Below are 127958 nucleotides of genomic sequence, written 5' to 3' on the forward strand. Positions count from 1 at the left end.
TATATATGCGCGCGCGCATCACTACCACCATCATCATTTTGGTATGGCTACACTCAATGGATTTATTGCTCTTGCTGTGTCTCCACCTTTTTGGATTTATTGTTCTAACTTTATTTTCATGGGAAGGTGCACCGGATTTATGTCAAAAGTAACGTAAGAGATTCAATGGACTCCAAATAGTATTTTTGAAAGAAGAGAACGTGGATTCAAAAAAGAAAAGAAGAAAAAAAAGGATTTTAGCATCAAAATGGTGCATCAAGCAGGACCATCTCGTGGATGGAGTGTTTGCCCTCTATCTGCTCCACCATTTCTATGACACTATCACGTGATGCAACACGTGCATCCACGTAATCAACATTGATAATTTGGTACAAGTTGCCAAGAACAAAAAAACAAGGATCAAGAGGGGAAAAAAAAAATCTGCCTTCTGGTTTCAAATTTACGTATAATTAATCATGCCATCACATGCTTTTGTGCAGGAACCGTTTTTATTCAACAAGGATAATTTGATACGCATAGTAGAAATTGATTCTGTATTCCACTCAAGTGTTCATTTCCTTCGGCTTATTCCTCACAGACCATCAAGTTAGTTTGTCTTACTTTGGTAAGCGGCTAACCATAAAATAAAGAAAGTAAAAAAGAGTAAATCGGGAAGTTAGCTTGCAATTCCTGATTATTATTATTATTATTTTCCAGGGAAAAAAAACAAAAGGGAACTTGCATTTAGTGGGAAACTCGTGTGTGTGTGTGTGTGTGTGTGTATATATATATCGGTGAAACACGTATTAATCAGGGTTAAGTACTTGTGTTTTGATCAACTTTGCAACAGAAATGGCTTGGCAAACAGGTGTTGTATTCAGCTAATAACACAATACACCTGACTCTATCAAGTTTTACTCGTGGATAAGAGTGGCAATGAAGACCGAACGTTTTTTCATATTGATCATGCACATTTCAAATTTCACCAATTGAAGAAATTTGTTTCAAGCATTCTGTCATCTCATTCGCTATGTTGAAAGATGCATTTTACCATTTTTTATGATCACATGCATCGCCATTAGCGTCTATAGAGAGGATAAGAAATGTCAGGGACGTTTGATTAGAGGATTCAAATCATGATTTGAATCATAGTTTATGATTCGTTAAAGTATTTTCTCTCACAAAAAATATACCTAAATCGAAAATGATTATAATCACATGATTCTAATCTATGAACCAAACATCTCCGTAAAGTTTGAATTTGTTACCCCAAATTCAAAAGAAAAGAAAGAGCGCGTTGGTCAATTAATCCACAAAGTCAACTCCCTCTCCACAAGGGCATTTCATTTGAAAGAAAGGAGAAACTAAGAAAAGGGAGGGGGAAAAAAAAGAGGCTCCATATTGGCCCATCGTGAAAAAGACCTTAATTTGAAGTAGACTCTCGTCCCTGACGCCTGATTTAGTGGCAGGGAAAAACCCCACAGCCACCTTTACATATACTGATTATTAGCAAAGAAAATAATAATAATAATAATAATACACGACCACATGGTCATATTTGATGATTTCAAATTTCAACGTTTTTTTTTAATCCAATGAGTATAACAAAATCAATCAGAAAAAAAATAAGAAAAAATAGAGAATTTATCCTTAAGAGTCTAAGGCCCCATTCATTTCGCTGATTCGAATTTAGAATTCAAGTTTTTCTACAGTAAAAAGCTCTCACAAACAATCACATCTAACTTTTTTACTACAGTAAAAAGCTCTCACATAAAATCACATCTCAACTCAAATTAAAAACTCGAATCAGCGAATTAAACGGACCCTAAACCTTTATTATTTACACATTTTATTAGTGTAATTATTTAATTAAAAAAATTATAAATTAAGAGTAGAAAATAAAAATTTGATTAGTACATTTTAAAAAAATATTTATCAAAATTACTCAAAAAACAAAGCCTTCTTTTTTAGCCTAGAGCAAAACATGGTACAGGCCTGTGGCAACAACACATACCCAAATTCTTACCTAACAGGCCCCATCATCATCAGGATAGTAGGATAGTGAAAGTGATATTGTTTCAGCATTTCAGCTCTAGAATCGAGTATAATTTTTGAAACGAATTATAAAATAATTAGTTCAAAACCATGATTTATAAATTTAAAATTATAATTCATGATTTTAATTTTTAAAATTTAAATTTAAAAAAAAAAACATTATAAAAAATTAAAAATTATAATTTAGAAACGACCAGACATTCACTTGAGCAGTCATGAAAAAAAAAAAAAAAAAAAAACATTCTTATAAAAGAAGAAAATAGTAGCATTTTGAAATGGCTACTTTTTCCCCGTTATATATATCAAAGAGTCCCATTGTAAAGACGAAATCAATAAAGTAAAGATGAACGAAGGCACTAGAAGAGTAACAAGAGTAACTCCTAGTGCCTTCTTTTTTTTTCCAATAAAAAAAAAAAAAAAAAAAAAAAAAGAGTAACAAGAGTAACTCCTACCGAAAAGGAAAATGCCACAAGTGATAAAGATTAGCTAGACGCTTGAAATGGCTGTAAATCTGATGTATCACTTTTCCAGAACATTCACTTTTCCTCCGGGACATAATAAAGTGAAATTCTATATCGTGATGATACAAGAGACTTTGAACTTTACTGGATTTTCAAAGCATCAACTGATGGATGTCACCTATTTGGTCCTTGCGTAAACCCCGACCCAAAACGGAGATATAAACTTCAGGCATCATGGCTTGTGAAGCTTGAACCCAAACACTCTCGGGACATAATTCTGCGACGATGCTTTCGTTGGCTTTAGGTGACCATATGTCATCAAGAACAGGTGAGGAAATGTAGTTCCAAAATAAGCTCCATCAATGTCTAAATAGGGTTAAAGAAACACTCAAAATCACTCCAAAACAACGCCAAGTGAACACCGTGTTGCACCACGAGTCAATCCAACCACATAAAGGCAAGTATTATTAGTGTTGATTGATAAGAAAACAAGAGCACATTAGACAGGATACTTCAAACGCATGAATAAGCTGATTCAAAGCGATATATTAGGTTATACAAATAAACTGCAACTCCTGATGGTTAAAAATACCTTATTCACTTAAGACCTAATATTCCTAATTTTTCTATCTAGTAATTGCATACAGCTTCTTGTTAATTTGATATATATACCGGCACTGCAAGGATGTAGATGTCTTTCTACCTTCACGGAGATAACAAAAAGCATTGGGAAATAATTAACAACCAATAGCTATACCAGACCCTTCAAATATAAGACTTAAACATCTATGTTTATTCCCACTGAGATAAGGTATCACTACATTCCTCTAGATCCTCATTAAAAAAATAAAAAATAAAAAATAAAAGAAGAGCAGCAAGCAATCCTTCCCACTCAAAATCGTCATGCTAGATTCACAAAGAAAAAAAAAAAAAAAAGGAAAGGTCAAGAAGTAGACTTTCAATGAGATTCATGTTGATGAACTGCTTATATGAAGCCAGAAGCACTAGGTTCAACAAAAAAGTAAATAAAATAAAATAACTAAAAGGATACTGCCTTGATACTTGGATCGAGGGTAGTAGACATCTTCACATCTGGGGCAATATATTTTTACAGTGGTTGATCGCGGAATGTCTGATTGGCCAACTGGAAGGCAGGGTTGTCCACAACAATAGACTCTTGGGCATCTTCCGAAGTCAAAGTTCTTGTACTTGTCTAGCTGTAGATATTCCAATAGTGTCATTCTAATCACTACATAAGTTTTCAAGAAGCCGAAACATGAAATATGACGAGTAAGGAATCAAGAATGAAACCTCACCATGGCATTCATGCCTTTGCCGGTCAAAATGTACCGAGCATGAATTAGACCATAAAGCATCTCTGCTGCTGACTCAATTAATTCATTTTGTTCCTCTGTAAACACGTCACCTGAATGTAAAGCAAGAGATATAAATGAATGATCAAATCATACATAACCAATCTACCTATACTTAATATTAGGCGTAACGAAAAAAGAATTTTCAGGAAATGCAGAGATGACTTGAGGCCACAGAAAATATGTTCCAGAATAACACAGCGAAATCAACTTAGCCATAATGTCAATGCCACAAATCCCAGGAAGACAATGTAAAGATCCAAAATATAAAATTGCATATTCTCAATACACACAGGCACACAGCTAAAATAAGAAAAACTACTAACAAAGACAAGCTTACCATGAGAAGATTCAACGTCCAATATCAAATCAAGTGCATAATCATAGTACGGCACTTGACTGCTTAACCCACAGAGGTTAAAATCATCTTGAATGTAATCATCATCAACTTCACAAAAGAATTCATTCCCTCGAAGATTGCAAAACCATGAAATCCAAGATGTGTCATCCCCATCAGAGCCACTAACATCAGACTCTTCACTGTCTGTTTCAGATTCCTCTACGGTTGGTTAAATAAATATCCATGAGTAAGTGATGAGAATGGCACATACATTATAAGGTGAAGACACCGCAAATTGTAAGGCAAAACGTCTAAACCAAAAAAAGGTCAGCTATTGTATTTGAGGGAGAAAAAATACAACAAATTATAAACTATGCAAATATGTTACTATGAATTCTATGATAATCAATAAAGACTGCAACAGCATAAGTATCACTTACACTAGTAGGTGATAATGACACAAGTTACACGCTTATATCATTCTGAAGATTTTCATAAGGATACTATAGCCAAATGAGTATTCAGTGTTCCTCTCCCCGTTTAAAGAACATTTCAAAGGCTCTTTGTACATAAATGCATTAATTCAGCTCCTCTAACATGTTAATCAATCATATTCACTAATAAAATTTCAGTTTACATCACTGGCACTCATTGAGTAGTTTAATCAATTGAACTGATAAAATCAGAGCAAACCCACCGTCCCACCCAACGCCAAACCACAAAAAAAAAAAAAAAAAAAAAAAAAAAAAAAGGAGAGAGCTTTAACAATTAGTGATGGTCGAATTTAATCTTGGGACTCAACGAATTTGAAGATGACAATACATTTTATGAAGAAAACCTACCAATAATCTACTATAGAGCAAAAGTTCATGTACTTCCTGCAAAAGCACTCCTTCATTAGATAAACAAGTGTGTATACTTGAAGAATGAAGTGATATTGGTTACAATTACACGGCCATTATCATGCTATAACTCAATAAATAAACGATTTTCGGAGGTTCCCAACAGGAAACAATTTTCCAAGACGATTGGTTACTTTCAAAGGAAATAGTACCTTCTAACTTTTTCCTTCACATCCCTTTTCTTTTCCTTAAGTTCTTCACTCTGACATGAGTTCACATGCACGTTTGGACCAAAGAAGAGAGCTTTTCACTCCAATAAATTATAAAGCATAAACTTTTGCCCAAAAATACCGTCAAAAAGAGAACTACAGGCGAAAATCAAACAAAGTGTAACAGAAATCTAAAAAATCAATGAAACCCTGTATTCCCAAAAAACTCAAAAATTTCTGCTTAAAATCACAACTTTTCGATTCAATGTCTTCCCAAACTAATCAGAAAACCAATCAAAATTCCACACCAGGCTAAAAGTAAAAATTTTATAACTCAGTTCGGAATGTAATCTGAAAGAGAAGAGGTTCATGAATATGGGAGAAAAAAAGGGGCTAACCATCGGAGCAATTGGTTTTAGAGAGAGAAGCAGAGCGAGAGTCCCTCTGATCAGGTTGAGCCTTCCCCATGAGAACCGCCTGCGTCTGCTTGCTGTCCCTGCCGTTGATCCCCGCCGCCCTAGACGTCGACGGCGACGATCTCTCCAGCTGCTTGTCCAACGCCTCGTTGATCCGCTTCCGATCAACCGGTCCCACCTCCGTCTTAGACCCACCCACTCTCTCTCTGTACATTCTCCTCTTCTCCACCACCACGACCACCACCGACTCTCTCTCTCTCTTCTTCTTCTTCCTGCTCTTCTTTGCCTCGAAATTCTCACTCAAACATTCCTCGCCCAAAACAGAAATATTTCCAAAAATAGGAACTTTCAAAAATCAAAATCCAGGAACGAAACGCCCTAGGGTTTTGAGAGAGGGATGAACAGCGAAAGCTAGCTTAAACTCACTTTCTCTCTATATATCTATAGAGTATAGACTGTATCTAATATCTATATATATGTCTCTGTATACGGAAAATCGTTTTCGGCTTTAGCCTATAGAGAGACGAAAAACCAGCAGCGGCGGAGAGAGAGAGAGAGAGGCATTGGCTTTAAGAAGCCTCTCTAAGCTGTCTTGCGTGTGATCGCTCAGATTCTTCAGAAACGGTGTGAATGGACACGTGGCGAGATCTTGGTGGAGACTATGGAGAAAGAGGTTGTTGCCTTGCACGTGATTTACACCTAAGGGCCATCATCATGATTTGGGAATCAATGGTTTATTATTTATTTGTGAGGGAGATTTTTTTATGTTACAGATATTTTGTGTTTTATTGTTTTTTGTTTTGTTTTGTTTTGTTTTTTATTTTATTTTATTTTTGCAAATTTGTTTGTGAAAAAATCTAATGAAAAGAAGAATTCATGATTTTGCAAAGTGCAATTAATAAAGAGGGATTCTACCAAAAAATAATAATAAATGAGAGGGGAAGTCACGGGAAGGGAACGGACCACAGCACAAAAAAAGGAGCTTGACATTCCTCATGTGGGACCCATGTCGAACTGCCACGTCATCATCGTCGAGCAAATTTTTGGGTCACGTGCGAAGCAGCAAGCTTGAGGTAATTCCACGTGGAAATTTGGGACCAATTTTGAATTTATTTAAACTAAAAATTTGGACTTTGCAGTGCACTTTAGGAGACGTTTGGTTCATGAATTAGAATCATAAGATTAGAATTATTTTTGATTTACGTGTATTTTTTATGAGAGAAAACGCTGTAACGAACTATGAATCATGATTCGAATCGGGGTACGAATCTCTCAACCAAACAACTCTTAGCTACTGGGATTGTCGTAGAATTCTTGTTCAAAAGTGGTATGGTCTTTTAATAATAAGAAGCTTCATCATAGTTATATTATATATATAAAAAAAAAAAAAATTCACAATAATTTTCAATAGGGGGCCAATTGAGAAGCACCATGCCAAGGAACAATATTGTTAGTCAACGATTTAATCCCGTGTTCCCTACTTGTAATTGTCTTTTGAGGTGGATTTAATTTTGAAAATGAAAACAAGGGAAATAATAATATGATAGGATTCCCTTACCGGTAGGCCATAAATATTTTCATTATCGAGTTTCATCAATTTACCATGTTTTTCTAAGCCAAGTATAATTTTAGAAGCTTTCTACAATAAGATACTCCTCTAATGGTGCATGTTTCTCAATATTATATATGATCAAATCAAATTAAAATAAAAAATTGACAAATTTTGATACATATATAGTTTTTATTTTTTTTTTAAAAAGGAATACATATATAGTTTTACAAACATGACCTCGGAAATCTTTTTTCGCATCTTATTGTAAAATTCTCAATAAGTTTGTGTGATTTGATAATTAAAAATTCGTTATAACTTGTATCATTAGGGTATTGTTTCCATACATGGCCACAATTTCCTAAAATAAAAGGAGTTAAAAAAAAAAAAAGAAATCCTTTTGATAATTAGAATTGTATCTTTCCTTTGTTCTTATTTCATTCTCTTGTACCCTTCCTTTGTCCTCTACTTGAAAATAAGACAATTTAATACCATTTTTGGTGTATACTAAATCCATACAAATTCAGGTTGAAAGCGGCAAAAGTATTTGACGTCTCATGAGCTCCTAGCCATGAATCATTAGACTCCGATTTGCATGTTACTAGAAGACCATTTTAGAAGTTCGAACGAAATAATTAGATAGTTAGAAAGGAATTTTAACTTGCTGACTAAATCATATTACCATTTACTTACAAAAATTGACCTGTGGATTTCAACGTTCACAAATCATCAACAACGACTTGAAATAAAAACCGAGATGTGATACCAAATTGTGCAACTTATGACAATCATTAGAGAACAAGAATAAAACATAAAGATATGGCGTTAACATGCCAATAATCTCCCACTCAATGGCTTCTTAAAAATCTCGTGTAGGTATAAGAAATTGGTCTTAATATTTACAAGGCTGAAACAAGAATAAAATACCACTTGCATGAATATTTTTTAAGCATATGGCATAATCTACCGGATTCTCATTTTGGGTCGTTTTATCCTCCTTTATGGTTTTGGCAAATTGGTCACTTTTTCACAACTAATTCTGTAGAATACAAAAAGCAGAAGCCACGCCATACTAGATTTATGTATGAGCTTTTTAAATGATTCCCAGCAAACAACTAAAAACAAAATGCTGCCAAGATGACATTTACAGAGAGCTACTAACAAGTACTTAATTACAGTCAATTATACTTAAACATGGTTAAAACTCTAGTAAACAAAGAGGATTATGAATTGGTCCATCTAGCTAAGTAGCTTCCACTCTTCTTAATCTTCAGCAAAGTACTTGTCCTCCGCATCATGGTTGGCTTCCCTCTGCCAGTGATCATCCAAAGTCTCGTCATTGTCTATTTTCGAATAGTCTAAATACTCGGAATCTTCCCCTAATAGAAACTTCTGCTGCATGATGTAGGTAAATTGGTCCATCTGATCTTGCATCTCTGCATCAGATAACAATGGTCGCTCACTGCGCACTGCTGTGGCGGATTGGGGACCGCTGCTCGCACTGTGATGATCCAAAGGCATCTGTAGGCGACAAAGGAGAATCACACTATGAGTCGATACAAAAGACATTACGGCAGTAGCAAGAGAGATCCACTACGAATGTCTACAAGATACAAGAACTTTAAAGCAAAATTTAAGAATTAATGTGACAAGTACACGAAAAGATCAAGGAATTTCTTGAGTTAAGATGTGAGGACTGAGGAGAATGATAGATGAATATACAAAAGTACGGACCAGGTTGAACTACTGCTATAAACTTAATAGAATAATACCAACTTAGCAAGTCCTTTTGTGTTGTGTAAAACACGTGATAAGAGAGAAACTCCAAAGAAGGCTCAGTAATTTTCAAATATATGAACCAAAATTAGAAAGTGAAACCCTGTGACTAGATCGTCCTGAAGACGGATGCGACGGGAAGAAGTGGCATTTGGAAGTGTTGCTGACTTAACATTTAGGTTTCGGCATAACAAAGCTTGCACTGTCTTTTCGCACTTAGGCGCACAGCGTGCCATTGGTAATGATTCTACTACGGTGCCACAAATTTGCAAACTGATCCTAAGTAATCATTGTTGTTCATTGGATTCCAGAAGAACTACTTCGTTAGGATTGAGGAATTGCTGCAATTCTTCCTGAATAGCTTGGATTCTCCCGTCGAGAGTCACTTTGAAAGTATTACCTAAACTCTTCCGACTCGCTACTATCATTTCTTCATTATAGATTGAGATCTTCTTCGAACTTAATGCACAAATAGATAGAATAGCAGCAAATAGCATCTTTCTAGCCTATATATTCGTGGAAGTCAATCTCATTTTGAAAGCTTATCTCTATTTTTCAACAACTGAACGTTTAGGAAAGGACTTTTTCATCGGATGCGCTCGCCCAGCGAGAAAGGCCTTGACCCTGCCAACCAAGTCAAAAAAAAAAGAAAGAAGAGAACTTCGTATTTTGGTAATTCTCTAGGAGTCATCTTTAACCTTGAATGCTATTAATAAATTCTACAGCAATAGTCCCTCGGACTCGGAAAGTAATAACGAAAATGGGTAACCCAATAGTAGATTCCGCAGCTGCCACCGTTAGAACCAATAAAGCAAATAATTGACCCATCATATCATCCAAAGAAACGGAAAATACCAAAAAGTTCAAATTCACAGCTAATAACATTAATTCAATTGACATTAACATAATAAGAATATTTCGTCTATTAAGGTTGATTGAGTATGACACTCTTATAATTAGCAAGCGCTAATCTTTCTTTAATGAATGAATTGGCGCAATCACTCTTGTCGGAGCCTTCTTCTCCAAGGAGACTCACTCAAGAAATTGAAGCATACTGGCACGGTGAGGGAATATGTGAAAGAATTCAGTTCCTTGATGCTTGACATCAAGAATATGTCCGAGGACGTACCGTTGAGAGAAAATAATAATAATAAAATAATACTAATGAAGACTTTCATTCTACCATACATGATGGAATGTGCGTGCGTGTGCATTATTTCGTACACAACAACAATGGATAGTTACCTCTGTAGATTTTGAACCTTCATTTGCCTCTTGTTCTTCTTCTTCTTCCTCCTCCTCCTCTTGTTCTTCTTCCTCCTCCTCCTCTTCTTCTTGCTGGTTTCTCTCATTACCAACCCAGTCACTCTCAGCAACACCCAACCTCTGCTGCTCCCCTCTAATCTTCGCAACCAAAATCGCTTCTTCTGCTCTTCTCAACAAAGTCTCTGACCACCTTTCCCCTGGTCGTACCATGTTCCTGCCACTCAGATCCTGAAACTTGCCTACATACTCATGATGCAAATACGGCTCTCTCTCCCTCATTGCGTCCTCAGAGAAGTAATTTCCGTCACATATCAATTTATCCAGGTAGGCGCGCCTCCGATTCTTCACCATCACCGATTTCGACCGCAACTCGTCAGATGTTGGACTCATTATCCTTCTCAGACGATTCAAATGCCAATTAACCTCATAATTGTCTTTGTGCTTATCAAATTCCAGAAGCTCTTCGGATGTTAATTTCGATCCATAGCGTTCTTCATCAAGTCAAGGGAAATGGGTGTTCGTTAAAGTTGAAAATTATTCAAAGACTGTTGGATACAAAAATTGGAAAGGAAGTACAATATTTCATGGTCTAGTTCATAAGGTGAAAGAATTAATTGTAGAAATGCCAAAAAATAAAAGAAATTTGATATTCTTATTCAATTGCCTGGGATTCTGAGAACAAAAATGACCAATCAAATAAGTCCAACTCTAAAGCAGATAGATAACCCTAATTCGGCATAACATAGAAAATCAAAATCTACAGGGTCCAATTCATCTTCCCATTTTCAATTTTCCAAGCAAAGCACAACAATCAAACAAAAATAAGCACAGAATAAACTGAAGACCACCAAAAGAAGTCTCAGAACAAATTGTGGTTCGACCTTAGCGCAACACATTAGAGATAAAAAGTTTCTTTCGTTTTCCCTTCCTCTTTATCCCGTCCTCCTCTTTCTCGGATACCAAACAGAAGCTAGGCCTAAACAGTCAAAAGAAAGCTACTATACTAGAGATTGCAAAAATAGATGAATGGTTACCTAAGAAAACGGCGACGTCGCGGGAGAGGAGGTCGGTTAGGATGAGCTTGCGCTGGGAAGGATTAATGGCGGTGGGTTGGAGAGCTCGAGGAAAGTAAAGGTCCTCCATTAAAGAAAGCCTCTCGGCTATGCTTTCCATGGCTTCGATTCTCTCTCTTTCCTTCTCAGGAAAACTCTCAGCGTGTGGTTGATTACTTCCAGTTTCCACTTCGCCGGAACTCTCAAGTATTACATCGTAACTCGCGAAGAACGCACGGATAAAGGGTATCCCGGGCGGTGATGATGGAGTTCAACGCTTGATAGTCACGTGAGTGTCACGTGTCTTCTCATAACGTCTTTTCCCTTTTCTTTTTTTCTATTTTGATTATTTGTGTCACTAAATTTTAGGGTTTTTACCAATTTACCTTTTAAATTTTAAAATTTTTTAATTTACTCTTTAAATTTTAAATTATTTACACTTAATTCATTTTATTGTAGTTTTTATTAAAAGATATTAAAAAAAATAACGTAATCACATAGTCTTTTTATTTAAATTTCTATTAAAAACAAACATATAAAATTAAATGATTATACTTAATCTTTTTTTTTTTTTAAATAAAAAAAATCTTTACAAAAAAGTTAAGTGGGATAAATTCAAAAATTCAGGGGGCAACGCTTTCAAAGTTTAAAAAATAAAATAAAAATGAGCTCAAAATTTAAAAAGTACCAATGAGAATAATTCTTTTTTCTTTAATAAAACTCTCATTAATCATTACATCAATGCTCAATTCAAATATTTATCCCAAAGTCATATTTGGCAAAAAAATGGCATATTTTATATGTTATTTTATTTTGTGCGTTTACACATAATGCTATTCCACACATTTGTTTCATAACTTTAAATTACTTTTTAAATCTTTTTGTTACACTGTTTTATCACATAAAATTTAAGTTTTTATTCAAATTTTTATGTTCAAAACATGACCGAAATGGGCCCTATGTTTATTCTACAATTTGCAACTTGTAAAAATAAACGTTTAATTGTAAAATAATTTAAAAATAATAATGTTGTAATGATTAAATTTAAAAAGTGAATAAATATTGCAATAACAATTAAATATTATAATTTAGCATGGTTATACTTGATGCTAAACATAACACTCGGCGTAATATATGCTAAATTATTACAAAAAGTAACATGCTTTAAAGAGTGGTTTTCTAGTTTGACATTGCATTGGATATGATCCTCTTATTGTTTTAGTTACCTTATATTTGGGCTATTAAAACTCATGGCTTTTAAGGATATGCATTTGCCTTATTTTGTTTCTCGACGTTTAATTGTAAGCATCTAACTACAATGACATCTTTAAAATGTATGGTTTTGACCACTCGGTTAATAACCTGTTTATTTTCTGGCATCATGTAGCGTATGGATGTTATATGAGAATTTTAAGAGGAATAAAATGGTTAAGAAAATTGAAAAGAAAAAATAAAATCTAAAGTATTATTATATAGAAGGAAAAATAATAGCATATCTCAACTGAACAACACAATCTGATTATTTATTTATTTATTTATTTAAAGTCTAAAAACATTGTCGTTAAAAAAGTGAGGGGAAAATTGCAATTGTTCTGTGATTTGCCTCCATCAATTTAGTTATCTAGTTTTCAAGATAAAAAAAAAAAAAAAGAGGATGATTCTATACGCATATTCTTTTTTACTCTCTGCATCCCTCTTAAATTAAAAATTTTTATTACAAAAAGACCCTAAATAAAATGACAAAAAAAAGTGCGTGGAGAGTAAAAAATGGGGTGTGAATCACTCAAAACGACATGAACATCATCATCTTCATTCTACTTTCAATATATAGTTTAAAAAAAAAACGACATGAACGTCATCATCTTCATTCTACTTTCAATATATAGTTTCAAAAAAAAAAAAAAGACAGTAAAAAAAGCAATAATCACCTCTAAAATCCAATTGCAAAATAAACTTCACATTTGATGGAAGCTTTCATTCACAATAAAAGCATATCTAATGCCATGTTAAATTAAATTTAACATTTGGGCAAGAAATTTACTCACCACTGCTATATTATTTGTGGTGTTAAATTTAACATATACTATACTTCTTACTTCTTAGTAAATTTTTGTGCCAAATTTTAACATTTATTTGTTATTAATTAATATGTTCAACTTTTCATCTAATCCTTGGTGATTGATATTTTCAAATTATTAAAATTAGGCTACAAACGTTTCTGTGTCCAGTATTGATCGAGAGAGAGCTAGATAGAAAATAATAACTTGATAAAAGTTTTCTCAAAGGAATCGTACCAAAAAAAAAAAATAATAAAATAACGAAAGTAAAAAAGAAATCAGATCTGAAACCGGAGAAAAAAGAATCATTACTCCCAAAAAGATTGAAAGTGGGGGAAAATAAAAAAGCACGAAAACACGAAGATAAGCAGGCAGATCAATTGACACGTGCCTATTTCTTCTCTTTTTTTATATACTTATAGGATATCTGCTTGCTTCACATATCAAAAATCCCATGATTGTTAATTTTACTCGTTCGATTCATTAATAGAAATATTATTTTTACATCGACAGTAAACACTGTTAAATTTTCCTTTCAGCTCACACCAAGTGGATAGAATAAAAAACAAAGCGTTCTTAAATTTTAAGTTTTATATTGTTTGATGTTTAAAATATTATCACACGTTAATTAATGAGTAAAATTGCATCTATTAATAAAAAGATTACAACTCATACTATATTAATTAATACACAAACGAGTTTGAAGCATGATCCAGCAATCTTTTAATCAATAGAATTTTGAGAAAATTGTACGATTCTATTTTGTTTGATACGGTAGATGAAGCGTAAAGAAAAAAGACACAACCGTATTTAATTATCTAATTTGAGTTTTTAACTTGAGTTGAAAAGAAAAATTACGTGAGAGAAAACACTGCACATAAAAAGTTAAATTTAAATTTTCATTAAAGAAATATTGTAGCAAAAATTTGAGTTGTGATTCGAACCAACAAAACGTACAAATAAACTTTTAAGTACTTTTGTATCTGTGAGCTCTCTCTTTAATCTCCCCAATTATTGAAAGAAAACAATTGTTGTTAATTTTCATGTTTCATTGTCTGAACCAAGAATTAAAAGAACATGAAAAGGCTTCTTTCACTTCGCCGATTCGAGTTTAAAATTTAAGTTTTATTACAGTAAAAAATTCTCAGAAACAGTCATATCTAACCTTTTTGTTACAGTAAAAAGCTCTCACATAAAATCACATCTCAACTCAAATTACAAACTCGAATCAGCGAAGTGAACGGGCAAAAAATTCTCTCATTTCTCCATCAATATAATTAGAAAAAATAAATAAAATTATTTTAGTACTCTATGTTATGACAAAACATGCTTTTAGTACTTTGTGTTTTTTAAAATATTAAAATAGTACCTTCATATTTTATAAAATATCTTCTAAGTATATGAGACTCTTGTTTGGAACATAAAATGTCATTTGTACTCTTATATTTAATTAATTACAAACTAAAAAAATTTAAAGTGTATAAGTCTGAGCATTTATCTTTTATTTTTAATAAATATTTTTTAATTAGTGTAATTATTTAATTAAAAATATTATAAATTAAAAATAAATGATAAAAATATTAATTCATGTACTTTTAAAAAATATTTGTTAAGATTATCTAAAATTTTACAATTTTACAACTTTACAACAAAATATTTTAAAAATTTTAAATTCATATTTTGATCTTCTAAAAAAAATAAAATATTTGAAAAACAAAAAAACAAACGCCTTTCCAAATCTCAAACTCAAAACTCAGATTCTTTGGGGAAAAAAAGGTCTCAAACCAGAAAATTTATCAGATCTTCCCCCTCCTTCCCGTACAGATCGGTACAAAAAAAAAAAAAGACCAAAATCAATTCAAAAACCAAATCTATCACACTGCTCAATTATCTCATTGCCCGTCGACCACTAATGATGTTCAGAAACTTCTTGATGTGCAGAAACTTTTAACTTTGTTTAGATGTGGGCTAGAGGAGATGCAGTCGGAGGGAGCTTCAGGGGGCACCGAAGGTGGGTCTATTGCGATGTACAAATCGTCTCTCGTCGTGGATGGGTCTTGCGACCCATGAACCATCGGCTTCGGTGGCTTTTGCCCGCCTTTTCACTGCAGCTGGGTCGCGAGTGCGGGTCTCGGAACCCACCTTTTCGCCTCGCCTGTGATGTCTTCAATGACAGATTGGGGGCAGCGCGATCTGCGCACCGACCGGTTGGGTGAGGTTGAGGACGATAAGGGTGGGGCGACGAGATCTGGGCATCGACGTCGGGGTTGAGGACGACGAGGGTGAAGGTGGCGGAATCCACTTTGATCTTGTTTTTCTATTTTTTTTTTTTAAATTCAATAGAATACGATTTATTTTTTATTTTTTATTTGTTTTCAGACTTTTTTTAGAAAAATTATTGGTTTATATTTAATTTATAAAAAGGGTAAAAATGACAATTTACTCACAAAAATTGACCTCAAGATACCAAAAAAACATACTATTTTAATATTATTAAAAATACATTATACTAAGAGCATATTTTGTTATAACACTATCAAAATAATTTTATCCCATTAGAACATTTTTAATACAATATTATAATTAATTTATCAATTGTAAATTTAATATTTAAGTGTTAAAAACACTCCAATACAATGTTATTTGTTGTATTAAATTTCTCATATTATATTGTGATAAATTTCTCACTAAACATAACATAAAAATTTATTTTTACAACTTTTAAAACTTAATAATTATAGTAAAAAATAAATTTAACATTTCAAATATTATTATGTATTGGAACAAAAAAAATGACATATCATATCACATTTTTTAATGCTAAATATAAATTGACATTATTATTTATAACGGAGATGGTCTTAGAAAATAGCAGAACACAAAAGATGCTAAAAGTAAGATATAATTCTCATCATCATCAAAAAGGATATTATTTTGGATGAGATCGATCAACTGACCAACTATAATGGTATGAAATTCTTATCAAAGCAAATTGGGGTTTAAATAATTTAACCCTAAACCCCTCCTATCTGTAATTGATTTAAGTAAGAAATATCAGAGAACTACTACTTTACAGTTGCTCAACATGGTTAGTTATCTCTTCCGGGCAAGATTGGGCTTGAAGAAGCTCTAGACGGTTGAAAGGCGGAGCGAACTGCAATATGTAATTCTCATCTGAAAACAGACAGTTGTAATATTAATAACGATCCAAAAATATGTTTATCCACGTTAATTGGTGAAAATAGGAAAGAGAATTAAGCTAATACAACAATTTGTAAAACTCTTCTAACAAGCATTTCTATGGTAAGCTCCTATAAAATTATCTATGGTTTTTTAATGTAGATTGGAGAAAAGTAGAAATTAAGAATAAGAAACTCACTCTCTTTAACTGTTCCATAGAGCCAGCACAACACCTCATCAGCAAATGCTAGGCAAACTCCTCCCTGCAAACCAGTTTAACATATTCTATATTCACCATTTATTATTAGTAATAATCACAACACGAATAACTTTAAAATAAAACGAATAATTCGATTCTATGCGCAAGTGACATCCACCTATCTGAGGAAAAGAGTGAGAGCGCGAGAGAGGAAGGGACAGAGAGGGAGGGACGGAGATTAGCTTGAATAACTAACAAAAGTGATGAGTTTTATTTCATTCTACGCGTGACATCTTGGTCTCTGAGAAAGAGAGAGACTAGGATAACTTCTAGTCTCTAATTAGTAAAACCAATCATGAGAGAGATTCTCTTCAAGATTAAACCAAACGATTTTTGGTGTGTCGTAGGAATCCAATTAGTAAAACCAATCAATGATTATCCTTCCTGTTTTTGTAATCACTTCAGAGAACCAAAGTGGTGGAGACCAAATCCAACAATTTTGAAGCAGGGAAGGAAGAAGAAAGAGTAATGTTGGTAGCTTGATGTACATACAATTTGCAGTAATTTGCAGAAAAATACCTGCCAATAGTTCTTCATTTTCACTCTCTGCGTTACATCTTTGGTTCTAAGTCTCTCCGTGCGCACAAGTCGGCCCCTATCATCTCTGCACAAAACCAAGACATCTTCTCAACTGAACAAAAATTTATGAATAGAAATTAATTCTCAAATGTTCACTGTGTGGGTTGGCCTGGCGGTTGGGAGCTCAAAGTAAGATGAGAGCGATGATATTGACCATTGCGAAGATTGTGAAAAGCAGTTGGTGAAGATATGGAAAGAACTGATGTTTTATCCCTCTCCCTAACAAACCTCACCAAACCATTTTTTTGATTCATATGACATTCAATTACAATCGATGTTCTGTATATGCGTACAGTAGTCCATCCAGTAAAAACGCGAAAGTACCTAAATCCAATAACAATATAAGAGACGCCAGCTAAGAACGATTGAATCTGTAGTTAAAAAAATACCAAAGAAAAAAAAAAGGCAAGTTAGGAACTGTAAAGATGAGAGAAAGTAACAGATAAATAAGAAGATACACAACAAAAGCCTAATATAGAATATGACCCATAACATTACGGAAAAACACACATACCCAGATCCTGAGAAGTTTTTCCCTCTCGTATCTTTCCTCAGTATGATAATCCAACTGCAAAGAAAGCAATACTCGCAAACGATCAGTTGTCATATGGTGAGAGACTGGCAACCTGAAGAACACAGGAAACAGGGAATAATACACTGAGATAAACTGTTTAACAACCTCACGATTTGTCTTTAACTCAACATAAAATCTCCTTCCATCATCAGTTGAATCACAGCAATCCATTTCGGCACCCATCAGAATACGATGAGCCCCTAGTTTTGTTTTAATTACAGAACAATATTCAACATTGGCATCAACATGATGTATTCCTTCTCCATCAGCTCTTCTTGGATCTTCAGTGGCAAGGCTCTCAAAACAGTATCCCCAATAACATCTATATTGAAAAGACAAGATTATGTAGATCACAATACATTTGTGATTAAACATAAAAGAAATAAGGGTAATGAACAAGAAATGTCTGGGAGGTTAGCAACAAAGTCTGCCTAAAATATCGCTCAACAATTGCTACAGATCTCAAATTATGGTACTCATATGACTCCCATATATAAGATAGAAGTTTGCTATACAGTACTTACACTTAATAATTTCATCTTCCTAAACTCAATACAGCATTGATTTCGTAGTTTTGTTGATATGATAATGACAGCAGTTTCCTACTCGCTCCCTTGTTACTTTTAACTTCCACTTGAGCTTTCTATATAGATTCAATACAACAATGATTTCATAGTCGTTGAAATTAACACCCTAATAACATGCAGTATCACGGGGAGCCATTTCTTAAGGATATGTGAAAGTCCAGTACCTTCGGCGTTCTAACTCGCTTTGTGGTCTTTCTGGTAATTTATGAACATCCAGATATACAACTCCATTCCTTTTGTGCACTCCCATCTCCCATGGCTCATGACGAATATAGGCAGTTGCCAGTATCTGCAAAAAATAGAGTAGTTACTATAAGATGCTGTTTAGCAAGTAAAAACAATCGCCCAATTTTAAAGTTACACAAAAGTCACTCTCTCTCTCTTCCGTGTTTCTTTTATGGACTCCTCATCTTAAAATATCATACAGAAAAACGGCTTTTCTCTATTTGAAATCCCTATATCTTAATCCTACGTAAAGGAATCAAAATACTTTATCAGTAACTTGCGACTATCACCAAACATAAGTCACTCAATGATCCATTGAAGAATTGGTTTCTTATCTAGAAACTTAAAAAAAATACATTCTCCTTACATAACTAGAAAAACAAAATGTCCAATATAGATTCACAATTTGTGGAAGTTATCCACCAAAACTATGGAATAAAATAAAGTCAGTAAGAATTTGATAAGGAATTGGCGACTACCTTATTAAGGTTGTTACGGAAAGTCTGTCAACACACAACAAAAGAAAAAACTTATCAATAACCAATAAATTATTAAGTAATGAAAGAAAAAAAAAAAAACATAAGATAAATTAGTGTCGCACCACAAAATGAATGTTTTGAAGTGGAATATTTTTGTCTCTTATGCAGGCAAGAAGGTCACCAAAACCTTGCGATCCCAATTCTGGTTTAGAGGAAAAAACACAGGGTTGCCTGCAAATATCAGCACCTCACATGCATAACCCCAAGGGAATGCATATGCAAAGATAAAAAATGAATCTTTTTTTCTGTATGTTAAACTTTTTCATATCTCATTAGCCTAAAAGTTTGTGGCATCCTCCAGACATAGTTTGTACCTTTTTTCTCAATAAAAGTATCAAAACCCTGATTAAGATCAGCTCCAACGTCTTCAGTAATAAGCCGCTTGAAAAGCCTCTGAAATGAGGAAGGATCCATGTGAAAATGCTCACATTCAGCAGAAGATTGTAATAAATATGCAGTCAGCATAGATGAGGCAGCACATCAATAAAAATACTCTTACCAAGCTGCGATCATCAAAGAAGACATCACCACCTTCTACCCGACTATAACACGCAACTTCACATGGCTATTGGATAAAATTAGCTTGTCAGCAAAATATTCAGGTAAATAACAGGAGAGAATAATTTACAAGGCAGGGACCAAGTTCCCAAATATGATTTACCAAAAAGTAGCTAATAAACATGTAAGGTCCTATTGTAGTTTTTAAAAACAAGTTGCCACATAAGGGATATATGAATTTTGTAAATATAACCCTACCACTAATGACAAATAACATACCTTGCCTCAGCCATTCAATGAAAGACAATAGCAAGATAGAATTGAGTGGATATGTCCATGATTGGAAAACCAAAGCACACAAAATGATACTCAAAGAAAGAACAAAAGAAAATGGAATAAGAAAACACTCGACTTACTTCCTGAAAAGCAATACATTTTCTTGATAATGTTTCTTCACTTTTTGAAAGTTTTAATTCTGAAACAAAGCGTTCATCATGACGAGGATTAGAGAACTTTGAACCATAACCAAAGTTCTGCCTCTGAGGATAAGGCCCGGGTCGGGGAAGTAGGCCTGCTCCTCTATCATTTTGATGCCATCGACCACGACCAAAATTCCCTCTACCAGGGTTGTTATTGTTGCGTATCACAGGCAAAACTGAATTGTAAAGCAAAATTTAGATTCTGAGGGAAAGAAAAAAAATCATTTTCCAGTAAACTGCAACCAACAAACTAATTAGAAACATAATTAAATCAAGGAGAATATTGAGACTAAAAATGCCCAATATCAATTATCATGTTTACAGCAACGTCATCTTAATAGTAATAATTCTAGCCAGATTAAGCATTAAGAACAGTCTCATTAACAAAGACAAATTTTCAATGAAGTGCAATTAAAGTACACTACCTGAAAATACAATCAGTTTAAAGGGAATTTCAAGATTAAGGCCCCGTTCATTTCGCCGATTCGAGTTTAGAATTCGAGTTTTGTTACAGTAAAAAGCTCTCAGAAACAGTCACATCTAACTTTTTTGCTACAGTAAAAATCCCTCACACAAAATCACATCTTAACTCGAATTACAAACTCGAATCAACGAAGTGAATGGGCCCTTACACTACTCATGCAAGTACGTCTTCATAGTAATAATTCTAGTCAAATTAAGCATTAAGACCTACAAATTAACAATAAATTCCTAAAAAGAAATAGCATATTAAACATTTTTTGAGCTTACAATAGTCAAAAGACAAGAAGGAAGGAAATTCAGCTAAGCAACAAATTACTAAAAGATACAAGAGAAATTAACCCCCAAAAAAAAAAAAAAAAAGCTACAATTAACAAAACCACCACCGCAAAGAAGTCAAAACCCTAAATATGGAGACAAAGGAATAGACCATTTGTTCGCCCCAAAAACGAAGAATTGAAACCTTTACCAACCAGAGAATCATCCACAAGAAATGGACAAGAAATTTACCAGGAATCGGGTAAGGACTAGTGGCTAGGGTTTTGCAGTAATCCTCGTTATCTGAGCCAAATAGATCCTTCTCTTCTTCGTAGGCATAGTGAGACCTATCACTGTTGCTATTGTTGTTGTTGATACTGTCGACCTCCTCTCCATTCCCCTCCTCTCCTTCACTGGCGCTTCCGCCGCTGCTACTCTGATCGCCGCCGTCGCTGCCGTTAGACGACGATGAAGCCGCCGCCGACGACGAGGACGACGAAGAGGCCGCCGATGAGGACGACGGCGACGACGGGGAGGAGGAGCGGTTGCCGTGTCTGGTGTCGTCCTTGTCTTGGTCGTCTTCGTGCTCTTCGCCGAAGATATCGACGTCTTGTTCGGGGAAATCCATGATCGGAAATAGAGGCGTCTCCGAGAAGATTTCTCGGCGAGTTTCAAAAAGAAAGAAAAGTAGGTTCTTCTGCTTCAGTTTCCCTTCTGATTTTGTCTGTGAAGCAAACTACTGAAGCTTTTAGTTAAGGGAGTTTTTGGCCTGATTCGCCGATTTAAATATGAACGTAATTTTGTGTGAAAATTTTTAATTATAATAAAAAAATTAAATAAAATTTTTAATTGTAATAAAATTATTAAAAACTTAAATTGATGAACTGTTTTTACAAAATTTTATAATACAATAAATTATTATTAATCTTTAAATATTATTTTTTTATTTTAAATATTATTTTTTTATTTGTACCTTTCAAAATAGATCTAATTAAACATTAGTCAAACGCATAATAGATCTAATATTTGGAAAATGTTTGAAAAAATTGATTGCCTAAATAACGATCCTTTTATTAATCATGATTGTTTGATCAAAAAATAGATCAATTTATTACCCAATACACAAATTAATGATCGATTCCATGTTGTTTTATCACCAACATCCAGTTCACAAAACTTCTTGTAAAATGTTACCACCGAATATAATTATACAAAAATCGATTGCGTAAATAATGATTCTTTTATTAATCATGTTTGTTTGATCCAAAAATAGATCAGTTGATTACCCCAACACACAAATTAATGATCAATTCCATGTTGTTTTATCACCAACAATATTCTGTTCCTAAAAATTATTGTAAAATATTACCACCAAAAATGATTATGCAAAAATCGATTTCCTAAATAACGATCCATTTACTCCTTTTAACTTTATTTGGAACTCAAATCGCCAACCCCAAGTCTAGAAAACAACAACAATAACAACAACAACAACAACATTTTTGAAACTATCATACATTAACAAAGTATGTCATGAAGGTACAATAATTTAAACTATCAAAATAATTCCCATCAAAGCAAAAGGTCGTAGTAGGTCAAAGCATGAAGTAATAGGTCAAAGCAAAAGGTTGTAGTAGTCCCATCATTAGGCTTCGGCCCAGTAGCCGTCTTCAGGGGAAATAGCTGAACTGACTTGGGCCACAGGCACTTCTGACTCAATCGTATGTATATTTGTTTCTTCTTGATCATGGGTAAGATTGGAACTTATGTGGAGATTCACGTTCCAAACAGGTAAAGCGTCGCCAAAGAGTCTGATAATATTGACACAACCGAGAAAGCGGCTGAACATCAATATAGCAGGATACAGAAACCAGAAAAGAGCCTGGGGAAAGAGGAGGGAACACACAAGTGAGAGAGCGATGTGACGAGAAAAATTCGGGAATTGGAAGCGAATGGCGGCTGCAGGACGAGCGAGAGACAAAGTAATGGAAGTGAAAGAGGGGAGGAGAAATAGGAAAACGTGGACGCATTTCTGGGTCCAAGTGGTTTGGTTGGGATCTTTCAGAAGGCTAAAAGCATCCCAACCCCAAGGAAGAGCTCCTGATTGGGATTTGAACCAGTTTGTGAAGATTGGAATGGTGTATCTTAGATCAAAGCCTCTCATTTTTGCAAATTTGGAATTCTTCTGTGCGGATGACTTATAAGAGTATGATGGGGCTATTTATGGAAAGGCATTTGCCTCTATTTATACAAGTTTTTGCAGCAAACTATTCATACAAAAGCTCTGCAGGAAATTCTGGCCCCGTTCACTTCGTTGATTCGAGTTTAGAATTTGAATTTTTTTACAGTAAAATTTACAGAAGTTTTCTATTGTGATGAGATGGGCCCTATTTACCCTATTGTGATGGGCCCCATGGTTCATTAAACGCTTTTTTTACGGATGTTATGTTCATTAAACTCTTTTGTAGGGATGCTATGTTCATTAAACGCTTTTGCAGATTCACAAAAGTTTTCCGTGATGGGCCCCATGGTTTTTGCAGGAATGATAGGCCCGATGGTGTAAAACTTTTTGTAGAAATGATGTTTTCGCAGGAAACTGCCTAGTGTGACGGGCCTAATCAATTTAGGAGGGGACCAAACGAAGGATGAGTTTTCCACGCAGATCCCTCAATGGATGGTCAAAGCCGCTCATTCTTGCAAATTTGGACACCTGAGTAGGGTTGTTCGTAAACTCACAGACACAACTCACTCTACTCTAATTTAATTTAAAAAATGTAATTTTTAATGTTAATTTTTTTTTTGTGTGGCTCATTCAGTATCTGGCCTGAAATTTTAGGACGGGGTATAAATTAAGCTTATAATGGCCTGCACACTCTAACATAACTCGCGCTCTAACTTGTCTCATTTAATATCTAACTATAGACAGACAACTCATTTCTACTCTCTAGTTTCTTCATGTTTGAATTAAGCTTCTATGTTTGTTTTATGTTAAGACAAATTTATATTTGCTTTATGTTTGATGTTGGACGAACTACTTTGCTTCATGTTTGATGTTGGATTGAATTTTGAGTATTTGATTCTTTGAATATTGAAACTGACCACCCAACCCACCCCGCACCGCCATAACCCAACCCAAACATCATTGGGTTGTGAAAATTTTCTAACATTATTGGGGCTAAATATGTGCAACCCGTACCCTTTAAGATGGGAGAAGAAAAAACCTTACTCCGCACCAATCCAACCCATAAACAACCCTATATCTGAGATCAAAGCGGCTCATTCTTGCAAATTTTAGAATTCTCCTTTGTGGATGAGTTATAGAGCATGATCCGATATTTATAAGACCCCGCGAACCCAACGAAGGCCTTTTTCCACGCGGTCATTCTCAACCTTACGTTTTGTGCAGTATATTTATATATATATATTGACATATATCGATCGCTTTCATAAGCAAGTGCAGTATATTTATATATATATATATATATATATTGTAGGAAAATATGCGCTGACACGTCGAACAACGGCCATGCCCCACGTGACCCTATGTTTACCACGTCAGATAGCTGTCGGCACCTAAAAGCTCATTTTCCCTCCATCTGGTGAAGAGGCCGACTGTAAGGAGCGATTCATGAGGGCGTCAAAACTACATATGGTCGATCGAGACAGAGGCCGCACCCCGAGAGGAAGTGTAGGCGCAGAAGGAAGAACACAGGCAAATGGGTCCGCATCCCAAGAAAGACCTCCGATGTGACAAGTTGAAGATCCTAAGGTTGCGTTTGGGTTTGGAGAAGGACAGTAGCACAAAAAATGATTACAAGCCCCTAAACCGCTAGGAACAGACCAATGGAAATCCCAAAGGATCTGCCGAGCCGTAATAGGGGACAAATTGGATGAGTGAACAGTCTAAAAGGTGCTAAGAAGCTACGGTCTCGGCAAGTAGGATAATAGGTTACTTCAGAGAAACCACCATTAGACCCCCTGTGACAGTCCATCTTAAAAGGATCCACATGCAATTCGTGGGCTATAGAAAGGGCCAAAGCTTCAGAGAGGAAAAAGGAGATTTTTTTGTGTAACCTGAGAAGAACCAAAAAGAAATACTATATGCAGTGGATGTAGCTCTAATTTACAGAGTGAACCACTATAAACTCGTGTGTCTCTTTACTTCCATTCAAGCATCATATCAATACTGTTCACAATATACTTCTAAAACAAACAGCTAGTTGCAAAAATATGAAAATATAACAACTTTAGGCCGATAATACCGAGAGGTAACCCGGAGTAATCTTGTTGACAAAATTTCACCGTCAACAATTGGCGACTCCACTGGGGAACGAACCTAGAATCTCTGGTTCGTGTGTTTAGGACCCAAGACAACTAAGAAGTAACCAACGATCACGCCTTTGAGAAGAAGAAATGGCGCTGCAAACCAAGGCAGCCAAATGGAGGAAAACACCATGCATCCAACCAACGGCGGGAGCAGAAGAGATGAGCCCGACTAGGGAAATCAACCTAGTATTGATGCCTAAAAATTCACCTAAATTTTCTAAACCACTTTCTAAACCTTCTAATTTTAATCTAGGATAAAAAATAGTACCTAAGCCATACAACAAAGGCAACTTAGACCAATATTTTTTTAATTTTTTTTTCCATAGAATGAATATGAACTTCTAAGATATAAAATACTATTCTTTTATCTAAATCAAATCCTAATATTCTTTTATCAAAATTAAATCCTTTAAAGTAATGTCCAATTACAGCTAAATAATCTTTATTGGCAAAGGCAGAGCAAATATCTACCGTTAACGCAACGCACCCGCTAGTCAAGTGTAAAAGGTTTATTAATGCTTCTTTTTCTTTTTTAAATAATTTTAATAAATCTTTCCTAATAGTAGTTTTTGAAGTGAATTGTGCATTAGGATTATGTACAACCTTAATATATCGTTACCAATTAGGATGCTCTACAAAACTAAGTGGTTGATCTAAAGCAGCTATCATTTGTGCAACTTCCATTCGATCTACGTGCGGATCGTATTTCCAAGTGGTTAGACCATCGGTTGCACGATCAAAAGATAATTGTGCTTGGCAGAGTTCGGATTGGCTAAGCTTTTGAAGACACTTTTCAGAGTGTCTTTTCAAGTGTGTGGTGCCGTGAATAGTGTCACCTTATAATTTAGATAAATAATATTTACACTGAGCTATATGCTTAGTGTTACCTTCATTGTCGATCTCATCAATTATATCGAAGTGATCCCAAAATGTCGAGGTGCGCTTGCATTTCCTCCTAGAGGTTGCAACACTTGTAGACGCAGTCGCACTAGCACTCGTCGCCTCCACACCCACCACCATTACGACCACGACCTCCAGTATGTCCACCAGGGCTCGGATTAGTAGATTCCTGCGTAACAAATTCATTAGTAGGAAATTGCCCTTCTTCCATGTTATGTTGGGCATCAACGGGGATATCACTATAACCAAAAGGATCCATTATAAAAAAGTAAAAGCGATTTGAGAGAGAGAGCTTTAGGATAATGTGATAGTTTATGGAAAAATTTTGAAAGAGATTTGAGAGAAATTGAGAGAGATTGAGAGAAATTGAGAGGGATTGAGAGAGTTTGAGTGAGAAAAATGTGTGGAGGATGAGGGTATTTATAGAGAAATTTTTGGGTTAAAAAATTGATTTTTTTTTCAAAAAAATGGAGGTGCAACAGCTCGTTAGAGTTCTGAGGGTCGGGTTCGGGCCACTTCGGGTGGGTTCGGGCGACAACGGGTAAAAAAGTAGCCATTGGATGGGTTTTCGGGCATTCGGGCAAGTCGGGCTTTTGGGCAAAATTCAGGTTTTCGGGCTTATTTTTGGGTCAGGCACAATGGTCGCATTTTTGAACATTTTTTCGGGTAGTTTGGGCTTCGGGCGGGTCGGGCATTCGGGCTTGGCAGGAAAAATAAAAAAAAAACTCTGGCGGACGGCGGTTGACGGCGCCTACACGGCTGTGGGCTCCGGCGTGGTGTCAAAATTCGGGCTACCTGAGCCCGAGCCCGAATTTTAACTTTGGACGGGCCGGCATATGGGCATGCTCGCCTGAGCCTGAAAAAATTAAGGCCTCGGGCAGCCCGCCGGCCCAAAGTTCCACCACTAATGGTGGCCTCAATGAAGCTGCGGCACTATTTTCAGGCCCACACAATACGAGTTCTAACGAACCATTCATTAGGGCAGACATTGCATAAGCCTGAAACCTCCGGCCGACTCTTGAAATGGTCGGTAGAATTAAGCCAATTCGACATTGAATACATGCCGAGGATAACAATCAAGGGACAGACGTTCGCATATTTCATGGCAGAATTTTTCCACAGGGCGGCGGTAGTGAAGGATGAAGGGATTAAGGAAATAGAGTGGAAACTCTACGTAGATGGAGCGTCGAATGAAACTGGATCAGGAGCAGGCATCATGCTAGTAAGCCTAGAGGGCCATAAAATCACTTCGGCGGTGCGATTCAAATTTAAATCGTCAAACAATAAAGCTGAATACGAGGCGCTGATTGCAGGATTGCGGTTAGTAAGTCACTTGAAGATTGAGAAACTTGGCATTTTTAGTGACTCTCAGCTAGTGGTCACGCAAGTGAAAGAGAAATATCAGGCATGCAGTGAAATGATGGGGGCATACTTGAGAAAGGTAAAGGAAGAACTCACAAAGTTCAAAGGCTATGAGATATTACAGGTACCAAGAGCCGAGAACATAAACGCCAATGCCTTAGCCAAACTGGCGTCCTCGAAGGATTCGGATATGCTAGGGGTTGTCCCTATTGAAGAACTGGAGCGGCTAACCATTGATGAGAAAGCGGAAGTCCTGACCACTCAGGCAGCTGAAAACTGGATGACACCGCTCGTTCAATACTTAATGGATGCCAAGCTACCCGACGACAAGGATTAGGCCTACGCATAAAAAAGACGCGTTGACACGTCAGACAACGGCCATGCCCCACATGGCCCTATGTTTGCCACGTAAGATAGTTGTTGGCGCCTAAAAGCTCATTTCCCCTCCATCTGGTGAAGAGGTCGACCGTAAGGAGCGATTCATGAGGGCGTCAACACTACATACGGTCGACCGAGATAGAGGTCGTGCCCTGAGAAGAAGTGTAGGCGCAGAAGGAAGAACACATGCAAATGGATCTGTGTCCTAAGAAAGACCTCTGAGATGACCAATTGGAGATCCCAAGGTTGTGTCTGGGTTTGGAAAAGGTTAGTAGCATAAGAAATGATTACAAGCCTCTAAACTGCCTGGAACGGACCAATGGAAATCGCAAAGGATCTGCAGAGCCATAACATGGGACAAATTAGATAAGTGAACAGTCCAAAAGGTGCTAAGAAGCTACGGTCTAGGTAGGTAGGATAATAGGCTACTTGAGAGAAACCGTCATTAGACCCCCTATGATAGTCCATCTTAAAAGGATTCACATGCAATTCGTGGGCTATAAAAAGGGGGCAAAGCCCCATAGAGGAAAAAGGAGATTTTTTTTGTGTAACCTGAGAAGAACTAAAAAGAAATATTATATGCTGTGGATGTAGCTCTAATTTACAGAGTGAACTACTATAAACTCGTGTGTCTCTTTACTTCCATTCAAGCACCATATCAATACTCTTCACAATATACCTCTAAAACAAACAGTTAGTTACATAAATCCGAAAATATAACAATTTTAGACCGGTAATCCAACGGGACACCGAAAGGTAACCTGGCATAATCTTATTAACGAAATTCTACCGTCAACAATATACATTGACATATATCCACTTTCATAAGCAAGTGCATTACATATATATATATATATATATATATATTGGGTGAAATAGTCATTCATTTAACAAAAGGCCTCAAAACGGAGGCGACCACTCGCAAACATCAGAGAGTACATAGATGGGATAGCATTAATGTCCATATCCCTAAATGCATTACACTTAATTGGCACCAAGTAGGCACCAATTAGCTAAGTTATGGGTCATAAAATTAACTGTCCTCAGAATTTTACATCTAGTTGTGATAACTCTATTAAAAAAAATTTATTATTTTTGTGCATTTAAAGTGATTAGTTTTTGAGATTTTTAACTTATTTTAACTTATTTTACTTTATTTTGAATTTTAATGGATACCTTTCATTTTAGATTTATTTTATTTTATTTTAGTCTATTTAGTTTAGTTTAGTAATTTTTATTTTAATTTCCCTTCTAAAATAATTAGTTTCCTGATTTATGTAATGAATTTGGTGAGAGGTGAGCTAAATTGAAATGTTAAAGTTGAAATGGGGTCAAAATATAAAGGTCTTGTTCATTCCATCGATTTGAGTTATCAGGTCTAGATTTTTATAGTTAAAAGCTCTAAAAAAAATGTCACATCTCACATCGAATTGAGAACTCGAATCTTCAAAGCAAATGATGCAAAAAAAAAAGCCTAAAAATTCAAATTAGAATTCAGCCCCTAACAAAGCCATATTTCAAGAGTGAAAAAAAAAAAAAAAAAAAAACGAGTTAAACTCACGCTAGAAGCCGTCAGATTCTAACCTTCAACGGCCAAGATCTTAAGGCATTACACTTAAGGCACCAATTAGCTAAGTTATGAGTCATAAAATGAACTTTCCTAAGAATCTTACATCCGCTTGTGATAACTTTATTTAAAAAATATAATTATTTCACTATTTTTGTGCATTTAAAGTGTTTAATTTTTAAGATTTTTAACTTATTTTATATTATTTTTCTTTATTTTGAATTTTAATGGATACCTTTCATTTTAGATTTATTTTATTTTATTTTAGTCTATTTAGTTTACTTTAGTCATTTTTATTTTAATTTCCCTTCCAAAATAATTTATTTCCTCATTTATGTAAAGAATTTGGTGACCGGTGGGCTAAATTGAAATGTTAAAGCTAAAATGGGGTCAAAATATAAAGGTTTTGTTCATTCCACCAATTCAAGTTTTCAGTTCTAGATTTATACATTTAAAAGCTTTAAGAAATGTTACGTCTCAGTTCGAATTAAAAACTCGAATCTGCGAAACGAACAAAAAAAAAAATTGAAATTTCAAAATGAAATTCAGCCCCTAACAAAGCCAGAAAAGAGTTAAACTCACATTGGAAGCTGTCAGATTCTAGCCTTCGATGGCCAAGATCTTAAGGCATTACACTTAAGGCACTAATTAGCTAAGTTATGGGTCATAAAATGAACTTTCCTAGAAATCTTACATCCGCTTGTTATAACTCTATTAAAAAATAGAGAAATTTTATTATTTTTGTGCATTTAAAGTGTTTAGTTTTTTGAGATTTTTAATTTATTTTATATTATTTTACTTTATTTATAATTTTAATGGATACCTTTCATTTTAAATTTATTTTATTTTAGTCTATTTAGTTTAGTTTAATAATTTTTATTTTAATTTCCCTTCTAAAATAATTTGTTTCCTCATATATATTCTTGTGCTTGTGTGGGTGTGTGCTGAGAAGTGAAAGGGGGCAGAGAAGGAGAGATTGGGAGGAGCTCAATAGCTCCTCTTGCCAACTTCTTCTTTTTGCAAGTTCTCCATAGACTCCGGTCAGCCATAGACGGATTCCAGTGATTTTCGATGGGCTTCCACGAGGTAACCACTTGCACATGCTTCAATTCTCAATTGGTTCATTGTTTTAGTTCCAACAATTTGTATCAGAGCCTCCAATTTGAGTTTTGAGGCTGTGCATTTTTGGATCTTTTCTATTTTCGGTGGAACAAAACTCAAAATTTTGAATCCATGTTTTAGCTCAGAGAAATAATTCTTTGAGGTTACCCACTTTGAATATGATTTATGGGTGATAATTTTTCTAAGTTTCGTGAGGCGATTTGGCCAATTTTTCGTGTTTGAAGCTTGAAAAATGGCCGGAATGGGTTTTCATTTTCGTTTGAAATTTTGAGTGTTTTGGGTCATTTAGATTTATGGATCAAAAGAGGATGAAATTTAAAAAAAAAAAAAAAAAAAAAAAAAACCCCATTTTGAATTGTCAAAAATGAAGTTCAGGAGGCCAAGATATTGCCGGGTCGGGTCACGGGTCTGTTCGGGTCGTTATTGACCCGGCTTGAGGTTAGGGACGATAAAAACGACACTGTGTTTTAATTTTAGGTTAAAAACGACATGTTGTTTGATAATTTTAGTTTTGTGTCGTTTTGATAAAAATGACGTCATTTTTCTATATCAGCAAAACGACATGTCATTTCTAGGGACAAAAAAATTAGTTTTGACCAAACTTTGACCAGTCCGTACGAACACATCTGAAGTCCATTTTGACCGCCGCTTTCACCGTTGTGCTCCATTTTTCATTTCCTACCCAATCAAAGATTTATTTTGGGTTTGGGCCACCATAAAATTATATTTTTAATATTTTTATATTATTGATTGTATATTTTTATGGGTGGCTAATTCTCACAATTTTCAAACAAATTTTTCTTGAGCATTTTGCATATAATTTGTTTGATGATTAAATACCATAAAGTTTTAATTGTATTGTTTGATTTTGTATGGCATAGTAAATTTTAATTGTGAGAATTCGACAATAGTGAATGTTTATGTACTCGTCTGTCGTGAGTCTAAACATGTCAAATTGTCTGCGTATGTGACAGAGCTCTTCCACAAAATTTAGCATTTTCTTTTAAAAAAAGGCATTGGGATACACACACTCCTTACATGGATGCACATGAGCTACTAAAAAATATTTTTATTTAAATATTTGTTTATTGTAATGATTTTCATATATTTTTTGGCTAGTTTTAATTCTCACTATTTTGAGACCTAAAATTTTGAGGCATGTTTGTTACTCCATATTATATGGTCATATTTTATTTTTTCTCCCACATAGTTTGATATTTTGGTAAATAAAATTTAGACATATAATATGGATGTTTGTTCAAATTTTAAAATGCCCATTTTGCATTCAATGTTTTAATGCCTAAGTATTTGTATAGGCACACATGGTCTCTTTTGTGTTAAAGTGAGATTAAAAATTTTAATTAGAAGCTCATGTGCTATTATAAAGCTTAAGCTACAAGTTTATCCATAATTTATTTATTATTGCTATCATTATTATTTGATATCTTGTTTTATGTAAGTATCATGTGTTTTGATTATGCTATCCAAATGGGAAAAATTAGAAACATTCTTTTGTGGATTAGCATAATCACTCACTCACATATTATTATCAAATAATAAATTGTGGGATTAGATGGATAAACTTAATTTGTTGATTATGTTCCGAAAGTCCATACAGGTAATGGAATTATCCTATCGATAGTTTTATTGCTTGGTAGGACACTTGAGTCTTGTTGGAGCTTAAGCTTGTTGTCTTTATCCATGTTTTTGGTTACATATTTTATTTAACATTTTGTATTATATGAGTACCATATTTTTTATTATGCAGTTCAAGTGGGAGAATATTGTGAATGATTATGAGTGGACTTGCATAATCACTAAACTCATATTATGGTCAAATAATATATTAGAGTGTTAAGGATAAAGATATGCATTTACCATATTGTTAAGATCCATACGGGCAATTAAATTATCCTATCGATAATTAATTGTTTGGTAGGATGCTTAGAGCGGTGAAGGAAGTTTGTTGGATGTCATGAACCGCATAATCTTTACTACCCTATCGGTGGTGGATTGATGCATTTGGTTGTGATGTTTGATGAATTGTCCTTACCTGCGAAAGAGTTTTATTCTTGCTCAATGGACTCTAGCACACAATGATCATATTGGCTTGGATCATTGGGAAGGCTAAGTAAAGGGAAAATTGCATAATCTTGTTTTACATGCCTATTGTTGGTTGCCCATGTTATTTTCTTTAGCCTTTAGCAATCCTTACATCTCCGAGTCTTGACGTTAAATGGGACAAGCCATTATATATGGTATGAATCTCTTTATGAATCTGTTAATGATGAAATGGACATAGCCTTGAGAATGGATGCATTTCTTAACTCCACTAATGTGTTGAGAAACTCTATGATGAGTGGGAGTATATGGATAACACCGAGGCAATAATGTCTCAATTTTAGAATGAGGCAGTCACTAAAATTAACTTTATGGAGAACGTTGTTGATAAATGCATATGTGTAAGGTCAGTAAGAGGAGTTGCATGTTTATGTTTTTATATCGCTGACAACTTGCTCACGCCTAATGATTATGACCTATTGGTTGAGACGTATAGCATGTCGCCTAGTCACTTTGGTTTGAGAATCTTGAAAAAGCCTCTTATATTCTAGGCATGTAGATTCTCCGTGACAAGGATAAGTGCATTTTTTAATCATCTCAGAGAACCTATATTGTTCTTGTTTCGAACAGGTTCAATATGCATTCTTGTTCTCCTAGTAAGCATTGTAGTTAAAGTGACAAACTCTCAAAGGTGTAATGTCCTTACGGTGAAGTAAGAGAGATCAGATAAAATTTTTCCTTATGCTTACGTATTTAACAGCCTGATGTATGCTCAAGTATGCACGTGTCTTATTATTGTGTTTGTTGTTGACGTGCAGATTCAGTACTTGAGTGATTGCTGTTATTATTACTGAATTAACTGAGAATGAAGTACCAAATAGTTGTGTATCGGCGAATCAACAATTTTGTTGTAGTTAGATCTCGTGATGCTGATTATGTAGGCTGCATAAATGATAAAAGGATGAACTACTTTGTTGAAAAGTGTCAAATAGACACTTGTAGTGTCATTGACTGTGATGCGGAGTATGTGGCGTATCGTAAGGCTATTTGTATGATGTGATTGTGCCTTGTTTTAGCACTAGGAGTAGTTCACTCCATTTCCGGACCAACTGAAGCTGTGTTGTGAAAGTTTCATAATAACATATTTCTCTTAGAACACCAGGAGCATTATCCGCTCAAGCATAATGATATTGTGTTCTATTTTGTAAAGAGAAATTGTGAAAAGCCTCATTGTTATTAAAAACACGCATATAAACAACATGTTGGCAGTTCCACTAATAGCTTACCTATAAGGTGTTTTAAGAACACACATCCCACTCGGGACTGTAAGAAACCTGTAGTTGTATTGAGTTAATGGGAGTTTACTGTCATTTGTGTGTGACATGTTGTTATTGATAAGGATTTCTTATGCCTCAAATAATACATGCGTATTTATGGATCTTGTAACTTTATGTGTGATATTGTGTTGACACACTTTTTGGTTGATAAGTGATAGGAAAAAATGAGACATTCGGTAGTTCTTGATCCATATATTAAAGTTGTCGTCATGCTTTGATGAATCTCTAGCCCCTAATTATGTATAATGATTGTATCATGTCGATACGTTATTATGCATAATTGTTTTGGGCTTGTATTTATTATGTGAGATTCTTAGTTGATACTTATGATGTGATGAGTGAATGTCTGTTGTATGATTATGTCATCCAAGTGGGAGACTGTTGGAATATTTTTATGTGGACTTCCATAATCATAATAATTAACTCTGTAATTAATTAAAGAATCTTATGGACAACTATGTTAATGTGAATTAACACATGCATGTATGTTAAATATCGGTCTATAATGGGATGAACACTTGTTCTATTAACTCGCTTGAGGCATATAAACTCCCTCTATCTCATAATATTTGGCCAGCCCATTAGACTAGATATCATTTCCAATGAATATTGGTTAAAAGCCCTTAGTGCCCAATTGATTTGGTTTAAGAGAGGCAGCACCCCTTCTTTAGTTATGTATGTTTGTGCTTGTGTGGGTGTGTGTTGAGACGTGAAAGGGGGCAGAGAGGGAGAGATAGGGAGGAACTCAATAGCTCCTCTTGCCAACTTCTTCTTCCTTTTGCAGGTTCTCTAGACTCCGATTGGCCATAGACGGATTCCGGTGATTACCGATGGGTTTCCACGAAGTAACCACTTGCATATGCTTCAATTCTCAATTGGTTCATTGTTTTAGTTCCAACATGTTTTAGATTTTCCACAATATTTAGGGGTGTTGAATAAAAATGAAATGGAGGACTCGCGTGATGAGGGGTATTCTCTTTAGAGATAGATATATATACACATACATATATGGCAGGCTGGCTGTAAATGATCCTCTTTATTTAATTTTGGCTTCTCTTGGTGTCATTCATAAGGGATAGTGAGTAGTGACCGGCCTTGTACTCCTACAGCTAGTCTTATCCTGAGTTCTATTTAGTTTAGGGAGCAAGATGTAAATAGCAATTTACGGTAAATAATTGAAGTAAACTGTGAGTCTTAAAAATAGTTTAAATAAATATAACAGTAAAGAGTAAATTTATTAGATAAATTATGTAGTTATTAAACTTCAAATATTTTAAAATCTTGCTATTTATTTCAATTATTTTAAAATCTTCAGAGTTATCTACATATATAACGATTCTAACTAACAAAAAACATATTGTTATAGTTTCTTCCACAAGGCGCAAAAAGGAATTACATAACGTGTTTGGTGGTTTGTATATTCTTCCCATTTTTTTCTTCTTTAGCATCGCTAAAAACTTATATATTAGCGATGGCCGATGTCTAAGAATTTTATGAAGCAGTGTAGCAGATAAATAAACAACTGCACTTATAATGAAAATATCATAACGATATAGTTTAAATGGAAAAATTATACTCGCGATTGATAAAGGTAAAAAATAGATTTAGCATATAAAATAACATTTATGCATTGGAAAATAAATAAAAATAATATTTGATCACACTTTTTACTATTAAATATACATGTTGATATTAGTATTTATATTGGAGATGTGTCTTTTTCCATTTAACATGTTTGAAAGATGCCTAAGTATTCTAACCGCTAGAACAATTTGTGGCACTGGGGCGATGCCCTCCTTTTTCGTTAGAGCCTTCAGTGAAAATCCTAACGTAAAAAAAAAAAGCAAAGAAAAAGAAAAAACACGACGACAACGCACACTTACATCCCGCTATTTGGTAAATGCTCCCTTTTTTATTTTTTATTTTTGTTAAAGGAAGTTGCTGAGCGCTGACAAATATTGACCAAGAAACTAAGAGCATGTTTGGTAGAGAGATTCGTTCCCTGATTCAAATCATGATTCATGGTTCGTTACAGTATTTTCTCTCACAAAAAATTCACGTAATTCGAAAATGGTTCAAATCACATGGTTTGAATCCTCCAACCAAACGTAATAAGATAATCTGCTAATAAAGATCCAATTTCTCCAAGACCTAGTATACAAAAAAAGAAAATGTTAGAGGGGGTTGCTGAGCGATGACAAAACGTTGACCACTAAAATAAATAACACCATCTAAGATATTCGACTTCTAATTAAACAAAATCATAATAATTAAAGCAAAAAATCATCTGAAAAAACGTTCTGGTGCATAACAGTCCAGAATATTAATGTAGAGTAGGGTGTTAAGTAACTAATAAGCTCCTGAAATGGTTAATGTATGCTCGGTCAGACTTCTCGTACTCAAGTCTTAATTAAGTAAATAAATAAGGATATTATTACAAAAATTAAAAGGATATTATAGAGTATAAAAAAATAGAGGTTGTTCTCACCATTTTTTTCTTATAATAGACGTTGTTTTCATCTCTTTTTTTTTTTATTTAACTGAAAGAAAGGAGAATTTTATAGACAAAAATAAAAAACAATCAAAATTTCCAACATGCTAATTAGAACGGCATATTTTATTTCACAGGTGAGACACAAATTCCACGTGAAATTTCGTGGAACCATAATTCAGAATTAGTTTTTATTTATGTGTATTTTTTATAAAAAAAAATACTGTAACGAACCACGAATTATAATTCAAATCATGATATGAATCTTCGTATCAAACACTCTAATGCCTCGTTCACTTTGCAGATTTGAATTTTTAATTCGAATTGAGATGTGTCATTTTTTAAAATTTTTTAGTAGAAAAAATTAGATATGTTATTTTTTAAGAGTATTTTACTGTAGAAACTTAAAACTGAAAAGTTAAATCGGTGAAATCAATGAGTAATAAAAAATTCGGCTACAGTAACCTCTGCCGGAGTGGGCCACACTCCACTGCGCGCTGCTTCACGTACGCAGTCAAGTCCAGGCTGGGCAGTTGGTAATAAACAAGGGCAAGCATGGGCATTTTCGTCCAATGAGTTTTCATCGCACGTGCCACACAACAAGTGCAAGATATTAATGAAACCGCCAAAAAAAAAAAAAAAACAAAAAACAACAGCACAACAGATAATTCTTCGGAGAGAAAAAGTAACAGCAAAACGCGGCCAAGTACCAAAACCTTTACTTTCCTTTTTTTTTTTTTTAATTTGGAATTTGGAATTTTTCTCTCCATCTCAACATCCCGAGATTTCTGTTTTGGGTTCCATTATCCTGGGAAAATTTTGTGTGCCCTAAAGTTACTATTGCAATTCTAGATACAAATTCAGGTATTTCATTATGATCTCCTTTTGTATTTGGATACGCCACTGATTGTATTGGGGTTTTAGGGTTTAAGGCGGGTTTTTGCTTCGTTTTGCGTTTTGTTAATTGGAAAAGAAGAAAGGATCAGATTGCCAGATCGAATGCGGAATTGGGGAATTCGTGTAGTCCTGTTCATCTGGGTAAGCAATAAATTACTTTTTGGTTTCGATTCTGCCTTACAATATATTAATTTTGAATTGATTTAGATAAAGGGTGGAACTTTAGGGTCTGAATTGGGTTTTTTCCTTGTTTTCTTGTTTGGTTGTTCAGAAATGAAGAAAGAAGGTGGATAGGACTGTGAAATCTTGAAGTTTTCTTTTATCTCGTTCATCTAGAAAGTTCTTTTCGTGTTTAATTTTCACAATAGAAAACCATTTCGCGTAATTGGTTGTACTTTCATTGTGGTTTTCTTTGTGACCAAACAAGCTATTTGATCTTGGGGTGATGTGATGGCACTTGGATTTGTCTGGAACCTGCAAAATGTTTGGCCCTTTTCGGCGCTTAAATTCGATGACCTAAGAGCGTCCCGTGAATTAGTTCGAAAACTTCCGATACCTGATTGCACGAAACAGTTTGTTTATGCCGTTAAGGATCAAGAAACTCAATCTGTGATATACATCCTCTCTGCTCAGAGTTTATCTGAGCGGTCAACTTCAGATGTCGTGTGTTTGATTAGGGAGATTAGGCCTGAAGCCGTGGTTGCCCAGGTGCTTTCTCACGGGACCGAAATACTCACCGAAGAGGGTGAATTAGCTGATGGTGTTGAGAATCCCCTTCCCACTTCGTCGTTTGAAGTTCTGAGAAGATGTTTTTTGGATAAGGTTAACAAGGAGAAGTATGAGGATGTAGCTGGCAATTTGGTTTTGCGAGAGATTTTTGGCATTAGTTTCCATGGACATCTTTTGGCAGCCAAGAAGGCGGCTCAAGAGGTTGGTTCGTCATTCTTGGTGATTGAATCATCATGTTTGAAAGGTTTTGGGGGAGATGATGATACATCCGGTGAAAGTGATGTGGTGAACAAGTTCCAAGGGTTGGTTAGTAGTTTGGTTCCACAGAAAGTTTTTGGTTCAGCTGTTACGTTGAGTTCAAGGAGGCTTTTCTTGACTAATGATATTCAGTCACAAATGGTGAAGCTGTTATCACCGCACTTGGAGATGTCAATATCAAGATTAAGTCCATCAAGGTCAATTACTGAAAAGGAAATTCAGCCGCAAGACAATTACGAGGCTCCACCATTTGCTCAGTCCGTTTATCCATTGCTTGTTGATCTACACAATATATTTGTGGATCTCCCATCAATTGGAAGGGCTCTAGCTCGTGCTCAGAAGATGCTATATGATGTAAACAAGGGGGAAGCTGTGGATAACAAAATCATATCTGAGGTTTATACCTTCCGAATTGCAGTTGAGGGGCTGAGAATTGCTCTGAACAATGCTGGTAGACTGCCAATCAACAAAATAGGAAATCCCAACTTGGTTAAAACCGAGTTCTCTGACCTTTCAGTTGAGGAAAAATCACAGGTACTCTTTGCACAAGCGCTTCGTGCCCAGACTAAGAAGTTCAAGACCATAGTTGCAGTAGTGGACGCCAGTAGCTTAGCAGGTCTTAGGAAACACTGGAACCATCCAGTTCCTTTAAAAGTTAAGGATTTGATCGGACAGCTTTATGAGGGCGAGGATGGTGATGGAGAGGTGCCAAATCAAGCGGACCGAAAGCATTTGTTGACTGGTAAACCCGTGGTGGCAGTGGGAGCAGGGGCAACAGCAGTTTTGGGAGTTTCATCTCTCTCTAAAGTTGTCCCGGCATCAACTTTTATGAAGGCTGTAACCTTCAATGTCCCTGCTTCACTCAAAATCTTCCTAACCCAATCACAGAAAGCAATGGGATTGGCCCTTGGAAAAACTCTGGGTCCATCGAAACTTATTTCTGGAGTCAAAACATCATCAGCTTTGAAAGTAACTGCTTCTGCCGAGAAGATCCGTGCTGTTGCCCATGGTGTCATAGCCTCAGCTGAGAAAACCAGCCTCTCAGCCATGAGAACAGCATTCTATGAAATAATGAGAAAACGTCAGGTCCGGCCAATAGGTTTCCTACCATGGGCAACGTTCGGGTGTAGTGTCGCAACGTGCTCGGGGTTGCTTGTTTATGGAGATGGGATTGAGTGTGTAGCTGAATCTCTTCCTGCTGCTCCATCCATTGCCAATTTGGGTCGCGGGGTTGAGAGATTGCGAGAGGTGTCTCAGGAGGTCAAGCAGACAGACAGCAACAGAATACAAAAGTCTGTAGAATCTCTAGTGTCCAGATTGAAGAAAGTAAAGATTCAATAGAATAAAGAGCACGATTCTTCCCTTTCAGTGGCAGCTGTTCTCTTCAGAAAGTGAATCTTTTTGACCAAGTGATTTACTTCAAATTTTCTAACGTGTATATATATATATATATATATAGAGAGAGAGAGAGAGAGAGAGAGAGAGAGAGAGAGTCGAATTGAGTCTGCCACAGGTTTGGTTTGTATTTTTGGTAGGTGTTATTACTTATTATGTTTGCTGCAGCTTCTTTAAAGGATTTATAGAAATCTTTACTGAATCTTCTCGTCATTTGTATATATGAAGTGTCAATTTTGAAGGAGTTGATGTAGTGATCTTATATTGGAACTTGCTATATTCGTCTTACATTCTGTGAAGTATTCATCTTCCTAGAACTTTTACATGGTTGATATACCATTTTATGCTCTTTTCTAAAACTAGGGAAACTTACTTTTTATAATTAAGCAACCTAAGAGCATACTTTTATCTCGGAACCAAGGAACTAGGTATGGTGATTTTTCTCTTATTTATTTATTTATTATTGTTATTATTATTAACTTGAGGTGGGGAATTTGAACTCTACATCTCACCTCAAAGTAAGATGTGAATTTACCAATACAGTATAGACTATGCTTGCAATGACACTAGGCATGGTGATCTTACCAATAGAGTATCGATGAAATACTGGTGATTAAGACCGAGCGTTTATATTAGTGGAAAAGAAATTGTCATTTGAAGTGTACAATCAGTTATTGACCCATTCGTGAATACGCAACTTCAAACTTTTGGGAAAAAAAAAATTGTGTTATTTCGTGGTTGAAACAAGTGACAGGCGACAGTCGAAATAATTATAAAGCAGGTTTTCCTATTCTCTAGGCTCTATAAAGTGGGGTTTTTGTTTTTTTTTTTTCCTTCGGGAAAATTCACTCGTAAGTACTTGAAATTGAATCAAATACTTAGATATTGTTCATTTTACCGATTCGAGTTTTACTACAGTAAAAAACTCTCAGAAACAGTCACATCTAACTTTTTTACTACAGTAAAAAATTCTCACATAAAGTTACATATCAACTTGAAATAGCGAAATAAACGGACCCTTATTATAAAAAAAAAAGTACTTTTACTTAACAACTCTATTACTTCAGTTCTATTGATAAATCTCTACTTAGGCAAGTATACATTAGGAAGAATAAGAAGAATTAGAAAGCTTGTTTGGAAAGATTGTTTCTAAAGCTTGTTAAGAGAGATTGTCAGTTAGCTTGTTAAGAAAGATTGTTAGTAGGCTTGCTAAGAAAGATTGTTAGTTTCTAGTTAGTAGAGCAAAGAGAGAGAGAGAGAGAATAAAAGTGGGAGAGGGAAACGGAGAAAGTCAGGGAAATGTTTTAGGTTTGTCCTGGGAAAGTTCATTCCAAGTGGAGAGGTTACGGACCATCGAAGTTCCGCATATCATTTGTATCAATCAGTATTGTTTTCAATAAAATCTCACTCAAATTAATCTTTTTCTCAATCTTTCCTTGCCTGCTGCGACAAAATCTATCAAGGTTCTATCATCTATGTATACACCACACCAATAAACTACTTTAAAAAAAAGGCAATAGAAAACAAACAAACAACGTCCTCATTCCTCAAGGCTTGTATTGTAACATTTTCGTTTATTGTTCATCTTTGATCTTCTTTTTCGAGGGAAGAAAAAAAAAGGTCAAGATGAAAAAAAAAAATGACAAAAAGCTGAAAGTAAAGCCAGCAAGGCCTTTATGATACATTGGCAACTAAGGGTTACCAACTCCGAACTCAAGACAAATTTCATAATATGCTAAAAATTGTTAGCATCTCTTTGTTGCTTACTCCCACAGCAAATAACATGAAAATTTTCTCCATACTTTCTCACGATTCAATAAGCCGTGCTTCTGATCAAACTGGTCGTGTTCATGTATATATAAGATTTCACTTAGAATCGGAGTGGATTCACAGTCCACTATTTGATGTCGCAGCACCTCTTAAACTTCCTTTGTTCAAAATCAGAGCACCTTTCTCAAACTTCCCATGTTCCATTTTCACCAAAAATCTCTTCATGCAACCCATGTTTTCTTCAAGCTTCCGGTTTTCAATCAATGCCTACCCATTTCCTAAATGCCAAAACATATCGGAGCCGGTTTCTTTGAGCCTCGGTTCTAGCTTCTGATGCCTTTAGGTTCCTGTACAATTTCTTATGAAGTTTCAGGAACTCAGTTTTGTACATCCACTTGTCTGCAAACATATTATACTTGTTCATATATTCGCTAACCTCCATCGCTCTCTCGAAGTAACCGCCTTGAAGGAAGCTTATTAGCAAGTATTCATACAAATCTCTGTTTACAGAAAGACTTCCACACTCCATATTCCTCTTCATGTCACCCCACAAGATTGTAATGTCCCGATACATTCCGAGAGAAGAATACCCACAAACCAGATTAGTGAAAGTTTCCACAGTGAGTTGGATTTTTGTCTCTTGCATTCTTCTGTATGTCCTCACAGCATCCTCAATCATCTTGGCTTTGCAGAAGAAGTAAATGGAAGAATTGAATTCATAAAGCAAAGAAGGAACCGCCTCCTCATTCCGCATCTCTTGTATAAAAGACTCGACCAGATCCAATTTATCAGTCAAGGTTGACACATTAAAAGAGAGGGAATTGTCATTTGCTATCTCTGATAGACACGCGATGACAACCATCTTATCCGGTAAATGTGTTGTGATACCAGCCTTTCTCATTTTTTTAAGCAAAGCCTTTGCTTCCCTCAACATCTTTCGTTTAAAATATGCCGTCAAGAGCGACATATAAGTAGCACAACCTACGGGAGTCTGGGAGGCTTCCATGTCATCCAAAATGTCATGAGCATATTCTAGCCAACCTAAACGAATGCAAGCTTCAATCACATCAGAACACAAATCAGAACCTCTCAAAGAACATGACTCTTTCTGGATTCCAAGCAAAAGTTTTGACAGCTGACTAATGTTCCCATCCCTTTTAAATCCTTTGATGAATTTTGCCAGAGCCCTGTTACTAAGAACAAGTTTTCCATTCCTAAAAATCACAAGCTCTTGCTTACTTTCCACTTTTAGGACGGTGTCCTTTTGCAGCAGCTCAGGCTGAATCTGCAACTTCAACCCAGCCTTTAGATTATGAGATCCGATTGGAATATGAAAAATCTTTTGTGGGTTCTTCTTTTCACTCTTAATAGGAAGAGACTCCCGGTACCTGCACATATTCCATACAAGTCCAGCAGCTGCATCAATATCATTAAACTTGAAGTGCAAGCTCAGCAAACTATCATAGAACTGTCGATAATGGCAGACAAACTGAGGTGAAACTTGATCAATATGAACTTTGTATTTCTTTAGTTCATCCCTTTGGCCATTCATCTCATGAATTTGAGCCACAACAACGATAGAGTGAGCATCAGCAACAACACCTGTTTGGGGCATTAATTCCATAATTTGTTGACCTTTGAAAGCCAATTTAAACCTCACACACGCATCAAGCACAAGATTAAAGATCATTGTATCGGGTTTCATCAGCTCTGCTCGTTTTCTATCTTTTGCGCCTACTTGTTGGAAACTTTCACATATTTGAGCCAAAAAATTGGATGCAAGATGTGTTCCAACTTCTGTCTTCACCATATGCAGAACAACCAACCACAGAATATTCATTGAAGGCAACATATCTTTCTCTAACATCAATCTAAGAATCTTTGTGGCAGGATTAGGCAATTGAGATCGCGCTAAGGAGAGGGATAGTTTCGTCAAGATATCACGCCGCAGTAGACCTGATTTCTCATTTGAAACTATCAAGACGAAATCACATGCTTTCTGTAGACAGCGAGGTTCAGACGAATATGAAAGTTCGGTTATCAACCTTTGCACGAGGGAATCCTCAGGAAAGCCGTACAACTTCTTATAATCGAAAAAGGATTCCCACGCTTCATCCACTTGATGGCACTTCAATGCTCTTTCGAGCTTTTTCAATAGGACATCTTGAGAGGAAACTCCCCAACATAGCCTTTCAGGCCCAACATCAGTGGAAAACTGATGCGCGAAAGAATTTCGACACTGCAGACAACATGCATCTGATACCGGAGGCATCAAAAGACTCCTAATCTTACAATTATGAGTCGAGTTCAAAACAGTCTGCTGAATGGTTGAAGAGGCCACATGAAACGCCAATGAAACGTTTCGCACGTAACGGAGTTGAGTTATAACTTCTTTCAACAGTAGTAGTGCCATGAAGAAGGAACAACACAATCATGGCAAAGAAAGCTAATATTTTACTCCTTTGGAGATCCTAGAGGCAAACATTTACAAATATGCCTCTTAACCCAGAAATGGTACCGAAGGTTCAACCAATACATAAGCATACGGTTCCAAAAGAAATTGCTCTATTTCTTCTTAAATTCAACTTATGACTAGTCATCTGCAAGTATAGTTTAAGCCAATAAAAATTTCATAAAAGAATTCCAATACAAATACTATACACACACACACACACACACACATATATGGGCAAATCATTAAGCTAAATTGAAAAGTACATTTTTTTCCAGTTTATTTGTAGATTAAAATGATCCGAGTTCAAATGAACTGTGGCACAATGATTACAAGGTTAGCTTCCTATGGAGGATAAAAATAAAAAAACAGTAAAAATATAAATTGACGTGTTCTCTTCAAAATTACCTTTTTTTCAGAAGAAAACAAAAACCCATTTTCATCTTTAAATTTAGATGATTCCCAGTTGAAGGAACTCTCCGAGGTCGACGAGAAGCTCCGTTTATGCAGCCTCCGCGGTCTGAGGGAGAGAGAGAGGTAAAAAAGTTGGGAGAGGTAATGTTTGTTCAATGTGGTGGTGGGTTCGTTTCTCTCCTGATTACCGCAAATAGTCCCTGAATCTTTCGGTGAATGACAATTTAGTCCTCTTTTATTTTCTTATCTCGACGAGTCTTTAAAGACGAACTCTCGTCTACTTTAACTCATAATTTTGATTCGTACTACAATATTTTTTATCTCATAACAAATTTAAATTTAAATTTTTTTTTATCATAAATTATTAAATTAAAATTATTAATTTAAACGCGTAAATTAAAAAGATGTTTATTAATTTAGTGACAAATTCAACCACACCGGGGTCCGAAAATAAAGCCTCCGCCGCAAGTTGTGACCCATGCCTAGTCAACTCATCGCTCAAGCATTCGCAGTCTTATACCAGCAATTGGTAATAGGGAGCAAAAGGCAAATAAACATATATATTTTTCGGTAGATTTTAAAGTAAATAACATGTTTTAAAATATTTGAAGTAAATTACGGTTAATATTTATTAGGGGTAAGTAATTAGTAAATTATTTACTTCAACATATTTTAAAACATGTAATTTAATTCAAAATAAGATTAAAAAATGTTATTTACTGCAATCTATATCATGTCGTCATTATAATGGAATAGGCGCATTTGTTCCTGAACTTTTGATGATCAACAAGTTATTTCTTTTTCTTTTATTTTGACAAATTACTTCATAAATTTAACAAAGTATTACATGTCATTTGTATGAGGGCTCTTCTAGTAAATTTTAGCATCACTCACCGATTTACTTGCTAATTCATTTAAAATTCAATGGCAAAAGCACAAACGATCCATGATAAATTAACAGCATAAGAGTCTTAACAGACTTTAATTAAAATTTAACGTTTCAAAGGCAAACCCAACAAGAAGATGCATACAATACGTAAAGCTCTCTTAGCAAAATTCTAATATTTTTGTAAAATTTTGAAAATTGTCATATTTAAACTCTACCATTAGAATTTTGCTTGACGTGTAAAGAGCTCTTTTGCAACTTTTGTTCCCAATAAGGGAACACTAATTTCATGCAAAACCTTTCCCTGTAAGCAGAGAATAATTTCGACAAAGAAATATATATATATATATTACAAGGGTGAAAACTTTAATTTCCCAGGGAGCAAAGCATTGGTAGTACAGTGAAAAACTGACTAGAAAAATAAAAAAAAATAGAAGGTGCTTTACAATTTGACTGAGAGCAGCTAATATAAACCCCCAGTCACAACCTTCCAACAAACCAATGTAGACAGCTTCACTTGTATCAATACACATTCATCCCTCTTTCTTTCCTTTTTCATTTCTCAGCTGCTTGGTTTCATGATACAAATACACGCAAAGAAAAAAAAAATTTCCCACCCTAACTGCATAAATCTTCCTAAACTATTAACAGTCCCTTATGTTGCAATCTCATCGACCTCCGAATTAAACACAAAACTCGGAAATGTTGTTGTAATATCCCTGCAATTTAATTCAAGAAACATGAGTTATAATATTGTCACAAGTTCTAAGATGCTGTCTCCTGTAGATGAGGTAAAACTAATGCATTGCAAACCTCAAATATGGAAGGGTCATGATCTTTAATAACGACGGATTCTTCGAAACGAAGTTTTGCCATTCAGTTTTATCTATTTTCCCATCTTGGTTGACATCAGCTTCCATGAAAGTCTGTCACCAGAAAATGAATAGATTAATTATAAATCAGAAATTCTTTAAGACAATAAATAATGAAAAACACATATTGGAAGACTTCTAGTAATAACTATCAAGACTCTTCATTGGTAGAACTTAGAGAAGAAAACATGTTCATTATTAAACTCAAATCGGTATCATTTGACAACCTTATATTGTTTTCACAAATGCTTCTTTCACCCTAACTATGCACGTGTATAGGCTAAAAGAGGATGACATAACCAAGTTTTGTGTAATTATTATTGAATTAAAGGACTTCAGTTGAGAGCAAGTTTTAAATCGTCTTTACATTCTCCGAAGTAAATGAACAATGTTTTCTACAATGGGTAAACTTCAATTACAATATAGTTACTCACTTTATCAAGTATTATTTCAATGGTCTCATCAGCCAGCTTCATTTCGGATTCACAAAGAAGTGCAATCAACATCTGCTTGACCTGCACAAACAGGAAAGATGTATAAGCCGTTACAATCAGGCACAGAAAGAAAAGAAAGATTGAGAGAGAATATCATTTCCCTCAAATAAGCACAAAAATGTACGACTTGTTAAAGTAAATGTACGAGAGAGAGAGAGAGAGAGAGAGTTTGAAGTACTGACAATTGATAAATGATAAAGAATGCCAAACAATTTATATCAGTTCATGAAGAAATTCAAAATAAACACGACAAGACAAAGAAAGAGTAACAGAATTCACATGCTCATGCTCAACGAGAACGTATCGAGATATTAAAAAATGTAACATAAAGGATAACATAACATACCTCTTGGCGCTCAATAAAGCCTGTATTATCCAAGTCGTAGAGCTTAAATGAAACTGCAATACAATTCAGAAATGTCAACTAGAGTCTACATCAACTAATAACACCAACATAAACATAAAGAACATGGAACGGAACATAGCAGCCTGCTCTTTACAGTCAAGTATCAATCTCTTCAACTTACAGTCAATTTTGTCTTCCTGTGGAGCATTCGGATGGAAGAAATTAAGTGACCTAACAAAGTCGCCAAAATCAATGTATCCCTTCCGCTTAACATCAAACATATCAAAGATCTGCACACAAAATCACCCAAAATTAAGATTCTATTCCTTAAAGTATAAAGGAAGAAAATCCCCCAAACTAAAGCAGATGATTGTACTTGAAAAAGGCAATGAAAGAACACTATAAATTAGAAATTAAAGGGGAAAAAACCTCAGAGATTGCAACTGTGTTTTTCTCTTTAATGTTTTCAATTTTTCGTCAAAACAGAGGACGGACTAAGTCTTGAATAGTTTTTCTAGCTTAGCTGTCTGTTTCTTTTCCTTACTTTTAGTACGTCAAATTCATCCACTCACACATTGGTGAAGGCATCTGAAGTTCATTCACTATCCAACTTTTGTAAAATTAATTTATCAGAGTGTGGGATCTAAAAGTAGTCAGTTCAAGTTATTCAATTGGAGAACAAAAGGTGTAACATATGTAATATGTTGCTTAGACAGTTTCAATCATTTAAACTGATCTGTTCCCAACATAATCATTGGTTTAACATCACAAAGGAAGAAGAAAAAGAAAAGAAATCTAAAAGAAAAATACAATACCCGATTTGCGAAAAGGTTTTCTTTCTTCCTGTTTTTGAAAAGAGCTAGCTGAAATTCTTCCTGTACATACAGCAAGAACATTTGGTTAAGAATCGCACATAACATCTACGAATATTGTGATAGCGTGTAGACAAGTGCAGCATAAATTATAACAATCAACAGTATAACTTTTTAAACAAGAACCTTAAGTAAGTTAACTTTGCTGTTAATTGTTTAACTCATTATTAAACAAAGTGCATTTTCAGATATCTATGAGCAACATACTTGTTATACGGAGCACCAACAAGGAATATAAGGAACTTTAAAATTCTAGCTCAAGTCTCAACTAGAGAAAATAATCAGTAGCCAGAACAGTAAGCAAAGCTAAACAAGGAACAAACTCCTAACGGTATGAGGCCTTTGCCACAAGAATACCTTGTTTATCAATCCATCATCAATGACAGAACTGCTGATGCTCTTGTATAGCTCAAACAAGGCTTCAACTTCGCTAACACTAACTGGAGATTAGAAATTAAGACATAATGAAAACTTTAAATTAACAAGAAAGAGAAGAAAGCAAGACGAACCAATGAGCCAAGCCAATGGAGATGAATCACAAATGGGGTTTTCAACCAGTCAAAAATTCTCATGTTTTGTGTGAGTCCTACGTTATTCATGAGTTCTACAGATAATATAAGAATTCATGATCGGTTAAAAATCAGAAACAATGACAAATCGCTGTCTTCACCAACGAGGGTCGTGGTGTAGTGGTAAGAACGCCTTTGCTAGGTCTCTTCTACCCATCCTTCCAGAATTCGATACTCTGTATCTGTGCGTTGCTGCCCTGCCCTTGTGGGAGATTAAGCGGCCTCCGCAGGCCTTACAAGATGGAGGGGAGTGAAAACTGGTTGGATGGTCAGTGAGAGACTAGTTCAGGCCCTTTCTACGTACTTGGTGGCTTCCAAAATTGCCGCTATAGCCGAAGGGATTAGGGGACATGAAGTGCACCACCAAATCCCTTTTATGATCAGCAAAAAAAAGAAAAAAAAAAAAATATATATATATATATATATATATCGTTCTCTTCAATCTTATCAAAAGCTGGATGTATGTTTACTCTAGTCACCAGAAGTCAAAACTATTAGGAAAAACGGGGGGCTAAAGAACAAACATATCATGATCTCAAGATTATAAAGACCTAAATAACTTGCTGTAATTCAAAGAGAAAAAAAAAAACTTACATGCGGTCTGCGAAGCGAGGACAACGGGGTCCTCATATCCCGGGAATTGTCTCCTTCCTGTCGACTGAAAACAGCCCATTTACTGAAGAAGAAGAAGAACAAGGCGCTCCTCCTAGGATGCTTCACTACAATTCATCATCAAAACCATCTTAACCTTGCAGTTCCAAAATCGGAATTCAAAGATCGCCATTGCAAACTAAATTAGTGAATAAAGTAAACTCAAAATCACAAAACTTTGACTTGATACGTAACTTTTTTTTTTTTGAAGTATTTATACGTAACTTAACGGAAAAAAAATAATACAGTAATTTAAAATATATAAAAAAAAAAAACTTCTCCATGATTTATTGTTAGTTGTAGTTATTGGATAAACGAACAACTTTAATAATTTATCAGTAAATTCTCAAAGCAAAGCAAGAAATTGTAAACTTCTAGCATTTAAATGATTGAAAAAAAAACCCGACAAGACGAAATATAAATTTAACAGATTAAACCCAAATTATGCAGATCGAACATTAAAGTTCTAAACTTTCTCCTTCTGTTTCATACTTCAATTTCTCAGCTACCAAGAAGAAAGTTTTGAGAGAGAAAAAGCGTCAAAATTCAATAACGAAATGAAATAAAAGCCATATCGAACCAAAAAAAAAACCCCTAAATTCCGACACATTAACGAGGAAATACAAATGAAAAGACTGAATCATTGCCATAAAAAGAAAAGAAAAGAAAAGAAAAGAAATGCAAAAATAAACTTACCGACCAAGAACTTGGCCGGAAAATGGCGGTTTACTTCACAATCACAGAGATAGAGAGAGAGAAATTAACAACTAAAAAGCTGTGATATAAATAGGGGAAATTACAAGCTGGAAAAGAGAGGCCAAAAAACAAAAAAAAAACTGGGGCGAAACGAAAATTCTTTGGAAGAGAAAATCGACGGCTGAGAATGAGTTTGATCAAGGAACTCGCCAAGAATTGGACGGTCGGATTTAAAGGCAGTAGAGAAGTTGGAAACGTAGCCCAATGGAGAGGAAATCAAAACAAGAGAGACACGCATTTAAATTTTTAATTTAAGTTAAAATTTAATTTTATATAAAAAATTTTATTGTAATAAAAAAATTAAATATAACTATTTTTTAAAATTTTTTATTATAATAAAATTAAAATTTTAAACCCGAATCAAGTCACAATCGGAGAGTACAAATAATATAGGGGAGGCGAGTGACACGCACGCGGTATGAATGCGAGTGAGGGAGTTGGAATGATTTTGGGTGTTTTTTTTTTTTGGCTTTTGGGAACGTACCGAGAAGGCCAAAATTGAATCAAATGATGAGATTTGTGAAGCAGAAAGTTATTATGAAACCTCTTAATTTTTTTATTTGAGTTTTTAATTTAAATTAAAATATAATTTTATATAATTTTTTTATTATAATAAAAAAATTAAATATACTTATTTTTAAAATTTTTTTATTATAATAAATTTTAAATTGTTGAAATTAACGGGCCTATATATGTGTTCCTTTTTTATTGCACGGTCTTGATCTTGTGAGAAGGATTGTAAAAAAAAAATTGACTTAAGCCTAACTATTGGGTTATATTGAGATCTTTGTTTAAGAACTTTTAAATCTTTTGGGTCATGATACTATTTTTGTGTTGATGAAAATTTGGTGATCGTGTTACTGTTAATGATATTGGAAAAGAAGAAAATAAAATAAATTATCATAAAAGAACCATCCAAATCCTTCCAACAAAAACTCGAATTATTGGGAGTAACTCATACTTATCTTGTAATGATCACATTTTGGAGGATTCTTCCTTTTTAAGCTTTTTTTTCTTTCTTTCTTTTATCTTTTCTGTTTTATGATGAAGTTGGGGATTCAATTTGGGTGACAAATTGTTAAGAAGAAAGTACTAAAAATGGTATAATATATTAGTTACTATATTATATAGATTTGTTCTGATAAGACTCAGGATCAGTTAATATGATTAAAATTACATTACATTAAAAAAATATTTATAATAAATAATTTTTGATATAAATCTGATGATTAAAAATAAATAATTATTGATAGATTATTATTTTTTTTAATTTTAATAGAGAAACTCAATATGGTTGGCTTTTGTTATTAGCTCTATTTGTCAACTAGACAGGGTAGGGAGGAGGCAGTTCTATTTGTCAAGGCAATTTTAGACAAAATCACTGTTCTTAACTAATTTTACCTTTCTTAAAAAGCAAATTATTTTTGATATAGACAAAAAAAGGTACAATTTTTTACCCCCAAATTACTTACCGTTCTGCATTATCCCCGACATGAAATGTTGATCCCAAGATTTTCTTTTGAATAATGAATAAAAATGATTGAAATTTTTTTTTTTAATTTTTTGGAAGAAAGTTGAAAGGTTTTTATATGTAGAAAATATTTTTAACTTATTTTCTTTTTCTCAAAAGTTTCGGCATCTTATTTTAGAAAATTAAAATAGTATATTTATTTAACCGAAATGTGTTTCCACTGTAGATCTAATAAAATCAAAAGTAAACCGAAATGTACATCCACTGCATTAATGGATGTTTCCTATGGAGTTTGCAAGGTTTTTATATATAAAGAATATTCTTAACTGATTTTCTCAAAATTTCCGGGAGTATCTTATTAGTAAGTTATATCTCATTTTAAAAAATAAAAATAGTAATTAATATAATAAAACATTCATCATACACAAAGCAGTTAAAATATTGATTTTTCTCAATTAACTTGTAGGGATCGGATCCGAAAGGGCGTCGCCCTAGTGGAACAGGAATGGTGGGACGATTGTAATCTAAGTTGCTAATAGATTAGCGCAAAAAAAAAATATAATAATAATCTATGTTTTTTTAAGGAAAAAAAAAATCTAAGTTGCTAATACTATTCCTTAATTTCCCATAATATATATATACACACACTACGTGAAAGGAGAAATTTAGAGCTGAAGTTTAAATTGGGTCAAACGGGCCAGCTTGAGGCTCGTCACTGTTAGTCCGGACTAAAATTTTAAACCCAAAAGCTCATTTTGTCCGACTAAAATGTGATGTTTTTAAAGGTTTTTTTTTTTAGGGTAATCTTAACAAATACCATTTGAAAGTGCATGAGTCAAGATTTTTACTCTTTACTCTTGATTCATAACCTTTTTAGTCAAATAATTACATAACAAAATGATATTTATCAAGAGTAAGAGGTAAATGTCCAAACTCATGCACTCTCAAGGGTAAATTCTTCATTTCTTATTTTTTTAATACTTTATAAACTCCGGCCGGGGCTGGGTCATCTTGAAGCCTTTTAGGTTTTATAGTTGGGTTGGACTGACTTTCTTTTATTTTATATCGGATCGGGCCGGCTCAAATTTTCACCTATAGATAAATGAGAAAAATACGCTTAAAGTGCATGGTTTGGACTTTACCCTTTTACTCTTAATTAAAATATTTTTTAGTCAAATAACTATATTAGACAAAAAGTTTATTAATCAATAATAATGAGTAAAAATTCAGATTCATACACTCTAAGAATAAGTTTTGTAATTTTCTCGTCAAAATATTTAACCCTAACCTAGACTTTCACGAAGTAGAATTTACGTCTATATTGTGATGTTTTCAATTTTTTTTTAGCTTATGTATTAATTATTTTGTGTTTTTATAATTTCTACTTTATTTTTGTCTTAAATTATTGTCATTTTAAGCAAATATAATTATATTAAATGCTGAATAAAACAGGTATGGATAATCTCAACTCAATCTAAACTCTCATTAAGTAGGAATAGGAATGTTTTGGGGCAGGGATGGGGATAGAAAATGGTACCCCCACTCTTCGTCCCGTTATCCCTAAAAATGAGAAAAATCAAGTTTCATAATAAATTAATTTTTGACTTTTTCAAGACTACCTCCAACTGTTCCTCTAGTCTAGCCTATTTTACCAATAACATAATTATTGTCGTTCTAAATCTTCACTTGCCTAAAATTTCTTATATCCAGTTTTTAGAAGCTATGTACGTATCTGAATTGAAAGAAGAAAAAAAAAAGTACAGAAAATCTTAAGATCTCTCCATTTCTTATAGAAAGAACGTTGGAGATTTGAGATGAAGGAATAAAGAGCAAGAAAAAAAAAAAAAAAAAGGAAACTGGTAAGTTATTTCCAAACAAATAACCTAATTTGAAACGATAAATTGAATACACTTTAAAGACCAATTTAATAATGGAACTTAAAAGATAATATTTTTGATGTGTCGAGCAACTACCTTTTCATAATGCATATCATCTTATCTTATTTTATATGAAATTGGATTTAAAAAAAAGTAAGGAAAAATATGAATTCAAAGGAGTGTTTTTTTAAAAAGAAAAGTGGACTTTATTGCTCAATTAAGTATAAAAAGCCAATAAAGTCAAAAAAATAGTCTATCCTAATATAACACTAGATCCTTCCCAAAAAAAAAAATATATATATATATATATATATATATATTTAATCACTAGAATGCGAACACATTAGTGAAACAATGAACTACATAACTTCCTTGTTTGGAAATATAGTAAACAGAGCCACTAAATGGCATGGGACGAGCTTCCTGAACATTCTCATTAGTGGAAGCTTCAAGTGCTCTTGAAGCCGGTCGTCAAATAACATTACCCGTATCCGATTGAAACCCAATTATTAAAATTGCAGCGTCGAATCATTCGAATCCCTTCACAGATTGCCAAACATTTAGCCGCATAAGGAGAATACTGATTACCAACTAATAAGTTTTGATTGGAAACTTTTATGGTGCTGGAAGAAAAATTTTCGGCACCGTGCTGAGATACTATAATTTGTGAAATTTTACATTATAATTTGTAATCTCAAACGCTAAAATTGTAAAAATTACGATAAATTTATGAATTTTGAAGAAATACGATGAATTGTTCAATTTTATAATTTCTAACGTAAAATTTTACAAATTATCGTATCTCTTTGTACAGTGTCAGAAATATTTCTCCCGACATCATAAAAGGACCCGTTTTGACCATGAGTCAATTCAAAATCACGCAATATGTGAAATAGTAAATCTAAGGAGTCCGCTTTTAAGATGATTTGGGTAATTTTTTATAGAGAATTCTGTGAATACAAATAAAATAAATCACCATGTATCCATCTCAAAACCTTAAGCTGTTAGGAGGTGGGCCAACAATAGTTTTTATACTTTAACACTCCCCCTCACATGTGGGCTAGACAATGGGCAATCGTGTGGGTAAATTAATTAAAAAGCCCAACACGTGAATATTTAAGCCTGAGATATGTTAAAAACCCAACACACGATGACAATTTTAAATGGGGATAAAGAGTGAAATTACGAGGGTTTAAACTTAGGACGCTCTGATACCATGTTAGTTTACCAATACATCCCAAAAGCTTAAGCTATTAGGAGGTGGACCAACAATAGTTTTTATACTTTAATTGTTAGTTTAACAATCCATCCCAAAAGCTTAAGCTATTAGGAGGTGGGCCAACAATAGTTTTATACTTTAACACTCCCCCTCACGTGTGGGCTGGACAATGGGCAATCGTGTTGGTAAATTAATTAGAAAGCTCAACACGTGAATATTTAAGTCTAAGATATATTAAAGACCCAACACATGATGATAATTTTAAAATGGGGATAAAGAGTGCAATTATGGGGGTTTGAACCCATGACCTCTCGCTCTAATACCATGTTAGTTTACCAATCTATCTCAAAAAATTAAACTATTAGGAGGTGGGTCAATAATAATTTTATATTTTAACATTACTCTTTGAACGAAGCTTCTTCTTACCACGCCCGTTACTTTTACACTTGTGTCCATTAAGGAAAATCAAACAACATGTGTTTGACAACGGATGATCAAACAATTGAATTGGCCTTTCTTTTTGTGTTTTCTTAAAGGTAAAAGTTGGCTCCATCACCCTACTATTTTGACAAATGGAGTCATAATTGTATGTCAAAAACAAATTCGAAAAGGTTAGTTCACATGTTAGACAGTGCTTACTTTAATCAAAATCTTACGTGCCAACTTCACTTTATTTCTAACTTCTTCGTTATTTTGCCAAGAAATAACATAAATTATTTGGTCAAATTATGGAATTCTGTCTGAAACTTTTCTTTTTTTGGGTTGCTTTTCTTGTTTGAAAAGCACAAAAGAATATACCGCGTGTCGACCCCTATCAATGCATGTGTTCGAGATTAATTTTGTCACGAGTTAAATATAATAAGATTACAAAAAATAACTTTACTTTCATTTGAAGCGTACTCGTTGTTTTCTCTGAAAAGAAAATCAATATTAAAAAATAAAAAATAAATAAAAGAAGAATCAATAAAATAGTTAAAGAAGATATATTAGAGTACTGCCTTCATAAAAAATAAACGTCTGAGGTCGTTCAACGAATTTTTATCAGTGAGTCCTGTGCATAATCCGGAAGATCTTTTTTATTCTTATAAATATACATATACATACACACATATATGTGTGTGTGTGTCTAAAGGAAACCACTAAAATATTTTTGAAATGGATTAGATTTATTTACGTGAAGTTTTTATAGCAAAGTTGCATATTTGTTGTCAATGGTTCATTAAAAAACCTTATCAAGTTATCCACAAAATTTTCAAAGCATATACGTGGCAAATTAATGCAACCCATACACTAAGTCATACACACATGTGACATCTATGAAAGGTCAGCAGTATTTTTTTTTCATGAATTTTGATTTTTTTTTTTTTTTTTTGATTTTTTTTTTTTTTTATGAATTTTTTTTTTTTTTTTTTTTTTTTGATTTTTTTTTTTTGTTAATGAGTAGTTTTGATTTGTTCCTTTGCTGGTAGTTGGTTCATATGATACACCCCGAATTCCACCATTTTTTGTCTGATCAATTTAAGTCCTTCCATTGACCTTATTCATAATTCAGTATCACAATCTACAACTAAATTAATCAGTTATTTTATTCCCTTTTTATTTTTAATGGAAACTAAATTGCACGTAAATTTTGCAAAATGTCAAAGCAAAACCATCGCCGCGATCAGAGATTGACACATTGGACCGATCTTAGACAAATCCATGTGATAATCACTAATTGAAAAAGTGTGTTTTAATTATTATATTTTAAACTTAGCTGGCTAATTGCTGATACTTGATTGTTTAGTTATGTTTTCTGCTTGTTCCTTTCTTAGTTTATAATAAATCGTCACCTTTTCATTTCTTAATTTTTTTGTAACATCTTTTCCATTGCTTCTTCGTTTATCTAGGAAAGAATATCTTTTTTTTTTTAATTAATTTTGAATATATTATTAAGGGCTGATTCCCTTTGTCGGATTATAGATCGACTTGGATTCCAAGAGTAATTGCTTGTCAATGCCCAGGGAACTTTTTATTTATTTATTTATTTACCTTTGTGCGGTTGAGAATTTTTAAGGCCCATTCGAGTTGAGATGTGATTTTATGTGAGAACTTTTTACTGTAGTAAAAAAGTTTCACATGACTGTTTCTGAGAGCTTTTGACTGTAGCAAAACTCAAATTCTAAAATCGAATCGGTGAAATGAACGGGTCACTAATTTCCTACTAATATATATTGAATGTTTTAGAATGTTGGATTTGAGCAAAATCATATTTTTTTAGTTGATAAAATTCATATTAACATAAAATGCGTGTAAAATTGATAAAATCTGACTATTTAAAATATAACCTGTAGGTTATATTTTCAATATAACAAAACTATATAAAATTCTCCCTAATATGGGTGGACTTTGTCTTGTATATATAAAAATAAAAAATAGAAACTCCAACTAAATAGTATGAGTGGTTCTAGTTTTTTCTGATTAAATAAATAGAAATAAAGGGTGGTAGAAGTAGTGTTAATAGGAATCGGACAAAACTCTTTTCCCTCTTCGTGATCACCTAAACCAGCAAGATGTGGATCCCTTTCGTGCTCTAAACTTCGACCATTATTTCTTTCTTTATATTGTAAAGGAGATCCAAGTTCTTTTCCTCCTTTTTTTCTCAATGTCAAGTAAAATAATAATAATAATAATAATAATAATAATAATAAAGCAAGAATGATTTTTTTTTTTTTTTTTTTGAGAAATGTTAGAAGGGGAATCCATCAAGATTTTTGGCTCGCAATAAAGGTAGGGTCCTGAGCAACTAGTTGTCCTATCTATCACAATATCTTAGAGTACCTATAATGGTGACCACATCTATTGGCATGTGATGTTTGCCAAGCCATATATGATGGTCTAAGATTCTAATGAGTTCATTGAAAACTATATTTGATTTGAAGGTTCTGCAAGTTTAAAAAGAATTAAAAACTGTTATTTTGTCTTACCAGTAAAAGTTAACGGTATGATTTGTGAGTTTCCACATTATAAATAAGCCATTTCTTTTTCCTACGTGAAAATAAGTCATTGATGCACGTGTGCAATATTAAATGCATTTACTATTCCTAAACTGTCTTAAAATCATGTTGAAATTAAATAGTAAAAAAATCACTGAAATCTTATTGAAATTTTACTGTTAACAAATATATTTAAGGATTATGGTGACCCCATCCTTACAAGATATATTGCTGTATATATAGTATATATTGCAATAAATTTTTTTGATTAACTACCTAATTTATTACACATATCTTATGATTAAAACAACAATAATTATTAAAATAACTATTAAAATTGCACCCATATTGAGTAGCTCGAAACTCTCAAATTACTAATAACCATAATGAAGTGACAATAATTGAACTAAAAAGTAATAATACGTACTGAAAAAAGTGCTCTTCGGAGGTACGTGAAAGTTTGAGGTTGTAAGTAGACAGCACAACGTTTGTCGTTTGACAAGTTAACTAACTGGTTCTGCTTTTTAATCTGTTTCTCAACTTGCCAGCCAACTTGTCCCGGCTTTCTTTTATTCACGTTCTGTGGACAGTTAGGGTTGTTGGCTTTTCCGATGCTTGTACGGTTGTTTATGATGTTTCCACAATTCTACTTGATTGGGAAAATTTATAATATCAGTTCCTTACCTAACGTTTATGGATTTTATCGTTAAATTTAGTCAACGTCACGTTAAATTATATAAAGTTGATACATATGTGTCAGTTTAAAACAAAATCATATAAATAAAATTTTCTTTTTCACATCCAATCATAGAATTCTCTCTCTCTTTTTTGGTTTTTTTGCCTTTCGGTGTTCCGACATGTCAAATTATAGTGTAAAACAAAAGACTATAAGATGTTCACATGCATATTTATTCATAAGAACAGACTTTAAAAAAAAGAGAATGAGAGAAATAGACCTAATTAAGATGAGAATAAAAATCAATAGGCCAAGGTGTAATAATTGTTAGTAAATAGACCATTTATGTATAAATCTGGATTTACATTTAATCAAAATTCCAAGACTACCCCTATTTAAATTAAACATTCAGATGTTACTTTCTCCCTCCTCCCATGCCTGTGCTTCATTATCGCCGCCGCGAGGCCCAACGACGACAACAATTGTCTCAGCGAGGAGCATTGTGAGGCCTCCTCTGCTTCCCGATGGCGATCGCTACCACAGATCTCGCGATGCCATGATTTGTGATGATCTCACCTGAGATCTCACGCTATCGCGCTACCAATCTCTTAATCGAGCAGATCTTTGCCGCATGGATGGATCTCCATTGCAGCGAGATCCAAACATAAATCTTCATGACATCGTTAGAGACATCGTTCGCCATCGTTGCGTCAAGAAGCGGAGTAGAACATCATTGCGAAGCCCAGAAATCTTTTCAATTGCAATTTTGCCCCCGATCGTGCCGATCTCCATTGCCATCACAATCTTAAACTACTGCTATGGTTAGAGAGGAACGAAAGAAAAAGGAAAAAAAAAGGGTAAATTTAAAAATTTAAAAATTATGACCTATTAAATTTTATAACTAATAAATTAGCCTATATACTTTCTTAAACTTTTTATATTGGCATATTTTCTACTATTTCCCTTAAAAAAATAAAGATTATACGGATAAGATGTTGAATTTCACACGTTTAGGGCATCCAATGATCCAAATAAGACTTTTAAACGATGAGTGGCCCAACTTGAGAACTGCAGTGATCCCAACTTTGAAGCCCAACCTTGTAGGTGAGAATAATTCCATTTGTTCATACGCACCAACAAAGTTCAAAGTCGTTCTTGTGAGATTATCATCATTTAAGCCTAAAGATTGAACCTCAATATAATAGAAAATGCATCAAAATTCAGACCGAAGGCACGAAACATTTTTCCTCTCCACCACTAGCTAGTGATTTAATTTGTAACACTGCTCGTTCTTCTCGGTGGGTCTTGGGTTTTATTCGGACCTATCACAGGAGTAAATTAGAGGAATATTGCCAGTTTTGTAAAAAATTGGTATCAAATGCATTATTTCTATAGCAAATTTAAACCCAATTTACACATGAAAGTGGACAAAGGAACAACTAATTTTTAACTTTTCAGATGTGAAATGGAATCCAATACCACATGAGAATACACTCGTTTTCTAAAATGATCTGGATACGTCCTGTTCTTGAAACCCATTTTCTTTGGAAAACAATGGAAAAGAAGATCATTTTTCTCTTCAAAAGAAAATCATCTCAAACTTCTCTCCCTATTGCACGTCCTGCATTCTCTGATCACTCCAATATTGGTATGGAAAAGGTTAAGAATGTTATCTCTAGTATCAGTCTAGTTAGGAATAGTACTCTAGTTACTCTAGTAGATTTGTACAGGGTAAAAATCTACAATTGGTGACCAGTCAAACTTGATTTATTGCCCATTACGAGTTGATCTCGATTTCTTATTGCGTGATTGTTGCAGATTTATTTTCATTATTTAGAAGGCTATCAATCTTGCTCAATGGGCGTGCTCCTTGCTGTCCAAGTCAACCGTTAACCTTTTTCCTTCTTAATTTCTCTAACTTGACAAACTAATTTCTTTCCTTTTTTAGATGATTTAACTGCCAATTGTTGTTTTATGAATATGTTTAAGGACTTTCTCCCGTTACGTGTTGTCCAAGGCTAACTATCAACTCGGGAGGTCGACTTACGAGACCAGCTCTCATGTGAGTCTATCTAGCATGCCGGGAAATCGTGGGGACTCATTTAGTAACTTATTGAAGTTTAATTATCACGTGTACGGTGAAAGATGAGATATGATATTCAACATTAACAAGATTATATGCTTAATTTGAATTTTTTTCCGTCTAATAGCTTAGATTATTCACAATATCACTTGTAATTTCATCTTTAACTTGAGCAAAAATGGTAAACGAAGGCGCAATTCCGCATAAACAAAATGGTGAGACCCATCCCCTTTGGAGTGCACGTAGGGCCACCTTGTGTCTTAAGGAGTTGCAGTTCCGCGGAGGTGTATAGCAACACTCATACTTACACTTTAAAAATGGTTGAAATCATGCGCTTAGAATACTATATCCTTTCCGCGTGATTAAATTTGACCTTTGTCTTCACTTTTGTCTAAAAGGCAATAAGTCGAACTTTTTGGATTGCTTGCAATCCAAGTATTATTTCATTTGTCTCCAAAGCCCTGAGTTACGGGATTAATTAAGGTAATTTTTTTTCCTTAGACCTACTAACACTAGATAAGACCTAGAGATGGAATTGGATCGAGACCAACAAGCGAAACCAAACCAAACAAAGAAAAGCTACTTAAAATCAAACAAATTAAAGGTTGCTTTTTTTGGATAAGGACTAAGGAATAGTAAATGTAACTATAAATTATTATTATTATTATTATTATTAAAAACTATATTTAATTTATATTTATATAATAACTCCTCTCCCCGTCTCTTCTAGACTATTCAAGGTGACGAATTAAATTTGTTCTTTTTTTTTAAAAAAAAAATATCCAAATTAAATGACATATTCTATCTAGCTGTTATATAACTAAGCATTTTTCAAACCTATAGCCACTCTTCCTCAAATTTTGGTTATCAAAAGCTACCAAATCCATGTATAAAAGAAAAATCCCTATTCGCAACCATTTTAAGTTTTTAACTTTCGGTGATTGACCTTTTTCTTATTAGAAATATCCATATATGATATGGCCACTCTTCCTCAAATCTTGGTTGGGTATTTTGTCACCCATGTCTAATCATAGCCTTTAATTCCATCCAGACCGTTATATATGAATGGGATCAAAATCGATCAACTCTAGTGACCCATCGCTATATGGAACTCAGCTCTCCCCAGGGTCCCACCCTTGCAAGTGTAACGGTGATTTATGAGAATAATCATGAGATTAATCATAATCTTCTCAGTTTTCCTTTTTTTTTTTTTTTTTTTTTGAAAGGGGATGATTTTCAACTAAATAAAAGATATGAAAACCAATGTGAACAACCAAAGGCCATGTGCTATGAATCAATTCTGTTCATTACCAAAAGGACACAATAGTATGTGTTTTATCTGGAGAATAAATGCATGGATTAGACATATATATATGTACACTATTAATGAACAATATTACTTCTCATGATTAATACGGGTTTTCCATACAATAAATTCAGCATTTAATTTACAATAATTTATGTATATGATGAGTAGAGGTGTCAATAAGGCCGTGCTAGCCCAAACTTGTGAAGGCACGACCATCTACAATAGAGGGAATGGGTCTGAAGGGCTCGGGCCCAGTGCCTTATGGCCGGCCTTTTAAGACTTTATTGGGCTAGCCCTACTAAAGGCCCTGTTTAATAGTATAATTTATGGTCATTGAGCAGGCACCAGTCGACCGGTGACTTACAACTTCTCTGCTACCGAACGACTAGATTACACTGGATTCCTCTCAAAACTCAATCTAATTTTCTTAATGCACTTGAGTTTCACTTATGATTAATAATTTTTTTAGGATTTTTTTTATAATTTCATATTTGATGACAAAAAAAAGTAATATATCATATACCTAAAAAAATGCGGTTTTATTGAAATAATATGAATAATTATAAAAAAATGACTGGTTGACCGGACGACATAGGTCGACTAATTGGCACTAAAATGCCTCAAATTTCATTAAAACTTCATGCGCGGGTCTGGACCTTCACGGGCCGTGCCTGGCCCTTTGCGGGCCTGGGATGTGCCTGGGTTGCGGGCCTTAAACATGAGGCCCAACCTTGGCCTCTCTGACATGCTGGCCCGGCCAGGCCCATAACAATACAAAGCTGAGCCGTGCCGAATTAACCACTGTAGTGGATTGGACGGCCCAGCTTAATTGACACCTCTAATGATGAGGATTGAGAGGATCTAATCTCAATCAATCATCAAAGTAATACTAGTCATGTTAAGTTAACGTAACACATTTAATGAGGATCCCATTTGTTACGCGCATGCACATTGGTCATAAATGGTATTACTTACCGTCAAATGAGGACTCAACTGTTGCAAGGGTACCCGTAAAAACACTGTTATAAGGAACCTCCTTGAACTGCAACTTCGTTTTTAAAACTTGAGGTGGGGGTTTTGAACGTGACGCGTCCGGATGAAATCAAGTATGAGATGCATTTTGTACATGTCAATGTACCCATTTCATTAGTAGACGGCTAAAAATAATTAGAATTAATTTTACTGGTACTTTTGAATTTTGAAGTCATTTTCATTTTGTCTTTTAAATTTTAAATTTCTCATTTTTTTCTTAAATTTTAAATTCGTCTCATTTAAACATTTTTTAAAAGAGTTTTTGTTAAAATAAGATAGAAAATAGGGGGTTAATTATGACCATATAGTTTTTATCTGCTTGTTTTCAACAGAAATTCAAATAAAATTACCATGTGAATGCATTATTCTCTTTTTTTTTATCCGTTTTAACGTAAATTACAACAAAAAGAGTTAAGTGAGAACAATTCAAAATTCAATAAGTAAAGTAAGAGTTTTTAAACTTCAGTGAGTAAATTAAAAATAACCCTAAAGTTGAAAGACACTAATATCAATGCAAATAATTATTAAACAATAATGTAATATGAGTATATTCTACACTGATTATCTAACAATTTTATGGTACATCAACATAGAGGTTAATAAGTTATTAATTAAAAAAAAGCTATTGATTGTTAATAGCCCGTTTAATTTATAGTTTTGAATAGAAATTTAAATTTTATAAAAGAATATCATAATAACACAATTTAAATAGTAATTTGAATTTATAAAACAAACGCATGATAAAGCTCCAAAGGGTTAAAGACACATAAAAAAAAAAAAAAAGAAAAAGAAATGATATCTGATTCAACCTCTTAAGTCTTTGATATTTGGTATCATAATTGTACCTGGAGAGCTAAATCCACACAAATTATGCACCCAATATTAATCTATTACAACACCCGATACTAATTAGAATTATCTCCCATTATATAAAATTCTTTATCCAAAAGGTGCCGCAATTGCGTTCACAATCTCCAACAACAAAATTATTTAAATCATTTTCCTAAAGAAAATATTGTTAAATCATTACGTAGGAAAATTTTTAAAGCCCGTTTAGTTCGTTAATTTGAGTTTTTAATTTGAGTTCAAATGTGACTTTATGTAAGAGCTTTTTATTGTAATAAAAAAGTTATATGTGACTATTTATGATAGTTTTTTATTGTAACAAAACTCGAATTCTAAACTCGAATTGGTGAAATGAACGGAGCCTTAAATTCGCTTTCTAACTTCTAGATTATTTTTTATCTCGATTGTCTAAGCCCCGTTCATTTCACCGATTTGAGTTTTGCTACAGTAAAAAGCTCTCAGAAACAGTCACATCTAACTTTTTGTTATAATAAAAAGCTATCACATAAAGTTATATTTCAACTTGAATTAAAAACTCAAATCAACGAACTAAACGGGCTCTACATGTGTTTCTTTAATCATTCACATCATCAAATAATAGTATATTTTAATGACATACCAACTAATAGAAAAGGATATGTTTTGAACTACTCCGAGAACTTAAAAAAGAGTAAATTGTACGAATAATCCCCAACCTCTTTAAAAGGTGACAGTTTGGTCCCCAAACTTTTTTTTTGACGAAACGAACCCCAAACTATTTAAAAGGGTGCAATGTAGTCTTTTCCGTCAGATGTTGTCTAAAAAGTAACGGCACAGTGCGCATGAGATACACATGACCCATATTTTTGGGGTATATGTGTAAAATCACATGTTGGGAGATTTGGGGCATATTTTCTCTCTCTCTCTCTCTCCACTCTTCAGCAACCATGTTCAAAATCTTTCTCCGCAGCTACGAGCTCCGCCTCGTCCGCTGCACCCTCCCTCCTTCTCCCTCTCCTCCTCCGCCCTCTGACGACGCTCACAACCAACACCCTATCCACTCGCTTATCACCGACCACCTTGCCTCCATCGAAGCTGGTTGCTACCTCGAAGTCCTTGCTTCCCCCGCCGCTTCCCGTCTTGCCTTCGGACTCGACTCCATGCAGTCGCCGCTCGATGACTCCACCGTGTTTGCCGGCCGCGTCTACTCTAAGTTCCTTGGGTGAGCGGAATTGTTCTTTGGAGAAGATGACGGGGAAAAGGGCTTTGTTTAAATTTGGGAATCCAAATCTAGAAAAATTGAGAACATGAAGAATTGAAGTGGATTATATGGAAAGTTTTGAACTTTATTGATTTTTTTGTTTAACGTTCCCGGTAGGGCAAATCTTATGAGAGTAGTTAATTCATTAGTGAATTTCTAAATGTGTTTTGGGCTTAATTTTGGGGTGTTTTCGATCAACACCAACAAGCTCTTGCTTTTGCAGCCTTTTCGTCTTCTTCTTCTTCGATTATTGAGCTCCAATGGCGGTCACCGTTCGAGAAAGCCGCGACAGGGAGGAGGAAAAAATATTTGAATAAGATAAGAGTAATTAAGGACATTTTCGTCTTTCCATCCAAAACACGGGCCACGTGATATCTCACGTGCACTGTGCCATTACTTTTTAGACAACATCTGACGAAAATGACTACATTGCATCTTTTTAAATAGTTTGGGGTTCGTTTCGTCTAAAAAAAAGTTTGAGGATCAAACTGTTACCTTTTAAAGAGTTTGGGGACCATTCATGCAATTTATCCAAAAAAAAAAGAAAAAAAACTAAAAAGGTTATTTTGACATCCAGATAATTTTATTTTATGTGTTTAAGTCTGTATAAATAGAGACCTAAAGCAATTTGGCAGTTAGAGCTCCCTACCAACTGTTTTTTTGGACCCACCCCTTCGCAAGTGTAACCGTCCCATGACTAACAATTGCTCATGTCTATGAGGAGGATCCAACCAACGGTGGGGACTAAGGAATTAGATAAATACCATAAACTAAGCAGTGCATGTTGATTATTTGATGCTGAATCATAACATTTTGTTTTTCTTTCTGAATTTAGGTGGATCATAGCATTATTTTTAGAATGAAAATTGCAAATTTGATCCTAAAAGAATAAGAGTTGTTTCATTTTGTCTACCTGTAACTCAAAATTGCACAACACTTTTATATCTTTGTTCTCTCCAATTTATCACAAGATGTATCTTAGTACTTTTGTCATTGAAACATAAGTTATTAATAGTTTTAATCTCGTGTAGATCATGTGACTTGTTGATAAAATACAATATTAGTGGGTGACGGGTTGAGTACAGGAGGAGACCACACCTTGAGTTGAGCGAAAAAAATTTTGTAATTATTTAATTTAAAAGTCTAATTTAATTATATTTACAGTATTATTCTTTATTAATTAGTCACGTGGCCAACACTTGATTAAAACCATTAAAAATTGATGTCTTGATAACAAAAGTACTAAATTTGTAATTTATGATAGGTTTGAGAAGAGTTTTATGTAATTTTGAGTTGTAGAAGACAAAATAAGAGAACCATTATATTGTAGAGGTGAAAAATAAAAGTAACGCTTTTCACAAGTGTTGAATCTTAACTTTAGTAGATTAATATGATAAATTATAATTCAGAACAATATGGATAGAATACCTAAGAAAAACATGTAATTCAATGGAAAGGATACAATACAGATAGATAGCTATATGGCATTTTTGTTTTGTCTTTATGCATTTAGAGCAACTCCAATGCATATGCTAAATTAATATGTCAATACCTTACATAGATAGAAAAATTATTATCTAATAATGTGTTATTTTTTATGTTAAATTTAACATTTACTATAGTTAGGTTTAAATTTTGCATATGTCAAATTACGAAATTTGATTGTTATGATCTAAGGTTTGATCTTTTCATTTAAAAACTATCATATTTGTCATTTTTAAGTTATTTTATATTAAATGTTTACTTTTACAAGTTTTAAAACTTAAAATTTGTGACAGAAAAGTAGATAGCATTTACGGTAACATTAAAAATTGAAATACAAAATAGAACAAGATGCCAAATATGTCATTTTCATATATGTTGTGTCAACTATAGCATTGAAATTGACATAACACTTACTAATTTACATTAAAAATGGTCTAAGGTAACACTTCATCATTATACGTCACAAAAGGTTAAAGCTAATTTACTCTTAAAAAAAAGAGAAAATATTGATCCAAGTATTTTACTCATTTGCCTTTTAAACTTGTTTAGTTTTAAAAACTTGCCCTTGAGTTTTTATTTAGGCAAGTTATCCCCTCAATTTATAAAGTTATTGTAATATGCCCCATTTTGACGACAATTATGTCAAATTAATGTTGAAAAAACACATTTGCACGAAAATTTCTAACATCTCGATTCAAATGTAACACAAATCTTTCAATTTTTTAACTTTTAATACCTTAAATCTAGTAAAAAAAATTGAGCAAATTTAGTAAAATGAGGCACATAATAATTTACAAGTTTGAGAAGTTGATTATCAAAATTAAAAAATTAGGAGGCAGTTTAAAGACAATTGTACTAAAAACCAACCATATCTTACTGAATAATCTGACTGAATGAGGAAGAGCTCAAATTTTCCTTAACCTAATTAATCAGCCCCGGGGGAGAATGGTGATGGAGATGTCATCCTGGATTTTTTTTTCCGTATGCCGGACTTTTCGGCCAAATTTTTCACTGAAGCAACCCTATTGTTTCAACATCTTTTGTAAGAACTTTATCAACTTTAATAGGTATACTTTATCAACTTTATTAAGTTGATACCTCCATGTTTGGGCAACCTAATTACAGTACCCTATCGTTAAATAAACAAATAAATAAATCATTTAACTATTATGAACCTGTTTTTGAAGAAATAAATTGATAATTTTGCCTTTTCTAAAAATATAATTAATTAAGAAAAACATAAAATTTCAAAACAAATTTATGAAATCTAAGAAACAAGACTTAAAATTCCCTAATAAATCTATAATCCCCAGAAAAACATAAAATTTTTGTTTTCGTGAAAAAACCTATTTTTGAATTTAAAAAACTAAAATTGTCAATTTATATCTTAAAAATGGGAAGGGTGCTTAGATGATACATCTTCATGGTGGACCATGATATCTTACTTCACTTGTGGCAACAATATTTTTACTGTTACATTAATTTTCAACGGGCAAATATGCAATAGGAGCAGTTTTATGTGTCGTACTATAAATTTAATACAGATCCGTAAAGAGCTGACTGTTGAAAGACTTATACTGGTGGAGCAAAATAACATGCTCTACCGTAAATGTTCCCTATACTTTTTGGAATGATAAGATATTTGATGAAATTTTGGAGAAATTTTTTTCCGGGGGACGTAATGGAACCAAAATTTTAAATTGAAAATTAGAGTGCAACTATATTTTATCAACTTTATATCTCTTTTTACCTCCATTTTATCTACTTTATTATATTCTTTATTCTTCTTTCAAATCAACTAAACTCATAATATAATTTAATCCACTTTTTAAAATTAAAGTCCATAAAATATAAGTTTACATAGTACTATAATTGAATTTTGGTTTATTTGAGATTTTAAGATCGAAAATGAGCTTGCATAACTGAAATTTTTTAAAAATTCTATTTTAATATTACAATTTTGAAGGTTTTTGGGGGACAAATGGTAAGTAAAATATACATAAAAAAAAAAATTAAGGCCAAGACTAAAAGGAGCCATTGGCCTGGGGCAGCTCCCCCGTTGAAACATGAAGATATCAAATAAGGTTCAAAATTATGGGCCTGTTCTTTTGTCGTTTTTGAGTTAGGTGACTTAGAGTATAGATTTTGAATTGAGTTTGAGTTATAACTTGAGTTTGTGTTTAGTTGTGTACAATTGGGTTATGGTTTGAGATAAAAATCTTTTTGAGTTTGTATTTGAGTGAGTCAAAACTTGAATTTATATTTAGATAGTATTTTAATAAAAACTCAATGCTAATGGAAAATTTTAATAGGGTATATGGGTGAGGTTTTATTCTTCTTTTCGTTGTCAATATATAGAAAAAAAATCATCTCAATCAGAATTAAAACGAAAAAGTTATAGCATTTTTAAGAATAGAAAAAATACTGTTAATTAATTTGAGTTCGAGTTTCTGAACTCGAGTTGAAGGAGAAACTTACACTCGAATTTTAGTCTCAAATTTGGTCAAACTCGAATTCAAACTTAAAAGAACTTAAACTTAAATAAAATTATAACTCAAATTACTTTGAGTTTTTAATTTAAAAAAAAATTGCCGAATGGCCCCTACATGTATCCAAATTATATTTTCCTTTATTAAAAAAAAAGAAAGAGAGAGAAAGAGAGACCAAGGGTATTTTGGTAATTTGAGCTGTACCACACCGACCTTTTTCCATGGAGCCCAACAAACTCAGGCCGTTAGCTGAAATAGCGATCCACTGACAATTCTGCCCTTTCCGCTGAGCAGAGCACAAACAGTCTGAAACGTCGGCAGCTTAAGGGAATTTCCAAACAGCCCATCATCATGATTGGACGATCTTTTTTTGCCAATCGATTGGACGGTCTTTTTCTTAGTTTTGGGTTGTCCACAAAAGTACAAAAAACTGACAAAAACCCAACATCACTTTCAGTTTCAACTTTCTACTATTCAAATGCACAACCTGGGACCCACAAAAAAAAAAAAAAAACATTTTGAAAACATTAAACATTAAAAAAAATTTCCTAAATCGGGGCACAAGTCAGAAAGCGACACAACCTGCGGGGCCTCCACATATAAACACACAACAATCTAAGCACCGCGTGTCTAATGGGCGTACTTGTCAGACAATACTGACTCTGTTTACGAGCGACGCTTAGAAGGGACACTTCATTCCTCTGTTGGCTTACGTGTCGTTTCATTCTCCTTCTTATTTCTTTCCATATAGATATAGATATTAAGAAATAAGATTAAGATTTCTCTTTGGATTTGTTTTAAGATTTTTTTCTTTTCATTTTTTGTTTTGTTTTCTTGGCTATAAATAAGGACTTGGGCCTTCGGTAGAATTTGTTAGGAGGCTATCGTATTCTGTTTGGCGGAATCACAAGAAGTTTTCCTCATCTGGGTCTTCTGCTTTTTCACCTTTCTTTCCCGGTTTGGGATTTTGGGAAGGGAATAAAAATCGTTTTTTTTCTGTCTTCTCTTTAGCATATGGTATAAGTTTTCTATTCCTGTTGGGAATTTTTAGCTTCAAATTTGTATAATATTTGGAATTTGTTTGGTGGGTTGGTCTTTTTTCTTATATATATAAATATATAAATATATATATATTTGTTTTATTTTTGGTTTGTATTGGGGGTTGGGGTTGCAATGGAGGAGAGGTATGAGCCATTGAAGGAGCTTGGTTCTGGGAATTTTGGAGTGGCGAGGCTTGTGAGGGATAAGAAGACAAAGGAGCTTGTTGCAGTCAAATATATTGAAAGGGGAAAAAAGGTAATTTTATTTTTCTTTTTTTTTCTTCTTTAAGGAAATTATGTGCTAAGAATTGTGCAAATGTTGCTGCTTAGTTTATCCTAACTTTTCTTGGTTTTATTGAACAAAACTTTCAGTTTTTTTTTTTTTTTTTTTTTTTTTTTTTTTTTTTTTTTTTTTGCGGGAAAAATTGATTAGAAGTCAGTTGTGATTTACCGTCAGGTTAATCCTGTAATTGGAGAGTTTATTCTCGATCGAGTTTATATTGTTACTTCAAATCTTGGTATTAAAACCACAGACATGCTAATAGGTGAAACACTTGTGTTATTAAATTGTGAGTTAATTCGAGAACTTGAGATGGATCCTACGGTAGATTAATAGATTGGACTCAAGGGTAGAGCCACTTAATGTTGACCTTCTCATTGACTTTTAATTTTGGTTTGAGATGGAGACTATAACATTGCAGCTTGACCAAGACAGTGGATTTTTGGTGTTTACTGTTCTAGAAGCTTGAATTATCTATCAAATTAAGGTTTACAATTATTCGATTTTGTCAACATGTTCTTTTATCTACAAATCAGAGGGCTTGTTCTTTTGATGTTTTTGAATTAGGTAATTTGAGTGTAGATTTTGAGTTGAGTTTGAGTTATAACTTGAGTTGAAATTGTAACTTGAGTTTATATTTAGTTGTGTATATTTGAATTATGGTTTGAGATAAGAATCTGTTTTGAGTTTGTGTTTGAGTAAGTCAAAACTTAAATTTATTTTTAGATAGTATTTTAATAAAAACTCAATGCTGATGAAAAATGTTAATAGGGTATATGGGGAGGCCTTTGTAAAAATAATTCAATAGAAAAGTTTTATTAGTAAAATAACTTTTCAAAAATTTTTATTTGCAAAATGACCACTTTTTACAAAGAATGATTAGGTGGTAATTCTTCATAAAAAATGAAGGTCATTTTGCTAATTTCACTTTGTTGGATAGTCATTCTAGCATATTCCTCGGTATATGGGTCTAGTTTTATTCGTCTTTTCGTTGTCAACGCATAAAAAAAAAATCATCTCAATCATAATTAAAACGAAAAAGTTATAACACTTTTAAGAATAGAAAAAATATTGTTCATTAACTTGAATTCGAGTTTCTGAACTCGAGTTGAAGGAGAAACTTTTAAACTCAAGTTTTAGTTTCAAACTCGAGTTCAAACTCGAGTTCAAATTTAAAAGAACATGAACTCGAATAAAGTTATAACTCGAGTTGTCTTTTTTTGAGTTTTTCACTCAAAAACTAGCTCCCCGAACAGCCCCTCAGTTTTGAGTCTTGACTTGTCCAATTGTCTTGTTTTAAGGTTCTGGCCGGTTTGTCTTACTTTTCTGATAAAATCTTTTTTTTTTTTTTTTGGTCATCATAGCTTTAAGCATAATTATAACATAGTACTTAACTAGTTCCACTAGATATAAAGGTATGATTTATAGGTGTCTCTTTGAATATAATTGATAGTTTCCTTTCAGTTTTTCGTATCTGTCCCATCGGTTGCAGGATCATAATATTTTTATTGTATAGTCCTGTCATGAGTTTAGATGCATACCATTTTCTTAATAAGCAAACCACAAGAGAAAAAATGTTCCAGTCTTTGATGGCATTGCTTGTCAAGAGTTTTAATGCATATGAGTTACGTTTGCTTTCTGCAGTTTTACTTACTCGGGATTAGAGTAACGTTTTCTTTTTGTGGTTTTACCTACTGTGGATTAGCGTACTTTCACTAAGATTATGAATCCTATTTTGGTTTCAGATTGATGAGAATGTTCAGAGAGAGATTATAAACCATAGGTCCTTGAGGCATCCAAACATTGTCAGATTCAAGGAGGTGAGAAATTGACTAATATCCAATTAAATGTGGCGCCTCATAAGTGGTTGAAGAGGAATTACGCCCACTTCTGTGAAACAAAAATAAAACATTGAAAGAGCTAAAGTTGTATATTAGCCAGACAAGGCTTGAAGAAATCTCTTTTCTTTGTAGGTCTGTTTGACTCCAACACATCTAGCTATTGTGATGGAATATGCAGCTGGTGGGGAGCTTTTCGAAAGGATATGCAGTGCTGGTAGATTTAGTGAAGATGAGGTTAGTTTGTAGTTTTATTTGACATGAATTAGTCAATTTCTTGGTGCATTGAGTATCTAAATCGCTAGTTCATGTCTTTTTGTATATCCCTTTGCGGCAGGCGAGATTTTTCTTCCAGCAGCTAATATCCGGAGTCAGTTACTGTCATTCTATGGTATGTTTTGAAGTTTTTCGGTATTCTGTTTTGTTTCCGTTTTCTTCGCATAACTTATGCTCTACCTGAGTTTCTGTTCTTATTAAGCCATAATTTTACTGCAGCAAATTTGTCATAGGGATCTGAAACTGGAGAACACGCTCTTGGATGGAAGTCCAACACCCCGTCTTAAAATATGCGACTTCGGTTACTCCAAGGTCAATGATTTATCTTTTGAATACCAACTTAGCTTAGTTGAGCTTAGATGATCACTAGATGGATGTGTTTGTTTCTGACTGTATTTTTAGCATACTTTTGTCCACTATACTAATTTGCAGTAACATTTCATTCTCTGCAGTCTGCTTTGTTGCACTCGCAACCTAAATCGACCGTTGGAACACCCGCATATATTGCACCTGAAGTTTTGCAACGTAAAGAATACGATGGAAAGGTACCGGGCTTCTATATCATTGTCCAGACAGTCTAGAAAAGTTTTTTTTTTTTTAGCTTATTGTTAGTTTGGACCATCTAGTTCAGGTACATCGTAGCATTTATTAGATCCACTTTAAAGATTACTGAAATGGATAACCCCATTATTCCAATTTTGTCTCTAACTCGGTAGAGCTTATAGATTGCAGATGTTTGGTCCTGTGGTGTCACGCTCTACGTGATGTTGGTTGGAGCTTATCCTTTTGAGGATCCAGAAGATCCTAGGAATTTCCGAAAGACGATTGGGGTGATTATTTATAATCTGAAATTTAACTGCAACTTGTGGATTTCTTCTTCCTTGAAACTGATTTATTTGTGAATTCTGAAACAGAGAATTATGAGCGTCCAGTACTCAATACCGGACTATGTACGCATTTCTGCAGAATGTAGACTCCTGCTTTCGCGTATATTTGTTGCCAATCCCGCCAAGGTAGCACTCCTGTGATTTTTGTGGCCTCCAAATTTGAAGATTTAAACATAAAGCAAAATGGTCATCTCATTTCTCACTTTTGTGTATGTAGAGGATCACCATCCCTGAAATAAAACAGCATCCTTGGTTCCTGAAAAACTTGCCAAAGGAGCTACTCGAAGTTGAGAAGACGAACTACACTAAATTGGAAAACGACCAACTGACACAAAGCGTGGAAGAAATAATGCGCATAATACAAGAGGCAAAGATGCAGGGGGAGGGAGCCAAGGCTAGCGGCCAAGGCGCTACTGCTGCTGCCGGGGCTTCCGCATCCGACCCAGACGACGAGTCTGAAGTCGATGTCAGTGGTGATTACGTTGAAAATGTTTGAGGATGAATTTTAGGAGTGAAATCTCACATGATAAAAATGCATGCGCTTTTTAGCTTTGTTCATGGACGAAGTTGAATTTGACATTGATGGGGTTGATCCACATGTATAGTAGATTGCATACAAAAATTTCCCAATAACGGAACAGTTGTTTTCTTTTTCTTTTTCTTTCCTTTTCTTTTGGGTCTGGTCTAAAAACAGAATTGAATGTCTTACTCTGTACATGTTGCATTTCTGGATTATTTCTATGTGCAAATTCTGATTCAGGAAAAGCCACAAAATTAGCTTTCAAATTCTCTTTTAACATTTTGTGTCAAAGTTGCAAGAAGCAGTATATCCTTGGAAGAAAATGCATACATGGGAAAAGGACAACCCAAAAAAAAAAAAAAAACCTTTTGCGAAATAGTGTGCAAAGTTTTTTTGTCGATGGATTTATCAGATGAGAAAAATGGAAAGAAAAAAAAAAATTAAAAATTAAAAATTGGATACAAATGATAAAAACAGAAAAAGGATGATCCATTAGGTAGCAAACCTTTCGGGGGATTGAACCCGACGTGAATCGAACACGCAACCTTCTGATCTGGAGTCAGACGCGCTACCATTGCGCCACGGATCCTTTGTGCATATTGGCCTCTCTATATTTATATAAACTATTATCAAACTAGAAGAGTGTCGTCTATTTGCTGTAAATTTCTGCGATCCGGACCAAGTGAAATTAACCTGTAGCTTTCATGAGAGCTAGACAAATATGTTAAAGAGTTTTTAGTTCAATTGGACGATATTAAAATAGTGCTGTCTAGTTTGACGAATCCAATCCTAATCACGTACTCAACCAATCACAACGCCCCAGGTAATTAGACCACAGAAGAATTAGTTGCAGCCATTTGTTTTTTCTTTTTCTTTTTCTTTTTCTGTGGGGTAGTAGCCAATTCTCCACTCGGACAAAATGAACAAATGAATTCAGCGGAGGAGATCCTAAAAAGATTCAATGACTTAAAAATGAGTAGTGTAAGCTAATAATTACTAAATCAAACGATATGGGATGAGGCTTGAATTTGAGAGCACCAGATTTAGATATGGATCAACTTATGCTCTTAATGTGTATTTAATTTGTTAGAATGAGTTAAACTTTTCTTTCAAAATAGGTACCTAACGATCTCATCCTTGTACATGTCAAAATTACAAATCCACTATTCACGTATATGAAATCTAAGATTATTATCATACATGAAAGATTGCAGAGAGCATATATGTATAACTTTACCATAATCTAGTGTGAATTAGATTAACCCTTTGTTGTTTCTGACGATACAATATATATCCACCAATATTTGTCTAGTTTCAACGGCATTCTTGCATGTTGCAATCGAGTTGGGGACGTTTGGTTTATGTATTCAGAATAATTCTCGTTTTACGTGTGTTTTTTATGAGAGAAAACACTGTAGAGAACCATGAATCATGATTCAGAATCAGGAACGAATATAAGAAATAAACGTCTCCCAGGATAATTGCCTTCCAAGCAATAGACCCGGGTTCGATTAACACGGACACTTCCCTAGCCCTATTATTGCACTTAACAATTCCAATTATCTTCTAACACTCTTTAAAAAACACGCGTAGACCAATAAGAAAGTTTTTCTTTTTTTTGTTTTTGTTTTGTTGCTATTTGTTGGTTTTTTGTTTGTTTTTACTATTTTGCAGTTTGGCCTAACACGTTGTTGTTGTTTTTTAATATGGTTCAATAATACATTTAGAAAAGTTTCAATTCTGAACCTTCTGCTCTAATAGCATGTTAATTTACTAATTCATCCTAAAAATTTAAATAATTAGAAAGTAGGCCAATAATAGTCTTATATTCTAACAATGATCAATACTTTTGTTTTGTGATATCAATGGTTAATAACTAAAGAGCAAATTTTCACGAAAATTAATGCACTAATTTAAGTAAACTGCTTTTGAAGAGTTTTTGTTATAATTTAGTTATTATTTCCCTTTTGTTTGTCTGAGGTTCTATAAGTGTTTATAATTTGTCTGTTAAAAGACACATTAAATATCAAAGACACATTAAATATCGATGACCACTAAGTCAACCGGTATGTTGTAGGATGGAGTGGAACTCAGATTTGAGAGGTCACGAATTCAATCTGAGATTATATAAATATAAAATACCTGTGATATGATGCTATGACAAAGTACTAAACACCAAGTGTCTTAGATAATTATATTAAATTCATTGAAGGGTTCAAATTCTAATATAGTGCTTGTGGAGCCAAAAAGGATTGTTATTTAATTAAAAAGATTATAACATGCAATGCTACTAGTAATGCACGTTATAATGACCGATGGTTACGGCATATAAAGAACACCGAAAAGGTGTTTAATTTTTAATACTTTTGTAATTAGGACGTCCCATAAAAGTATATCTTATGTATAACGAGATAATGACTGAATGACATTAACATACAAACGTATTAATTAAGTCAACATTATCCTGAAGACATGAAACTAAACGTTTATTGATCATATTATTATTATTTTTTAAACAATGAGCGAGAAGATTTAAATTTGTCACTTTATGGTGGAATCAGATGTGAAATTACTGTTAGACTATACTTGCAACTATTATTGACACATTCTTATTAGTCAAACGGGTTGAAGCATGAAGTATTGATAAGGATAGACAAGAAATCACCCATAATCCCAATATTCAAAATAATAATAGAAAAATGCACCACACAAAGAAATCAAACAAAAAGTATCCTTTGTGCCTCTTTTCATAGTAAATATCCAAAAATGAGAGGAAACTATTATCCATGTCTAGCTTTTGCCTTGGTGGCGAAGGAAAAAAGAGAGAAGAAAATATGAACAAAAAGTATTTCGTGCTGCCTTGCATTTATCTTAAAAAAAAAAAAAAAAGTAATGTGCTCTGAATAGGTTTTTATACTACGATTTAACGTGTTTCAATCTATGATTTTCGTATTCCTCACTTCTGTCGTTTTCTATACTCCAACGAGTCAACGACGAATATTAGATAGTGCTAGATTTGACAAAGGCCTAAGAGTAGAACAACTCGTAACAAAAAAAAAAAAAAAAAAAAAAAAAAAAAAAAAATCGACAAACATATATTCTTATACACTAAGCGGAGTATTTTCAGCCAAAATTTTTTTTTTTAAAAAATCCGAGTGGACTATTATAAACTACGAATTAATTTTGGTAAAAAAGTTTAAAATTTACAAATACAACACAAATATGGTCTTGCGTTTGTAGTCCAACGGTTAGGATAGTTGCCTTTCAAGCAATAGACCCGGTCCGACTCCTGGCAAACGCATTTTTTTTTTGTTTTTTTCTAGTTATAGATCGTACACATAAAGTATGGAATTCCACCACTAATATTTCCACCACTAATAAATATGGGACTTTCGTTCCATTCTATAATCATAGACGTTTTTGAAGCTTAAGCTCACTAAGTTCTCCAAGTGGACAGAATTTGTTTCGCATTCAATGGAATTATGCTTTGGAATGAATTTGTGGTGCTCTGCAATTTGCGTCCTAGGTGGAACTTATCGCATTAGTCACGCCCAAGGACAGACAAAGAAACGACGTCCCACAAATAGCATTAGTCAAAAAAAAAAAAAAAAAAAAAAAAAAGGAGGAGAAACAATGAAAGAGGACTCTCCGAGGCTCTCTCCACTATAAATATCCAAAATGCAAGGCCATGACAAATAAGTGTCAAAGTTTTGTCTTAGGAAGAGAAAGAAGTGAGAAGAAAATATGAGGCCAAATTCAGTGGTTCTCACTCTCTTGCTTGTGTTGCTTTTTGTGGGAATCTGTCTAGAAGTGGCCAGTGCTAATCTTAGTGCTGCGGAGTGTCATGAGGAGAGGAGAGTTGGAGTGAACGCATGCAAGGCAGTTCTGCATGGCAAGCTTCCCTCGCCGGAGTGTTGCGAGCGAGTGAGGGTCACTCACATTGAATGCGTCTGCCCAGTGATCACGCCCAAGTTGGCCGCTCTTATCGACATCAACCGTTATATCCGCCTCATCGAGGGCTGCGGTCGCCGGGTGCCTCGCCACTACAAGTGCGGAAGTGAGTTCGTACTACGTACTTTTTCCTCTTGCTAGTGGTCTCTTTGTCGTACAATTTTTTTGTATGACCATATATCTAACCTGGCTAGAATATATTGTTGGAGTAGTGAAAACATCGGGAGTTTATCCTGTACGGTTAAAAAAATAAAACTACTGATAATTTTATTTTTTTAAATCGTTTTCAGCCGTTAAATCTTTATCAGCTTCTTTATATTCTGCATATTTTTTTAATATCATTTGATTTTAATCAGATCTAACAATCAGAAAACTGATCTTACCGGTAAGACGGCCTACTAGAGACATCCTGAAAACATTTTCAAGAACATATTGTATTTTTGGTGTGGGGTCTACGGCTATAGTAACCTATAACCAATAATGGTGTAGTATTTTTCTTCTAACCATACGATATCAAATAGAGAGATTTTGAGGAATACTGAGGAAAAAGAAAACAAACCTTCAATTTGAGATTTGTGCTATAAATATTGGAACTTTTGTCTTGTATCACACAAATAAATTAATCAATAATTAAATGTTAACAAAGTGTGACGTAAATTTAAATAAAAAATTTTAATATAAATTTGAAGACATAAAAGTTGTGGCATCTCACCATAATTGTCTCTATCAAATATATAAGTTTCTAAAAATTTGGTGAACAGTTTTGTTAAAATTTATGTTTCATTCGCTAATTAATATTATTCTTTAAGGGACAATATTCTTCTTCTATATTAGTATTACGTTATTGTTATGTTATTATTGGTATTGTCGTTGTTATATTTATTGTTATTATCATAATATTGTTGTTAATTCTTATCATTATTGTTCTTATTATTGTCGTCGTCGTAGTGGCTCTCTTGTTTTTGGTTTATTGAAGTCTTCTTATTGCTATTTTTGTTTGTCCCATCCCATATATACAGGCATCACTACTCCGTGAGAGGCTGCAAAAGTTAATTTGATGACAGACTTCACTCGCAATTACCATATACCTGTCTCGTTTTCTTTCTCTGTCCTAGTTGGATATTGTTGTTTGACCGTGTAGTGGGTTTTTATTTTTTGTTTTATTTTTATTTTTTTTATTTTAAAGAATATCTGTGTAATAAGAGAACTTTTGTGTTCATTTTCTAGTACTAGGCGAGTATTTATGTAGAACTAATATTATCAGTTGCGATACTCTACATGGTCATGTATGGAATATATATGAATTAATAAGTGAGGTTTTTATTTTTATCCTTTATATTTTTGTTCACTTAAAAGCAATATTCATGTCGCATTGGGATGTGAATGTGGCTGTAGTCTGTGCGCTTTTGTTTCTTGCTGTTTCAAACTTTGATATTGTGATTTGCGATTCTCAAATGTTCCTCTCGCTTTTAGTTTGGTGTCGTTTGAAACGTCACCCTCGTTTGTTTTGCTTTTTTTTTTTTCCCTCTTCTTCTTCTTCTTCTTGAAAAGTGTTTTTCTGTATTTCACTGGTGTGCTATTAGTTATTATCGGCTTCTGAAATATCATATTCATATTGTTTGCTGTTGCTGTCATTCTCAATGTGACTACTTACTGGTTCTTTGTTGTTTGTAAAGACATGGTTATCCTTATAAACGACATCAAAACAATCATTGTTATTCTTTTACATGGTTTTCTCCATTTGTAAAGTTTGTCTACTTTTTTTTCTTCTCATCTTCTGTTGTCGTTATTTCACTGTTACTGTTGTTGTTGTTGTTGTTGTTTGTGTGTTGTTATGTAAATGTTTCTAACGTCTATTGCTTATTTTTGTGATAATGCTATAAAAATTATTCATAAGTTTGTTTATAAATTATTGTTATAAACACAAATAATCCGAAGTGATGTACGAGGAAAGTCTCGTTGGACTGGTCTGGTTTAACAACGGGCAATGGCCGCTGTTTACCACTTTACCTGGAGGTTTTTTTATTTATTAAAAAAAATAAAAAATCGAGGGTATAATCGTAAAAAAGGGGTTGATCCATTTGGTAGACAACATTTCGGGGAATTGAACCCGACGTGAATCGAACACGCAACCTTCTGATCTGGAGTCAGACGCGCTACCATTGCGCCACGGATCCTTTGTGTTAGTTTTGGATATTACTATAATAATAAGCAAGAGTCATCAAGAATATTGCTAAATATTATAAATTTGTATTTTACGTCTTTTCCGTTTAATTTTTTAGCTACGAACAAGCCTGTATTCCGCTGCGGAGTACAGTATTATATGATAGTTATATTTAAAATATATTTATACATATACATGTATTATATAGTATTGTATTATATGATAGATATAAAATTTATACAAACATATTTATACATACCTATATAGTATTATTATTTATAATATATATATACAGATTGTACAAAATAAAATACAACGTTGTTGTGATTCTTGAGCATTTCATTTCTTTCAGCTGCAAATATAAAAATGAGAAAATTAGTTGTAAATATAAGTGTTAAAAAAAATAAAGATGTTTAAATTATATAATATGAAATAAATATTATAAAAATGTTGCTGCAGAAACAAAGAAATAAAAACACATATCTAGAAGGTAAGATTGTAGAAACTAACAAACGAAAAAGAAAAAAAAAACTCAATCTGAGTGAGAAAAAAAAAAAGAGATCTAGAAGCTTGCAGAAGAAAACAAATGAAAGAGATAAATGATGCTGTAGAAAGAAGGAAAGAAAAAAAAATTCAAAAAGCAACAAACGGAAAAAGGAAAAATAAAACACTCATTCTGAGTATAAATGATCAAAACGGTCAGAAGAAACAGAAAAAAAAAAAGCTGAACAAAAGGACAATATTAATAACTTTACATTCAAAAGGACATAACGGGAATAAAAAATCAACAGAAGACTATTTTTTAGTCTGCGTTATTCTATTAAGTAAATAGGACATAATAATAATAATAATAATAATTAAAAAAAATATCTCATCCCAAGGGACCGAGTGGATTATGACCGAAATCTACAGGATTGTTTTACTTTACAAATATTAAAGCAATTAATTAATATTATTAATTAATACAGACGCAGAACAAAACAAAACAAAGGAAAGAGAGAGATAAATGACTGCAGAAAGAAGGGAACAAAAATAATTCAAAAAGCAACAAACGAAAAAGTCAAAATAAAGCACTGTGTAAATGACCAAAACGGTCACAGCAAATAGAAACAAAAAATTATGAACTAAAGGGCAATATAGTAAATTTACGCTCAGCAGGACATAACGGGAATTAAAATTTCATCAGAAGAAAAAAGCAAGGCTAAAACGGGAAATACACTGTTCATTGCACTGTAGCATGAACAGTGAATCCCGTCCTCTCCTTTAGTATATGTATAATGTCTTCTTTTCCTTTTAAATCTTTGTCGGTGTATTCCCCCGTAGTGTTGAAGAATCTGTGTGTACTCTTTTTCCTCCCCATCTCTTATTGAATATTAGGTGATTATTATAATGGGTAATTTACACCGGTAATCCTTTACTGTTTAGTAGGTAATACTTTAGTCCCTCTTATTTTTTAAATTTAGCAAAACTCTTCTTGAACTCTCAACATGTTGACAATCAAGTCCTTTCCGTCTCATTTTGTTAAGTTTTTAACAGAATCATGCACGTGACCCAGCATGGACTCTTTTTTAATAAAAATACCAAAATGCTTCAAACTATAAAAAACAACTCAAGAAATCCAAATTGAAAAAAAAAATAAATAAATAAACCATGAACGCAAACCCATCTGCTCTCTGGCGCTAGCCATGGTCGTCAGCTAAACCCCTAACCTACTGCAGAACCAAAATCACCATGCAATTAAAATTGCAGAAACCCAATGATATATTCGAACAAAATCATATAACAATTTTTTGGACTCAAGAAAGACAGATGCTCAACTAGCAATGGTTCATTTCATCCAAAGAGATTGCCCAAATTTGATTTGAGCGATAAAAATAAATTTAAAAAATCTGATTCCCACACACATTCAAGAAAATTCACACAAATCACATGCATTAGGCAAAGCTTCAAAGAAAGAATTATTAGGGACAAGAAAAAGAGAGACCATCATCTCTCCAAATCTCTAGCCAAAGCATGTTTCCAAATTTTGCAATTAACCTCAATCAAGAATGAACCCAGTCAAAATTCATACAAAATCATAAAAATCCAATCAAGAAATGGGTGGTCAAGTTCGATTAGCACTATTGTGTTATTTCTACACTAATTAATCAGTTAAGGAAATAATAATTCATTTAAGGGGTGTTTTATCATTTGCAACATGATTATAAGGGTTTTATTTTTATTTTTATTTTTTTTTGTAGGTTTCTTATGAAATTCAACTTCCATGAGAGCTACTCAACCAATCATAAGGGTTTGTTAAGAAATTAACCCGTAGCTTTCGTGAGAGCTAGACAAATATGTTAAAGAGTTTTTAGTGCAATTGGATGATATTAAAACAGTGCTGTCTAGTTTGACGAATCCAATCCTAATCACCTACTCAACCAATCACAACGCCCCAGGTAATTAGACCACAGAAGAATCAGTTGCAGCCATTTGTTTTTTTTTTTTTTCTTTTTCTTTTTCTGTGGGGTAGTAGCCAATTCTCCACATGGACAAAATGAACAAATGAATTCTGCGGAGGAGACCCTAAAAATATTCAATGACTTAAAAATGAATAGTGCAAGCTAATAATAATTACTAAATCAAACGATATGGGATGATGCTTGAATTTGAGAGCAGGCAGATTTAATTCTGTATTATATATATATATATTTTTTTTTTTGGTGGATCGAAAGGAAAGAAAGAGTTTTGTTTTTGTATGAACTATAAAAATCTATATTAATTATAAAGTAAGCCCCGAGTCCCCGACATAATTCTTGCGTTTGTAGTCCAACGGTTAGGATAATTGCCTTCCAAGCAATAACCCGGGTTCAACTAACATGGAAACTTCCCTAACCCTTTTACTGCACTTAACAATCCCTGTTCATTGGGATTGGTTCCACTCTATGATCATGCTCCTAGGTTTTTCCTTTTGAAATTTTAGCTACCAAATTTTCCATGACAGAATTTCTATTCCAGTCAGTTAGAAAGAATTTATTGTTTCCCTCTTCAGTTTGTGGTTGTATATCGATCCTTGAACTTTTTGTTAAGAATTACACCCTAATGTGTAATGTTCGAGAAGATTATACAATATGACTGTTAATTTATCAATTCATCCCGAAAGCTTAAGTTATTAGGATGTGGCATAACAATAGTCTTATATTTTAATACTCTCCCTCACGTACGTAGGCCGAACAAGGAAATTTTTTTTTAATTATTTTGCTATTTGCTGGTTTTTTTTATTTGTTTTTGCTATTTCGCAGTTCGGCTTAACACTACAGGACCTCCCGTTATGATATCATGTTAGTTTATCAATCCACCCCAAAAGCTTAAGTTATTAAGAGGTAGGCTAACAATAATCTTATATTCTAACAATGATTAATACTTTTGTTTTGAGATATCGTGGTTAATAAATAAAGAGCAAATTTTCATGAAAATTAATGCACTAATTTAAGTAAACTGCTTTTGATGAGTTTTTGTTATAATTTAGTTATTATTTCCCTTTTGTTTGCCTGAGGTTTTGTAAGTGTTTATAATTTGTCTGTCAAGAGACATAGTAGATATCGATGATCACTAAGTCAATCGGTATGTTGTAGGATAGAGTGGAACTTAGAATTGAGAGGTCACGAATTCAATCTGAGATTATATAAATATAAAATACCAATTGCTGATGTTTCTCCTTCCGGTGAATCAAGCAATCTACTTGCCTTATTTATATGAGCATGAGATTTAAATCTAAATTTATACCTGTGATATGATGCTATGACAAAGTACTAAACACCAAGTGTCTTAGATAATTATATTAAATTCACTGAAGGGTTCAAATTCTCATATAGTGCTTGTGGAGCCAAAAAGGATTGTTATTTAATTAAAAAGATTATAACATGCAATGCTACTAGTAATGCACGTTATAATGACCGATGGTTACGGCATATAAAGAACACCGAAAAGGAGTTTAATTTTTAATACTTTTGTAATTAGGACGTCCCATAAAAGTATATTTTATGTATAACGAGATAATGACTGAATGACATTAACATACAAACGTATTAATTAAGTCAACATTACCCTGAAGACATGAAACTAAACGTTTATTGATCATATTATTATTATTTTTTAAACAATGAGCGAGAAGATTTGAACTTATCACTTTATGGTGGAATCATATGTGAAATTACTGTTAGACTATACATGTAATCACTATCGACACATTCTTATTAGTCAAACGGGTTGAAGCATGAAGTATTGATAAGGATAGACAGGAAATCACCCATAATCCCAATATTCAAAATAATAATAGAAAAATGCACCACACAAAGAAATCAAACAAAAAGTATCCTTCGTGCCTCTTTTCATAGTAAATATCAAAAAATGAGAGGAAACTATTATCCATGTCTAGCCTTTGCCTTGGGGCGAGGGAAAAAAGAGAGAAGAAAATATGAACAAAAAGTATTTCGTGCTGCCTTGCATCCATCTAAAAAAAAAAAGTAATGTGCTCTGAATAGGTTTTTACCACGATTTAACGTGTTTCAATATATGTTTTTCGTATTCCTCACTTTTGAGTGTATAAGAATGTAAACATAGTTGTCGTTTTCTAGACTCCAACGAGTCAACGACTAATATTAGATAGTAGATTTGGCTAAGGCCTAAGAGTAGAACAACTCGTAACCAAAAAAAAAAAAAAAAACGACATACATGCATTCTTATACACTTAGAAGCGGAGTATTTTCAGCCAAAAAAAATTCAAAAAAAAAATCCGAGTGGACTATAAACTACGTATTAATTTTGGTAAAAAAAGTTTGTAATTTACAAATACAACGCAAATATGGTCTTGCGTTTGTAGTCCAACGGTTAGGCTAATTGCCTTTCAAGCGAAAGACCCAGGTGACGCATGTTTTTGTTTTTTCTAGTTATAGATCGTACGCATCAAGTGTGGAATTCGTAAAATTATTCCTAAACAAATTATCGTAGTTGGTATTGATCATTGCTTTTAGATTCTCTTTTTCCATTGAATACTAAAAAAGTGGTTGGCATTTGTTATATCCCAATATTCCTATGCGCGACAATTAGTCCAACAAAGAGGCTGCTTAGTCAAAAATCAGCTGGTATTTTTCTCTTAGTTCTTTTGTCCTATGTTACCTTTGCCGACCTAACATGCCCTACGTGATATTCAAAGTCGAGTTGATTCTGCAATTACCAAAAAAATACTTTTAATATTTTAAAAAATAATTCTAAGAACTTATTTAGTTTATTGATTTGAGTTTTTAATTTGAGTTAAGATGTGATTTTATGTGAGAACCTTTTACTATAATAAAAAAGTTAAATGTGATTATTTTTAAAAGTTTTTTATTATAGTAAAACTTGAATTTTAAACTGAAATCAATAAAATGAATGAGGCTTAAAGATATTCACAAAACATGAAGCAATATGGAAGTTTCCCTACCCTTCTCATGAAAGATCTTCAGTGTACTATCAATTACAACTTTCATTTTCATATAGGTAAGTGGGTCCCGAAGTACTATTAAATATGAGACTTTGGTTCCCCTTTCTATAGCATTAGTCGCGCACAAGGACAGACAAAGAAACGACCCACAAATAGCATTAGTAAAAAACAACCAAAAAGCACTACACAAAAAAAAAAAAAAAAAAAAAAAAAGGAAGAGACCTGACAAAAAATGAAAGAGGACTCTCCGAAGCTACTCCACTATAAATATCCAAAATGCAAGGCCATGACAAATAAGTGTCAAAGTTTTGTCTTAGGAAGAGAAAGAACAGAGAAGAAAATATGAGGCCAAATTCAGTGGTTCTCACTCTCTTGCTTGTGTTGCTTTTTGTGGGAATCTGTCTAGAAGTGGCCAGGGCTAATCTTAGTGCTGCGGAGTGTCATGAGGAGAGGAGAGTTGGAGTGAACGCATGCAAGGCAGTTCTGCATGGCAAGCTTCCCTCGCAGGAGTGTTGCGAGCGATTGAGGGTCACTCAAATTGAATGCGTCTGCCCGGTGATCACGCCCAAGTTGGCCGCTCTTATCGACATCAACCGTGCTATCCGCCTCATCGAGGGCTGCGGTCGCCGGGTGCCTCGCCACTACAAGTGCGGAAGTGAGTTCGTACTACGTACTTTTTCCTCTTGCTAGTGGTCTCTTTGTCGTACAATTTTTTTCTATGACCATATATCTAACCTGGCTAGAATATATTGTTGGAGTAGTGAAAACATTGGGAGTTTCTCTCGTAGGACTATAAAAATGAAACTACCGATTGTTTTATTTTTTTAGTCATTTTCAGCCGTTATATCTGTATCAGATTCTTCTATTATGCATATTTTTTTAATCTTATTTGATTTTGATCAGATCCAACAGTCTAAAAATTGGTCCTACCGGTAAGACCGTCTACCAGAGACATCCCGAAAATATTTTACGAACGGGCGCGTTTGCAACTCGTTTCAAAATGATTTTATTTTTTGTATGAAAATGAAAATGAAAACGTTTTCAATCTCAGGTAGAAATCATTTTTGAAAATACGTTTGGTAATTTTATCTAGAAATTATTTTCAGTATAAAAAACCCCATTAATATATATATATATATATCTATGTGTGCTCGAAAGAGGAGAAAATGAAAATAAAAAATAAAAAATGACTAAAAATTGTTTTTCATTTATCTCTCATTTTACACTAAACTAAAAAATCGTTTTCATTTTCATTTTTTTATCTTTATTGCACCAAATGCCGTTTTAAAAACGTTTTCATTTTTTATTTTTCAAAAAACATAAAAAACAAAAACGGGATCAATTTCAACCACGGCCATTGTATCTTTTGGATGGGGTCTACGGCTATAGTAACCTATAACCAATATTAATGGTGTAGTATTTTTCTTCTAACCATACGATGTCAAATAGAGAGATTTTGAGGAATACTGAGGAAAAAAAAAAACAAACCTTCAATTTGAGATTTGTGCTATAAATATTGGAACTTTTGTCTTGTATCACACAAATAAATTAATCAATAATTAAATGTTAACAAAGTGTGACATAAATTTAAATAAAAAATTTTAATATAAATTTGAAGACATAAAGTTGTGGCATCTCACCATAATTGTCTCTATCAAATATATAAGTTTCTAAAAATTTGGTGAACAGTTTTGTTAAAATTTATGTTTCATTCGCTTAATATTATTCTTTAAGGGACAATATTCTTCTTCTATATTAGTATTACGTTATTGTTCTGTTATTATTGGTATTGTCGTTATTATATTTATTGTTTTTATCATTATTGTTATTATCATAATATTGTTGTTAATTCTTATCATTATTGTTCTTATTATTGTCGTCGTCGTAGTGGCTCTCTTGTTTTTGGTTTATTGAAGTCTTCTTATTGCTATTTTTGTTTGTCCCATCCCATATATACAGGCATCACTACTCCGTGAGAGGCTGCAAAAGTTAATTTGATGACAGACTTCACTCGCAATTACCATATACCTGTCTCGTTTTCTTTCTCTGTCCTAGTTGGATATTGTTGTTTGACCGTGTAGTGGGTTTTTATTTTTTGTTTTTTGTTTTTTTTTTTTAATTTTAAAGAATATCTGTGTAATAAGAGAACTTTTGTGTTCATTTTCTAGTACTAGGCGAGTATTTATGTAGAACTAATATTATCAGTTGCGATACTCTACATGGTCATGTATGGAATATATATGAATTAATAAGTGAGGTTTTTATTTTTATCCTTTATATTTTTGTTCACTTAAAAGCAATATTCATGTCGCATTGGGATGTGAATGTGGCTGTAGTCTGTGCGCTTTTGTTTCTTGCTGTTTCAAACTTTGATATTGTGATTTGCGATTCTCAAATGTTCCTCTCGCTTTTAGTTTGGTGTCGTTTGAAACGTCACCCTCGTTTGTTTTGCTTTTTTTTTTTTCCCTCTTCTTCTTCTTCTTCTTGAAAAGTGTTTTTCTGTATTTCACTGGTGTGCTATTAGTTATTATCGGCTTCTGAAATATCATATTCATATTGTTTGCTGTTGCTGTCATTCTCAATGTGACTACTTACTGGTTCTTTGTTGTTTGTAAAGACATGGTTATCCTTATAAACGACATCAAAACAATCATTGTTATTCTTTTACATGGTTTTCTCCATTTGTAAAGTTTGTCTACTTTTTTTTCTTCTCATCTTCTGTTGTCGTTATTTCACTGTTACTGTTGTTGTTGTTGTTGTTGTTTGTGTGTTGTTATGTAAATGTTTCTAACGTCTATTGCTTATTTTTGTGATAATGCTATAAAAATTATTCATAAGTTTGTTTATAAATTATTGTTATAAACACAAATAATCCGAAGTGATGTACGAGGAAAGTCTCGTTGGACTGGTCTGGTTTAACAATGGGCAATGGCCGCTGTTTACCACTTTACCTGGAGGTTTTTTTATTTATTAAAAATAAAAAAAAAATTCGAGGGTATAATCGTAAAAAAAGGGGTGATCCATTTGGTAGACAACATTTCGGGGAATTGAACCCGACGTGAATCGAACACGCAACCTTCTGATCTGGAGTCAGACGCGCTACCATTGCGCCACGGATCCTTTGTGTTAAAGTTGGTTATTAATATTATAATAAAGAGGTAATAAACAGTGCTAAATATTATAAATTTGTATTTTATGTCTTTTCCATTTTTTTTTTAGCTACGAATGTCTTTTCCTTTTAAAATCTTGCTCGATGTATTCTCAGTTCCCCGTAGTGTTGAAAAATATCTGTGTACTCTTTTTTCTTCCCATCTCTTACTGATCGAAATGAAATGCTACAAAATTGTGATAATATCTATGAAAATTATCAATATTTTTTTAAAGAAGTAAGATGATCATTATCCCATAAAAAAATTGCAACATTCTTTTGTAATATTATTTTGACATTTTCTATGTCTTCACTTTTATAAAGCCCTTGTATTTGAAATATAGGAAGTCAGGTAATTATTATAATGAGTAATTTACACCGGTAGTTCTTTAACTATTTAGTGGGTGACACTTTAATCCCTCATTTTTTTAATTTTAGCAAAATGATTCTTGAAGTCTCAACACGTTGGCAATTAAGTCATTTCCATCTCATTCTGTTTAGTTTTTAGCAGAATCATGTACGTGACTCAGCATGGGCTATCTTTTTTTAATAAAAATACCAAAATGTTTCAAACTATAAAAAACAACTCAAATCTTGAAGAAGAAACCCAAATTGGAGGAGAAAAAAAAATCATAAACGCAAACCCGTCTGCTCTTGGCGTTAGCCATCGTCGTCGGATTAACCCCCAACTCACAACAGAACCAAAATCACCACGCAATCAAAATTGCAGAAACCCAATTAATATATTCAAACAAAATCAAGAACAACTCTTTGGACTCAAGAAAGACAGACGCTCAACCAGCAATGGTTCATTTCATCCAAAGGAATTGCCTAAATTTTATTTGAGCAATATAAAAAAAATATCAGATTCCCACACACACTCAAAGATATTCACACAAATCACATGCATTAGGCAAAGCATCAGAGAATGAATTATTAGGGACAAGGGAAAGAATCCCTCCAAATCTCTAGCCAAAACATGTTTCTAAATTTTGCAATTAACCACAGTCACGAATGAACTCAGTCAAAATTCATATAAAATCATAAAAATCCAATTTAGATATGTGGAGAGAATGTAACACCCCAGAGAATTAAACGAGATTAATTAATGTAATTAAAATTGATTACCGTGCCTAATCTAATTGATTAATTATTGATTATTAAATATTTCTGACGTGTAAATTTAAATATTTCCAAGAAATTTAAATATTTTCAGTAATTACATTTTACCCCATAAGTGTGTGTAGACACATTTTCTAAACTGTTATTTTTAAATATTTGAGACACCTCTTTTTCTTTTCTTTTCTTTTTCCTTTTTCTTTTTTATTTTTTTTTTCATTTTTTTTCCTTTTCCTTCCCGTGGCTGCCAGCCCCCCAGCTCTCTCTCTCTCTCTCTCTCTCTCTCTCTCTCTCTCTCTCTCTCTCTCTCTCTTTATTTTTCTTTTATCTCTCTCTCCTCTAGTTTCTCTCACGCGAGCCATCTCTCTCTTTTTCTCCATTTTTCTTCCATGCCGGCCACTTCCTCCGGGATCTCTCTCCCGCCAGCTGTCTCTCTCTCTCCGAGTTTCTCTCTCCTTCTCTCTCTCTCTCAGCTTGCTGCCGAGACACAAAAAAAAAGGGAGAAACGGAGGGAGCACGGCTCCATCAACTAATTTGAGGTAAAACCCCTTTGAAGCCCACTCTTGATTTGAATTTTTAAACATGAGAAAGTTTAATTTTGATTGGATTTGAATAATTTTGAGTTAGAGTTTGGATTTAAACAATTGTTGTTAGAATTGATTGAAATTTGGGGGTTTTCAGTTATTGGACTTGTTTAGTTGATTGGAAACTAGTTTTGATGGATTCTGGAGAATTTATTTTGAAATTGAACTTGATTTGCATGTTTGGTATTTTTTCTATTTATGTCGGCATGCTGCTAAAATTTTTTTTGAAAGTTGTTTTTAAGCTGAAATTAAATAGGAAACCAAACCCATGAATCGAATTTCAATCTTTAAAGTGTTGGAAAATTAATGGCATCGAGTGCGCAGCGGAATTTAAAAATTTTAATCAACGTCAAAGCCAAACAAGAACATGTTCATGATGCTATATAACATAAATACTAAAGATCTAAAACATACCTTTTTGAGATTTCAAAAAACTGCACGTCTGACAGATCTAAGCGTTCCAAACAGCAACCGGAAGAGCCTCAACCAACTGGTCTTCTTTGCTATTCTCGTTTCCACAATCGGTGTGCGGGTGGGCACACGTCGTTAATCTCCTCTAGGTATTCTTGATCTCCTTCCAATCACAAGAGAGTCAAAGAAAAAATTGTTCTTGAGAATTAAATAATTTTTCCTCTCAGGAATCTTTTATCAATAGCCTCCAAAAAGTCTCTCAAGTGATCTAATGAGTAATGTGACTTAATAGGCTATTTATAGTGTTTTGGAAGTCATACTTCAGTGACAATTAGGTTTCCCAAAGTTCTAATCGCATCCAGAGTCGATTTTCCCACGTCAGCATGCATTTTACGTTACAACCGGTCGACCGGTGACAGAGACGTTATAACTCACCGGTTGACCTGTCTTCACTAACCGGTCGACCGGACTGGTCGACCTGTGACCGGTCTACCCAACCGGTCGACCTGTCTGCACTGACGAAAGTTATTTTTCATACTTTTTCAATACGGGAAACTTGCATAGAGCCTCAGTTTTGATTCAAGCAACCCAATAGAGAAATTGCCTGATCAAAACAGTCATATAATAGTCTTCCCATATTAAACAACTTTTAAAATAATAATTCAACCAATTTATCTAGAATTAATTTATCAATTAATTCACCCATGAATTAACTTTGAACCTCTCGTTACGGAAATAACACAAATTACCAATGTGTAGGAAATACACCGTATCGTTACAGGAAATTATGTGAGCTAGCAAAGGGACCCAATGGACATATATAAATCAAGCTCCTATAATCACAACGCTACTTGTAAACCAACAAGTCCGTCTCATGATTATAAAACTCTAGCACTATTCCACTAAAAGCCTATAGCTGCACTCTCGATTTATATAGCGTATTTACAAAGCTCTGATTAGCTCTAGTCCATGACTCAATATATTAGTGTATCATCCCCATAGGATATCCATAATCGACTTGAGGTCAAGTTCCATTTTACCTTCCCGATTACATTTATCTTATGTTCCATTATCATACCATCGGAAAAATGATGTCTCCCTTTAGTACATCAAAGGATACAAGTCCAGTATACAGGTTCATCATCCATCTCAGGATTAAGATGACAACATATAATTCGTCAAAAGTGAATTGTTTTATTCAAACAGAATTATTAATTAAAACAATTCAACTTTGGTCCGATCCAATATAGATTTTACCATTAGAAACTATATCAATGTCTCCACCCATGGAGTCCCACCTCCGACGACCAAGACAAGCCGTCTCCGTTAGGAAGTAGACAACATAACAATCTTAACATGAATAAAGCGCCCAACTTTATTCCCTCAATTGTGGATCATAAGATTTAGACTATCATCTTTAGATTCTTGTCTTCCGCATGTTCTTCACATTACATGCATGACCTAAAGATTTAGAATGACAGTCTCAGACTTTCAGTTTGCTTATCATACATTCAACTATTATGAACATAAAGAGGACAATTCATAGATATATAAAATAAATAAATCTTTATTAATAGTCAAAATATCTCAAAGAATATTGTTACATTTATTCCTAAGGGCATAAACGCTAACATAAAGTACCCCCAAACTAATTATAAAATCGTTTGTGAGACTTGGATTTGAGTCAAGGCACACTAATAGGAAATCAAAAGGATATAATTGAGATTGAAATTGCTTTAGGAATGAGAATTGGATCCTAAAGTGTTGTTTTGTATCAGTACTAGCTGAGGACTAGGATTGAGAGACTTTGAGGAAGCGAAAGCCGGAATAGAGCAACGATAGTCACAGGTTTGATATTTGCGAGGTAGGATTCCTTATCCCTTTCTTTGTTAGCCTTGTTTTCAAAAGAGTTTTAGCCTTACAAATGCTTTAAAGAAAGTGTATGTTTGCGAAAGAAAAGCATTTTAAAAATCATGGCTTGTTGTAGTTCATGGGATTAAATGAACGATTTCATAAAGTTTAATGAATGATTTTTTAAGATAAGAGATCTTGCGAATCGGTAAACCGGCTGATAGCCTAGACAGGATGTGGAGAGTGCATCCTTGGGGGCAGATCCCGAAACCCGGCCCGAGGGTGATAAGGCTTGTGCATGTGGTTGTGTAAGTAATTTATCTTAGTATAAATTACTTACTGATGCATGTAATACGATTATTTTCAGTTATATTTCCTTTGAGAAAAATGATGTGAGGTTTCGGCTGTTGTGTTGAAACTGAATGTCTTATTTATTTACTATTCATTTATTTAATTACTCGCGTATCCATTTATTTAATTGTTTATAAAGTTATTTTAAATTATATCTTACTAGGCATTTCACTCACGTTTTTATTATTTTATAAATATTAAACCCCTCCTAAAAAATTCTAGAAGCGGTGCGGAGTAGCTGAGTTAGATTGCTACCATCTTGAGTTGGAGAGGATTGTGTTCATCCTCCTGATATATAAATGTAAGGAAGTGTAACTTCTGTAAACTCTTATATTTGGATTTCTAGACTGTGGTTGATGTCTGTAATGTTATTTACATGTTCATGTATGTACAATACTGTATGTCCTGTGGATGGAGCACTGAATGATGTCAGAGGCCCGAGTGTAGAACCTCTCATCCGCTGTAATTTATTTTAATTAAGTGTGGTGTTCGTTGGGAATTTCTTTTATTATCGTGTGTTTAACTCCTAATCGATCTCCATGTCACTGACCCCGGCTGCGGGGCGTGACAGAGAATCACATAGTGCAAACCCCCACCCAGTTTTGGAACCCCTTCCATTCTACCTCCCATGAACAACGTGCACTCTCTTGTTTCTCGTCGTCGTGAGATTGTGCCGCCCATTTCGTCACCATCTTGAGATTGAGTTGCCCCTTTTCCATCATTACGAGATATAAGTTCCCACTTCCTCTTCCATCGTGAGATCGAAGTCCCTTTCCTTGCAGTCGCGTGATCCAGGCACCCCCTCTCCCGCCAATGGTCTTCTCTTTCTTTCATTCTCTTGCTAGGTTTTTGAAGTCTGCACATTTTCTCTAGAAAATATTAGAAAGAGAAAGAACGTTGCACGGTTTTTTTTTTTTTTTGTTTTCTTATGAATTATGAGTTGAGTTTTTTTATTTTACCAATTTTCATACTTGTGTTGGTGGACGTGCGTTGCACGCGATGTAGTTTGTTAAAAATTAAAAAAAAATTGACAAAAAGGATTTAATTGTCAACGTGTTGAGAATTTAGGGATAATTTTGTTAAAATTAAAAAAGAGAACAAAGTGTCACTTATTAAAAAGTTTATTTATTTTACTGACAAGTTAGTCGTATAACTTGCTAAATACGACTAGTGCTACAGTCCATCTTTACCGAAAGAACGTGAAAACTATCTATTTTCAAAGAGATGAAAAACATGGTATTTTAGAACATATAAGAGGATAAAATGTGATATATAAAACTAACTAGAACATTTAAGAAGACAAAGATCATAGTCCTTTTTTTTTCTTCTTTTTTTTTGGTTTTTTTTTTTTTTTTAGCTGGAGAAAGATCATAGATTCATAGTTATCTAGAGCTATTCACTTTATTAGCGATTCAAACCCATACACAAAGAAAAGATCTAGACACGATCTCACGTTGAAGAACTGACCTCGTTCGTTTCGCTGATTCGAGTTGAGATGTGATTTTATATGAGAGTTTTTTACTGTAACAAAAAAGTTAGATGTGACTGTTTGTGAGAGCTTTTTACTGTAGTAAAATTTGAATTCTAAACTCGAATCAGCGAAACGAACGAGGCCTAAATCTCAAATCAAGTTGTGCGACCATAAAAATAAGATCACTAAAGATGTTATCCAGTTGAATAACTGAAAATCTATTTTACTTTTTATATCTAATTCAACATGGGTATCTGGGGTAGGTACAAGGCTATTCAAATTTCAAATCAAGCTGAAGGTGCATTAAAAGTAACAAAATGAAATTTGTTAATTTTGCAATTTTATTCTTCCATGAATTGCCATCTAAATATCTTGCAATTTGTTAAATATCTTGCTTTGAACTTTCTTCTTCTACCTTTTGTTGTCTCTCTTACAAAACGCTATTGTCTTACCTTGATCGAATCTGAATGTGCCTTGCAAAAAATGCAAGAAGGAACCACCAATTGCGTTTTACATGTATATAAGTTCGATTAGCACTATTGTGTTATTCCTACAATAATTAATCAGTTAAGGAAGTTGTGTTTCATCATCCGCAAAATCATTAATGTGCCCAACAATTGGCACTAATATTAGTTAACAAATTGACTCTGCTGACATTAATATTAGTTTGACTGTCAATATTGCTACAATAATTCATTTAAGGGGTGTTTTATCATTTGCAACATGATTATATGGGTTTTTTTTTTTTTTTTTTTTTTTTTTTTTTTTTTGTTTTTGTAGGTTTGTTAAGAAATTCTTTTCTTTTCGGGTATTTGTAATTTTGTTTTGCACGATCTCAATCAATAGTTATTATTTCTAAGTTACATTCACTAGACAGAGGATTTGCAAAAATCTTGTTCTTTTTGCTGTTGCCAATGAAGTAAAATGTTTTGTTATCTCAAAAAAGAAAAAAAAGAAAAGAAAAAGGAACTAATGTTTTTGGAAGTCACGACTCATGAATGTACCATGGCAGTCTAGGCAGAGTATATGTTAGTTTATTGTCGTTTCCTTGGGTCCAAAATCTAGAGATTGTTTTTTTACAACGAAATTTAGAAAAAATTTAAATTTGAATTATAATTTTATTTAAGTTCATATTTTTTTGTAAAATTTGAGTTTGAATTCGAGTTTGAACTCGAATTTAGGGTTAAACTCGAGTTCAAGTTTCTCATTTAACACAAGTTTATAAACTTAAACTCAAGTTATTAAATAATATTTTTTTTATTCTTAAAAATGTCATAACTTTTTCGTTTTAATTCTGATTGAGATGATTTTTTTTCTATGCATTTACAACGAAAAGACGAATACAACCCCACCCATATACCCTATTAAAATTTTTCATTACCATTGAGTTTTTATTAAAATACTATATAAATATAAATTTAAGTTTTGACCCACTCAAATACAAACTCAAATGGATTCTCAATTCATCATAACTCAAATGTTCACATCCAAACACAAACTTAAGTTATAACTCAAACTTAACTCAAAATCATCATTCAAGTCACCATAACTCATAAATGTAAAAGAACAAGCCCTAAGTATTGTATAGCCAATGAATTGGTAGTATCCAATATGTAATTGTTAAATAGCAAGGAAATTTGCAGCACTTGCGTTTGTAGTCCAACGGTTAGGATAATTGCCTTCCAAGCAATAGACCCGGGTTCGACTCCCGGCAAACGCAGTTGTTTTGAAATTAACTCTAATTGTTATTATCCTATATATTATGAAAATTAATTTAGAACTTAATATACCTTTTTCTTTTTTATGAATAATCATATAAATGTGCAAATAATTAAGTGGCAGATTCAAGTTTTGCGTGCATGCGTTTTAGCATGGTTGGTGCAATAATGTTTAGTCCAATAGTTTCACCGAATAAATATTCTCATTAAAAATTTTGGCATGGCCACTTTTATTTGCTAATGGATATGGAATATTCAGAATCTTTAAGAGCCCGTTTAGTTGGAGGATTCGTTCTCTGATTCGAATCATGGTTCATGATTCGCTATAATATTTTCTCTCATAAAAAAACACACGTAAATCGAAAATGGTTCTAATTCATGAACCAAATGGGCTCTAAACTTGTTAACACTATAAATATATAATTAAAGTTAGTAGTTATTTGTTATATAAAACTAGAAGATGTATTCATAAATACTATTGGTTATTGTTTTTTCTTTTGTATCACTATCCTGTCACGAGTTATTAATGTACTTATTAATAATGATCATAGTATGTTCAAATAATAATTGGAAGTAATTTCCATAATAACTTGTCATGTAACCAAAAAAAAATGTTTTTTTTTTATGAAATACTCTTTTAAGCACTATTCCTTTTCCTTACCTGTGGCTTTGCCAAATAGTTTGTAATCGAGAAATTTTCTTTGGGCATTAGCTTCTTATAATTTGCTTTCAAGTTACTTGTTGGAACTTGGAAGTTGGAAGGTGCTTTGGTTATCAATTCTTGGAGGCACTGTGTCTCAGCATAGCCAGACAAAAATAATTACTAGTTGTCCCAAGTTACTGCTTTCACCTAACAAAAAGAAAAGTCGCGATCTCTCCAATTAGTAAGCTATTAAAAAGCTGGCTGACCTTATTTGCACTCAAACTTCCCTAAACGACATTAAAGGTGGAATCAAATGAGCTAACAACGCATCTGGTCCATGTCTTCATGCATTTATAGCGATGTGTTCAGAATATTTAAGAGCTGCGTCGCCATTAATTCAAGAAATTTGTTCTCATCATGCCACAACAAAAAGAATTTGCTGTTTTGTTTTATTACTTTTTGCTCTGAAAGAGCATGATTATTTTCATTTCTTTCCCTCTAGTTATCTTTCCTGTGCCTTGCAGACTTATATATCCAGTGCATTCAAGAACTGGTCCACGTTAGAGTTTCCACCACCTGTATGTTGGTTTGTTCTCATTGATAACAAAATTACTGATATCACATATATTGTCCAATTGAATTTTTTCAGAAATAATGCCTGAGTTACGTGTCCGAATTAATCCATGGATTGCTTCATGCTGCAAGTGACAAAAATAAAAATGTTATTTATTTTATAGTATTTAATGTTAGATCAAAAATAATATAATGTAATATTTGTAAGAATTATTACCTCTTCATCGATTAAAAGACAATCAAAGTTGATTAAACGTCGTGTCATCAAATCATTGTTTATCCATAATTTGGAAATTCGTGCCCTAATTGTTTCGTAAATTTCATTTGGATTGATATTGTCATTTTGTTTAACTGAAAAAAGCAGAGTATTTTAAAAAAAAAAAAACAAATACTAAATATAAAAGAAGTTAATGACAGAATTAGGGTAGTTAGAATAATAGTACGAAGAATCTAAGAGCAATAAGCGTGATCACATCTAATATCCATTAATTTTTTTTACTAGTCTAATATCCATTAATTATTTATCTTAGCTAAAGTGTTTCAATTTTAAATTGTTTTTTAAGAAAATAAATTTTTTTAGAAAAATAAGTAAATATTAAATGTGTGTTTTTTTAATATATATTTGCTTCCTTTCTTATATTAATAAGGGTATATTATTTCCCATTCTCTTTTACACGCCCATTGCCAACTTGGCAAGTGGCTTCCACGACGTCGTTTGTATACAGCTTCTGTGACTCTGCCCTGTCTTGGCAGACCGTTAAAACTCGAAAAGCATAAAATCATTTTTTCTTATCTCGGAAAGATCATTGGACATCAATCACTTCTTTAATATACAAACCTTATATTTCAAGCAAAAAATAATATACAAACCTTTATATCCTTTTCTGATTCATTTTCACGTAATCTCTGATTATCTTTACCTCATAAACAAAACCAAAAAAAAAATTTTGTTTTTTGGTTTTTTCACGGTCAACGCCCACCAAAAAATGTTCCTCAAAATCCAAACCTCAACAAAATCTGCTTCTGGGTTTTGATCCTCTCCCCAAAATCCGAAATGGGTCGGCGACACATCGAATCAGAATCCACCAAATGCTCTTCCTTCGTCCTCCTCTGCCTGGCCCTGATCTCCTGCTCTCTGGTCTACGCCTTCCTCTCCGTGGTCCTCAGGCCCAGCAACTTCTACATCTTCTTTTCCCCAAATTTCATCTGGAACAATGGCGATTTCAGAAAGCTCTACGCCTTCCTCTCTGTGGTCCTCAGGCCCAGAAATTTCTAGACGACGTCGTTTTCCCAGTCCTCATCGGTCGAAGAACAAGGCGGGCGTGTGGAAACAGATTCGAATGGGGACGAGTGTTGCAGAGGAATCGAGAACTTGGAGCTCTGGGGAGCCGCCGTGAAGTGGGGATCTGATTTGAAGTTCAATTCTTCTCAGGAGTGTTGTAAGGCTTGTAAGGCCATGTGTACTGGGAATGATGGTCCGTGTTTGTGCGACACTTGGGTCTTTTGCGGAAATAAAGAGACTTGTGGGTCGAAATTCGGCGAGGTGAGGGGCTTTTTTTTTTTTTTTTTTTTTTTTTTGAAGCAGTCAACGGCTAATTTATGTGTTTGTGAAGTTGGTGTGTGTGTGTTGCGATGTTTATTGTTTGTGATTTTGTGATTTTTTTTTTGTGTGATTAAGCTTATTTTTTGGTTGGTGGGTGGGGGTTGCCAAACTTGTCATGTTTCTGTTGCAATGGTTGTTATTTGTACGTTCATTCTGTTATGGCTTAGGCGCCTTAATTCTGATTAACAAGATCAATTGTTATTAGTTAATTGAGAGCCATGTTCACTTTTAGTCTCTGTAGCTTCTCACTATAATGAAGAAGAAGATTATAAGAAAATCACACACCTCGTGTCTCTCGGACTCATTGTCTTTCTTTCTCTAATATCATTCCCAAAACCTCCCCTTTCCACATTGACCTTCATCACCGAGGGTTGATTCATGTGCTTGCTTTGCATCAGGACAATAATTCGGCTCCACACTCCAAACAGTTTCATGTGGTGATTAAGCTATTATTTTGCTTCTGTTTTTTTTTTTTTTTTAATTAAGTATATACATTGCTGTAAAGCTACGTTTCAATATTCTACTTTGATGGATTACGCATTAAGCTGGATCAGGCAAATCTTATTTAAAAGGCATAACGTCTGTTTTTTTCCCTCTTTGTTCAATAAGATTTGACTTGTGCAAATTTATCACTTATTTTAAAAGCATGACGTCGATTCTTTCCTCTTTGTTCAATAGGATTTGACTTGTGCAAATTTACTTTTTTCTATCTTATCTTCTTATTTATCTTATTCGTTTTATGAGTCTAAAAAGAAATGCATTTTTCTATCTGAAAATATGTCTCCGTGTTGTAAGCATCTGATGGTGATGCATACATTGGAATTTTTTCACACCCCATTGACAGTTAAGCTATATATATATTTTCTCGTGAATAATTTTCTAGTTCTCTGAATTCATTTTTCCACTGCAGTGCTGGTTGAAGAAACAGAAGGATACTTTGAATCCTGACCGGCAAGAAGCAGGGGAAAAAGTTAGTTGGACTTCCGGGCTCATCTTTGGAAAAGGAGAGGTATGTCTAAGTTTTGTTGCCTTAAGTCTATATGTTTCTATATGGAGAGAGTATTGAGCTGGTCTTGGAAATTACAATTTATGATTGTTGTCTGTGTATGAAGAAATGTTCGTTGCCTTTTCGGAGTTTGTTTTCCGTGTTGCAATCGAAAGGCTTCCATAACTTCGTAGTGTTTCATAATGTTCTGTGTTGTGTCTTCTTGTCTTCCTTGTAGTGTTTAATTTTCGGCAATTTACCTACATGGTCAAATTATCTAGGCCATTTACGTTGATTTGTTTATGTCGTTTCTCTTTCCAGGGAATTGTTGGCTTGGAAACAAAATATGGAACCCTTCACATAAAGGTAGTTAACTGTTCATGCTCTACTGTGCCACAAAGAAGCCCGATGCTTTTGATATCATGACTATGATATATAGAGTAACTGGATTAATAGGTAGGAGACAGTATCTTCCATGTTTAAAATTTAGGTGCATTTAACAACGTGTGCAACGGAACATGAATAGTTTACATGTAAAAAAATACAGGCAGATACTATTTCGCTTTATGATTGGTCCGTGTACGCTTATGACTGGAATATTGTACTGTACAACAGTCAAGGATGGAAATAATTTATTTATTTATTTATTTTCTTTTGGTTCTAATCTAATCAAAATTTGGCAGAAACTTTAGTTAGGTATTGTATAGAAAAATCTGTTTGATGTGGTCTAGAAAGGATTACGCTTAAGAAGGTTGACGGTTGGAGAATATAGCCTGTTGTAAGAACGGCATGGAACTGGGGTCTGCAACACATCCATAACTGTTAAATTTTATAAAAAAGCTGAAAAGGAATTTTACTCTTGATGGGTAAATTTGAGTCCTGCCAATACTGTCCATGTAGTCTGACAATACTCACTTGGTGCAGCTTTTCCCTGATTGTGCCCCTCATTCTGTAGCCTACATTCTTGAGTTGTTGGCATTGCGGCACTGTGCGGGTTGTGAATTTTATCGTGCTGAGAGCAGAGGGGAATCCTGGGATTCAGAAGGAAACCACATAGAAAAGGTAAGACTTGTTTTGTTTTCTTCACTCTGCCAGAAGTTGTAAATGTTTAATGTGTTGACCAACTTGGAGCTTCATATCTACCTGCGTCTTTCTGGAGTCTCATATCATCTTTCTTTTTTTCATTTTTTTTTTCTCATTTTTATCCAATTATCTCATTGTTATCTTTGGCCCATTTGTTCTCTTTAAAAATATATGAAGTAAAACTTTTTATAGGTTAAGTGTTCAAGCTGAAATGTTTTACGTTCCTGGGGATTGGTTAAAAGCCAAAAAATTGTCGAAAATCCATTCGAATAGTTGGAAGTATCTAAAATGCTATTTGCAGTACATGTTTACCATATTTGCTTACAATCTTTTCATTGACAACTCCACATTGTTTAATTTCTCAGGCTTCTTTTGGTCCCCCATTTGCACTGATTCAAGGAACATTGGAAGCCATGGGAAACCCATTCAAGAAGATCCCAACTGAGGTTTGCCCCACAATTAGAAGGGGTTCCGTAGCTTGGATCGGTTCCGGTCCAGAATTCGTTATAAGCCTGGCAAACCATGAAGAATGGAAAAACGCGTACACCGTTTTTGGTTCTGTTCTTCCGGAGGACATGAAAATAGCTGAGAAAATTGCTCAGCTACCCACCAAACCAGATGTTTGGAACAATATCAATGTGTCTGTCTTGGAACAGCCTGTGCCATTGTTGTTGAGAAGAATCCAGACAAGTGTAAAAACAGAGTGAAAGTTCATACCTCACTATACGAGTTTGATCGCTTTTTTCTCCATACTTTCTCTGCTTTGAACTATACTGAATTCAATGTTACATCGATCATCGTCTGTCTTAGAGAAATAATACGGCTTTTGGGTATTTGCCTGGCAGTAGTGTTCTAATGTTTCCGTAGCATACCCAGTACTTTATTATTAGTATATTAATTATTAGGAAAATTTTCATTTTTATATCATGAGTTATATCAAAATATGCTTTTGGTATCCCCGTGTTTCTTATTATTTCATGCATATACCTTAATATTTTAGAAAATAGTTTTTTGATACCTCGAGATTGTTTATTAAGTGTAAAATGTCAATTTTACCCTTATCTTTAATTAATTAGAAATTAAAATTTTTTAAACATATTTAAAAAATGCTTTAAATGTATTAAAAATTGAGTTTGTTTTTTAAAATGTTTTTAATTTTTTTTTTTATAAATTTGAATAAATTAAGTAAATTGCATAAATGACATTTCACCTCTCAAAAAACTACCTCAGAGTACTAAAAAATTATTTTCTAAAACGTCGACCGGCATAAAATGATAAAAAACGCATATACTAAACTTATATTTCGATATAACAGATGGTATCAAAATAACATTTTCTCTTATTATTTCATTATCATTAATATTATTATTGACCACAAAAAATTGACCATGAGATGAGTTGGGCGGAGGATTAGTCTTTCATAGATAGACTGGTACGGGACAGCTCACCAAAATAGTGGGCTTGGCCGGCTTGGGCCTAAGGAGAATGGGTCAAGCTGGGCCGGCCAGCTCATTATGGCATCTCTAACCCCGTAGAAGCTTTCAATCACAAGCTCTCGAAGAAAAGGTGATTTCCTAAGGGGTGGTAAGAACATACAATATTCATTACCACTTAGTTGAACAGATATCAGTTTTGAAAACAAAGAATCTCCAAGCCAGTCTGGGATATTCAAATCTGCATATTCACGAATATCGAGTTTCATTACCACTTAGTTGAACAGATATCAGTTTATGCATCAAGTTTGTATGATGAACCTCTCAGAAGCTTTACTTGGATTATATTTGTGACTTTGTGCTGTATGAAAAAGCTCCAAATGAGTTTTCAAGAGAGAATGAAGGGGTGGATAATAATGATTGAAAAACGACAAGTGATTGCTGTGGATTTTCGAAATGAAGAAGTTGCTTCTTTAATAGTGGAGAGAGGAATCTAATTCCTGTGGCAAGATGTTCCGTTTTTCTCTCTCTCTAGTCCTACACATGGCTGTAACAAGTTGATTTGAGGAGTTTTCTCTCTCTCTCTCTCTTTTTTGTTGTTGTCATCATTATTATTACAAAAAGAATAGGTTTAGACATGTTTAATTAATGTGTCACGAGCTATGCAATTATTTATGTCCCAATTTGGTTGGCTCGTTTAAGTTATGTTGACTTAAACTTTTTTATTTGAATAGAAAAATTTAAATTGTGTGGTTTAAATTATAATTTAAATTAATATTTAGATGTACAATTGAAATTTTAATATAAATAAGAAACAAAATTTAAATTTTGTATAGTAGGTGTGAAGAGGAGAGATGGCGGATATTTTTTACTATTTAAAAAATATTTTGAGTGGTTGAATTTGAGAAGTGTTAAAACTCTTAAGTTAGATATTTTGACTCAAGACAAAAAATATAATTCAAATTGCTATTATATATTATATATTGAATTCGAGGTATAATCCTCATGAAAGATGTCAAATTGAAAAATCACTCACATATATGTACATATGTACAAATAAATACGTGTGTGTACATTAATTTTAATTTTCAGTGTAGTTTAAAACACAGTATTAAGGTAACCATATCAAAGAAGTTTTACAGATATTCTTCTTGTTGAGAGCAAGCAACGTAGAAACAATGGTTGTGTTTGGAGTTGTTTTTATTTTTATATTTCACATTTTTTTAGAGAAAAAAATGAAAACGAGAAAGAAACGGTGTTTGGTACAATTAAAGATAAAAACTGAAAATCAAAATGATTTTTTGGTTTAGTGTAAAATGAGAGAGAAGTGAAAAACGATTTTTAGTCGTTTTTCATTTTTTGTTTCCGTTTTCTCCTCTCTCGAGTAGAGAGAGATATTAATAGATTTTTTTATATTGAAAACAATCTCTTGATAAAACTACCAAACACATTTTCAAAAATGATTTATGTCTGAGATTGAAAGCGTTTTCATTTCTATTTTTATATAAAAAAACAAAATCATTTTAAAATAAATTCTAAACGCACCCAGTGTTTCCTTTATCATTGTAGAATCTATTTTAGTGGGGACACTCAAGTGAAAAAAAAAAAAATTAAGGCCCCGTTCTTTTCGCTGATTCGAGTTTAGAAATTGAGTTTTGCTACAGTAAAAAACAGTCACATCTAACTTTTTTGCTACAGTAAAAAACTCTCACATAATATTATATCTTAATTCAAATTAAAAACTTGAATTAGCGAACCGAAGGAGATGTTAAAGAGCAACCATCTCGACAGACTTTTATTGAGAAGCGTCCGAAACAACTGGTCCTGCTTTAGGTCGGCCTCGCTACTCAAAAAGAGAAAAAAGTTGCTTGAATAATAGAGATAGGAATCTTACTGTGCCTGATTATTTGGCCCAATAATTGATGGATATTTGGTTTGAGGAAATTACAATCCTGGATTGAAAATCGACATTTTCACGGAATAAATTTTCATATTTTGGAACTCTGAAAAATAGGATGTAATATCTTTTCTGTAAAACATCATGAAATTTCTATAAAAATTTCCATGAATATCGATATTTTCTGGTGGCCGACTTGTAGAAACCAAACTGTCGCGCATTAAAGACCAAACCGAACCGTTGTTCAGCTCTAATCCCAGGTGTTGTCTTCGACAACTGTTGCGCATAGGTGACTTAAAAAAACATAATCTGGCAGGTTATAAAAAATAATCTATCACATTACACTCTAGCAGTCGTTGTCTGCAAATATTCTGGCAATTGGAGCCAGAGATATACTATTATTTTTTGTTGAAAATGAAAAGGAATAATCTGTAGATTATAAATAATCTACCAGATTACACTTCAGCGACTATCGCTGGCGAAGTTTCCGGCGAATAGAGTCGGAGACAGATTATCTTTTTTATTGAAATTGGAAGAAAAATAATCTGGTAGATTATAAAAAGTAATCTACCAGATTACACTCTTACGACCGTCGTCGATGAAGTCTCCAATGACCGGCAACCGGCGATTGGCAAAGTCACGGTACCAGCAAGGGTAATTTTGGGAGTTCATACAATGTTGACCATAACTAATTCTTTATGGGGGCATTGGAACTTTACTAGCAGAAAAGATGTGGTAAGGCTTTTAAGGGGCATTTGTGTATCTAGCTTTAGCAGAAAAGATGTGGTAAGGCTGGTTTGGATTGTTGTCGTTTTCATGTGATTGTCGATTTATATTGCTGATGTAGTTTTTAAACTTCTTGTTGTTATTATTCACGTGTACTTCTTAATGTGTCCTTTTTATATTTGACCTCAAAATTTGATCTAATTTCATTTTATGTTTGATAAAAAAAATTTATCAGTCAATTTGTTTGGTTTTATATGAATCCAAGTTTAGGGTTGCTATCATTTTCCACGGTTAATTTAAATATATATATATATATTTTTAATGAGAGATCGTTTTTTACACGTCTTGCATGAAGATTGTTGTCGTTTGTTAAGATTATATAGTTTATGTTTGCTGTCATCTTTGTTATGTTGAGGTCGTTCCAAAAATATTATTTATCGTTCCTGTTTTGTGAGGGTATTTGTCGTTTTTATTTGATGCCAATTTTTTTTATAACTTAGATGTCGTTTCTTTCGTTCTTCTCATTTTACTCGACATTTTTTGTTGTTGTTTTTTTTTAAACGATGCTCTTTTCAGTTTATTATTGTCGTTTTCTGGCGTATCATTGATGTTTTTTACCCTGAAGTTAAGAGTCATTATACATTTACGTTGTTTCCAAATATCATCGTCGTTCTACATTCTGTCATTTTTTACTTGACGTCTTCTCTATTAGATTTGTCGTGTTTTCAATTTCCTCGTTTATAGTTGATGTTAATATGCATAGTTGTTTCCTGACGTGGATGTTCATTTTAGTTTTTTAAAGGAGCGAAGGAGCTTGGTCTCAAGTGCATTTACTATTAAGAATTAGACGCCTAATTCTATTTACTGAGAGTAATAAAAAAATGCAATATAAATCAAACAAAAATAAACAGACAAATTTATAGAAGTTCGCCTCAACTGAGACTACGTCATCTTTGAGCCACTATAATTTTTTTTACTTCGATTAAGAATAAGTTATGATAGAAAAATTACACACCTCACAACTCTTTGTGTTTTTCTCTTTCTCTCTCATAATCGATCCATAGAATCTTCTGTGTAAAGTAATAAATCGCCAGGGCAATTAATTATGGTATGTTTACTTATCAGGATTGAGGAATATGAGTGAGAAATGAGAGTTAATCATATATTTACTTTCTCTTTTTTATCCTGTAATAATGAGAGAGTGATTGGTGAGCCCCACTCAAATTTAAGATTGAGGAATGAGATTGGCACTCTCATGCCATTCCTTGAGATTGAGACTCTCATTCCTAATATTAACATTAAATTACTATCATACCCCTATTTTTACTTATAAATATAAAATTCAAAATAAAATTCAAAAATTAATAATTACAATATATATTTATTATTTTATTTGCCTAATATTATAATATTAGCCTAATTATTGTTAACTTTAATATAATAAATATGTACTTTATTTATTTAATAATTAATTATATATTTTAATTTTTAACACTATTTTTTATTTTGATTTATTTTGATTTAAATTTTTAACAATTTATTTTTATATTTTAAATAATTGTACAAGTTATATTTATTATTTTAATACCTTATTATTACTAAATATTTTAATTATGATTAATTTTAATATAATAAGTACACAACTTATTTTTTAAATTAAAAATATCAAATTGACTTAAAGGGTATATTAATACTTTTACACTGTTTTATTTTGATTTTGAGTATAAGTAAATGCATAAATGAGATTTGGAGTGACTCTGATTCCAAATCCTGTCACTAAGTAAACAATTTATTCTGATTCATATTATTCACTCTGAATCCTACCCACTCTGAATTCTGTCCATTTTGATTCATACTCATTCGATTACGCATAGATAAACATACCATTAGGCTCAACTTAACATTCACATTGAGTTGATCCCTGCAATGACAAGAATCGGAGGACTCACCAAGAAAGGTCCCTTCATAGAAATTGCACACATAACAACCCTTTGCATGATTCCAAATGTTCAGCTTGAGGTAGAAAGCTGCAACATCTCATGCTATTATTTTGGTGATCATTTGACAATTTCATCCTCAACTTATTAGAAAGATAACCAGAAATTGGAGTAATTAGATATTCAAACATAGATACGCAAAAACATTGAAGTCCAGAGCTTTCCTATCAATTACAACATAATTGGAGTAAACCTTAATTGGGAATAGATTACAGTTGCAATGTAGTAATTGATGTTGAGATAATAAACAACACAGTTACTTCAATGAGTATAAAAAGGGCTAAGACTAACATTGCTTAGTACGATTACGACCATTACATAGAAAGGAAATATGGCAAAACACGCCTTAATATATATATATATAAAGCTTCTGTATCTGGTATAGATATTTGATTTCATTGTCGTCTTTTGTCTCTCAAATTGTTAGAGAACAAAAAAATAATCATCCAACCGATCATGAAAACAGACTTTATCTATCGGGAAAATACAATATCCAAAAAATGGAAAACCTTATTTCAGTTGAATCCATAATTTCTTTCTTAATCATCTTAGTTCGACTTGCTCAAATATATTACCCCTTTATCTCATTAGTGCGATCATTATGGATGATACTCATGCCAAATATTATATTTTGTAAGGGAATATTTTTGTGATTTTTAGGTTTGTATTTTTTTACATTTCTGTTTGTGTTTTGGAGGTCCGTCATTTTTCCTAGATTGCTCGTGCTTTACAAGCTGTCGTTTTTTTGCTGTCTGTTTTCTTTACTTTTAAATTGTGTCGTATTTTAAAGTGGTTGGCGTTTTTTATGCCGCCCCTGTTAGGTTTCTGCCGTTTTTATTTTCTTATGTCGTTTTCAAATTTATTGCCGTTTTCTGACGTGGAAATTTTATTTTATTGTCGTTTTACGTTTTGGAAGTCGTTTTTCTCATTTTGTTTGAGAATAAACCAACCAGGCATGAAAGGCGGGCTTTTTTTTTTTGTCTTTTTTTTTTTTTTTTTTTTTTTTTTTTTTCCATTCGAGCACAGAATTCCTTCGCGCCAAGGTTTCCATTTTTAATCATCCCAGTTAATTAGACCAAACAATTAACTTTATTGAGATTGGTTCTGATGCATTACCCCTTGATCAAACACGCAGAAAATGTCCAAGTTTCTGACAAGAATACAGTATTTTGTGCGTTCAACAGGCAAGAAATTAAGAAGTTTCTTCAAATTTAAAAAAAAAAAAAAAACTGAATAAATGAAGAGAAGAGACATCAAAAGTTTCTTACAGTTATATCATCGTCAATAGTACATCAGTAATTCATTCAGAAGCATCTGTAATGTGAAAAGCCCGGTGCCACAGCCACCTTCAGCTCTTCATCCTTTAAACAAAAGCAAAACAAATTTACAAACATGAAGAAGTTTCAACACACGAAACTTTTATTTGTTGCAGTCATGAAGAAGAAAAATTGAGGCTGATTCCAGATAAGGTCTTGTTACACCAAGTTATTGCTGTGATTCGAGGCGAAAAAGTTTCGTTGTTCTGTTCAGCTTTTATGCTGTTACTATGCTTTTCTTTTGCTAAATTAGTATTCTCAATTAGCATTGGTTCTTTCGAAAATATAGGCTGCAGATGCATGATCACTGTGTTGTAACAGATTTTTGCTAATGATTCATGTTTTATTATTTCCTGACATACATTTTATGATTAAAAATAATAATAATAAAAAAAGTACATGTGGATTAGACAAACAAGAAAATGGATGAGGTTTCAAATTGTCAAAAATGAGGATTTACCCTCGGAGAGGCGTTTGCTTGACCGAGAAGGCAGATGAGAATCAAGAAACCAATTCTTCTCAGCAGCGGCGGAGGCAAGTGGGCGCACGTGCCCCCACGGAAGTTATGTATGAATTTTTTTTAATATAATTTTTAAAAAACACTACTTTTATTTGTTTTTTTATTTTTTATTTTGCCCCCACATAAGTTGACTTAAAAACCCTTTATTTATCTTTTCTCTCTCTGCTATGCTCTTCTTCTCGTCTTCTCCCAACAAGCAATGTCTGCTTAAGGAGTACTACTGGCCCACCACGCCCACTACTACTCAGGTTTATCTTCTCTTCCTTTATTTATTTTGTGCTTTGTGCCCACTTCCTTTATCAAAAAGTTCAAGAGTTTTCTCTCTTTTTTTTAATTTTTTTTAAAAGATCTATAGACATTTGATGCTTTGTTTGTAGCTCATAAAAGCTTTGTAGATAATGTGTCTTTTGTCCTTTTCTATGTTTACAGTACAAGCTTTGTAAATTCATGCTTGTGGTAATGGTTTGTCTACTTTATAAATTATAACCTATAATTTTATTTTTTTATAATAAATTAATTTAGTTTCTATTTCCTATGATTAATTAAAGATTTTAATTATTGATATTTGGTACAAATTATTTGATTAAGTAGAACTTGAATTTGTGTGTGGATTAGTTTTTATATTCTTTTGATGTTTATTTTTTTTTGACTCTGTTATGTTGGGGGGTTTTTTTTTTTTTTTTTTTGAGTGCTTATCTTTGTGTTTTTTACTTTCTTGTAGTTTCTTAAATATTCTTTTGAAATAGTAATGGAGAAATATTTCAAAAGAAAATTAGAGCCTCCACTTCCAGAAAGAAAAAATGATGACAGTACTAAATCATGTAGGGTGGAAAATCAACTTGATAGATCTTCCAACAGATATGGGGTTAAGAACTCCAATTTTGGATTATAATCCTAATGTTCAAGATCAAGTTTGAAGAGCGTATTTGGAAAGGGGTCCTTGTCAGCCTCGAAGTCATGATTTTTCTTTAAGTAAATGTGGGCAAACATTAAGAAAATTCAACCTTGTTTGGTAAAAGTATGCAAACAACAATTCCAAATGATGAGGGAGAGGATGGAATTCTCTTTTTTATCAAGTCTCTTCATTTTGTGAAAAAATAACATTAGAATTCCTAACATGGATGATATTTTTATACCTCGAGGTAGATCAAGACACAAAGCTTAAGAAATTACCAATTTGCATAATTTTCGTGTGGAGCTATTTTATTCAGTCATCGATATGCAACTTCGAGAGTTAAATGATCGTTTCAATGAGGTAAATACCGAATTGCTTCTCTGTATGGTGTATTTGTCTCCCATTGATTTGTTCTCTTCTTTTGACAAGAAAAGGTTGCTTCAACTTGCTGAGTATTATGAAGATGATTTTTCTATGGTTGAACTCATGACACTTGATAATCAACTTGAAACTTATATCATTGATATAAGTTCAAGTAAGGAGTGCATAGAATTGAAAGGCATTAGTGATCTTGCACAAAAAATGGTCGAGGCAAGAAAAAATTTGGTATATCCATTGGTTTATCGGTTGTTAACTTTAACACTGATTTTACATGTTGCTACTGCTACTGTTGAAAGGGTATTTTCTACTATGAATATTGTAAAGAATCGACTACGCAATTGAATAGGAGATCAATGGATGAATGACAGTTTGGTTGTATACATTAAAAAAGAAATTGTTGATCATATTGATAATGAAGTTATTATGCAACGCTTTCAATAATATGAAAACTCGACGAGGATAATTGTAATATATTTGATAGTTATTGAGAAATACTATGGTAATATTTTTTATATTTACTATTGTTCTATTTATTTATTGTAAAATATGTTTTATGCCCCTACTAAATTTTATCATGGCTCCGCCACTGCTTCTCAGGGAACAAAAATAGAAGAATAGTTGGCTTCGTAGTGCTCAATGTCGTGTTTTTGTGCTCGCAAGTGCACGAATCGCTTCAAGTAATAAAGTGTGTAAATAAAAGTGTCGATCCCATGAGGAATGTGTTTAATTTTTATTAACTATCAAAATTAATCGTCTCTAAGATTATTTGAATAAAGAATATGTAACGAATAAAAAGAACTAATAAAAATAGCAAAACAAATAAAATAAAGTGACGAAAATAAGTAATAAAAATACTAGAGCATTGGTTTCACCATTATTATTCCGCATTAATTTATTAGTAAGTGAATCTCTTAATTTATTAGTCAAAAAATCTTAAGTAATCTAATTACCTCTCCCTAGTGCCTAATCGGATAATATGCTCGAGACCCGATTCTAATATTCCTATTAAAATCTGAGTGAATGAACATTCCTTAAGCTCTAGTTCTCCTAATGACTACAAAGGTATTTTAGGCCTCCTGAACTCTAAAAACCTAAGTTGTGTTATTCAAATCAGACGTATAAATTACCTCTCCCGAGTGCCTAACTCATACATCAAATCATCTAATCTATTTCCTAACAAATTAGAAGCCTTAAGAATGGGACAGCACAAATAAATCAAGAAAAATCACTTAAAATAAATCAACACTTCATAATTAGGCAAAATCAAGCTCTAGAAATCATAACTACGCCATAACTAATAGGATTAATTTCAAAAATTCCCCCTGAACTATGACCCCTGTAACACTTTGCCCCCTGAATTTCAAAACGTAACATCCGCTCCCCCCGAACTTTGTTCCGTTAACAATTTTGCTCCTTTTGTTACACTGAGTGACAAAATTCACCATGTGTCAATTATTTAGTGAGATTTGAAAGTAGAATTACGCTCATACCTATCTTCGTTCAAAATCACTGTCTTTGATGTTACCTATATCGACAGAATTCACCATATTCATTCCCAAAAACTAGTTTTTTTTCCTCAGCTCACTCATCCATGAGAGTCAAGGCAGTACAAACAGTGGTGGCAGGAGCTTGGTGATGGAAGAAATTTGAGGTCCTATTCGACGTCAATGTGGGCTGGATCCGGTAGTTAAGACATCACGGTCAGATTTGTGAATCACTCCGCCACTGGTGGTCGTCGGATTGACCAACGCTGACATTTACATGGAGATCAAGTGGCTTCCAATGGAGGGCAAAACTGTCTCGGGGAAGAGGAGGCAGGGCCCTTCCCGGGGGAAAAGAGTAGGCAGGCCCTTGCCGGAGGCAAAGGTGACAACCAAGCCACTTACGGGGGTAAGCTCGCGTACCCTACATACTTTTTGGGCCATGTTGGTGGGGACGCTCATGGGAAGTTGATCGTTGAGGCTCTTGAGAGTGGTGGTGTTTGTGTTGACCATTTGAGTGTGTTGGGGAATGTGCACACTGGCCATGTTGTTGTGATGCTGCAGTCTGATAGGCAGAACTCGATCATCATAGTTGGTGAGGCCAACATGTGTAATTGGCCTCAGAGTTTGCTTGATGAGCATTTGGAGCTGTTGAGGAGTTTTGGTATTGTTTTGCTTCAGAGGGAGATTCCGGATTCTTTCAACATCCAAGTTGCCAAGGCTTGACATGCTGCAGTCATTGGGAGTGATTCGCAGAAGAATTTACAATGAAAAAGGATTTTGTTTCTCGGATTTTTCTTTTTGGGGAAAACTTGTAACCCTAACTTCACCAACATAATCGACTTGGATTAATCCTTTTTTTTATTTTCGCATTTGAGTTTTTTAATAACCTAGGGTTTTTTCAAGACATTTTATGATATTACCTTTCTTAGATGGGTTAAATAATAGACACGTGGTGAATTTCATCACTTAGTGTAACGGAAGGAGCAAAATTATTAACAGAACAAACGGATGTTACATTTTAAAATTTGGGGTTCCATCATTAAACAAACTATCACAATTTCTAAAATTAATCTTAACTAATATTAAAAAAACTAAAATCATGGGGTTCCATCATTCACAAATCACAAAAATAAAAAGATTGAGAATAGAAAAGAAAAATCCATTTTAGAATTATCACAATTTCTAAATTCTTCTTCTTCTCCTCTCATACTTCTTTGATCTCCAAATACTTTCTCCCATGATGATTTATTGAAAATAAACCTAAATCTAAAACTAGAAATAAATCCTAAATCTAAAAATATTTATTTTACTTTTTTTTTCTATTTTTCTTCTCTCTCTTTTTTTTTTCCTCTCTCTCTTCTTCCTCATTTCCCTTGTTTTCTTTGGAAGCTTTCTTGTGGTCTCCCTTGCTGGTTCCTGGAGCTCTAGTAATGAGCTGATGAAGAATGGGCACAAAAAGCCCAAAAAATCCCCATTTAATTCACACCGAATGGGAGAAAGAAGAGGATGTTTGGTTGAAGGATTCAAATCATGATTTGAATTATGGTTCATGGTTTGCTACAATATTTTTTCTCACAAAAAATACACATAAATAAAAATATAATTCTAATAATATGATTTTAATCTATGAACCAAACGTCTTCGAAATAAGGCAAAGCAGGCTCCAAGTGAATGCGCCACGTGGCGGATTCCAATTGGGGATGGGAGAACTTGGCGACGTCATAGCGTGCAACAGGATGACAGAAAGGGTGCACGAGAATCTCTGTGAGGACGCCTACACGCGAGAAGAGAGAGCTAGATATAATTGGGGACAACCAAATGATGTGGCGCGTGTTGATTGGCTGTTTTCTACTTCTTTGTCTACTTGAACTCGCATTTCTGGGATGTGCTGCACACACGTGATCTGGTCTGTTGGTGGTGCAGATCTGACAGCCATAAAAGCGATTTCAGCTTCTTTTTCAACTCTCAAATTGGGCTTTGTTTGGTCCGAATTCTATTTTCAATTTCTAATTTGTTTATTTACATTTTGACACCATTTCAGCTCAAAATTTTACAATTAAGTCCACCTGTCACCAAATTCATTGCATAAATGAGAAAACTAATTATTTTGGAAGGGAAACTAAAATAAAAAATACTGAAACTAAGCTAAATAGACTAAAATAAAATAAAATAATTTAAAATGAAAAGTATTCATTAAATTTCAAAATAAAGTAAAATAATATAAAATAGGTTAAAAATCTAAAAAATTAGTCACTTTAAATGCATAAAATTAGTGAAATAACTCTATTTTTAATAGAGTTATCACGATGATAGTTGGGTTTTTTTTCTCGCGATTGTTCTTAATAAAGATTGGGGCCAATGCCTCAGAGTTGAGAACAAATTGAGATGAAGCCATTCGAAGATAGTATCAAAGGGCTTGCAAGTGATGTCTTGTCACTACCAAGCGTTTTGGCGCAGTGGTGAGTACGCTTTTGCTAGTACTTTTCTCTCTATCTTTTTAGAATTTAAAACTTCATAACCACAAGAAGGAACCAGCCCAATGTGAAAGTGAAGTGGGTGCCATGGCAGGTGAGAGAACTCTGGTTAGATGGATAAATTAGAGTCTGGTTGAGGCCATTTCCACTCCTTGCTGGTCCCCAAGATTGCCTCAATGGCCGAAGGCGATGGGGGCGTGAGGTGCACCACCTAATCACCTTTTTTAATCAGTAAAAAAAAGTGATGTCTCGCAAGTGATATAGTAACGAGACCTGAAGGTTTTCTCATGTTTTACACATATTTAAGCATGAATGTGGTTCCAAATTTTTTTGGAAAGGTTAAGTGCATGTTTTCTCATGTTCTGAAATCTGAATGAAGTGCCTTCCTATTGTAGAGTGCTAAAATCTAAGCAAATCTTTAAAGCTAGTATTATTGCTGATGCTATGCTCATTGCTTTCTTTTTTAATATTGCATTAGCATATGCAAATGCTATTGGATTTTTGAATGGAGGCTCCAAATGCTATTGGATGTTTCTGTCACCAATAAATGTTAATTATGTTTTTGACATCTGTTTACGGGTTTGGTCCCGCACTTACTAACGTTTAACATGGATTTGTACGACGAGCAGCAGCATTTAAGTTTAGAACTTGAACAGAGAAAAAGTGAAGAGCCTCACTTTGTAGATCATATTTGAATAAACTGAATTTAAATATGAAATAAAGTCGAGTTATGCGTTTATTAAACACAACTCGAATTTTAAACTCGAGTAATAACTTGAGTTGGTGAATTTTACTCACTTCTTGTTTTCTCATTACTCAAGTTTGATTCTACAGTGCGGATTGTCTCTGCAAAAATAACACTTTTTATAATTGGTGTTTGACTTTAGCATAAGTGAACACAAAACTCAAGTTTTTAATGTCAAATCAATCTCTTTCTAAATATTTAACTCAAAATCTAAACTAAACTCAAATTTTTTATAATTTAATTCCATTTTTTTAACTCAGATTAATAAATTTGAGTTAATAAAGTGAAGATGTCCTAAATCTTCAGGTTGGTCAATTCTAGTTATTCTCCAAGAACAAAGCTCCCTTCCGCAGCCAATCCAGTATTCAACAAATTCTTTTCTAAGGCAAGATGAAAATATCACAATTAAGAGTGTGTTTGGTAGGGGGGAAAAGAGAGAGGAAAAAAAGAGTGGAATGATTTTAGAGAAGAAAATAAAATTTTAAGTTGTTTTGTAGAGAATAAATGAGGAAGGAAGGAAAATGAACATTTATCGGGTCCACTAATTTTTAATTCTTCTAACTTTAAGAAGAAAAGAGGAGGAACAATTTTTGACAAATAAATGAGGTGTAAAATAATAATTTTAACCTTCACTGTTCATCATATTTTTATTTGTATTAGAGTATTATTGTAAAATGCCTTAAATTTGACATTTTTTTCACTTTTCTTTCTCTTCTACCAAACAACATGAAAGAAAATCATTTACTTCCTTCACTTAGGTATTTTATTTCTCTTTCCATCTTCTTTTATATCCATCATACCAAACATAACATTATGCAGTTTCTCTTATAGGCCTGACTTACTGATAAGTCAGTTTTTAACTGTTAAATTTAGTTAAAATCACATCAAATTAAAAAAAAATACAGAATAAAATTTTTTGATATAAATTTAATTACTGAAAATAAAAAATTATCGTTATTTTATTTTTTTATCATACTAAAAAAGCTCCCCACAACTAAAAATACATCAATTTTAACTTTAAAATTATAGTGAGAAAAAGTGGTACTTGTCATCTCAAATGAAAGGGGGGCATGAACCTCCAACATCAGCCTCACAATCAAAGACGATAAAAAGATAAGAGATAGAGTATGTTTGTTTCACAACTTAAGTTAATAATTTGAGTTGTGTATGTAAGAAAAAAATATTATAATAAAAAAATAAATTTTTATTTTTATGAAAAAAAATAATGTAACAATAATACTTAAATTATGACTTGAGTTGTGAAAAAATAAAAAAATTTTCACATAGCATATCTGAGCAAGCAAGACATAAAAAAATTTATAACTGTTAATTTTGTCCAAGAAAAAAAAAGGGCCAAGAAATTAATGTTGCAACAACTGTGAGGTGTATAACATATAAAAGTCTGCGAAGAGAAATTAGAGAATCTCCAATACAGTGTTTTATATTTTGGAATGGTGTAATATTATATTTCAAGATGTATTTTACTAATATATTTTTTCTTTTTTATCTTATTAAAATAATTCTTTTAGTAGAAGAGATAAAAAGGTTATTTCTAATATTTCTCAAGTAAATTTAACAAAATTTAATAGAGCTGTAGAGGAGGTGTTGACGTGATTAGATATGTTTCTATAATTTTAGTAAAATAAAGGAGTTAGTATTAATTACTCTATATAAAAAGTACTAATGACTCTTCATCTTTACTTTTAATGTAGCTATTGTGTTTTCTTTCTTTTTTTATTTTGCTTCCTTTTACATTTTCTTTTTATTTTTTTGGCTTATTATCTTATAAGTTTTTTTTCTTTATTTTTCTGATAATATTATATTTTAAGATGTATTTAAATAAATTTTTTTTTTCATGTTTTTATAAATAAATTCATCACTATCTAATGAATAATAAACTATTTAAGACTTTAATATCCATTATCCACACTAAAAAGAAAAAAAAAATCCACAATAAGACACCATTAAGCACTAATAAATCTCAACAAAACATTGATTAAGCCATTCCCTCCAAATTTCCATAATATATAAACACTAAACATCCAAATTCCACCCCCAAACCCTCCATTTCCCGCAGCAATGGTGAAATTCCACGACCACATGATCTCAGACCTCCTCGACGATCCTCCCATCAGCAAAAATGGCGGCAGCGGCGGTTGCGGAATCGGAAGCGGCCTCGTGATCCTCTCCTCCGGCCTATCTCTCTCCAAACTCATCTCTTCTCTCCTCCTCCTCCACTCCCCTTCGGCCGGCACTCTCCTCCTCCTCTCCCCCTCCTCCCCTTCCCTCAAATCCCAAATCCTCCACCACTACGCCGCCGTCTCCGACCGCCGCATCTCCGAAATCTCTGCCGACATCCCCGCCCACCACCGCCTCTCCCTATACTCCTCTGGCGACGCCTTCTTCATCACTACCCGAATCCTCATTGTCGACCTCCTCAACTCCAGGCTCCCGGCCTCCTCCGTCGCTGGCCTCCTCATCCTCGCCGCCCACTCCCTCTCCGAGACCTCCACCGAGGCCTTCATCGTCCGAATTCTCCGCTCCCTCAACCGGAACGTCTACATCCGTGCCTTCTCCGATAAGCCGCACGCGATGGTCTCCGGCTTTGCGAAGGCCGAGCGGACGATGAAGTGCTTGGGGATCAGGAGGCTGCACCTCTGGCCGAGGTTTCATGTCTACGTTTCGGAGGAGTTGGAGAGAGACGCGCCGGAGGTGGTGGATGTTAGGGTTCAGATGAGCAAACACATGGCGGGCATTCAGACGGCGATAATCGAGGTCATGGATGCGTGCTTGAAGGAGATGAGGAAGACGAATAAGGTCGATATTGAGGATCTGACGGTGGAGAATGGTTTGTTCAAGTCGTTTGATGAGATTGTGAGGAGGCAATTGGATCCCATTTGGCATACTTTGGGGAGGAAGACCAAGCAGCTTGTGTCTGACTTGAAGAGTCTGAGAAAGCTCTTGGATTACCTTGTGAGGTATGTAACTTTTTGCCGTTTGATTATAAACTGAAAGGAACATTCTTTTCTTTAAAGACTAGTCCTTTGATTTTTTTTTGTAACAAGTATATACTTTTAAGTGTTAGGGAAAATCTAGGCTAAACTTAAATTAATCACGAGAACGAAAATATAAGCAGAAATCAACACCAAGAATTTATACAGGTTTACCACTTTGACTACGTCATATTTCTGCTTCCGCAAATTTCACTTTATTATTGAAGAAAATCCGTACAAGATAATCACTCGATCACTCACATGTGTTTTTCACACACTCAACAGTGTTTCTCTGCGCCTCTCATTTTGATTTCCCAAGAGAAAATTGACTAATGATAGGCGTTTATATAGTACAAGAAAAGCTTGAAAAAACCCTTGTCCGCCCATTCCATGGAGCTGCGGCGCCACTTCAAACGATCTTGTGTGTGCTGTGTACCTGCTGGCACTGCGGCGCCAGGCGAAACTCTTGTGCAGCATTTCTTCTGGGGCTGCGGCGCTGCGCCGTTTTCTTCTTCTTCTTCCTTGCTTTTCTTCCACGTGAGATTAGGCTCCACAATCTCAACATTAAGAGCCATTTGTGCCAATCTAATGAATGTTGGTGTGGAATTCAATGAAAATTTAGGGAAATTCGCAAAGTAAAAGAGGTAAAATTTGTGTTGAATGGCAGAATAGTAGTAGTTTATATTCATTGGAAGTATATTAATAGTTTATATTCATTGGAATTCAAGAGTAAAATTTCCATATTTCTTAATTTAGGACTAAAGTGCCAGACCAGTGAAAGTTTAAGGGGCAAAATGCTAATAGCTAATGAGTCTAGTTTATTTACAGTATGCAATCTGAGTTTATAACAAACCTGGAAATTGATTTGGCATGTTATTGGGAGTAGGTATGATGGAGTAACTTATTTGAAGTATTTGGATACACTGAGAGTTTCTGAGAGTCATCGGTCTGTCTGGATATTTGCTGAGTCAAGCTACAAGATATTTGAGTATGCGAAGAAAAGGGTTTATCGTTTTGTGAAGTCGGATGGTACGAAATTAGGTGATCCAAATAAGAGTTCAACTAGCAGAAAGAGAAAACTGAAGGGGGCTGCTGATGATAGTGAAGGTAATGGTAAGGGGTGACTATAAGCTTCTTTTGCATTTTGGATTGAGCCATCAAGCATATTTATTGCAGGCCTTCAGTGGGTTTCTTTTCTTTCTTTTTTCTTTTTTTTTTTTTTCTTTTTTCTTTTTTTTTTTTTTCTTTTTTCTTTTTTTTTTTTTTCTTTTTTCTTTTTTTTTTTTTTCTTTTTTCTTTTTTTTTTTTTCCTTTGTTTTTCAATGGATTTTCTAAATGTCTAAATGTCTCTTTATCTTTCACGTGCATACAAAGAAGTTGGTGGCTCCTCGTCAACAAATACAAATGTCACAATATCTCTGGATGAAGTTTTAGAGGAACCACCAAAATGGAAGGTCTTACGTGTGAGTAAGTGAGTTCCTGTTTCTACGTGGTCTATTAGGATTACCCTCCAGGGATCATGATTAAGACCATAGAGCTTTTATTTATTTCCCCTAAAACAACTATGAGCATAGAGCTTTGTGATTTGTTATATGTTAGTACATATTTATGTGATAAAGCAAGTTTTGTCTCAGCCAGTTATGCGTTGGTGATATGAATTAATGAAGTCGATGATAATTGGACGTTGTATGAAAAATAAAATAAATGAAGTTGATGATTATTGGATAGATTTATCTAAAGCAACGTGTTTTAATTTGTTAAGGAGGTCCTTGAAGAGATAGAAGAGGAAAGACAAAAGCAGGGTTTATCAGAGGATGATTGTGGCATTGTTCTAGTGGCATGCAAAGATGAACGCTCATGCATGCAGCTTGAAGAATGCATCACAGCTGGTCCTAAAAAGGTTTTATTTTCTTCAATTTCTACAAGTTTCGGATTCATTTTGCTTCATATTAGTAAGCACTGTAAAATTCTCCCATGCATGGTGGTCTGAGACAATGCCGCTGGTCTAAGGGATGTTTACATTGCTTTTGACTGAATATCAATATATAATAGTAGAAGTGTGATTTCAGAATGTTAATTTTTTAGCACTTTGATTTCTGCACCTTTTATGTCTGTTTTGATTAGGTGATAGTTATACGAAGATCTCTATTAAAAGCTATTGAAGCCATGATCAGACATAATTTCTTTCAGGACTATTTGTAGAATTGATTTGGTTTTTTCTTTTCAAGGTCATGCGGGATGAATGGGAGAATTACTTGCTGAACAAAGTACAGCTGCGTGATTTACAAACACGTTTCAAAAAGAAACCAAAGGAACCTAAAGGTTTTGGGATTCTTGATGGAGTTATTCCTGTAGCACCTGCAACAAAGGCAGAACCCAGCAGCATAAACAAGCAAGAGAACGATGCACTTGTGGCTGCAGCGTCAGAAATTAGAAACCGAATAAAAAATGATGATATTGCTGTAGTTGACCCTCAGCCTCAAGTTGGCAGTGAAGGAGGTGGAAGAGGAAAGCAAAAGGTGGGGAACAAAAAGCAAAGCGCAGCTAATTCTAAGAGTCATGGGAACAAGGGTAACAAGAGTAAAAAGAAGGCAGCATTAAATGAATCTAGTTTAGAAAATGAAGGCCAAACAGGTGAAGCTGATCCAGTAGCTGCAGACGGCTTTTCAGAAGCGATAGGTGATGATGCATCTACAGAAAAAGGGGTTCTGCGAAGACATAATCAAGTTGCTGAAGCTACGGGATCTGGAGCTGGAAGTGCTAATAAGCCAATACCTCCGGTGCACTTTTATGCTCTAGAAAGTGGTCAACCCATACTTGACATTTTGAAGCCGTCTGTGATTATTGTTTACCATCCGGATATGACATTTGTCAGGGAAATTGAAGTCCACCAAGCTGAGAATCCATCAAAGAAGTTGAAGGTTTATTTTCTTTTCTATGAAGATTCTACAGAGGTGCAAAAGTTTGAGGCTAGCATACGCCGGGAGAATGGAGCATTTGAATCATTGATTAGGCAGAAATCAATGATGATGATCCCAGTAGATCAGGTTTGTGTGTGTTTGTGTTTGTTTTTTTTTTAATTATTATTTTTTATCGAATATAAACATGCCACTGGAGTTTCATTCCATGAAACTTTGGATGCCCTGTTATATGGAAGGTAGCTTTGTTCTTTCCTTTATACCCTTTCAGCTATTACTACGCTCCTTTTTTTTTCCTTCTTTTTTCCCCCCTTCCTAAACCGATGTCTCTGCGAATAGTTTCCTTGCATTTTGGCCTTCTGTGGCCAAAAGATAAGCAGTTATCTTTCTTATTGATTGTTGTCACATGGGTTTTGGGTCAGGATGTCAACTGCCTGGGATTGAATTCTTCTTTTGAGGGTCAAGGTGCATCATCTCAAAACGCTGTAACCAGAAAGGCAGGGGGAAGAAGGGAAGCTGAGAAAGAAATGCAGGTACGTGATTGAATTCTATTCTGCAAAATCATTCTGCATTGTCAGAGATAGATGGTTAAGACCTTGTTCCTTTTCAGGTTATAGTAGACATGCGAGAATTCATGAGTAGCCTTCCAAATGTTCTTCACCAGAAGGGAATGCGAATAATACCGGTGACCTTAGAAGTTGGAGATTATATCCTTTCACCATTAATTTGCGTGGAGAGGAAGAGTATCCAGGATCTTTTCATGAGCTTCACATCAGGCCGTCTTTACCACCAGGTTGAAACGATGGTTCGGTATTATGGAATACCTGTCCTCCTAATTGAGTTTTCACAGGACAAAAGCTTTTCATTTCAGGTAATATAGATGAAAAATGTGAGGTGGTGGTATTGATAGATTAAAACTCAGTTGTTTTGATGCATTGGATCTATCTTTGCAGTCTGCAAGTGATATTGGTGATGATGTGACACCAAACAATATTATATCGAAGCTATCATTGCTAGCTCTACACTTCCCTCGTTTGCGCATTATCTGGTCCCGCAGTTTGCATGCCACTGCTGAGATATTTGCTGCACTTAAAACGAATCAGGATGAACCTGATGAGGAGAAAGCAATGAGAGTTGGTGTGCCCTCTGAAGAGGGCATCATAGACAATGATGTGAGGTAATTGACATGTTTTTGGTGTTATGTTCTTATTCTACAATCTTGTCCTTGTGCTCTTTAGAGCCTGTCCATATTTATTTTCGCCCTGTTGTTCTTTTATACGGTTAGCTGAATGTTAGGTCCATACGAAATTAGGAACTAACAATTATCTAGAGTAGAGGTGTATGTTATGTCGAGTAAAGACCCTTCATCAGTGAGTTACACTGAATGGACAACGCCTGATCACTTATCATTACCCATATTTCTTGCCTCTTTATTACCTTAGCCTTGGCCCGAAACCATTCTAGGTTCTCATTGCTTTGTCAAGAAATGAACCGCTGTTCTATACATTTGAGATGCCAAACTTGATGCTTTATCACTGTAAATTACAGAGCTGAAAATTACAATACATCTGCAGTAGAGTTTTTGAGACGGCTTCCGGGCGTGACCGATTCAAACTACAGGAGCATCATGGATGGTTGTAAGAGCTTGGCGGAACTTGCACTTCTTCCCGTGGAGAGGCTTGCTGAACTCATGGGTGGTCAGAAAGCTGCTCGTACGCTCAGAGAGTTCCTTGATGCAAAATATCCGACATTGTTGTGAGTTTTTTTCTGTAGAGATTTCACTTTGCCAATCTGAATCAACGTTGGCTTGAGCCTGAGTAGGGATTGGTATTTGTACGAGTGTTTTATTAAATTTAGGGTAAAGTAGGTATTTATGGCCGCCTTATGCCTTTCTAAGTTGTATCAATAAATTCATTGTTTAAATCAATTTAATGGACTATTTCCATGGTCAATTCATTGTTTGTTTAAATGAACATCTGGGGTTTAGAGTTGGCCTTGTTAAAAGTGCCGGCAAATATTAGCCTTCTTTCCCTTCCCAAGTTCCAAAGTAAGGGTGAGGCTCTCGGAAACTACTGCTCAAGGATAATTCTAAAGTTTTCTACCGAACAGTACTAAAAATTGACCATGGGACACATCCTAAAAACTGATATGCATATAGATGCATACATATACATATATATTTGTTTTATGTATATAAACGTGAGGAATTAAGGATGTTCTTTTCCTTCGAAGGTAATTAAGATTGAGTGTGTTGGAAACAATCGCTCAAGAATAATTCTTATGTTTTCTACCGAACAGTACTTAAAAGGGACTATATGGGACGCACACTAAAAACTCATAATAACATAATTTTTTGAGAAAAAAAGATAAATACTCAAGTTCACAGGTTATGATTTTTACTCCTTACTCTTTATTAATAATTTTTTTGATGGTATTTGTTGTAAGGAAAAATCTATCTTACCACGTCAGACAATAAATAGGCTCCACATGACCATTGCCATGCCTTGTCAGACAGCAGACAGGCGTTGACGGTCGAAGGATCAGCTTTCCACCTGATTAAAACTCAAATGTTTCAAAGATGAGTGCTTGTGGTAATGAAAAAAGGGTCGACCACTCCAGGGCCTTGAAGATAATCCTTGAAGAAACATTGAATAACAGCAAGCTTGTAATGAGCAACATCCACGATGGCGGTCGATCGATCAAATAGTTAAGTCGGAGATGGTTTCGAAACTCCGTAGACCGTCGATGGTATGCAAGGATCGACGAGGACGAGAGCTCTATCTTAACTTGTCATTCGGGCCAAGTGAAAGCGGAGAGGGTAGCGAGTTCAGTCATCTGACCCAGATCCTAAGAATACCCCTGAGGCGACATGAGAGAAATCCCTAGGTTACTTGCGGGCATAAACAAAGTAAGTGGTAAGAAAAATGATTACTAGCTTGTTAGCCGCCCAAAACAAACCAATGGAAAGTCATGGGGAAGTCACAGAGCTGCAATAGTGGACAGACTAGGCAGATGAATTGTCAGAAAATGCACTGAATAGCTACAGTCTAGTTGAGTAGGATAATAGGCTACTCGAGAGCAACCGCTAGGTAACCTTTTGTCTTGATTTTCTCCAAAATGTACTCTGTCAGATATAAAAGGGGCAAGACTCCAGAGAGAAAGTGAAGAGACCATTTTGAGAGAACTGGGCCCCTTGTAATCGAAAAAGAAAAAAAAAGAAAAAAAAGAGAAATTTCTCAAAGTGGACGTAGCTTTTGTATTGAGAGTGAACCACTATAATTTCTTATGTTCTTTTTATTTCCTTATGTTCCAGATTACCTTTGAACATTCATAAAACCCATACACGAGCAATTGCACCTTACTAATCGAGATTAACTGGATATAGAGTAGTTACTAACACATGGTTTGGTCGGTAATCTAACCGACTACTCAGTGGTAATTTGATATATTTCTGTTGATGAAATTTCACCGTCAACAGTATTCATTATTTTTTGATTAAATAACAAGAAATTGCGCTATTCATTATTTTTCAATTTTTGATGGTAGATAAATCTTTTTTTTCCTTTTTTCTTTTTGAGGATTTTCTTGACTATCTGTCTCTTTCGGTATTCATTAGAATCAACTAGGAAGATTTATTATTATTATTATTTTCTACACTACATCAGTTAGGCATATATATTAATCCTTGGTAGTTGTCTGTCAGCCTTGGGAGTTGCCTTCTGAAGCTAAATTTCAAACAAAAATTTCTTGCTGAATTTGTGAAAGATATCCTTTTTGGATATTTTAACCCGGGCAAGTGACTCAACCTTTTTCTGGATTAGGGCTTTGAGCACAATACAATAACTGCACATAAATTAAGGTGCTTTTCTTAAATCGAGAAATTTTTAGATAATTATCAAAACTTCTATTATATATACGTATACCTATTTTGTTTAGTTTAAACTTTAAAGATAAGACATAAGGCTCATCACAATACTTTGCATAACATATTTATAAAAAATAATAACCAAAAAAACATAAACCCTAACATCTCTTAGAGTGTGATCACTAGGTAAGAGTTTGCCATGGAGGATACTGACAATGTTCCTTCTCTCATCGCCACAAACAATGGCGAGTCTATTCACTCATCGGCACATTCTTTCGACGATTCTTACTTCGATAGTGTTCCCGATGGATAGATTCACACCTACAGATGAAGAGCTTATTCTTTGTTACTTGAAAAAGAAGGTTGACAATGTCCCTTTGCCACCAAACAGGATTAGAGACAGGACATTTATGAATTAAATCCTACCGCTCTAGAAGGTCGTTATAAACTCAAATATCCAACGTTCATGCAATCTTCTCTCTCTCTCTCTTTATTAGAAACTTCTAATTCGTTTCAATGAAGTTAAAAACTTCGACACTTTCATATATTTTTCAAGAATGGCATTTTCTTTTTGGTTAAGTTATTCTTAAATTCAAGTGCATTAGTGTAGTGTTCATTGTATGTTACTTTTTAGACTCGCATTCCTCATTAGATATTTTTTCTTGTAATTAATTAATAATCATATGCATTCGTGTTGTGTTGGGTAAAATCCCAATATTCTTCTGAATGAATAAGGAAAGTTTATGCTTATATTTTTTCTTTAGTCTGCTTTTGCATTGTTAATTTGTTCTTCGGTTTAGAATACCATTGGTCTTGAAATTACAATTATTTTTTTGTTTTTTATCTTTTACGTGTCGTGTTTTGCTTCCTATTTATTATATGTTTTCTTCTGCTTATCGCTCTTATAAAGATTTTTAAGCTTTGTCTATCAGTTCTTTTTAAGTCACATATTCAGGGTTTTATCTCTCTAAACCAGGTGTATTTTTTTTTCCTCTTCCGTATACAATATTTAGTTCTCCATTTATTCTCTAATATAAATGGTCTGAAACCTATTTTAGCAAATTCTTTTTTGTTCAGATTTCTTCTTTCTTTATTTTATTTTTTAGTTTTTATCATTGTTACAAGAAAAAAAAAAGGAAAATTAATGAGTACCGAATAATATTGCTAATAGAAAGTTAATGGATCCTAGATGACAAGTTTCAAATTTGTATATATTACAAAAAACACAAACTAGAGCTATTTTTATTTTCTTTGTTTTCTTTCGTTCTTTTTTTTTTTTTTCCCAATCCTACTTGTATTTTCTAATTAGTGATCCTCGTCTTATTTCAAGCAACAAAGAGTGTGCCCAAGTGACATAAGGTTTGTTAATCATGTTCATAATCAACAGAGAAATACAAGCTGCATATAGAAAATTAGAACGGTATTTTTCACACCAACATACCAAAAGTATGAAAATGGAGACCCCCCAGTTGGTGTCTGATTTTTCAAATTGTTTCAAACTAATTTTTCTATCCATACCTGATGCGGTTTAGTGATAGTTAATTTTGGAATTTTAAATGCTAGGATAACTTTTTTCTTCTTCTTCTTCTTCTTCTTCTCTCTCTTTTTTATTTTTATTTTTTATTTATTTATTTAAGAGGATTAGGACAAAAGGGAGTCAAACATTTTTACATTGAGATTTTAACAGTCAGATGAATAAAATAAATAACGGGAGACAATCTAATAGATCAGAGACTCGATCTCATATGTTTTAATGGACAGTGATGAAAATGAGATTTGACTTATATTTGGTGACTAAAAATGAGCTATGGTCATCACCCTTTTATTTAGAAGCTCAAACTGTTCTTTTTTTTTTTTTTTTTTTTTTTTTTTTTTTTTTCTGCAGGACATGCTCGATGTGTGCGTTCTTTGCAAGTTCCATAAGAAGGAGCGACCTCCAATCACCACCAAATCAGCTGGAAAGGAATGTCAGAATTAAAAACGAAAATGAGAGTTAAACTGACACTGAATTAAAAAGAAGTTCATGATCAACCATTTGGAGACAGCCCATCTAGTAATTATATTGAAGAGGCCGGAATTTTCTTTGAAAAAGAAGATCAACTGTTGTCTCCTTAAGAAGAAGAAGAAGTAGCAGCGAGCTTCGACGACGATAAAATTCCGCCGCTTACAATGTTAATCCTGCAACTTGTAACAACAATTAGGCTTGAATCTACTGAATGAGGCTGCAGTCACATGTTTGCAGACTCATTATTCTCTCTTCTCTTTGTGCGAAAAATTTTGAACTTCTAGTAATTAGTAGGCCATACTTTTTTTTCCCCTTTAAATGGCACTACACTCGCAACATAGAGCTAAATATTGGCTAAATTCATGGACTAACAAACGCAACCTTGCTAGTTGTTGGCCACTAAAACTAAAATTTAATTTGTTTGTTGTGTCTTGCTATTTGGAGTGTTGGACTCGAGGAAATAACAATAAACTAACATGTACTCTGACTTGTGCTCAGGACTGTCAAAAACACATTTTAATGGCAACAGTTAAAGTTCTTCCCAGACCCTCTTTAATGAATATGGTAAGTTGACCCGGTTTACCGACCGACTATCAAGTTACAAAGTCGAAACTCAAGTGGCCATCACTGGATAGATCGGTTAACCGACCGATCATGATTTGTTTTGACCAAAAATTAACTTTTTCAGTTGGTTTTGATCAGTCTGCTTTATTGCTGTTTTTTTTTTTTCGATTTTTTTGAACAACCTGCACCAAATTATTAAACTGACAAGACCAAATTAAACTAAAGCAAAGAAAAATCAAACTATACTAATTAGTAATCGGTTTGATTTAATTTGAATTTTCCGAAAATAGATTAACTTAGTTTGTTTATGGTTTCACCATCAAAAACCCAAACCAACTTTTATTTATATGTATTTTCAAAACATATATATTTGTATACATTTGTCGAAATTTATTATATGTTATAATGTTCGGCTGTTTAATGGTAGATTTGTATGTGTGTTTTTTTTTTTTTTTCTTATATAGTTAAAAGTTTTATTTTTCTTATGGATGCTTAAACTATGACTTTGGTTGTTTTATTTTGTTATGAATTGGATACTTATTTCTTGACTTATCGATATTTATGTTTAAGAAAAAGATGAACATATATCATAACAAAGTTTTGGTTTTAATAATGATTGAGATTACGTTGATACATTTAGTTCAAACCAATTATTAAATGAAATAAACTAATTGTAATCGACTTGCTTTGGTTTGGATCTGATCCCTTAAATGTTTGGTTTTATTTGAAAATCTCCAACTACTTTATAGTTGATTTGGTTTGTATTAAAATAAGCAGTTTGTTTGTCATATTGGTGCGTATTATAAGGCATATAAGTAACTTTACTGATGTTGAAAGTCCTTAAAATGAATTATTGTGGTAGTACCACAATAGTGCTAATCAAACTAATATAATTGTAAAACTCGATTAGTTGTAAGGCATGTTAATCAAATGTTGTAAAGTTAGTAGAGCTGTAAGTTTATATCAGGCTAAATGGATTGGTCTGAGGCCAGCCACAGTTGGCCTAGGCCCGACCTGAAGTTCTAAATTGGGTGGGGTCGACCGAGGTTTCGATCTTGAAAACTTATTCAGGGAGCCCTCTTTTTTTTTTTTTTTTTTTTTTTTTTTTTGAAAATACCTTTACAAGAATTATAATAATTTTTTTTTTT

General features: G+C 33.8%; 10 protein-coding genes, 1 long non-coding RNA gene and 4 other non-coding genes across 21 annotated transcripts; 7 read left to right on the forward strand and 8 right to left on the reverse strand.

Annotated features, from left to right (window-relative positions):
- Positions 1-2440: 2440 nt before the first annotated feature.
- On the reverse strand, positions 2441-6200 carry LOC21406142 (casein kinase II subunit beta-2). The gene is made up of 5 exons (XM_024174868.1): positions 5658-6200; positions 4209-4427; positions 3812-3921; positions 3547-3712; positions 2441-2861 (listed from the first exon to the last, which is right to left on the reverse strand). The coding sequence occupies exons 1-5, from the start codon at positions 5887-5889 to the stop codon at positions 2728-2730; spliced, it is 861 nt and encodes a 286-aa protein (XP_024030636.1). The 5' UTR covers positions 5890-6200; the 3' UTR covers positions 2441-2727.
- A 2064-nt stretch (positions 6201-8264) lies between these two features.
- On the reverse strand, positions 8265-11589 carry LOC21406143 (coiled-coil domain-containing protein 97; the record flags this gene model as incomplete). Its single annotated transcript, XM_010112242.2, has 3 exons — positions 8265-8745; positions 10246-10757; positions 11301-11589. Coding segments are annotated over 3 exons (1059 nt in total), but the record flags the coding sequence as incomplete, so codon positions are not given.
- Positions 11590-16264: 4675 nt separating this feature from the next.
- On the reverse strand, positions 16265-21801 carry LOC21406144 (decapping nuclease DXO homolog, chloroplastic). Of its 2 annotated transcripts, XM_024174887.1 has the most exons (13): positions 21286-21801; positions 20233-20471; positions 19818-19883; positions 19633-19711; positions 19381-19460; positions 19259-19282; positions 18719-18843; positions 18073-18289; positions 17908-17961; positions 17718-17764; positions 17334-17418; positions 16755-16818; positions 16265-16549 (listed from the first exon to the last, which is right to left on the reverse strand). In XM_024174887.1, exons 1-13 carry the CDS (start codon positions 21659-21661, stop codon positions 16446-16448), a joined length of 1560 nt encoding a protein of 519 aa, XP_024030655.1. In that variant the 5' UTR covers positions 21662-21801; the 3' UTR covers positions 16265-16445. The 2 variants fall into 2 exon arrangements, with proteins under 2 accessions (XP_024030655.1, XP_024030656.1); XM_024174888.1 differs by lacking the exon at positions 18073-18289 and having other exon boundaries at positions 17908-18019.
- A 15463-nt stretch (positions 21802-37264) lies between these two features.
- On the forward strand, positions 37265-40120 carry LOC21406146. The gene is made up of 2 exons (XM_010112245.2): positions 37265-37615; positions 37746-40120. The coding sequence occupies exon 2, from the start codon at positions 37925-37927 to the stop codon at positions 39800-39802; it is 1878 nt and encodes a 625-aa protein (XP_010110547.1). The 5' UTR covers positions 37265-37615; positions 37746-37924; the 3' UTR covers positions 39803-40120.
- A 1499-nt stretch (positions 40121-41619) lies between these two features.
- LOC21406147 (pentatricopeptide repeat-containing protein At4g17616) lies at positions 41620-44039 on the reverse strand. The gene has a single exon (XM_010112246.2). It carries the CDS (start codon positions 44037-44039, stop codon positions 41883-41885), a length of 2157 nt encoding a protein of 718 aa, XP_010110548.1. The 3' UTR covers positions 41620-41882.
- A 1700-nt stretch (positions 44040-45739) lies between these two features.
- LOC21406148 (calcineurin B-like protein 1) lies at positions 45740-49995 on the reverse strand. 5 transcript variants are annotated; one of them, XM_024174899.1, is made up of 9 exons: positions 49883-49995; positions 49126-49250; positions 48320-48402; positions 47906-47965; positions 47272-47380; positions 47091-47143; positions 46685-46765; positions 46192-46304; positions 45740-46097 (listed from the first exon to the last, which is right to left on the reverse strand). In XM_024174899.1, the coding sequence occupies exons 2-9, from the start codon at positions 49202-49204 to the stop codon at positions 46034-46036; spliced, it is 642 nt and encodes a 213-aa protein (XP_024030667.1). In that variant the 5' UTR covers positions 49205-49250; positions 49883-49995; the 3' UTR covers positions 45740-46033. The 5 variants fall into 5 exon arrangements, with proteins under 5 accessions (XP_024030667.1, XP_024030665.1, XP_024030664.1 ...); XM_024174897.1 differs by having other exon boundaries at positions 49879-49995; XM_024174896.1 differs by having other exon boundaries at positions 49126-49279; positions 49879-49995.
- Positions 49996-69525: 19530 nt separating this feature from the next.
- Positions 69526-73676, forward strand: LOC21406151 (serine/threonine-protein kinase SAPK3). Its single transcript, XM_024174867.1, has 9 exons — positions 69526-69936; positions 71706-71780; positions 71934-72035; positions 72136-72189; positions 72294-72386; positions 72527-72619; positions 72800-72904; positions 72989-73087; positions 73179-73676. Exons 1-9 carry the CDS (start codon positions 69814-69816, stop codon positions 73455-73457), a joined length of 1023 nt encoding a protein of 340 aa, XP_024030635.1. The 5' UTR covers positions 69526-69813; the 3' UTR covers positions 73458-73676.
- A 322-nt stretch (positions 73677-73998) lies between these two features.
- Positions 73999-74070, reverse strand: TRNAW-CCA. Its single transcript has one exon. It is a non-coding gene; the product is annotated as a tRNA-Trp (tRNA).
- A 3415-nt stretch (positions 74071-77485) lies between these two features.
- On the forward strand, positions 77486-78761 carry LOC112094310. Its single transcript, XR_002903471.1, has 2 exons — positions 77486-77538; positions 78452-78761. It is a non-coding gene; the product is annotated as an uncharacterized LOC112094310 (long non-coding RNA).
- Positions 78762-79537: 776 nt separating this feature from the next.
- Positions 79538-79609, reverse strand: TRNAW-CCA. Its single transcript has one exon. It is a non-coding gene; the product is annotated as a tRNA-Trp (tRNA).
- Positions 79610-85364: 5755 nt separating this feature from the next.
- Positions 85365-87327, forward strand: LOC21406153. The gene is made up of 2 exons (XM_010112252.2): positions 85365-85712; positions 87017-87327. The coding sequence occupies exons 1-2, from the start codon at positions 85400-85402 to the stop codon at positions 87031-87033; spliced, it is 330 nt and encodes a 109-aa protein (XP_010110554.2). The 5' UTR covers positions 85365-85399; the 3' UTR covers positions 87034-87327.
- A 778-nt stretch (positions 87328-88105) lies between these two features.
- TRNAW-CCA lies at positions 88106-88177 on the reverse strand. The gene has a single exon. It is a non-coding gene; the product is annotated as a tRNA-Trp (tRNA).
- Positions 88178-95640: 7463 nt separating this feature from the next.
- TRNAG-UCC lies at positions 95641-95712 on the forward strand. Its single transcript has one exon. It is a non-coding gene; the product is annotated as a tRNA-Gly (tRNA).
- A 2268-nt stretch (positions 95713-97980) lies between these two features.
- On the forward strand, positions 97981-101519 carry LOC21406155. The gene is made up of 6 exons (XM_024174876.1): positions 97981-98085; positions 98203-98469; positions 99440-99538; positions 99836-99880; positions 100439-100576; positions 100963-101519. The coding sequence occupies exons 1-6, from the start codon at positions 97981-97983 to the stop codon at positions 101302-101304; spliced, it is 996 nt and encodes a 331-aa protein (XP_024030644.1). The 3' UTR covers positions 101305-101519.
- A 14978-nt stretch (positions 101520-116497) lies between these two features.
- Positions 116498-122351, forward strand: LOC21406159 (DNA repair endonuclease UVH1). Of its 2 annotated transcripts, none has more exons than XM_024174891.1 (9): positions 116498-117443; positions 118345-118565; positions 118833-118921; positions 119221-119358; positions 119687-120505; positions 120799-120909; positions 120987-121247; positions 121330-121553; positions 121925-122351. In XM_024174891.1, the coding sequence occupies exons 1-9, from the start codon at positions 116545-116547 to the stop codon at positions 122133-122135; spliced, it is 2973 nt and encodes a 990-aa protein (XP_024030659.1). In that variant the 5' UTR covers positions 116498-116544; the 3' UTR covers positions 122136-122351. The 2 variants fall into 2 exon arrangements, with proteins under 2 accessions (XP_024030659.1, XP_024030660.1); XM_024174892.1 differs by having other exon boundaries at positions 121951-122103.
- The last annotated feature ends 5607 nt before the right edge of the window (positions 122352-127958 follow it).

Source organism: Morus notabilis, unplaced genomic scaffold (assembly GCF_000414095.1).
Source record: "Morus notabilis unplaced genomic scaffold, ASM41409v2 Scaffold135, whole genome shotgun sequence".
NCBI classification, from domain to species: Eukaryota; Viridiplantae; Streptophyta; class Magnoliopsida; order Rosales; family Moraceae; genus Morus; species Morus notabilis.

Coding starts and splice junctions, on each gene's coding strand:
- LOC21406151 (XM_024174867.1), top strand. CDS start 69,814: ATGGAGGAGAGGTATGAGCCATTGAAGGAGCTTGGTTCTGGGAATTTT. Junction 72,905..72,988: donor ATTTCCGAAAGACGATTGGG/GTGATTATTTAT, acceptor ATTCTGAAACAG/AGAATTATGAGCGTCCAGTA. Junction 73,088..73,178: donor TTGTTGCCAATCCCGCCAAG/GTAGCACTCCTG, acceptor TTGTGTATGTAG/AGGATCACCATCCCTGAAAT.
- LOC21406159 (XM_024174891.1), top strand. CDS start 116,545: ATGGTGAAATTCCACGACCACATGATCTCAGACCTCCTCGACGATCCT. Junction 117,444..118,344: donor CTCTTGGATTACCTTGTGAG/GTATGTAACTTT, acceptor TATTGGGAGTAG/GTATGATGGAGTAACTTATT. Junction 121,554..121,924: donor ATCATAGACAATGATGTGAG/GTAATTGACATG, acceptor TGTAAATTACAG/AGCTGAAAATTACAATACAT.
- LOC21406148 (XM_024174899.1), bottom strand. CDS start 49,204: ATGGGCTGTTTTCAGTCGACAGGAAGGAGACAATTCCCGGGATATGAG. Junction 48,403..49,125: donor CCTCGCTTCGCAGACCGCAT/GTAAGTTTTTTT, acceptor TCTAATCTCCAG/TTAGTGTTAGCGAAGTTGAA. Junction 46,766..47,090: donor GCTTTATTGAGCGCCAAGAG/GTATGTTATGTT, acceptor CTGTTTGTGCAG/GTCAAGCAGATGTTGATTGC.
- LOC21406155 (XM_024174876.1), top strand. CDS start 97,981: ATGGGTCGGCGACACATCGAATCAGAATCCACCAAATGCTCTTCCTTC. Junction 98,086..98,202: donor TCTACGCCTTCCTCTCCGTG/GTCCTCAGGCCC, acceptor AGAAATTTCTAG/ACGACGTCGTTTTCCCAGTC. Junction 99,539..99,835: donor TCATCTTTGGAAAAGGAGAG/GTATGTCTAAGT, acceptor TTCTCTTTCCAG/GGAATTGTTGGCTTGGAAAC.
- LOC21406146 (XM_010112245.2), top strand. CDS start 37,925: ATGGCACTTGGATTTGTCTGGAACCTGCAAAATGTTTGGCCCTTTTCG.
- LOC21406147 (XM_010112246.2), bottom strand. CDS start 44,039: ATGGCACTACTACTGTTGAAAGAAGTTATAACTCAACTCCGTTACGTG.
- LOC21406142 (XM_024174868.1), bottom strand. CDS start 5,889: ATGTACAGAGAGAGAGTGGGTGGGTCTAAGACGGAGGTGGGACCGGTT. Junction 3,713..3,811: donor GCAAAGGCATGAATGCCATG/GTGAGGTTTCAT, acceptor GAATATCTACAG/CTAGACAAGTACAAGAACTT. Junction 2,862..3,546: donor TCGATCCAAGTATCAAGGCA/GTATCCTTTTAG, acceptor AACCCTATTTAG/ACATTGATGGAGCTTATTTT.
- LOC21406153 (XM_010112252.2), top strand. CDS start 85,400: ATGAGGCCAAATTCAGTGGTTCTCACTCTCTTGCTTGTGTTGCTTTTT.
- LOC21406144 (XM_024174887.1), bottom strand. CDS start 21,661: ATGGATTTCCCCGAACAAGACGTCGATATCTTCGGCGAAGAGCACGAA. Junction 19,283..19,380: donor TTCAAAACATTCATTTTGTG/GTGCGACACTAA, acceptor GTGTGTTGACAG/ACTTTCCGTAACAACCTTAA. Junction 16,550..16,754: donor CTATGGAACAGTTAAAGAGA/GTGAGTTTCTTA, acceptor GTCTGTTTTCAG/ATGAGAATTACATATTGCAG.